General features: G+C 50.3%; 1 protein-coding gene and 3 long non-coding RNA genes across 5 annotated transcripts; 2 read left to right on the forward strand and 2 right to left on the reverse strand.

Moving 5' to 3' along the window:
• Positions 1-10,062: 10,062 nt before the first annotated feature.
• Positions 10,063-65,921, reverse strand: GGTA1 (glycoprotein alpha-galactosyltransferase 1 (inactive)). Of its 2 annotated transcripts, none has more exons than XM_026513891.4 (9): positions 65,612-65,921; positions 37,380-37,495; positions 30,937-31,025; positions 26,600-26,635; positions 25,249-25,302; positions 24,705-24,770; positions 24,048-24,146; positions 16,754-16,891; positions 10,063-12,647 (listed from the first exon to the last, which is right to left on the reverse strand). In XM_026513891.4, exons 3-9 carry the CDS (start codon positions 31,014-31,016, stop codon positions 11,954-11,956), a joined length of 1,167 nt encoding a protein of 388 aa, XP_026369676.1. In that variant the 5' UTR covers positions 31,017-31,025; positions 37,380-37,495; positions 65,612-65,921; the 3' UTR covers positions 10,063-11,953. The 2 variants fall into 2 exon arrangements, with proteins under 2 accessions (XP_026369676.1, XP_026369677.1); XM_026513892.4 differs by lacking the exon at positions 65,612-65,921 and adding an exon at positions 64,637-65,331.
• On the forward strand, positions 18,485-61,668 carry LOC123001885 (uncharacterized). The gene is made up of 7 exons (XR_008959972.1): positions 18,485-22,206; positions 40,053-40,212; positions 47,398-47,513; positions 48,211-52,407; positions 54,421-54,622; positions 60,569-60,633; positions 61,490-61,668. It is a non-coding gene; the product is annotated as an uncharacterized LOC123001885 (long non-coding RNA).
• Positions 65,922-87,227: 21,306 nt separating the features above from the next.
• LOC130544050 (uncharacterized) lies at positions 87,228-94,273 on the reverse strand. Its single transcript, XR_008959978.1, has 4 exons — positions 93,791-94,273; positions 93,228-93,336; positions 90,202-90,328; positions 87,228-89,961 (listed from the first exon to the last, which is right to left on the reverse strand). It is a non-coding gene; the product is annotated as an uncharacterized LOC130544050 (long non-coding RNA).
• A 6,039-nt stretch (positions 94,274-100,312) lies between these two features.
• On the forward strand, positions 100,313-116,941 carry LOC125283272 (uncharacterized). Its single transcript, XR_007190983.2, has 5 exons — positions 100,313-100,704; positions 109,357-109,627; positions 112,631-112,882; positions 113,501-113,588; positions 115,977-116,941. It is a non-coding gene; the product is annotated as an uncharacterized LOC125283272 (long non-coding RNA).
• The last annotated feature ends 4,955 nt before the right edge of the window (positions 116,942-121,896 follow it).

A 121,896-nucleotide genomic window follows, 5' to 3' on the forward strand; every position in this document is an offset into this window, starting at 1 on the left:
TTAATTGAAGTACAGTTTACATGAAGTAAAACACATGCAATTTAAGTGTACAGCTCATTGGGGTTTTTTACACATGTACATGTCTATGTAAAAACCACTTTAATTAAGATACAGGACATCTCCATAACCCCAGTAACTTTCTTCTTGTGCCCCTTTGAGTTTCTACCCTCTCCCATCCAGGAAACCAGTGTTCTGATTTCTATTACCATAGCTGCGTTATTCCTGCTGTAGACCTTCATATAAGTACAATTGCATGGTGTGTATTCTTTGCATCCAGTTTTTTTTTCCACTCAAGGTTTTGCACCTCATCTATGTGGTTGTGTGTATCTGACACATACCAAAAGTTAATTCAAAATGAATTATAGATGTAAGCATAAAAGCTAAAACCACAAGCTTTTAGAGAAAAACGTAGGAGGATATCTTTCTAACCTGGGGATAGATAAAAGTCCCTTAGAAGGTGACAGAAAACAACAACTAAAAAAATGATAAATTATACTTTATTATAATTAGAAAACTTATGCTCATCAAAAGACACCATTAAGAAATGAATAAGTAAGCCATTACTACTCACCAGTGGTTTACAGTGACCTAAATACTACATACCATACAGGAAATAAAATCTATATTAATGTTAGAAGTTTTCTTCCTAGAAGAAAAAATGGGGTGGTGAAGGAGGATAATTAAATTAAATTAATACAGAATTAGAATATTTTGAGTCACAGGAAAGTAGATTAATGCTCCCATAGATGACAGTCATAAGTCCTGGAAGGGAAAATAAAATAAAAATGACATAAAACTATTTGAAGGCAAAAGAGATGGAACAAAACCAGGTTGATCCTTGAAAGGAGGGACGTGTATTGGGTAAAACTTACATTTATACAACTTTTCGTCTGAGGTTACCTCCCAATTCACACAGAGTCGGGTGGCTAGAACTCACAGAGAAAGACTTGGGCAGTCAGAAGATGAAATTGGTTGATATAAAGGAGGCTGAAAAGTAATATGGAAAACACAGAGTGGGGTACCCCAAAATCTGCATAGAAACTCTGACTTTAACTGTGGATGACAACTAAACTGCCCATGCATAGGAAAAACTTCAGTTTCCCTAGGAAATAGCAACTTCTGAAATTGAGCAGTTTCCACCAATGCCCCCTGCAGGATAAATGGAGTTTGGAATTTGAGTCCAGCCCAGTTAACTATCTGTCCAAACAAAAATCAACACTCTTTAGAGGAAAATAACAGAATCCAGAGTCTCTACATGTCATCTATAATGTCAGGTATACATGTTGGAAAAGTTCTTAGACATGTAAAGAAAGAGGAATATGTGACCCATAGTGAAGAGAACTAGACCCCAATATAAGTGATAAACAAGGACTTTAAAGCAACTATTAAAAAAATGTTTGAGGATTTAGTGGAAAACTTGGTGAAAACAAATGAACAGAGGAAAGCTATTTAAAAATGGACATTCTTTGAAAGTACTGTATTTGAAATGAGGATATTAGTGGATGGGCTTACAAACAGATTATATACCATAGAAGAAAAGGTCGGTGCAATGAAGGATAGATCAATGTTAATCATCTTAGTGAAAAAGAGGGGAAATAAAAATCTATTTACATTTAAACTGCAATCAGAAGCCACCTTAGCCACCCACAGGCAGAAGTTTCCACACTCTGTCATTATGACAGTCTCTCCAAGTTGCGGGCATTCCGGAGAAGGGGAAAGAGTGGGAAGCCTGGGGGTGCAGAGTCCTGTGGTTGGACAAATAAGATGGTGAGGCATGAACAGGCATAATAATATTGAAAGCCTGTTTTAAAGCCCATCTACTCTCAGGAAGTGTTTGAGATGACTTATTATTAAGAAAGTGTGGTTACAATAAACAGGGAAACAACACAAGAATTTTTTTTAAGAGGGGAACAGAAAGAGAAATATTTATTTAGTCACTTAGGTAGGTGTTTCCCATGACTTGGACATCCTAGCCACTTCATAAGAATAAAGGTTTGACCTTTATGTAATTACTGTGAGGAGGGACTTACTTCTGTCATTTTGCTATCTGTTTTCTATTTGCCTTGTAGCCTTTGTTGTTGTTGTTGTTGTTCTTCATTTTGTGTTTAGTTTATTTTTTGTAGTGAAATATTTAAATTCTTTTTGCATTTCCTTTTGTGTATATTCTATAGCTGTTTTCTTTGTGGTAATCATGGGGATTACAGTGAATGTACTGAAATTATAACACTCAAATTAGAATTGATACCATCTTAACTTCAATAACATACCAAAACTCTGTTCCTTTATACCTCAGTCCCCATCCTTGGTGGTTGTTGATGTCATGAACTTACATCTTTATACATGGTGTACCCAAAAAGCATGAACTAGTAATTCTTTTAAATGCATTAGCCTCTTAAATTATGTAGAAAACGAAATTTGAAGTTACCAACTGAAGTTATAATACTAGCTTTTAGACTAGGAATTTTAAAAAGTGTATTAGTCTCTTAAGTAACATAGGAAACAAAAACTAGAGTTACAAACCATTGTTACAATACTAGTTTTTATAGTTGCCCACGTATTTACTTTTATGGATATCTTTATTTTTCTCTACAGCTTTGATGCTGTCTAGTGTCCTTTCATTTCACCCTGCAAGACTCCCTTCTGATTTCCAAAGTTTCTGACAAGAAATCTGCCAGTCATCTTATGGAGGATCCCTTGTATGTGATGAGTCCTTTCTCTCTTGCTGTTCTCAAGATTCTCTTTGTCTTTACCTTTTTTCCAAAGTTTGATTATAATGTATCTCAATGTGCATCGTTTTCGGTTCATCTTACTTGAAGTTGATTGAACTTCTTGGATGTTTACATTCATCTCCCTCATCAAACTTGGGACGTTTCGGTATTATTTCTTCACATAGTCTCTCTCTCCTCTCCTTCTGGGATGCCTCCAATGAGTATGTTGCTCTGTTTGATAGTGTCTCGTGTCTCTTAGGCTCTGTTCACTTTTCTTCAGTCTTTTTACTTTCTGTTCCTCAAACTCCATGATATTTATTGTCCTATATCTTCCAGGTCATTGACTCTTGCTTTCACTTGCTCAAATCTGCCTTTGACTCCCTCTAATGAATTTTTCATTTCAGTTCTTCTGGTTTTCAGCTCCAGAATTTCTTTCTGGTTTCTCTTTTGGCTTTCTCTTTGATTGTTATTTCTATTGTTCCTATATCATTTTCTTGGCTTTTCCCATGTCTTCTTTTAGTTCTTTGAGCATCATTGACAGTTGCCTTTGTCTAGAAATCTGCCATCAGGCCTTTCTAGGAACAGTTTCTGTTTATTTATTTTTCCTTTGAATGAGCCATACTTTTCTGTTTCTTTACATGCCTTGTGATTTTTTGTTGAAACTGGACATTTATATCTAATACTGTGATAACTCTGGAAGTCAGATTATCCTTTTTCCCCAGGGTTGACTGTTTTTTGTTATTGTTTTCATTTATTGCTTTGGCTTTTTTGATTGTCATAGGCTTTCTCTGTGCCAAGGATCAGCGTAAGGTGTAAATTTAAGGTCTTCTAAGGTCTTTTCCGAGCCTTTCCCTGGGCATGCATGGTCACTTACTAATTTTCCTGTATATGTAGTCATTATTGAATCTCCCACTCTGGCTCCCAAAAGAGGAAAAGAGATAAATGAAGAGAGAAAAGGAATGCTGGCCCTTTAAGTCCCCTGGCAGGCACTTCAGCTGAAGGGGACAGGGCTTGCAACAATGGGGGGAGGTGCAACAACTATAGCGGCCTGCCTTTGTCTGCATCTTTGTGATCCTAAGCAGCAATTAGTGATCAGAGCACAGACCCCTGATATGTGGAGGACAGGGTCCCTTTGGCCCATTCTGGCTCTCACAGGCTGCCAGGAACTTGTACACAACTACCTGCCACATGGCTGGGGGTGGAGAAGAGGTGGCTGCTACTGTGCTAAGAGCTGAAATTGACCAAAATTAACCTTAATTTACCAGCCAAGCCCTCCCTTGGAACTTGCGAGCCTTCAATAGACTCCAGAGTTCCAAAATAGTTACAGATTCTGCCAGTGCAATTGTTGTCTAGGTGGGGAGACAGATTCCTGATGCTTCGTAGTCCACCGTATTCCCAGAATCCTCTCTACCTGGGAAGCTTTTGAAAGTCCTAATGTCCATCCTCTTGAATCAGAATCTGTGGGGTCAGAACCAGGCAACAATGTTAACTCTCCAGGTAATTCTAGGTTGCAGCCAAGTTTGCAGCCCCAAGGGGACTTTATACACCCTACATCTAAGAGAGAGGCATAACTCCTATGGGCCACTTTGGATTTTGGAGGCAGTGCCCCACACATGTTGCCTCCCATTTGCCTGATAATAAAAAAGCAGTGAGCTTCAGTGGGATCCTGCTTAAGAGAAAGCTCTCCATATCTCCTGCCCAACGAAGACATACAAATGGCTAACAGACACATGAAAAAATGTTCAAAATCATTAGCTATCAGGGAAATTCAAATCAAAACCACGTTGAGATACCACCTTACACCAGTTAGAATGACAAAAATTGACAAGGCAGGAAACAACAAATGTTGGAGAGGATGTGGAGAAAGGAGATCCCTCTTACACTGTTGGTGGGAATGCAAGTTGGTACAGCCACTTTGGAAAACACTGTGTAGGTCCCTTAAAAAGTTAAAAATAGAGCTACCCTATGATCCAGCAATTGCACTACTGGGTATTTACCCCAAAGATACAGATGTAGTGAAGAGAAGGGCCATATGCACCCCAATGTTCAAGCAGCATTGTCCACAATAGCTAAATTGTGGAAGGAGCTGAGATGCCCTTCAACAGATGACTGGATTAAGAAGATATGGTCCATATATACAATGGAATATTACTCAGCCATCAGAAAGAACGATTACCCAACATTTACAGCAACGTGGACGGGACTGGAGGAGATTATGCTAAGCGAAATAAGTCAAGCAGAGAAAGACAATTATCATACGGTTTCACTCATTTATGGAACATAAGAAATAGCAGGAAGATCGGTAGGAGAAGGAAGGGAAGAATGAAGAGGGGGTAAACAGAAGGGGGAATGAACCATGAAAGACTATGGACTCTGGGAAACAAACTGAGGGCTTCAGAGGGGAGGGGGTGGGGGATTGGGATAGGCCAGTGGTGGGTATTAAAGAGGGCACGTATTACATGGAGCACTGGGTGTTATACACAAATAATGAATCATGGAACACTACATCAAAAACTAAGGATATACTGTATGGTGACTAACATAACATAATAAAAAATTATTATTAAAAAAGAGAGAGAGAGAAAGCTCTCCAGCTCATCCAGCTTGAAGGCCAGTTGCCCTGACACTGGACTCTTATGACCAATCCTATCTTACATAGTTCAGAGAATCAGCAGTAGAATGGGATGATGGATAAAGACTGTGCCTAGCCCTGATAGGAAACCTACAGCAGAGGCCCACTGAGTTCCAGAATAAGGAAATGCCTCTTGAGCAGATAGCCATTATTTCCTATTTAAACAGGTGTTGCTATAATTTTTTCTCTCTTCCTTCCTTGTGTCTCACTGCTGACTCTAGTGTATTTCGGGTGTGAGCTAACCTTACCATTTATTTTACAGATTGCCATATAGTCAGATGGATTCTCTAAGGAACCAAAGGAGACGTAGTTAATATCTGGAGACAGTAGACTCTGAGAAGCCCAGCCTTCTGATGTTATCCGTGGATTCTGTGGTCTGCTGTTAGCGAGGGGGCTGTGCTAGGGTAGTGCATCACGTTTTTGGTTCATGGTAGCAGGGAATATTTTAGATATGTGGGAAGAAGTGATTGACGGCTAGACAGCTGTAAGTTGGGTGCAGTAGACACTGTGAGAGGCATCTATCCAGCTCACAGTATGTCCTTCTCTGAAGAACTGCCCGAGGTGTAACCACCCTCTGGTAAGCCTGCCCCATGGCACAGCGGCTGGGAGCAGGAGTGGATGCTGTGCTGTTTGTGTTTCCTTTTCCAGGAATTTGAAAGTTTTGAAGGAAGAAACCCTAAGTCTGGAAATAGTTCGGGCTGAGTCATATTGACAGACCCCTGGGGAAAGTTCACAATTTTTAGCTGTTGAAGCCCTTAGAACTTCCCTAGCTCTTGCTCATGGCCTGGTTATAGTGATGTGGCTGGAAAATTTTTATACAACCAACTCCTAAAAAAGAAAAATGGAAAAGAAAGGAAAGGGAGGAAAGCCCCGATTTCCAGCGTTGACTGATTCCCATGGTGTCAGTACACTCACTGTGGCCCATATCGAGCTACCCCAGTGAAGTCACTGCACAGGGGCTTGAGAAACAGGCATAATCCAGCTTCAGTATATTCCTTTCTGGTTATCAACTCTCCCTTGTATTCAGTGAAATGCTCCCTCCCAAGAAATAGCCTCCCGAAAATCTCCTTTTCAGAGTTAGACAGCTCAAAGGGGATGCCTGTTCCTTGCCATCAAAATATTTTTGAAAAGATTTTATTTATTTGAGAGAGAGAGTGTGTGTACATAAGCTAGGGGGAGGGGCAGAGGGAGAGGGACAGCAGACTCCCTGCTGAGCACAGAGCCTGATGCGGGGCTTGACCCCAGGACCCCAAGATCATGACCTGAGCCGAAGTCAGACACCCATCCAACTGAGCCACCCTGGCACCCCAGCAATCAAAATATTTGTAACTAAAATACCTAGCTAGCATAACCATGTTTTATCCTGACAGTGACAGTCAGTTCACTAAAAGTGTTTTCTAACTTTGGCTGATTTTTCACAGCCACATTCTTTAGATATTTATAGCTATTTTCATTTATTCATATCCATTTCTACAAATGTGTGGTCTTTACCAGATCCAGAGAGGAATCACTGCAGTTGCTTTGGGGAAGTGTAATCTTCGGAAATCCCTGCCCTCTACTGTCCAGTATAGGGAACTACTTCTGCCTTAGTTGTGAATGTTAACAGGAGTTAAGAGGTGAGTTTAAGGCTCTTGACACCCATCAGGGACTATTCCTAGGGGATAGGCCATTGGGTTATTATGCATGTTGATTCCCCAGTGTTTCTTCCTTAATGAAGTCCAAAGGAACTTTACACCACGGTTTCTCAACCTCATCACTATTGACATTTTGAGCCGAATCAGTGTTGCGGGGGCTGTCCTGTGTATTGTAAGATGTTTAGCTCCATTCCCGGCCTCTACCCACTAGACGTGAGTAGCATCCCCCGCCCCCCAGTTGTGACAATCAATAATATCTTCAGACATTGCCAAATGTCCCTGGGGTCAGAGCGGGGGAGTGGGAGGTCATACAAAATCATCCTGGTTGAGAACCACTGCTCCACACTGATGAAGCCGATTGGTCCCTGCATCACTGACCTTAAGCAGTGCCGAACCCAGTAGGTTAGCACCGGGTTAGAGCCCGAAGCCCAGGCTGCAATTCCTGAGTCCTCATGCTATGTACTACATACAGGAGGGAAAGTTCCAGGTGCCAGATATGAAAGCATCCGCTTTGTGGTAGGACATAGAGTCCACCATCAAAATTTTAAAATTTTAAATGAAAAACAATGACTTCTTATTAAGCATGATGGGAGTGGATGTGATCATTCATTCATTCATTCATTCAGTAGGTATGTGTTAAACAGCGCCTCCGAGATGTAGTGGGAGGGCTGGGACTGATGCAAAGGCAGACTGTGGACCTGCCTTTCAGGAGCTAACAATTCTAGAAGGCTTCAAAGGGGATATTTTTCAGTTATAAGAGAAAGCCCATTTCCAACTGACTTAATAATGGGACTCACACATTTGAAAAGCCCACAGGCAGTGCAGGTAAGGCTGGAGCCAGTGACTCAGGCTTGTCATCAAGGGCTGTGTTTCCTTCAGCAACCCTGCCCCTCCTGTCTTATTGTCAGTCCCATCCTAAGGCTGACCTTCCCGTGGTCAAGCTCCTAATACTACATGCTTCCTCATTTCTTGAAAGGACCTGAGATTCACTTCGAGTGGACTAGTTTAGGTCACCTGCCCCTCCCCAAATGAATCATTGCCACCAAGGGGATGGAGAATGTTGATTTGCTATTCTGGATCCCTTGCTCCAATCATGGCACCAGTTTCCATGGAAATCACGTATTCTGCTTCAAGGAGCCTAGGCATTGCTGGGAGGGGAGAAAGAGAGCCACGAATGCCAGGCAAATATGGAATCCTCAACCAGCCAAATTGCTCACATGGTCTTAACTGCTTTCCACACAGGCTCTGCCAGCTGATTTCAGCCAGTGCCAAGGCCCCAGCACCAGTTGTGTGGGTCTCTGGGAAGGTCTCCTGGCTGCCCTCTGTGCTTTGCATCTGCTGCTCCTCCCTCTGAAACCTCCTTCCAGCTCCACTCCTCAGCCACCCCCTTCTCTTCTTTTAAAGTGCAGAGTCAGCCCCTCCGAAGCAGTTTCCTCCTCCCTTCCTCCATGCTGCCCTGGACCCTGTATCGCTCACGTTTCATTTGTCTGCTTCTCCAGCGTGGCGCTTTGAACGCTTTAGACCTGCATTCTGAGAGTTTTGGGTCTACTAAGTTCTCTCTCTTTAATGCCTAACAAAGGAATTGAGAGCTTTTGGTAATGATTCCTCTGGTGTCCTCAAATTTAAAACAAGATGGTTAAAATGTGTGTGGCGCACTTGCACACAAGTAAAAGAAAGAGTGAGGGAAGCAGACAGGAGCTGTGAAAAGAACAAAGGATGTAGAGTCAGACAGTCCTGGGTTTGAATTCTAGTTGGCACCCTTATAGAGCTGAGGCTTTGCCCAATGGATCCTCACTTAACCCTGCTTTCTTGCCTTAAAAAGTATGCATTGTACGTTATGCATCCACGCTTTCTATGACCTTGCACCAACTAGTATGCTATTGTGCCTGTTATTCATTTATAAAAGGCACATTTAACAAATGGTGCATTTAATAAATACTTGTAAGTATTGCCATAACTATGATTCCCTTATTGGTAAATCACATGGTGACTTTGGCTGGGAGACATCAAAGACGTGTCACTCAAGAAGGACAAGAGAAGTAAGGTCCTTTCAGGGCTTAAAGAAACGTATCCCCTTCCAGCTGCATGTGAGCCCCAGATTAGAGGTGGAGTGGAAGGTGGAGGCGTGGCTGTCCCTTCCCTCGGCCCCCTGTGCCCCCCCTGCCCAAGCGTGCCCTCCATGGCACCTGCCTTGGCACAACAGCTAGTGTGTGCCCACAGGGCTTGTATCAGCCCTGCATGCACAAAGTAAAGATAAGAATGATCACAGTCTTTTATTTTTCTTACGGGATCCGTTTAACTAATGTAATGCATTTAGGGCAGGTTTAGTACACAAAAAGTGGGAAATAGTACAACAGGCTTGGGGATGCATCTAGTTTTTAAAATCTTAACTCTTTGGGCAGAAATGCCCCTTTGTAAAGTCCTTCTATAAAGCTGCATTTTCCTTGATTAGAAACATGGCCCTTCAGCTGTATGGTGTCAACACATCTATCCTTGTCGGCTCCTCTGGTTTGAGCTTCAGCTCGGTTGTTTCCTAGCCAGGTGGCTAACCTTTCTGAACACTGCTTTGCTCACCTATAAAATGAAAACCATTCTAATGAGGGAATGATGCCCTGTTGTGTAGCTAATGCACCGCACTCTATCAGTCTCATCACTTTTCATCTTTCTGTTTATTACAAAGCCACCCGCCCTGACTGTGCTGGAAATGCAGCCTTTTCCCAGGGCCCCTTTGGCCACATATATTCCCCAGAGGTCAGGACTAATAACCCCCAGATGTAGTTACGACATTGTTTTCTCCCGCTGCCCTGGTGCCCCACCCTAGGCTTCAGGGGCAAGCCTTTTCTTTCTGGTTCCTTCACGGGCAGTTAATGACTTCAATGCACCATTTTGGAAAAGCTCTCCATCGGCATTTGTTGTTTTGAAAGCCTGGGACTTCCAACCATGTTCTATCTTCATAATAGTGAACACATTTTTAGAAGGACCTCAGAACTTTTTGGAGTCTAAGAATATAAAATTTTATAACGGGCTTATTCTGAACATCTTTGGGAGGAAACACACAATCCATGATCAGACCAGAATCCAGAATCTACTAAGAAAATAATTTATTCAATTGTGAATCAGGAATTTTATTATTTTTTTAATGTTTAAGAATAACTATTCATGAGATCTTGAGTTTGTTCATTTGGGATTTAAACAAATAAAAAGAAATCAAGATTCCCTCAAAAGTAACCATCAGCCCTTTCCCCTAATCGTTTAAGATAGATCATTTCTTTGGTGTAAGACTTAAATGCTCAACTGTCTCTACTCCAGAATGGATCCCAGAAAACTTGAATCCTAAAGGCAGCATCCTAACTGACGTATGGTCCTTGTTTTCTTTCATGAAGTCCACTTCTTCAGGACTTTTGTTGGTTTGGTTTGGTTTTGCTGGGTTGTGGGATTTTTTGGCAAGGACTGAAGAGTAGGCGGCACAGTGAAATGGTAGGGAAAAACGTGGGTTTCATTTGGATCACGTAAGCCCATTGTGCCGAACGTGGAGCCAGGGCAGTGGCTCTTCAAATCAATCACTTAAAAATGGAAACGAAATGACCAAAACTGGAACACAAGCAAACTGTAAATATACCTGCCTATGTAGATGGTGCCTCCCAACTTCCTTGACACTGAATTGCTTAACTTTAAATAATATGTAGGATTTCAGAGCTTCTCTTAGAGAAGGGAACTGTATGTTAAGCTGTTCAGTCATGAGGACTGGGTCTCCCATTACCATCCCGTCTGCTTTTGATATAAAATCAATTAGCCATTTATCCACTGTGTCTGGTGGTTACACTGCTTTCGTGCAGACAGGACAGGGGAAAACGAGAGGTTGCTTGACGGGAGGGTTTTCCAATCCAGTCCACTCCTGGATGTCAGCCCTCCACTGGGGCATGATGGGCTGAGGGGCCCTGAGGCTTAGAGCAGGCTGCAGCAGGACACATTGACGACTTATCGTCATGAAGCTCAGGTTTGGGAAGTGGAACTCCTTGCCAGCCTCTTCAGTCCACTGCAGGCCTTTGCCTTCTCTGACACCATCCACTTCCTCCGGCCATGGAACCGAAGACCCAAGTGGCAGAGTCTGGCAGACTGAATGTGACTTGGGCAAAACGAGAGGCATCTTCCATGCAAGCCCCTGCTGCTCTAGTTGTTGTGGGTCTGAGGAGGCTGGAGATTGCCCACACAGCCTCCCATTCAGCGCCGGGATTTGTGCTGTGTTTAAGCACCAGCCCTGTGCCCTGTGCCCCTCAGAGGTGGCCCACCAGCCTCCTCTTTTCCCACTTCACGGCATGGGCCTCTTGCCCATTTCACGGCAAACTAACTTTGAGTCTTTGTTTTCACTCCATGCTGAGCCCCCACTGGCTTATTCACATTCCCTGGGACTCCAAACCTTCACCACCATGATATCCATTGGGAATCTCCACCAATCTTCTGTAGAGAAGCCAAATGACATTTTCCTGATGAGAAAAGAACATGGACAGCCAGTGGCCTGAAGCAGTTTGCTACTGAAACCATCCGAGGATTGCCAAGGGGGACCGTGTCCTTGCTCAGAGTTCTGCTGCCAAGCAACTCAGCAAGGACACTGAAGTCAAGGGGATGACCTCCCACAGTTGTATCTTGTCGCCAAATGCCTCCTTCGCACCCTTTTGTCAGTACGTTCTGGCACGTGCAGAGCGTTTCTGGCTTTTTCTTTGCCTGTGTCCAAAACAAATTTTTTTTTTTTTTTTGGTTTAGTTGATAGTATTTCCCCCAAACCCAGAATAGGAATTTACATCTGATTACCATAGGTTCATTCTCCCATACTGCAAAGTTCAAAGTTATAAGGAAGAAGAGCAAGTATTTGCTGTGTTGGTGTTTTGCTAGTATTGTTTAAAAGTCAAGTGTTACTCTTCTGAGAAAGTTGCCATAATCATACTCTCTCAAATTCGGAAACTTACTGGCACAGTTTAAAGTCAGATATTATTTCTAACCAAATTATACTCTTTTGTCTGCCAAGATATCTTGACAGTCTTAATATCTGAAGGCAGGCCTATGTGATAATCCCAGCAATATTCTGGGGATAAGATTTTAGTGGGTTTGTTGAGAAGGAAATACTTGTTTAGGTGGCTTTCATCATGCCACTCAGCTTCTATGTCATTTTTCTTGTCCTGGAGGATTCCCTTGAAGCACTCCTGGGTGATGTTTAAGACCTGAATGGGTGTTCCTCCAAAAATGGCTGCATGATAATAAAAATCCCCCTGGCCGAATGGAATGTAGGCTGCAGACTCCTTCCGCCTCTCGTAGGTAAACTCATCGGGATCTGCCTTGTACCACCAGGCCTGCAGCTGAGCCACTGACTGGCCCAGGGTCTCCACTCCAAAGCTATCTTGGAAGACCTGGTCCACGTCCATGCAGAAGAGGAAGTCCACTTCATGCTGGATGTGGGCCACAATGTGCTCCCCAATGGTCTTCATACGCATCATGCTGATGTCCTGCCACCTCTTCTCAGGCTCAATCTCAAACACTTTGAAGGAACGCAGAGGCCCCAGCTCTATCAAGGGCATCCTGGAGACGTCATCCACCATGATGTAAAATATGACTTTGTGGCCAACCATGAAGTACCTATTGGCAGATATTAAGAATTCCTCCAAGTAATGCTCAATGTATCTGAAACAAAGAAGAACGGGACAAATGTAACTCCTGGGATTTGTGCAGGAGACTACGTGCTCTTCTAATCATCTTGTCTGTGTTTGGCAGTGTGGGAGAGGAATGATTTTCCCCATCCCAGACATGTGTTTTCCACATCTGATAGGGGAACATTCCTGGCTGCTTTCCACCATTCATTCATTCCACTTTGGGGAGGAGGAGTGACTTACCTGCTGATGTTGGAAGAGTGACAGGGCGTTTGCAGCACTGCCCCCACCACTCTCACTCTTGGAAATGGCCACCAGCCAGTTGGAGAGAGCCTGTGCTCTCAACTCTTTGGGGCCTTGAAGTGAGCCTAGTGGAACGGGCCCTACTCTGCATCTGGAAGCCTGGATACCCAATCTTTCTAATCCTGTGGTTCACTGTCAGGAAGCCTAAGGTCTGCAGATAGAAGCCACATTCTCCAAGACCTGCTTTAACTGCGATGAACATGGTAGTCACATCATCTACCCTTTGTCTTATTTATCTGTTGGTTCAGACTCTGCGCAGGCAAAGTGGGTGCCAGATATTCCCCCCCCTAGTTTCACTAAGATAATTGACATATAACATCGTGTAAGTTTAAGGTGTACAAAGTGTCGATTTGATACACTTTTATATTACAAAATGATTACCACCGTAGCATTAGCTAATACGTCCAGCATGTCACATAATTACTGTTTCTTTTTTTGTGATGAGAACATTTGAGATCTATTCTCTTAACAACTTTCGAGTGTATAATAAGTATTATTAACTATAATCACCATGATATACATTAGATCTCCAGATCTTATTCACCTTATAATTGGAAGTTTGCACCCTCTGACCAACATCGGGGGCACTAGTTCTCCCTCAAACTGTACCCAGTGTTGCTACTGTCCTACCAGATGCAAGGGTGACATTAAGCCTAACCATCACTACTCTCATATCCTCTTTTGGGACCCAGAGAACGGGTCACAGGGCATAGATATCCTTCTATATTACATATTCACCCTGTGAGCCTCCCACTGATCACCCCAAACACCAATCCACTCTTCAGATACCACCATTGTAAGACTCATCCAAACACTGGAGCAAGCAACCTGCTTTAACCTTAGTTTAACTACTTTTTCCTTGTTTTTCAAAATAGATTTTATTTTTTAGAGCAAGTTTAGGTTCACAGCAAAACTGAACTGAAAGCACAGAGTTCCCATGTACCCACTGCTCCCCCTCCCTCCCACAGCTTTCCTCCACTACCAATTTCCAGCATCGGGTGATACATGCCTTGCGATCCATGAACCTGCACTGACATATCATTATCACTCCATAGTTTACATTAAGATTCACTCTTGGAGTTGTACATTCTATGGATTTGGACAAACGTATGCTGACATGTATCTATCACTATGTATGGTATTATACAGGGTATTTTCACTGCCCTAAAAATCTTGTGTTCTGTCTGTTCATCCACACCTCTTCCCCCAACCCCACCCCACCCGTGGCAACCACTGATCTTTTCACTGTCTCCATAGTTTTGCCTTTTCTAGAATGTCACATAGTTGGAATCATACAGCATGCAGTCTTTTCAGATTGGTTTCGTTCACTAAGTTAACATGCATTTAAGGTTCCTCCACGTCTGCATGGCTTGATAGCGCATTTCTTTGTAGCACTGATAATATTCTAGATGTTACAGTTTGTTTATCCATTCACCTACTGAAGGACATCTTGGTTGCTTCCAAGTTTTGGCAGTTATCAGTAAAGCTGGTATAAACATCTGTGCACAGTTTTTTGTGTAGACATAAGTTTTCAACTCCTTTGGCTAAATACCAAGGAGTGCAGTTGCTGAACTGCATGGGAAGATTATGTGTAGTTTTGTAAGAATCTGCCAAACGGTCTTCCAAAATGGCTGTACCATTTTGCACTCCTACCAGTAATGAATGAGAGTGCTCACTGCTCCACGTCCTCACCAGCATTTGGTATTTGGTACTGACAATGTGTTTTGGATTTACGCCATGCTAATGGGTGGGTGGTGCTATTTTAGCTACATAGGTCTTCATTCCAAACACACCATGTTGGTGTCTTCTGTAACCCAAGCTGTATGCTCTTGTGAAGCCATGGAGATCACAGAGAGGAGGAAGAAGTAGGAGTCAGATGTCTTAACACAACTCATGCAGACCCCAGACTCATGCTTCGCTCAGTGAATGTGGATTGAATTTAATTTGCTGATCATAGCTGCAGGCAATCAAGAGGTTTTGTGCGCCATAGTAACCGGTACTTCGTTTTGCTTTTTGGTGACTGCTCAGATTTCCTTTCTTTACTACCAAAATGAAGTGTGCTTTTAATGCTGGCCACTAGAAGCCCAAGAGTTTACAGTACTGATTATTTAAATGGAAAGAAGATATCTGAGCAATATAAACAGGGAGTTCAACATGGCTCTGTGGCTGGCTGCCAGGAAATTCTTGGGCACTCTGGAACTTTAAGAAAACTCTATTGTACTCTGAAGCTTGGGAGACAATCCTAAGGTGAGGGAGGGCGCCACTGGAGGTTTTTTTTTTTTAAAAGAAGATTTTATTTATTTATTTGACAGAGAGAGAGACAGCCAGTGAGAGTGGGAACACAAGCAGGGGGAGTGGGAGAGGAAGAAGCAGGCTCTTAGCAGAGGAGCCTGATGTGGGGCTCGATCCCAGAACTCTGGGATCACGCCCTGAGCCGAAGGCAGCCGCTTAATGACTGAGCCACCCAGGGACCCCGCCACTGGAGGTTTAACATTGTTTAGGGATTAAAACACTGCTGTTGGCTTCCTGCATTGTTATTTGAAAACAAACCAAACATCACACCTCCTAAAAGTCCAAATCCACTCTTACGAGGATTTATTGCTGCTGAGTGCACAAACAGTCCTCTCGGGCGTCAGAGCGGAGAGCATAGGGCTTTCCCCAGGATAGGTGATTTATAGTTGGGTTCTGCAGAGTTGCAGCTGGATGCTGAAGCCGTTGTGGAGCCATAAGCAGTATTCTGTTCTTTTTGGGAACACCAAGATCGAATCCGCCCATAACATTTGGGCTGTGGGATTAGGTGAGCTGAGAATTGGCTCCTGACTCAGAATAGTACAGATTTTCCTGGGGAAAATCTCAAAACTCCAGAGTCACCCTTGTCTATTAGAGATGCCACCCAGGTGACTAACCAGGTCACCATACCTGATTAGTATGGCCACAGTGATGGCTTCTGGCCTCTGGGTTGGAGGTTTTAGGAGAACCATCAGATCTTCACAGAGCTCTCCTTTAGGCCCTGCGGTGGGCAGAGCTGAAGCTCAAATCAACCTGGTCCTTCAACACTCTTCATACAGGCCAAGGGATCAACTTCCCATGTAGTTTTCAGGAAAGGAACAGGAGAGGCCCATGGTGGGGGTGCGGACTAGGATAATTGAACTTTTGCTTTTGTTTTGGGGGAAAAGCCCAAAAACTTTCCAAAAAAGCAAAATGGGTTACATTTTAAAACTAATATTACACCTACTAATTTCAAGCAAGAATGACTGCAGTTTTGGAAGAAGTGTTCTAAACAAGGAAATGAAAGCTGAAACAGGAATCTACCCAACCTCTAGAAGAGGAAGTTCTGGCTAGCTGAATCTCTGGGGGCCAAGGAAGACCTGAGGAGCCCATGGAAGACATGGAGAACGGCCATGCTTGCATCAGTCTGGACTGTAAATCCTTCTGTCCTTGGTCCTGGGTCTGAGAGTGTAGGAGGATGAATGATGCACATTTGGGCCAACAGCTACCATTTTTGGAATTTCCAGAGAAAGCCATGGAGGTCAGGAAGGAGGTCGTCGTGGGTGTGCTGTAGCCCCTAGGCTCCTTCGTGGGTGGAGTGGACACTTTTACCTGCAACCTGAGACCCTCACTTCGAGGTAGAAAGGAGTCAACTCACCTACTATTGTTTTGTTCTCAGCCCTTCAGGGGCCTCAGCAGAACGGAGATGGACACCATCCCATTATAACATTCTCCTATCTAAGAATTCAGACAAGGCAGGAACAGCTCCATGAGCCCAGGGGGCCCCTCACAAACATTCTGACAACGAAACAAGAAAAAACTGAGATCGATCTTATTAGGGACTCTTACCTTCCAACAGCAAAAACCGTCAAACCCACGGTAATTTTCTGTTTGCCATAATAATTTTCTAGGATGGTGCTGTTGTAAGTGCCTTCCCACACGACCGGCGCCTTCCATCCGGTCACTGTCACAACCTCTGGACGTTTCCTGGTGACAAAACATAGGGCCCCATGAGTCAGGACAGCTTTCCTAAGGTGGGGCGGAGATTGTCTAAGGGAACACTGGGGTCAGCTATGATTTGCTGAGACTGCCCTTGAATCCTGACTTAGCCCCGGGCAGTCAGCAGGCTGGTGTGACATCTGCAGAGACAGCGTCTTCTGAGTGAGGGGCAGGAGGCTCTGGCCAGGTGCCTTTGAGAGCTGCCTTTGGGGCCCTGATGGCGATCTTACCTGTACACCTCCACACCCTCTGTCCCCTTTTGCTGCTTTCCTAGTTCTCTTCTTCCTTCCTATCTCCCCATCCCCTTCCTAAATTACCAGTGGCATCTTTGGGTTTTAGCCCCATGGGTGCTATCCAAGCCTCAGGAGTCCCTAATCCTTGACTTGGGAGGATGAGAGTGACCTTGGAGCCAAAAGAGAGAAAGCTATTTTAATTTGCCTTTTGCCAGAAAGGGATTTCTAGGTAAAAACTTGGTTATAGGCCAAAAAGTCCCCAGATTTAAGGGGGTTCTGGCATTATCATTCATTTTACAAACAAAGAGACAGAGTCACCCAGAAAAGCAGGGACTCAATAGAGACCCCCCACGGCCAAGGCTGGAACATGGGGGTCTGGCACAGACCCTCTCCTCAGACCACGTTGCATCTTTGGTAGGAGTACAAAGGGCAAAGGGGGGGGTATGTTTTCTGCACTCAGAATGCTCTGAAGGGACTTGGCAAAGCCAACACAAACACAGGAAGCAACACAAGAGCGACAGCAAACTGACCAACTGCGGAGGGGAGACACGGAAAGGCTGCAGAGCAGCTGGGGCCCAGCAGGAGGGGGTGACACAGACTCAGCTCTGACCCCCATTTGCTCAGGAAGCGGCTGCATTTCCCCTGCTGGGGAGCAGAGACCGAAACACAGTCATCAGATTCAAACCCCAGCACGAACGGGCCTGTCCCCACTAGGCATCTGCTTGCCAGTGATGAGGGCAAAGTCCTAGTGGTCCCTCTTGGGTCCCTGAAGGCTGTGTGCATGTGGCCCTGCTGAGGCTGTTAGCGAGATGTCAGCAAATAGATGCAGCCACTGAGAACTTCCCCTAGTCCTATACATCAGTGGAGGGTGGGTTTTCACAAAACTGCCCATATCCCACCAGCTAAGCTGGGTTTCCCACAGTGAGGTTGGGCAAGGCTGGGTCAACCCCCACCTCACCCCAGCCCCAGCCCCAGCATCAGCCCAGCCCCAGCTCCAGTTGCAGTCGTAGCCCCAGTCTCACCCAGCCCCAGCATCAGCCCAGCCCCAGCTCCAGTTGCAGTCGTAGCCCCAGTCTCACCCAGCCCCAGCATCAGCCCAGCCCCAGCTCCAGTTGCAGTCGTAGCCCCAGTCTCACCCAGCCCCAGCATCAGCCCAGCCCCAGCTCCAGTTGCAGTCCTAGCCCTAGTCTCACCCAGTCCCAGCATCAGCCCAGCCCCAGCTCCAGTTGCAGTCCTAGCCCCAGTCTCACTCAGCCCCAGCATCAGCCCAGCCCCAGCTCCAGTTGCAGTCGTAGCCCCAGTCTCACCCAGCCCCAGCATCAGCCCAGCCCCAGCTCCAGTTGCAGTTGTAGCCCCAGTCTCACCCAGCCCCAGCATCAGCCCAGCCCCAGCTCCAGCTTCAGTCCTAGCCCCAGTCTCACCCAGCCCCAGCTTCAGCCCAGCCCCAGCTCCAGTTGCAGTCCTAGCCCCAGTCTCACCCAGCCCCAGCATCAGCCCAGCCCCAGCTCCAGCTTCAGTCCCAGCCTCCCCCCAGCCCCAGAGTAGAAAAGAGCCTCAGCAGACTCCCATCCTCCTGTCCATCAGTCACCAAGCTCTTCACTCTAATACTTGAGATGACAGTCCCTCCCGCCTGCCTGTGCCCTGCTTCTGGCCTCCCTCTTCCCCCTGCACAGCTGAATCGCCCCCAGAGATGGGTCGGGTGGGGCACTCTGAGGCTGCTCTCCTGGCCCCCCCATCTTGTCTGGAGTCTCGGCTCTGCCCTCACACCCCACCAGTGCTGGCTGCGCAGAGAACTGCTGCTCTTGGTTTCCTTCAGTCATGAAAGCACCAACCTGTGCCCAGCACCTTCACTACACTTTCTCATTTAGTCCTGGCAACAGTCCTGCCACAGATTATGTCCCTTGTACAGGGAAGAAAACCAAGGCTCAGAAAGACTGGCTAACTTGTCCAGAGCCGCACGGCTGGCCGCTGCTGATGGAGACTGACATACGCTGAGCACTTCCTGTGAGACCAGGCACTGAGCTAAGGGTGTCACCCTTCAGAGGTACTATTTTGATTCTGTTGTATCAATGAGCAACACAGAGAGGTTCAATAACTTGTCCAAGGTCACACAGAGCTAGTAAGAGGCAAAGCTGGTTTTCAGACCCAGACGGTCTGACTCCGGAGTCCACGCTCTGGGCTACCAGCCTGTATTGCTCCTTATAGGGACATTGGCTGGCTCTGCTGGTGAAGCTGGGGCTACGACCCACGTTTGTCATCATTTCCACTCACCTTAGCTACCCTGGTATTTTTAACAGCGCAGAATGAGAAATAGTGAGCTCTTGTTGTGGTATGTTTTTAGAAGTTTATGTGATGCTTTTAGTCACATAAAACCCCCCACTTTGTGGAATGACAAGATTTCAAACCACCAAACACCACACACACACACACACACACACACACACACACACACACACGGCTTACACATCTGTAACCAACGTTTCTGAACTTAGAGTCTGCTCTGTGTTACTGCCTCATTCTTTGCTGTCCTTAGTTTTAGCCCATCAAGGATCTTTTAGTAGTTCTGACCCAAGCCCGCTAGCTAAGTCTTGCAACCGTGTACGAGCTGGACATGTGGTAAGCAAGTAATATTATTTAAAAAAAAAAAAAAAAAAGAGGGGTGCCTGGGTGGCTCAGTCGGTGAAGCATCCAACTTTTGATTTCGGCATCGGGCTCACTCAGCAGGGAGTCTGCTTGAGATTCTCTCTCTCCCTCTCTCTGACCCTCCCGCCACTCACTCTCACACTCTCCCTAAATAAATAAATAAATAAATAAATAAATAAATAAATAAATAAATAAAATCTTTAAGGAAAAAAGAAAGGTGGGGGGAAGGCAGGTAGCAAGTGGACTTACTTCATACTTACGGTGCACAGGGACCAAGTACTTGACTTTTACTCTGTCATTTAATCCTCACATTGACCTTATAAAGTGGGTGCTACCCTCACCCCCATTTTACAAATAAAGGAAGGTGGGGTAAGAGAAAAGCAGAAGTGATCTGCACCTTCAGCTTTACAGGAAGGGCCAGGCCAGGGCACACAGTCCCTCCCTGCACACTGCCTCAGCCACACCAGACCCACAGCCGAGCACTGAGATCAGAGAAATGAGACTCCATCCTACCCCTTGAGAATCTCACACTCCCAGCAGGTGGTCAGCCTGCTACACAACGGCACCCCCACACAGTCCCCATCTTCTAGAAAGACTGAGTCAGAAAACCGGTGCCCAGTTTGGTGGCTTGCCTGGGAAGATTCCTCCATGCAGGAAAAAGAAAAAAGCGATATTAAAAATTAATGTTTACTTAAAAATTAAAATGTTCTATTTCCCAGCTGTTAATTATTAAATTTCACTGGCAATTCCAACATGTCATGGACCCTGACGAAAAAGCTGGGTGACAGCTTGAAAACGCAGGCAGTGGGGGCAGGGGAGGAGGGAGGATGAGAACCAGATCAGTTCCCAGATGAACCCATGCATCAGGGAGTCTTTGCAAAACCATCACCACCACTCTTGCCCAAAAGAAGTGACACAGGGCAGGCCACCCATGTGTCAGAGCTAGTCTCCGCTGCTGTCGATTGCCAGAGATGTCCAAGATCACAAGGATGGGGCTCTAAAAAGAGGGAAAAGTGCCAGGACAAACTCAGAGCTGCCCAAATGCCTTTCTTCCAAGCACAGCACCCACTGTGTCACTGGGTGTGGCTCTAGGGTAGGCCAGAGGCTTCCCGCGAAATAAACACATACCTACCTAGGCCATTGGTAGCTTTTTAATTTTACATACTTATTCATGGGTACCTTGAGGTCCCCAGGTGTTGGGTAGAGGAAGTGCTCAAAGTGAATATTTTAAATATGAATATGATAAAATGTGAATCGTGAAGCAGGTCAGAAAAGCTGGGAGGTGCACACGATGTGTTAGTTACTGAACTCCCTCTAAGCGTCAGCACGCCGGAGCGCGCGTGATCCAGCACAGAGCCGGTGGCAAAAGGAACAAAGAGTGGGGTCCGTGGGATACAGAGAAGGACATGATGTAGGAAGAATTCTGGAGGCAGGATTAACAGAACACATCCATCAATGCGACTGTGGGGTGGGTGGAGGGAAAGGATGAACCGGAGAGAGATCCCAGGCTCTGGCTTGAGGTGGGAAGTAAGAACAAGGGCAGGGTAGAAGGTGCAGATCCAGCTGGGTCATGGAGACGTGTGTGCAGAGCTGCCCAGCAGGAAGTCAGACCCAAGTCAGGACTCAGGGAACCTCAGAGCTGAAGATGGGAAGGTGGGAGTCACTCTCACACCATCGTGTCTAAGGCCATGGAAACGGATGAGAGCCTCCAGAAACTCTAACATATGGGGGTGCCTGGGTGGCACAGCGGTTAAGCGTCTGCCTTCGGCCCAGGGCGTGATCCCGGCGTTATGGGATCGAGCCCCACATCAGGTTCTTCTGCTGGGAGGCTGCTTCTTTCTCTCCCACTCCCCCAGCTTGTGTTCCCTCTCTCGCTGGCTGCTCTATCTCTGTCAAATAAATAAATAAAATCTTTAAAAAAAAAAAAAGAAAAGAAACTCTAACATATGATGGCTGGGCAGCAGGAGAGGTGCTTATGGAGGGGATCCAGAAGGGGGAACGGAGAAGTAGGAGGGAAATCCAGAGGATGTTTTCTCTCAGAAGCTAGGAGCTCTTGATGTGGAAATGTGTGCTCGATATGCTGTAATATGCTGTAGGTCGTTTCCAGGAAGGGATACATTTATATAAATATATTTATTTGTTCATGCAGTTGTTCAGCTAATCATTCGTTTATGCAGGAAATAGACTTTGGTGCCCTGGCTTCAATTTGGTGCCTCTTCAAACTGATACTCTACCTATCTGCTCGCCACTTGTTTGGAGGAGAAGCTGAATCATGCATGGCGGAGAGCTGAGAGTCACAGCTGGTGGCCACGATATGTCTCTCCCTTTGTCTCCAGTAACTCAGCCTTCAACCCTGCTTCCCAAGTCCCGCACAGCGAGCATAAATGCCACAGTGAACGTGCATCATCCTCCTTAGACGGGAACTTGGTGAGTATCTCTGGCTCATCTAGCCCACCTAGCCTAGCAGAGGCCCCCCCCACCCCCCAACACACACACCTAAGGGGCTTTAAAGCACCAATGCTTCCATATTCTTGCATTTCCAGGAAGGGTTTAGCATCTCACGGATGGCTACCCTGTTGCCCAGCTCACTGAATGACACACGTGGGGGCCACAATGCCCACCCTTTCACACTAGCGTGATTCCCCACCCCAAAACAAAAAGAGAGCTTGCCAGAACATATTCAGTCTCTCCAGAGGTCACACCCCTCCCACAGGAATATTCTCTCCCGATCCTCTTCCCCTAGAGTTCTTCCTAACCCCTCTCCGATTTCTTTTCCTTCACCGGCCCTTTAAATGTTGCTGTGATAGGATGTGGTTCTAGTCCTCTGCCTGGGTGGCCCTCTCCAGGCCTACAGGTCCCACTGCCACCCAGATCTCTACACGCGTCTTCCACTGAGCTCACGGGCACTGCCAGAGACTGAATGTCTGTGCCCCCAGAATTCATACGTTGGAACTTAATCGCCAGTGTGATGATATCTGGAGGTGGGGCCTTTGGGAAGGGCTTAGTTCATGAAGGTGGAAGCCTCATGACTGGAATTAGTGCCCTTATGAAAGAGCTCCCAGAGAGCCCCCTCGCCCCTTCTGTCTCTGTGTGAGGACAGAGAAGATGCTGTCTATGACCTGGGAAGTGGGCTCTCACCAATCACCAAAGCGGCTGGTGTTTTGATCTTGGACTTCCCAGCCTCCAGAACTGTGAGAAATAAATTTCTGTTGTTTGTAGCAGCCTGAACAGACTAAGACAGGCATTCTGTGAATCTCAGTCCCGATGCCCAACAGGGACCTGAATCCACAAACGTCCCTAGTAGAGCTCTTCACCTCCCCCCACTCCTAGACCTGGCTGTCCTCCTCCAGTCCCTATCCTGGTCAACACCACCACCACGCACCAGTCTCTTGGGCCTCACGGTCATCTTGGACAGATCCTGCCTCCTTACTCCCCCAGACACATTGTCTGAAGTCGGATTGACCACACCTCCTTCCCAATTTTGGCAAATACTCCCTATACATCTCCTGCCCCTAGAAGACTATGAACTTATTGAATATAACCATGTTGATTGATTTCTTCTATCTCCTGTGCCTAACACAACGTCTAGCACAGTATTTTTGACCACGACTCACAGTGAGAAATGCATTTTCCATCACAGCCAAATACATACACATATATACAGAAACAACTCAACCACACAATACGTAACCTTGGTTCTATTTCATGTGATGCCCTCTGGTATTCTATTTGATTTCAATTAAAAAAAAGCTCATTTTGACCCATTAAGCTAGTTTCTAAACATATTAATGGACCGTCACTGTAGTTTGAAACATACCAGCTGGCATATCATAGGTACTTGTTCAACATTTGTTGTATAATCACTTAATAAACGCATGCATGGCCTCATGAGATTTTTCATCATCACTGCCAATTTTCAGATGCGCTCGCTGAATCTCAGAGAGAATTTTCTTGCTCTGACTCTTGACACTGCTTTCCACAATACCCCATGGCCAGTGAGACCCCTTCCAGCCCCAGGATTTTGTGATGTGCCTGCTGCCTTTGGACAACCGCTGTCAGAATCACTGTATTGTTGCTCAAGCATCCGGGTCAAAATGTCCAGACTCTCCGTTTCTCATCTAATCTATGGTGAAAGTCTGATGGACGCTAAGGCTCCATCTCCCCCATCAGGAACGTTCTCAATGGCACTGTTGCCTCCACAGCCCCCGCCACCTCCGATGGGCGCTAATGCACTTACTGAACCCGGGGAGGGGGAGTACTTTTCTTACTGTGGGTTAAACCAGTCTGACAGCTGAAGCTCTTCGTTGTTTTCCTCTCTTTGTTCTTGCTCACCATCTATGTCTTCCTCTTCGTGGTAAATGTGGGTCCTACATACAAAGGGAAAGCAAGCTGAGTGAGACAGGGAGGACGATCTATGACACCGGGACAGCTGGGGAATGTGAACACGGGTTGGCAGGTGGAGAATGTGTGCAGTGAGGGGGTATGCGGAGAAAGCTTCGTGATCGGATATGTTAATTCATAAACACATACTTTTGGTGAAAAGGCTCAGTACTCACCTTTCATATTTTCCTTCCAGGGGTCAGCACAGTTAGCAATTTAGTGACCCAGGACCCTCGGGTTGGTTATTCCAGGGGCTCAGGGAACTTGCTGGACTAATGAACGGCTAACCGAATTAGCTGCGATCATCTTTCCCACAGCCTAAACTTCAGCCCAAGCCCCACTCACCCCCAAGTTAAATGGAAAATCTAAACCAAACAAAACCCCCAAACTTAAATATCTGAGTCCCAACCATGAAGTAGATTCCTTGTATGACTTCAATAGGCCAGAAAGACGAGTGCCCTAGGTCACGAACATGAAACTGTTTTATTCGGACTCTATAAGCGTTGGGTGGATGAAAAACACAGAGGGCCATCCCATCACCTTACCCATTGTTAAACCAGCTCGGAAACCACCAGCCCTTCCGAATTCTGCTGTCACCAACTTCTGGGTTTCTAAGAAATGAAAAAGACGACATTTTTAGAAAATGAGGCAGTCCCAAACTGGGGGGAGGGGGGCGGGGCGGGGAGGGTTTCCAAACTCTTTTAATGGCAGAAAATCACTTATAGTTCTTAAAAAAAAAAAAAAAAAAAGCCAGTTCATAAAACAGACAGAAGTGAAGCTACCCTATTACCCTATACCGGGTGATGTACGGGGATGCTGAATCACTCTATTATACACCTGAAACTCACATAACACTGTATGTTAACTAACTGGAATTAAAATAAAAATTAGGAAAAAAAAAAAAAAGAAGAAGTGACGCTGCTCCAGCAGAATGGGGGAAGATAGACCTACCCCTGGACCTCTCCACCCTCGGGCAGCCCCCGGACCTCCGCTCACCCAGGGGGCCCTGGCAGGGACAGAGCAGAGCAGAGGGGGTGACAGGGTGGGGAGCACGGATACGTAAACCTGAGTCATGGATATGCCACTTACTGGTAGTATGACCGTGACGGGACCTTTTCACTCTCTGAATCTTGGTTTTCTCCTCTGAAAAGTCAGATACATAATAACGATGGTGACAATCATAACGATAATGAACCTACCACGAAGGTGGCTTTGAAAAGTCAACGACATAGCGTCCATCCGAGAGCTTTATAAAAGTTGAAAATTACTAGAACAAGTTGTAAATCTTAATTAAAATGCAAAACAAAACAAAATAGAGTATTTTTCCAAGAATGATCTCTTTGAGTAAAGTAGAATTCAGGTTGCTACAAAGGTCAGCAGGGACAGCCTCAGGAAATCGGAGGGTCTCTAAACCAGAAGCTCAGGAAACCGTCATCAGTAGCCACCCTCGCCACCCACGTGTGGAAATTTCCATCCTCTCTCATTGTGAGAGTCTCTCCAAGGCAGGGGCTTTCTGGAGGAGGGAAAAGAGCGGGAAGCCAGGGGGTGCAGTGTCCTGCGGTTGGACAAATAAGGTGGTGAGGCACGAACAGGCGTAATAATAGAAAGAAACCTGTTTTAAAGCCCATCTACTTTCAGGAGGTATTTCAGATGGTTGATAATTTATGTGGTTACCATACACAGGGAGACCACATAAGACTTAAATAAACAAAAAGGGAACAGAAAGAGAACTATTTCTTTAGTCACCCAGGTAGGTGTTTTTCGTATGATCGTGGTCATCCCAGCTACTCATGAGAATAAAGGTTTTTACCTTTATGTTCATTTCATAGCTGAGAATTCGGCCACGTGGGTTTGGGCCAAGTGCCAAGATCCCACAGAATGTAAGCATAAAAGCCAGGATTTAACACCAGGGCAGGAATAATATCAGAAATGAAAGCTGAGGAAAGTACAAAGCAGTTAAGCAAGACTTTACCCTGAGCCTCCTGGCAATCAAGCCAAAGACAGAAAAATGAAGGCTTACCTAGTTCTCGCTGCCTTTGGTAATAATAATAAAGATGAGCTCATCAGGAGACCCTGACTTTTTTTTCCTGATTCTTTGTCTCAAAGGAATTTCTTGCAAGGGTCTTTATAGAACATATACTGGGCAGCATAAGGGGGAATACCTGTCCTGATTCTTTTCATCAGCAAGGCAGAATGTTCTCCCAATGATACCACGTAAAGAAACCCTTGATGAGAAGCAAGGGCCAAATAATAGTCACAGTTGGATAAAGGCCAGTCTAGGGAATGGGAGGCGGGGAGTCCAATCCTGGGAAACCGCTCTTCACCCTCTAGCCCTTGACCAGGGCTCCACCACCCGCTGCCATGCTAAAAATAGACTGTGGGGGGTGCCAGACGGGACACGGGAGACATCCCATAGACCTCCAGAATTCAAAGCACTTACTTTGAGTGATATATCCACAAGAAGGAGCCTTCTGGGCTGAAAGCAAATGAGAAATAAAAACATATCATGTTACATTTAATTCTGAGAAAAGCTGTTTTGCAACCATTATCAGCGAAGCCCTGGGCTGAAAGCCTGGGTTTTGACGACTCCTAGGTTTCTTCTACTTTCCTTTTGAGATAGAACCCATGGTATCAAGGGACTGGGAATTTTCACTTGTAGCCACGTCAGGGTTATTCAGAGCAAGAGGTGGGAAAGAGGTCACTGGAGAATCTCAAACCTTAACTAAAAAAAAACCAATCAAACAAAAAAACCCATGACAACAGCTCTCCACTGTCTAGGGGTGGTTGCACTGAGGGTGGGGCTCCACAGACGGGTTCCCTCCTGCCACCCACTCAGGAACATCCCCGCTATCCTGCCCCCAGGATTTATCTTCCTGTAGAAAACAAAGCCATGGCTGCAGAACCTTCTGTAGCACAGTCTCGGAGGGCACGTCTTGAGCCCAGGAAGGCGGTGAGCTGGTCTGTAGGCTCCTACAAGCCTAGGCCAGTGAATATACGACTCCTCCACTGAGCCATCTCTGCTCATTCAGTTGAGACTTGCTGAGCGTGATTACATGTCGAGTGCCAGGGACACACTGTTAGCTAAGACAGACACAGGTCCTGTGTCTATGTGTCCTTGTGGTCCACTCAATCTAGCAGGGAAGGCAGACCCTATTCCCATAATCACACAGCTACATGACCTCGAACCCCAGGAAGGGCTATTAAAAAAAAAAAAAGCATAAGTAACTATAAGCACTTAACAGGAAGACCCAGAAGGCTTCCTGGAGGAGGGGGGAATGGTTTAGCGGAGATCTGAAGGATAAATGAAGTCCAGGTGAAGGGGAAGTAGGAAGAGTGCTCCAGTAAGAGTGAAACATACGCAAAGGCCTGGAGGTAAAAAGGAGGCATTTAAATGTGCAAGGAAGTAGTAGCCAGAGGCCAGACCTTGCTGGGACCTACTGGGGATTTAGCCCTTGAATGGTTTTAAGCAGGGGAGGGACAGGGTGTCTCATGCATCCGAAGAAGGTCACTGGAGAACAGACAGCAGGGATGCAGGAGTGAATGTGGGTGACCAGTTTGGAGGTGATGCCCATCACCCAGGCACGAATCAGGGCGGCCAAGGAGGTAGAGGGGAGGAAGCGCACTGACTGGAGAGGCATGTTGGGGGGTAAAGTGACAGGACTTGTCATACTGCGTTACTCCACTGTTCTGTGCAGGGATGCTGTGCCCCAGTGCTAGGCCTTGCTTGACCCCTTTTCCTCTCTGTGAATAAAGGGAGTGCAGCCTGGTAGGAAGAGTTCTAGACTTGAGCTCAGGCACCTCCCTTGGCTCAACCCCTGCCTGGCCCCGGCTCCCTGGTCCCTGAAAAAAAACAAATGACTCACAGTTGTTTCAGACCCTGCCAACTCTTATCCCCTCCTTCCACCTTCTCCCCCTGTTGGGGGTCCACATCTCCTTGTAGAAATAAAATGTGTGCTCTCTCACCGCCTATGGTTTCTCCTCTGAGCTCGGGACTCATGGACCACACTCCAAAATTTCTTGTTCCTATACTGATTCTGACAATATTCGTAATAGTGAATACTTGGCCAGGCACTGTTCTAAGCAACTGACATATATTAGCTCACTGAACCCTCACAACAACCCATGAAATAGGTTCTACTCTTCTTCATCCTACAGAGGTGAAAACTGAGGCACAGAAGCATTAGGTGATTTGCCCAAGGTCATACTGCTACTGAGGAGTAGAACCAGTATTTGAACCTGGAGAATCTGACTCCAGATCCTACAAGAGGTGGAAGGGGGAGGGGAATGAGGAAGACAGGACCCATCCCTCAGATGGCCACCTGGCACTTAGGGCACCGATTTCTAAATTCAGCTTTGCTTCCCTGTTACCTTTCTTTACTAACCTCTCCTTCTTCCCCTCCTCACCCTCCTCTCTCAGCATCCTTCAGCATCTCAACTGTCACAGTGATACCCACTCTGCGGTATATGACATTTCACACATATTCATGCTTCAAGGCACAGCTCAAATGCCATCTCTTCTGTGCCTTTCTCGATGCGATCCTAGCACTGTGCCTGGCACATAGAAGGGGCTCTATAAACAATTGTAAATCCATGCAAAAAATAGATCCCCCTTCAAGCCAAACATAACCTTAGCCGCCTCAACTCTGACAGTTCCTTTTCTCTACCCTGATATTCTTTCTCTACTTCTAGCATTGGTTATCTGTACGCATATCTTCCTGCCCCATCTAGATCATAATCCCTGAGGGTAGGAGTTCTGCTTGGCTCACGGTATATCCCTAGTCAGTTGATGTGTTCTGTTTAGTTATTGTAAAATCCTTTTTAAGCTCAGTACTGTCCACCTGTCTCAGGTTGGTGCCCTCAGCTCACCTCAAGCCATCACGTGGCCAGTTCACGAGGTGCCAAAGGATCTGCTGCCTTTTATGCCTCTTGCAGGCACTCAGTAGATTCCTCCCATTGAAGAATGATGTGCCCGGAGTCTGCGTGCCAGACCATAGTCCCAAAGAGCAGCCAGAACCTGCTCCAGTTACTGTTCAGCGAGTGCCCGGCACTGCAAAGTAACCCTCTTTATGGGAGGTCGGTGCCAAAATCCACATTTGGACTTCTGGCTTCCATATTTTAATTCTGCGAACCGCCCAAAATATGGAAGTACAACTCTGGCTCAGATTCAAAACGCCAAACTTAAACAATCAAGCATTCAGGGCTTGCGGGCTATCTGCACAAGCGTCTCAACTCAGGGCAGGGACCCCAAGGACTGCTTGTTCTTCTGTTGGGCGTCTTCCAACTGCTAGAGCTCTTCCTTCTATTTGTCACAACCCCCCGTCCCAGTCTGCCCTCTAGAGCAGATGATGACCATGGTGATGACGATGATGATGGCAGTTAGCAGTTACTGAGTGCTTTTTAAGTCCCAGGCATTGCCCTAAATGCTTTATATGCAATAACTTATTTAATCCTCCCCACAATGTACCTATGAGGCAGGTACTAGTATCACCCATTTTTAAAGAGAGGGAAACTGAGGAACAGAGTCCTCTGTTGCCCAAAGTCACGGAGGAGGTAAGTGGTGACAGAGGACCAGTTCCAGACAGCCTAGCTCCAGACTTCAGGCTTTCCTCTGCCCTCAAGTACCCAAGGGATCCCAGGCTCCCTGCACCCAACTCGGAATCCTCTCGTCTTAGGACTAAGTACCCCCAGTTTCCTCATTTCAAAAGCCATGGGTGTAGACCCTTTGAACTTGATCACACTCTAGCTTGTCTTGATTTTGTGAAACTGAGCTATGAATAATGCTCCAGAAGCCACTAGATCTATGCTGCACTCCGGGGAATAAGAGCTCCCGTATTCTGGGGAGTCCTCCTCCCACTGATTGCACAGACCCCTTTTCAGTAGCCAGGATGGTCTTACTGGCCCATCAAATCTTAGAATTTAAGAACTGGAAGAATTCAAATGTTAATCCAGGCTGTCATCTTTAACTTGGGGGCTACTAAAGCACTCCACCGTGCAAACAGCCGTGGTGCCAAGGCAGCTCTCCCTACCCAGAGCTGTGTCGTGGACTTTCTGGATCAAGGCAGAGCTGTCCCAGTGCCTCTTAAGTCCAAGGAATCCTGCATTTTTATAGCTGTTTGCAGAGACTTCTTTCTGTCAGGAGTCTCTCCAGCTGGAACCTCTGAGACACTGTCTTTTCCCAAAGCACAGAAGCACATATATTTGGGGTGAATCCACAGGATGAATTTGAAAACCCAGAAATGTTTAATTCATTTTGCTTTCCAGAGTTTAAAAAAACAAAACAAAACAGAACACCCTCAAGCGTTGTAGCCAGGCATAAATGAATCATCAGCCACTCGGAGTGGATTTTACAGCAAAAGTCAACAACTTTGAGTTGCTCCTTTAAAACTCCGAAAATATTTTAGACTTGCAAAATTCAGGGTGGAATTCTAATGGAATTCCTGTCTGAAATTTCTTAAGGTAATTCCCATAGCTCATCATTCAAATCATCTAAAGTCACATTTTGGGTTTAATATGGCCTCTCTGTTTCTGGATATAGCCTGCCCATCATGGCAAGGTTATAAAAATCAGGACATTAGGAATGTAGCAGGAAGGAAGATAATTTAGCCAGAAGGTACTGGGAGATCTAATGATTTTAAATATAGTCCAGGGCTCAGGGATACGGGAAGGGTGGACTGTCCTCTTCATTGTTTCAGTTAACCTCAATTTCATCTTCAACCTGGTGACTTGGCAGATAAGCAGGAGATTCAGGTCAAAGGTGGACACCACACCCCCAATTACCTGTGGATATACTCCCAAAACACAACAATGACGGTGGAGACAACCAGCATTGACAGGACCACTTTTCCTTTGACATTCATTATTTTCTCCTGGGGAAACAAAAAAGGGGAAAGGAAAAAATAGATTAAATACGTGCAAGGTGAGATATGGTTTCTAAGCAAGGCTTCCACCCTTTAAGGAGAAACATTTATAACTATTTAACCAGAGCTAAGGAGTCTGTTCTACCTTAAATTGAACAGGCTTGCAATGGCAAATTAGGCTAACTTAATGAATTGACCTGGCTCCCCGGTGGGGAAGGATGCTGAGGCCATCTTGGCGCTCAGACAGGAAGTGTACTGACTGACCACAGGGTCTGTCATGGACTTGGGTTGGTGAAGGTGTAGCTATAAATGGTTCCCATGGGCTCCAGCTGCCTTCCAACTCAGATTATGGAGAACCATTCCTTCTCCAGCTCTGCTGCCTTTGATATATTGACCACATGTCCCATCCTCAGAGGGGAAGACAACCCTGGTCCCTTAAAGTCTAGGCTCACCCACATCCCAACCCCATCTAGCTTTTCCCCACCATGCCCACAGGTGATCGATCGATCAATCAATCAGTCAATCGGCACATAGTAGGTACATAAATGTCTTGATTGCTGCATGAAGTTGTGGTTGAAGAGGGCTAGGGTGCTGGGTGGGGAATAACAGGTTAGAAAGTACTTTAATTTGGGTGGTCAAGGAAGCCCTGTCACTGGGGAGGTGATGAGAGTTTCCCAAGGGATGAAGACAGGGTCCAAAGGATGAGAAGTACAAGAAAAGTCCCACATTTGGGAGTGAAAGATCTAGATTGGGAGTGTAGCCACCTCTTATAATGAGGCGATGTCTTCACTCCCAGAGACGCGTGGATCGGAGTGCCAGTGCGGATGCACACGGAGCCGGGGAGCCCTGACTTTGGGGCAGGTCCTCAGGTCCTCATGCACAGCTCCGAAAACCTCTGAGAACCAAAAGTCTTTTTATAATTCCATTGGCCTCAGGGCCCTAACTGACAGGAGGCTCTCTATAATCTTTATCCCACTCAGTGAGACTGTTTTAACACTTCTTTGCACCAACATTGATGTATCTTATTAAGTGATGTGGCTACACTGGGGCGTTGCCTAATATGTGATATATTATCCACACCCCAAAATTCTGAATTCCAACATATCTGGCCCTGGGGTTTCAGAAAAGGGATTGTGGATCTCTAATTGAACTGGTTTCCTCATCTTTAAAATGAGGATGAAAATGGGGATGACAAGAGACAATGTCCACAAAATGCTTCTCACTGTGCCTGGCACTGTATAAATGCTCCTCCCAAATGCTACTTCTTAAAATGGGCATCCATAAAATGGGCTCTTGGGATGCTCCCGTGAGATAGCACCGTGACTGTGACCGCGACCAAGAGGGGTCCTTAGGAAGAGCTCAAAACAAATGTGAAGAAAAGGAATAAGAATGTGTTGTTAATAAGGAAGTGCAAATAAGTGCAAATGAGGGACTCTGAAGGTCCCTCCATCTGTTCCGTGGCACGGCCTGATGAAGAGCTCCTGGGAAGTGGGGTTTCTCTGATCAAGCCCAAGCCCGGGCCCCTGCTACTGACACCCGGTGTGTGCGGAGGAGGAAGTGACAACACGGCCACAAGCATCCAGAGCTCCACCAGCCCCACCTGCTGAGGATCCCACGCCAACTGTTTCCCAGCGTAAGAAACACCCAAACTCTCGGGGTGGAGAAGGATCACTGCCAGTACACCCGGCGGCGCCCAAGTCAGTCACACCTCCCCAAATATGTATGTGCTTTCTTCATTTCAGAAACTTGCATCAGAAGCGACTCTGGAAGCCTGTTGCTTTCTGGACCTCACGGACAGCTTGCAGCTGATACTGGCCAGTCATCACTCTTGCTGGAGCCTTTGAGCACGAGCCGCGCCAGGGAGCCAATACTCCATCCTTGAGCAGGACGCTAGAAACGGGCGTATCCGGGCGTCCCGGAATCTGGGCTCCAAGTCCCCGGGGAAGGAAGGGCTGGCAGGGTGGCCAACTGATCTTTTAAGACATTTTAAATTTTCTCTCTGGACCAAAATGAGGCATTTGGCAGTCGGTGTAGTCTACAAGTCCTTCTCTTTGGTTTCTGTCTCAGAATTTTCAAAACTAGGTAATTCTGAAAGTTGGCAGTTGGCTCTCTTCCCCACCAAGAAGGAAATGTGGGATTGCTTCTGAATTCCTTCCTCTAAGGGGTAGAGCACAGAATTGGGCCCTGCTGAAAATTGCCACCCTGTCTCATGTGGGAGAGTGTGACTCTGGGTCACCTAGGCGCCATCCTTCAGAAGATTCAGCCAGGCCCAATTCTACCAAATCCCCCCACCATCTCCCAGGCCCTCTTGTCACACTTGTGACTTTTCCCCCCGAGTCTGTCCAACCCCATGCACGGGCTGCCCCTGGGCTCCTAGTAGAGTCCGGTCCTCCCAACGGTTCCCATGTGAAGTGTCAGATGGATTTCTCCATGCGGCCCATAAATTAATTCTTCCCTACCCACCACCATCCTGTCCCACACAGAACAACACACACACAGACATACACCCCCTTTGGAGAATCTCTGGAGTTCCACCCCACTGGGGCTAAGTCAAGTTATTCCTTCCAAACTGAATTCCTCTCTGAAAGGAATTCTGATAGACCGTGTTTTCTCCATCTTGTGTCAGGGGAAAAGGTGAACATCTCAGCTGAGGAACAGAGCACTCAGAAGCTCTGGAAAAGCCATTATCTCAGGAGCACAGGCATCGGGCAGAGGGAAACCAGACATTCCCACAGCCTAAAGAACCGCCTCTCTGCCTCTGATTCCTCCCCCAAACCCAGGAACCCAGCCACAGCCTCCGCACGAGGCTGGCCCTGCTAGCCTGAGTCGCTTCTGGACTACTGCATTCAATCAAGAGACTCAAAAATGCTACAGGTCAGGTAGTGACAAGTGTTGCAAACGAAAACATAGCAGGGGAGGGGCAGGGGAGGGCACAGGAACCTACTGGGTGTTCATGACCTTGGGCAAAACCCTCTTTAGTCCTCCACATCCTCCACTGTGATGTCTAGACCCAGAAATCCAGGTGGAAACTAGGCCAGCATGAAGACTCTGGAATCAGTGCTCCTGGACGGATGCCTTGAGCAAGTATTCAGAGCCTCTACTCCATGTACAAAATGGAACTTTAAACACCCTCCTCCAGGGTTCTTGAGAAAGGACCAAAGGAGATGGTGTCTATGAAGCACATTGCGCCTGGTGGTCAGCGAATGCTCCACAAACGGCAGCCATCATGATGACGGTATGTTTCACGGGAGTTTCTGAAATGCGTGGCTCTGAAGTAGAGCTGTGACTTTATCTGAGAGAAGAGTCTGGGTCCTCCAGGGCTGCATCACACGGGAGAGTCATGGTGACCCCAGTCGGTGACCGTTATGACACCTCCCCTTCTCACTGCCCCCAGCTCAGGATCCAGCTACCCAGCACATTTGTCCCCACTGCCCAGTGCTCAAGGTGGACACGTGAGGAAGACGAGGTTCCTATGTGTCGCAGACCTCCAGGTGGGCCCCAGCTCCCACACAAAGCCGGCTTTGTAAACCAGGATCACGAGTTTCTCTGGCCTGTCTCCCCATCCATGAAACAAGTTCTCTGGACCTAACTTTCCATGACTGTCTTTCCTGATGGATCCAGGATGTGGAAGAGCAATCGAGCAGAGGGCTAGCTGTCTCATTTTATGAGGGCAGCTCACATAGACACATGGGGAGCACCTGCTGCCATGGCCCACAGGGATTCTTTGACATGGCGACAGAATGGTGGGAGCACCAACCAGCACGCACTGAGTGGCGGGAGCACTAACTGAGCAATGAGAGCACTAACCAGCACACACTGAGTGGTGGCAGCACCAACTGAGCGGCGGGAGGACTAACCAGCACACACTGAGTGGCGGGAGCACTAACTGAGCAGTGAGAGCACTAACCAGCATGCAGTGAGCGGTGGGAGCACCAACTGAGCAGTGGGAGCACAACCCGCACACACTGAGTGGCGGGAGCACCAACTGAGCAGTGGGAGCACTAACCAGCACACACTGAGCAGTGGCAGCACCAACTGAGCAGTGGGAGCACTAACCAGCATGCAGTGAGCGGTGGGAGCATCAACTAGCATACACTGAGTGCAGAGGCTGACTTACCCAGAAGCTAATGAAGCTATTCCCCCTTGCAAGCCAGGGCCTGATCATTGGGGTGGGGAGTGGGTCAGGAAGGCCCATATGTTTCCTGAGGCAAGGAGTGCTACCCCTAGCCGGGGGGATCATTCCAGCCTTGAGGGCTGTCCTGGGGCTGCACGTGGGGCCGAGGGACTGACCCTACTCCTTGCATGTCCACCTGCATCCCAGTAACAGCCTGCCCCAGATGGACCTGATTGAGTGCCCAGGAGACTCCCACTTGGGTCCCAAGGGGAAGAACTTGACCCAGATGCTGCTCTGTACCCTACCCAGGTGTCACAGTGATCCAGGCTTCACAGCCACCTTGTACCCCACCGCTAACCCCTCCAGGGTCAAAGAGCTGGGTCCTCTGAGAGAGAAACGGCCAAGAGATTTACAGCTGTGGCATCACCAATACTAAGTTGTGACACTGGAAGAAACATTTCTAAACGCTCAGTAACAAAAAGCAATGTTAGTTAACCGTGCCAGAGGCCAAATGGCTTCATTCCTTGTCTCTATTGAAAATGATACTGCAAAATCGTCAGATAAAGAGGCAATCCAAGACCACGCAGAGTATGACAGATGCATTAGGCAGCTAAGTCAGACTAATCATCTTTATATGATTTTCACATCATTTTATTATGATGTTGTTTCCTGGATTTAGTCCTATTTGAAGTATTTGTCAGTGTTATTTGTTACGTTATCTCTTCTCACATTCTAATCTTCACTTCCATGCTAATATTGTATTTGCAACTCTGTGTTCTTTTCCTTGAAGAGGACTCTGAAAATGGAGTGAGCTCCCGGCCCTTTGACACTTGGATGCCCCCCAGCTGAACTAGGCCAGGCCCTGGGCCAAATGTTTGACCACTAGTGTCTCAGCTGCACCTCACAGTGACCCTGTGAAGTCACTTTCGCATCATCCCCGTTTTAAAGATAGGAAAATGGAGGCTCAGAAAGGTTAAGTAACTTGCCCATTGTCACAAAGCATCAAGTGGCAGAGATGGGATTCAGATCCAGCGGGTTGGGCTTCAGTGTCCACCCTTTTAGCCCCTCTTCTCTCAATAAGCATGAAGGCTTATCCATGGACTAAAATCACCTGGGTCTCTCTGACACACCCTCTCATTTTGTCTCTCTTGACTATCACATGAAAATCACTTGGGTCACAACTGACCCAGAGCCGGCCACTCACAGGCTGGACTCACCGAGGGGGCTGGCTTCTCCTTGGACTGGCTGGTGAGCATTGGCTCAACAACGCTGCCACTTCCAGGCGCCTCCCATGTGCCCGGTGGGGCCTTCCTCACCCACTAAGCCTCGGTCATCCCTCATCGTGGCCAGAGTAGTGGCTTCTAGCTGAGGAAACCGCTTTAACGCAGACTGAGGTCACCGCGCTCACCCAGAGGGGGAGTTTGAAAAGCAGAGTCTCTGCCCCCCAGGCCCCACTCTCAGAAGAGGACAGTGTCTGGGGGCGAGGATGGGAGGGCCACTTGACCCGAAAACCCCGCTGCAATGGGGCATGCTCCAGGGAAACACTCCCCACTGGAAGAAACATGGGACAATCGGTAGGGGGGGATAAAAGCGTACAGAAGGCTGTTTCCAGGGATGTTTTCCATTATAAGGGTCAGAGTAAACACAGGCGGAGGAAACGAAGAGTCAGGTCTCAGACTAAACACACGACTAATTGTCGCTCCAGCCGTCACACACAGAACAACCTGTTTTCTGCAGTGCCTCTCATGGTGCCTGTTCCTGAACCCCCTTCAGGACTCTAAAGCCCGGATCCGGCCAGCTTGTCCTTGCCGCCTGGCCCCAGAGTCACTGGGCCAGGGTTTCCCCCAGAGAGAAATACGGTAGGTGAAGTGTCTGCACTGCGGTGGGAGGGCCCTGGGTCCACCCACAACGCCAGCCCCAGTCCTCCGGCCTCTGCATTGTCACTGGGAATCCTAGAGAGAAAAGCCCAGGCCGCAGCCAGCCAGCCAGCTCAGCCCCGTGAGGTCCTGCCAGCGGGGGCGGGGGGGGGGGGGTTGAGGGGGGAGCCCCTGAGCCAGCATCCTACCAGCTCCTGCTTCTAGAGCAGGGAGAGAAGGACTTTGTCTTCTTCCAGGACTACTGAGGGCACAAGCAAGAGGTTAAGGGGAGAGCAAGTTTCCTCCTCCAGGTGGGTCTCTGCTGGGGCCTGCTCACCACTCCCCCAGTGACCCCCACAAGGCAGAAGTAAATCATTTCAACATTGCACATACCTCATCGTCTGCTTCTCTCCCCGCAGAGTAAAAGGCAAAACAACAAAGTTCTTATGGAGCTCCGCTCTGCAGAAGGAGGCAGGCTGGGAGGAAGGGAAGGTGCTGCCTTCCAACTCCTGTCAAAAGAATAAACAGCTGTTTCAGGAAGAGGGGGGTAGACAGATCCCGCAGCAGCCAGGGGCTTTGTTCCTTGCTGGCCCCGGGAAATGGGCTGTTTATCAGGCCTGTTGACTCAGAGCTACATGCCAAGGCAGAGACGTTTCTCTTTGGGCCCATGAGTGGCCGGGCCTCCCTCACCCAGCGAAACTACAGGCCCAAACTAGGCCTGGTGTTGGAGGAGGGAAGGCCGCCACCCTTGAGAGGGACCCAGAGGCCACCCACGTCACCCACTCCTTCGCAAAAATGGGAAGTGTTCTGAGCCCAGACATCCCCAAGTGACTACTATAAGGAACAGCCAATGGAGAGCTTAAAAAAAATGCAGGGGTGGGTGGGCGAAGGGGAGAGTCTTCAAGACTCTTGTCGAAATGCTACCTAGACGTTCCTCAAGGTTAAGCCCTTCTCCACATCTTTTGAACTTCGGAAGTTGTTTTGTTTGAACGCTATTTTTATAGAATGTTATGAGATCTCCCGCATCGAAAACCGAGCTATAAGAACTTTAAAAGGTCACGGAGGCCCGGCCCTGCTCTTTGGCTGAATAATGCTTAACCCTTCCCACACCCACCTCCTGCTCCTAAAATAGAATTTTCCAGCTGGAAAGGACCTTAGAGCAGTGGATTTTCAAACATCGAAACAGCTAAAACTTTTATTAAAAAAAAAAAAACAAACCCACAGGAAGTCATTCTCAGAACCCCACTATGCAAAACAGAGCACACAGAATGCTTTGGCTGAGGCAGGGAAATGAAGCTCAAATCCCCCCCCAACCCCCCCACCCTGGTTCCAGCCCTCCCAAGGGGCCCCACATGCCTCCTGGGAGGACAGTCTGGAAACCCCAGACTTGGGAGAGGGGACTAAAGTCCAGGAGCCCGGTCAAGGGGATGCCTAATCTAGCCTCTTACTGCTGTTCTGAGCAAAATTTCACACCCCCTCCTCTGGGGGCACGAGCTGGTGGGCCACAGTGTTTAGTGTCTGGAAGTCCCAACAACATGCCTAAATCTAGGAAAGCCGAACAAAGGCGCACCTTGCAACTAGCTCTGGATGCAAAAGAAAATGCCCGTGAGCTCACCAAGACACACAGACCGGGACATTCATCGCCCAGCAAACACTGGAAACAACCCCAAAGCCCATGCTCAGAGCAGCTCAGTCCCGTCCCAGAGTGTGATTGCACACAACAGTGAGGATGAGCCGGCTGCTGCTATGGCAACAGGAGAGTCGCACACACGTAATGCCGAAAGCTAGCGGCCCTGGGTCAGTCCGTTTATTTCAAGTTCAAAAACACAGGCAAAACCAATCTGAGGTGCTAGAACCTAGCATGGGGGTGGCTGAGACTTGGGAAGGGCCCGGAGGAGTTCCTGTGGGGCCGGTCATGTTGTTTCTTAGGCTGGGTCGTGGTTACCCAGGTGTGTCCACTTTGTGAAAATTCCGTCACGAATGTGCCTGTTCCATGCGAGTGTTAAGACCAAGAGTGAACAGAAAACTTTCTCCTGAAAGCCTGCCTTCTCTTGGGCATTCGGTCTTCCCCTGCCCCTGGCTTGAGGGCCAGAGAACCAGGGGCAGGCCCTACTTTTTCCTTCTTTTGGGTTCCCCACCCCAATACCAAGCATCACTGAGCATCTCACTAGGAGTCCAGGGATGATCTGTTGCATTCAATGATCCAGAAACCCAGGGCCATGGTCAATGCGAAAGGGGACAAAAACAGAGGCTGGATGCTGAGATAAACTCATCCCTTTTCACAAGCAAGCACCTCTCACAGGTCACACGGGGGTCCCACTTCACAGCTGACAAAGCAGCCTCTCTTGATGACCCTCGGGATCACCCACAAAGTGGTTGGAACAATGGGAGGTTCTGGAAGCCTCCGTGATTTGCTGAAGGTCGCTAGCTGGTGAGTCCAGTGCTGCCTTTTCTCTGATAGCTGCCTCCAGGGGACACTGTGCAGGCCGGTGGATTATAGGCTGCAGGCTGGTTAAGGGCAGCTCAACACAGCGTGCAAACCTGGAAGGCCGCAAATTCAACTCGTAAGGATCCGACACAATCTTCCTCCTCCCCTGACGTACTGTCCTGCTCAGACTGTCAAAGCAAGGAGCACACACTTGTGGTCACTCCCGAATTGAGAGGCAAAAAACCTAACAAATGAGCCAACGTGGCTGCAGCCCAGTTGTGGGAAGGCCTGGCCTTGCACCCAAGACCACTTCTGGCTGGGAAAAATGAAGGTCAAGATCCCACCCTGATGACCTCTGCGGAGGTGTGAGGATTATGTGTCTGTGACAAAGAACCCTACAGACCAAGTGTTTGCAGGCTGTCAGTGTTTGCTTCATCCGAATCTTGTTTAGGGCAGTCACAAAAGACATCCCTGCTTGTGAGGGACAGAGCAAACTGGGTGACATGAAGTACATTCTCCTTCAACTCTGCTTAAGTGTCACCTCGTTGGGGAGAAATTCCCAGATTTAGAATGGCTTTCTTTTTGTAGGTTCCTTATTTATCTTTTTTTTAAAAAGATTTTATTTATGTATTTAACAGAGAGAGAGCGAGCAAGTACAAGCAGGGGGAGCTGCAGAGGGAGAAGGAGAAGCCAAGCAGACTCCCCGCTGAGCAGGGAGCCCGATGCAGGGCTCAACCCCAGGACCCTGGGCTCATGACCTGAGCCGAAGGCAGACGCTTCACCGACTGAGCCACCCAGGTGCCCCCTTATTTATCTTTTAAGTATCTTTCTTCTTCTACCAGAATGTTGAGTCTACGGGCAGATACTTTCATGTGTTTTGGACCCAAGTGAAACAGCAGCTGACGTCCCGTGCATCTTCCTAGGCTACGATGCCTGCCTAGCACGGGGCTTGGCACCTCCACGTTCAATACATGTTAACTATTCTAAAAAATGGATGGCAACGATAAGAGCAATAGTAGCAGCAAGCAGTGGGATGGAGGGAGCGAGGCAGAGATGAGGGTGTCCAGTGGGCCCAGCGTGAGTGTCGGCACGAGGAGTCTGGTGATGCGGACACTCGCTGGCGTTTGCAAGCCCTGCTCTGGGCTGGTGCCGGGTTTCTGGGTGAAGCAGCAGAGCGGAATAGCATTGCTGCCACTGAAGAACGCAGTGCAAGGGCTGGGAGTAGGGGGAGCTGGTGAGTTCCGTCCCTAGATGCGTGGAGTTCTAAGAACTTGCTGGAGCCAGCTCTGCAGGGGCGTCCTAGAGAGAGCGAGGCCGGGAGGAGTCCAATTTGGGAGCTGCCAGCACGCAGGCATGAGCAGGCAGGTCCACGGGGTGCTGAGGCAGAGAAGCATAGAGGGCAAAGCGGGGCGTCCCTAATAGGCACTGCCCTGAAACCAGGGGGGCACCTGGAGGAGGCAGAGGGAGGTGGGGAACCAGGACCCCATGCAGCCAAGACAGCCAGGTGAGGGCGGTGAGCAGAGGCCGGCCGTCTGGATTCCCAGCTCAGGGCCACACTCTCTCGTCTGACCACCTCTGGGGCCCCTGGCCACCCGCAGAGAGGAGAAGGCCACACACATGTGCCTGGGCAGGGCTGCTGCTGTCTTGAGAAGCACCAAGGAGTGCCAGGCGTGGAGGTGTGGCAGCAGACGGAGGTTCTGGTCCTGGCTCTGCCTCCCTGCATGTGCGGGGTTGGCTCCCACGCTCCCCCTCCCCCCAACCCTCCACCCTCTGGCAGATGAAAAGCTTGGACCAGTGTCTCCTACTCTGCACTGCATCCCAGCTCTGGGGGGGCACGCGGCACCCCTCAAGCCCAGCCACAGACTCTGGCCGCAGACCCCTGCAGAGGGGCGCTGGGTGCTTTCAGAGCCATAGGCCGTGAGAGGGCTCCCAAGACCAGAGACAGAAGGGGAGGCCCCAGCCTTTGGCTGGAGGAAGGGCACTGGAGGGGGGGGGAGCGCAGAGCCAACAGGTGTGCCTAATCCAGGGCTTTATCTGCTGAGATCAGAACTGCTGAGAGGCAAGTTCTAAGCAGCCTTCTCCTCCCTCAGCCAAGATGGGAGGCCCTGGAACCACCAAGGGAGCATTACATGGCAAAAGAAGGGAACATTTTCAGGCTGGCCTCTGCCTGGGTCCTGTTCTCCACTCCAAGGCAGAGCCTGTCTCTCAAGGGGCCAGCTCCCAGTCCCAGCCTCGCTGCCCCTGTGTGTGTTCCCCTGGCTGGCTGACGACTGCCAGGTGACATGAGAGAAATAAACAAGTCACTCTCATCCGCAGGAGTTCAAGTCCCTCTGGCTTTGATGCCAGTGGTAATCTATCCACGCACCCAGTGTCTCGCTAGCCGGCCTACCTCCCAAAGGCGTTCGCCCATTTACAGCATCCGTGCCACACGGCCTCTGGCCTCTACTTGAAGGCTTCTAGTGACGGGGAACTCTGCTTCATCTGTAGACTTTTCTCTTTTTTAAAGATTTCATTTATTTATTTGAGAGAGAGAGAGTGCAGATGCAGGGGGGAGGGGCAGAAGGAGGGGGAGAAAGAGACTCCCCACTGAGCAGAGAGCCTGATGTGGGACTGATCCCAGGACCCGAGACCATGACCTGAGCCTAAGGAAGAAGCTTAACTGACCGAGCCACCCAGGTGCCCAATCTCTAGGGTTTTCTGATGGTTTAAGGCACATCTTTTCAGTGTGGAACTGATCTCTGATCTCTGCTTCCTAGAACGTTATTAATAACGATAAAGCCCACCATTCATTTACATATACCATTTCATTTGATCCTTACTCTGATCAGTGACAGTGCTCTCCATTTCCCAGGCAGGGAACTGAGGCTCAGAGGTTAACTAACATGGACAAGATCACACAGCCAATAAGCAAGCTCTCCATGTGCACGGAGCCATGCCTCCCCCATCGAACCTGACAGGTCCTCCGAGACAGGGCCCCCCACTCTTTCCTCTGCAAGCAAAATACCATCTTCCCTGGCACACTTCAGCAAAGCGTGCCCACCAGCGTTTATTCCAGTGATACACATTTGGAGGGCATTTCCTCCGTACCGGGGACTGCTGGGACGGGGCCACGCACAGCATGAATCAGACCCACTGTCTGCACTTTTCAAGTCCAAGTCCGGTGAGACAGACGAATGCACCTACAAATGTCAAATGCTATTTATAGATGTCAGCTCCTGCTCCTGCCATCAGGCTACCCAGGCTGGCCTTGGCACAGAGCTGGGCCGTGCCCGCGTCCACTGGCAGAAAGAAGTCAGCACTCCTCTCTCCCTCAGGGTCTGTGTCCTGTTCCTTCTTTTCGTTTTTACCATCCTCCTGTTTCTGTTACTTGTGCTTTGCCTGTCTACAGTCTTTGCCTTTGCCTGGTGTCGTTGGTAAGAAAGGCCCTATAAAATCAAGTGACCGTACGAACTGCTTTCCCTAGGACAGTTCTGGCTTACATGTGTTGTGGGGCAGTTAACAGGTTCACGTTCTAGAGCCCCCTTTCACTTTCAAAGGTGTGCCAGTCTGCAGGATAAATTATAGGGTCACTCTATGTAGAAATGGCTCCATAAAATAGAGTTCATGAAGTCCTCTTCAAGATCCCTTCCAGCTAGAATCCAGGGCTTGTGTTTACCACCTGCGGGTCCCCTAGGATCCCCCCCTCTAGCATCCGAGTCTTTCCTACGGCTGCTCAGAGGTGGTGCAAGTCCAGCCCCTCCAGATGCTTTTCTGCTCCGCTGCTGCCCTCCGGCTGTCCCCCTTACTGCCTTGGCGGGGGGGGGGGGGTATCTCTGCTCTGCCTGCTTCCTCTGTGCAGCTAGGAGGATTCAGAAGCTAAGAGTTTACTGGAAAATGGGGCGCCTGAATGGCTCAGTCAGTTAAGATCTGCCTTCAGCTCAGGTCACGATCTCAGGGTCCTGATACCGAGTCCCGTGTCTGGCTCCCTGCTCAGCGGGGAACCTGCTTCTCCCTCTCCCTCTGCCTCTCCTCCCACTGGTTCTCTCTCCCTCTCTCTTTCTCTCTCCCTTCCATGCTCACTCTCCCTCTCTCTCTCAAATAAATAAGTAGAATCTTTAAAAAAATTTTTACTGGAAAATCCTGAGGTTGTCTTGTTTTTTTTTTTTTTCCCTCTACTAGGTTTTCCTGGGTCTCTTGTAATAAATTGACTCTTGTAAGAACTTGACAATCAATTGACTTCCAAGAACTGATCTCTAAAGATGAGGTTCCAGGAATCCTAGCTGTAAGCTAAAAAAACAAAACAAAATGCCTCTTAATTGAGATCACAATGGAGATGGCTTTTTCTTGAAATAGGCAGGCCTGGATTCAAATCCCAGTCCCACCTACTTTCTTGTTGTTCTGACCCTGGATAAGTCACTCCGCGCTCTGTGAGCCTCAGTTTACTCATCCGTAAAGTAGGGATAATAATTCCTTACTCCTTGAGCTGTTGAAAGGATGAACAATAACATCTGTAAAGCTCCCAGCCCCTTGCAGGTACTCAGGAAAAGGGAACTGGCATGGTCATCACTGGCGTCTGAGAGACAAGCACCGTGTCCTCTGTGAGTCACTGTCACAGTGGCAGGAGACAGCATGGCACAGAGTGTACAGCCCGCCTTCAAGTCAGACAGGCCTGGTGTTGACTAAATGCGCGACCTTGAGCAAATCACGCGAGCTTCCTGAGACTTGGTTTCTCTCCTCTGTAAAATGAGAGTAACAATGCCTTTCTCTTCAACCATGGTGAATGAGAGGGTGCACATAAAGTGCTTGGCACAGGGCCTGATGTTGCAACAAGGGCCCGATGGCAGCTACTTAATTCCTAATAATGATTATTCCAGAACCCTCCACCTCACAGGCTCCGGCATCACAGGCTCTGTGTTCCCAAAGAGTCCGCCATGTTCCTGTGTCCTAAAACAACCAGCCCGTCCTTTGAATGGGGCATTTTCAAATCTTCCCACCTGCTGATGCCTCCCTCGCCCGTGAGACAGGGTGACTGCTGCTCTTTCCACTGGCAGAGGAATCTGGGGACTTGCCCAAGGTGACTCAACTTGGACTGGAAGCTGGGTTTGGGTGGAGCCAAGTGTTTCTCCAACCTGCTCCTGGCCCATAGGAAGTCTGAAAGTCACTGATTCAGAGTTGAAGAGAATGATGTATTCCCTTGCTTGTTCACTCATTAAATAAGTATCGATTTAGTGTCAATATTGGCACCTGTCACACGCCAGGCACCGCTCAGCCCTGCTAGGTCTACAAGGATTAGCCTACATGGCCTCGCTCTCGTGGCGCTCTGGTGAGAAGCTGAGCCCAGAATCCAACTATCATGCCACCAAATGCATTCTGTGGTTGAGGTGAATGTCCTGAGACAGAAAAGACAAAGGAGCTCCCCAACATTCAGTCCCTCCCTTACTCTGAGCTCCATGGATTTCTGGAGGACTCGGACAACAATCTCACATGCCACTTGCCCACGTGGCTGCAGGAACTGCCTTACTACCCAAGGTCACTCTACCCTCTAGCATGCCCCCCCACCTCTGAGCTGCTGCATTTTGTAGATGAGAACACTGGGGCCCTGAGGAAGGGAAGTGACTGATCCAGGGCCACCGGGCAATGACAGGAGGAGACCAGGGCTGCTACCCAGGTGTCTGGCGTCCCTCCAGGACGAGATGCCTCTAAACCACAGCACAGGAAATCGAAGGGCTCAGGGAGGGGCTGGAGGCTGCAGTCAGGGGTCTTCTTCCCAAGTTTCCTTATTTGTGGCCAAGAAAACTCCAGAAGCCTGTGCCAGAGATGGCCACATCAGCGTTCTTCCCTTCCCCTGGTCCCACTGCTCTTGAACGATTTGGGGATGCCACGGTGGGCTTCCTGACGTGGGCCCAGAAATGTCACTGGGAAAAGGTGAGCACAGATGGGCTGAAGCTAAGGGAGGCCTCCAATTCAGAAAAAAAACATCCTCACTCAAGCAGAAACATAAAACAGCTCAGATGGAGCAAAAACACCTCCACACGTGCTCCACGGAGGCCACATCACATGGATCTGTTATGAAGAATGTGGCATGAAAACCACAATTTAACCCCGTTGCCTTGGCCTTGGTCATGAGCTGAGGGCCTTGAGCTCTGAGAAGGTATCGCCCACCCTCCTCACGGCTCCGTTCGTCACTGAGCTTCTGCTTTTGTTCCCCCCAGAGATGCCAGCAGCTGTGTGTGCCTCTCTGTGCTTCTGCTTCGTGCGGGGGCTGAGAGGTGGCTTTGGGGTTTTGCTCAGTGTGGTTTCCTAGTGGAAAGTCCATAGGCTGTTCTGTCTGTCTGCACGACCCAGGCACAGAGGGGAATAGCCCACTGAGATCTCACTAACGCTGTTCCACCAAATATTTCCAGCTCTCCACCTTCACGTAGGATTTCAATTCTTGGTCCCCTTGTGGCTGGGAACTAGTGACTAGTTTGACCAAGATGATAAAAGTAGGCTCTTCAACTGCCAGGACAAGACCGCCTAGGGGCTCTCTTTTCTCTGTGCCATGGAGTACGTTCAAGAAGGCATTCCAGGGGCGCCTGGGTGGCACAGCGGTTAAGCGTCTGCCTTCGGCTCAGGGCGTGATCCTGGCGTTATGGGATCGAGCCCCACATCAGGCTCCTCTGCTATGAGCCTGCTTCTTCCTCTCCCACTCCCCCTGCTTGTGTTCCCTCTCTCGCTGGCTGTCTCTGTCTCTGTCAAATAAATAAATAAAAATCTTTAAAAAAAAAAGAAAAAGAAAAAAAAAAGGCATTCCAGCAGCCTGCTTCCTTGAGTGAGGGACACAGCCCCCAACTGGCCCAGGATGCCTACATGAACTAGAGAAGGAAATAAACCTTCATGGGTTCGGTCCCTAGCCTCGAGGGGCTGCTTCTTGCTGCACGCAGTATAACCTACTCCATCCTGATGGATAGGCTGCCCATCTCACACAGAGTGGGAGATTCTCGAGGTAGTAGTCTACCCTCTTCCCTGTCAAAACCTCACCCTCCTTATCACTAAGAGCCCTGAATGAACACACGCGAATAAGACGGAGGCAAGAAGGTTTCTCTAATTAGTCCTGGAGAAATTTTCTCAAGTCCCAAAGACAGCTGAACATTCACCTACATTTGAAAGCAATGACAAGGAAGCTGAGTGGGTTGTTGTCTACAGACGCCCTTTCCTATGAAGCAGCAAGCTCTCTTGATAAGAGCAAGTGAGAGGGCAGCCTGAGAGCCCCCCAGGTTAGCAGCAGATGCCAGGGACACTGGGGAGGGGGGGAGACACTGACCAGGGATAGGGACACAGGGTGCCAAGCAGCACTGGGAGCCTCCTGGGGTTGGAACTGAGCCGGCCACATGGTCCCACTCACCAATCATCACAGGCAGCGAGGAGGCGGAGCTCACAGCATCCTGCACAGCATACCCGACTTTAGAGTGAAGGATATTGAGGCCCAGAGAGATGATATCGCTTGCCCAGCTCCGACAGCTAAGGGTCAGAGCCAGAGCCAGAACTATCCGAGCCTGGCCGGCCCAAAAGCTCAGCCACTACCTGGTGGTACTCTTTCAGCCAGAAGCCATGTCCCTCCCTTGGAGCTCCCCTTGGCCCTTTATCACGCTTTTCTTCTGCACTTAACTTCTCCTTTTAATTACTATTTCACATGTACATAGTCTCCTAGTCCAGATCATGAGCTCCTGAAGAGCGGGAATAAGTACATTATATAATAACTAATAGTAGTAGTAGCAGCAGTAGCAAATGCTACTCTTTATTGAACACACGACATGCCAGGCTGTGTTCTAAGGACTTTACACTCATTATTCAGTTCTCACTCAACTCTGTGAATCAGGTGTTGGAATCACCCCATTTTGCAGATGCAGAAGCCTCTCAGTTTGGCTGAGCTGAAATTCAACCCCTGGTATTAATATTTTAATAACTATAGTTCAGCTTGAATCCTTTCCTCCATAATCTCATTTTTTTTTTTTTTTTTTTTAGATTTTAAGACATTCTCAGAAGGGGTCTATAGGCTTCCCCAGATTCCAAAGGAGTCCATAGTGGAGGCAGATGCCTGGATTCCAGAGGCAGGACCCAGAGGTTCTGGCTGGTACAGGGTAAGCAGAGTAAGGGACCCTATACCATCTTTGTGCAAGGGTGGGGAGTGGTTCATAGCTACTTTAGCCCATCTGAACATCATAAATACACAAGTATCATAAATACTTTGATTTCAACAGTATGACCCCATGTATAACAATTTCTCATAAAAAATAAGTCACTTGTTTCCCCAATTAAAAAAAAAAATTTAGTGTCCAGTGTGCTCATTAGGAAAGCATCAGTTGTGGACCACAAATTGGAATGCCAGGAGGGTTTGTGGCAGCTGCCTCTGGATATAATGCTGGCTGACCCCAACCCCAGCTCTGCATCCTTGAGGGTAGACTAGCTGGCCATCCCCCACTAGACTTGCTTTCTTAGCATCTGTGCCCTGGCTCAGTCTTAATAGCACTAACATGATATCCCATCCTCTATAGGTTGAAGTTTTATAAAGGAAATTTCAGGCATCCAAACCTGTATGCTGAGTCACCAACCAGGCAGAGCTCTCTAGATTTCAGAAAACCTGGGCTATTATTGGACTCGGGGATAAGGCAGCTGGGGCCAGTGCTCCCCGTCCAGACCAGACAGCTGTCCTCCTTGGCAGGTGGCCAGTGCTGCGGGCCGAGCCTCAGGACACCCAGTGCCAGTCCTGGCACTGCTCCGATGGGCTATATGACCTTCCATAAGTTGCTGGCTATCTGATTTTTTTTTATCTTCCAGATATGGGGTGTGTACCAGATTCGATGCCAGTCAATCAAGAATCACGAAGCACCCAGTGTGTGCTTGGAGCTTCAAGGAATGCAGAAATTATACAGGCTCCCTAGGGAGCTTACATTCTAGTGGGGGAGGCAGGCCTGGAAGCAATGAACTATTACCTACAGTGGAAAGAAGGCAGTGCAAGTGGAGATGTTCTATTCTGGGGCTATAGAGGAAGGAGGAAGGAGGAAGGCTTCCTGCACAGGGTTGTGCGCCAGACTTCACAGAGGAAGGGGCTCCATTTGAACTGGGCTTTGGTGCATGGGGAAGACCATCCATGGGTTGAAGGACAAGCATGTGCAAATGCAGGGGGCTAGAATGGGAGCACCCCACCGAGCCCAGTGTGAGCTATGGAGCAAGGGGTCCAGTGCTGTCTCTCCCCACATCTCCTGCCTTGGAATCCAGAAGAGTCCCTGGAAACTGTATTTTTAACAAGCTCCCTAAGTGATTCCAACATGCAGGGATTAAGTGCTATGTGTTGAGAAAAAAAAATGGATGGGTACAAAAATGAACTTGACCTCAGAAAGTCCTTTCCTCGCTCAAGATGTCTTCTCTTCTTTAAAATAAAGGCACTGGGTCACCCTGGTGGTTTTCAAACAGTGTTCTAGAGAACCCCAGAATCTCCCAAAGCCCCTCAGGAACCACAGAGGGAAGATGGGGAGGCCGAGAGAGCAGGACCCTCAGCCCCCATCCCTGCTTCCTTAGATCGTCTCCCCTTTACCCGTCTGCTATCCTATGCTGTGCTTCTGTGTGCTATTTTGTTTGTAGTAAAGTTTCCTTGGCTACAAAGAACTTTTAAAACCACTGAATTGGATGATCATCCACGAATCCCCAAGGAGAAATTTTTAAATTCCTTAAAGGCAGCAGCCTACTTTTGTGGAGTATTCCTCAAACAAGTATGGACACCGCATGGGGCTGCTTACCAGCGTTATTCATTTTACCACTGTAATTTAAAATCGTTTGCTGCAGAGCAGAAATCAGTTGAGTGGAGGGGGAAGCGTGTGGATAGCAATGCAAAGGAATATTACATGACCTTTAAAAAAAAAACATTGTTTTTGAAGAACAGTTAATAAGATTGGAAATTAAATGAGAAAGCCAGATACCAAATTGCACATAGACTACAATCTCAACTCTGGATCAAATATATCAAAATTACCAGACAAGTATGGCGGGTCGTCAAAGAATTAAACATCCAATTCTATGATCCAGCAATCCTACTTCTGGGTATGTACCAAAAATAATTGTAAACAGGGACTTGAAGAGGTATTTGGGTTTGTTTTGTTTTGTTTTGTTTTTTATTTATTTATTTTTAAAGATTTTATTTATTTATTTATTTGAAAGAGTAAGCCCAAGCTGGGGGAGGACCAGAGGGAAGAGAAGCAGAGCCCCCCTGAGCAGGGAGCAGACATGGGGCTCGATCCCAGGGCTCTGATCATTAACTGAGCTGAAGGCAGATGCTTAACAGACTGAGCCACCCAGGCACCCCTTGAAGAGGAATTTGTGCACCAATGTCTCAGCAGCATTATTCACAAGAGCCAGAAAGGTAGAAACAGCTCAGATGTCCATTAATGAATGGATGGACTGGCAGAGTGTGGTATAGACATACAATGGAATATTATTCAGCCTTGGAAAGGAAGGAGGTTGTGACGTCTGCTTCAATAGGGATAAACCTTGAAAACATTATGCCCCTCGAGATAAGCCAGATGCCAAAGGACAAATACTGGATGATGCTACTCAGATGAGGTGCCTAGAGTAGTCCAATTATGGAGACAGAATGTAGAGTGGTGGTTGCCGGGGCTGGGGCGCGGAGGGAGTGGGTAGTTATTGCTTAACGAGTAGAGTTTCCATTTGGGAGGATGGAAATGTTCTAGAGATGGACGGTAGTGATGGTTGCACAATGATGTAAATGGATTTAATGCTACTGAATGGTTCACCCAAAAAGTGTTATAATGGTAAATTTTACATTATGTATATTTCACCAAGATTAAAAAAAAAAAAAAAAAGATACCGGCCAGAACTAGATTCACATGGTAATGACGGTGAATCGTGTGATGAGAGTGTGGGAGAGCCATCACTTTATTCTTTCCACGTCTCCGCATTTGCAGATGTTCTACAATGAGAACAAATTACTTTCAAAACTGGACAAAAAGCTATTTAATTAAATAAATCTGGTGGTTCTCTGACACTTTCCAAAAATGCATCATTGCCTTTTATGTGAATGGAAGCAATACTTTATGTACTTAATTAATAAAAGGAACCAAGTTCAAGAATGCCAACTCAAGTATACAGCAAGCCACTCAGTCAAACTAAACGACAGGCGGAGTGCTTCCCCCTTTTAAGACTAGTTGTTCTCACCTGTATTTAAATAAATCCAAATGAAAACAGAACCAGAATATAATCCCCTAATGAGCTTCCCAAGAAGCTGTCTGGCTTGGGAAAGCTCGAATGCATACGGAAGAGGGAAAGAATGTTACAGAAAAGTGGAGGACAGCCCCTTCAGGACATTAACGCAGCAGTCGGGAAAGTGACTTTACTGGTGAATTTCTATCCCTTCTGCTTCTTCTGGAAAACGTTCTTGGGCAGAAAGAACTACAAATCCAGAAGAGTCCTGCCATTTGTGTTCCCTGCAAATCCATTTCCTCTAACACCCCCCACTCCAAATAATGGTTGACCAAATATTTAAAGGATATTGGTTGCGAGGGCAGCTGGTGTGTCTACCTGCCAGGGTGCCCTCTATCCTAAGCCAACTGTGCCACCTTTCCTGGCTCCTAGGCCATGTGCATAGGATGAGGAGGCCAGGGTGACCCACAGCGGCTCCTCACTGGCCATGTGACCTCAGGCAGTGTCCTTACCAACCAAGGGGAAGAAAGGCCCCACCTTGCAGGGCTGTTGGGGGGGCTAAACGTAAAGTGTAAAGTGTCCCTGAGATGTTGGGCGCGTAGCAGGTGCTCACAAGCTTCTTCCTTTGTATCTTAAAGTTCACCGTTCAAGATCCATGTGTGTCTTGGTGGTGGATTGGAGCGTAGTGGTACCAAAGGCAGTTAATGCTGAGTGGTGGGTTTCAGGATTACGGTACAGCAGTGGGGTGAAGAGAGGATCCTTCAGACCCAGGGTTCAGAGGTGGCCCTAAAAGGCAGGGGAGGGGAGCCCAGCAGCCCCATGACTCCCAGCTCTGAGGTCCTACACTGGCCAGCAAAAAGCTCTTTCATAGGAGTCCATATGAAATCCTCAGAGCCGGAAGGTGGGCTCCATTTCATAGATGAAGAAACAGAGGCTATCTATCTTATTCAAGGTCACACAGTTAGGGAATAACCAGATATAGGGTTTTCTAAAACTCCTTTGGCATGAAGGCTTGGGGGTGGGGGTTCCTGATAATTCCAGCTCTGCCACTAACTCCTTTGTTCAGTTAGTTGTTTACCTCTTGCCTCTTTCTTTAAAAAAAAGTTTTCAAGAAAAGGCAGGGAGGGGACAGGAAGATTCTTTGAGGCCCTAAATTAGGTAACTTGCCAATCTCTGGTCTCTGGCGTCCTCATCTGTAAAATAAGGCACTTCCTGCCTCAAGACCTTTGTACATGCTCTTCTCTCTGTCTGGGGCACCTTTCCCTGCCCCCTCACACCCATGCACCTCCCCTTTCCTTTAGGCTTCGATGAAAATGTTATTCCCCAAGGGAAGTCTCCCCGTTATAGTCTTAATGTCCCTTGTAGCACCCTATTGTCTCCTTTGGGACACTGACCACTATATTTGGACACATAGGCATACACGCCTCGCCACGAGATGGAAGACTCATCTTCAATCAGCTGGCAGAGAGGTGACATTCAGTGGTCTTTGTTGTACATTGATTCGAAAAACGAGTTCTTCTCAGGGCTCTGATCTTCAGAAAGTACCCTCCCCCCCACCCACCACCACACTGTCCTCAGGTTCTCATCTACACAACTAGGGGAGGTGGACAGGGCACGTATTAGATTTCTGCCAGCTCACACATTCTGTAATTTTATCCCTTCAACCAACCAACCAACCCAACAACCGTCGTGAGTCCGGCGCACTGGACAAGTTCGGAGAACAGGTTCTTACGTTCTTGGGCCTCAGTTTCCCTATCTCCAGAACGAAGCATTCGGGTACAACCTTCTGGGCTTTTCCCACCGTCAACAATGGTAATTCCGGTAAGAAGGCTCCCTCCTCCCCTGCCTTTCCCCGGAAGCTATACCTCCGACCAGGCATACACACACAGGAAATGGGACATCCGGCTTGTTGCTCTCAAGCATGGCGGGACTAATGGGGAAACGACGAGTTTCTGAACTTTCTATTAAAGCCAAGACTCCATGCCCAAGACCTTTCTTCAACAGTGTGTGCGGAGGACACTGTTGGTGTCCGACTGGGCCTCCCCCGCCACCCCCACCCTGGTGCATTCGCAGGGGCTGCAGAGCCCAGAATGAGCAGATCAACGGTCTAAGGGATGTTCCCGTGACCGTTCGTTCTTCTGATGCCTTACTGAATCCCAGGACAGAGCAGAAGGCGGAGGGCTAGGGCCCCTGGGCTCTGGCCCACACCCCACGTGACCTCAGGGAAGCCCCCACCCCTCTCTGGGCCTGCGTTTCCCCATCTGTTGAGTGAGAGGACTGGATTTGGGGCTGTGCTGTCTCCCTGCTCACTGTGTTCGATTCCAGAAGGCCGTGCGGTGCCGTGATGAAGGGCGCCGTCTCCTCGCCCGTGTCTGAGTCCCCAAATCTCTCCTTTACCATGTGGCTCCGGGAAATGTTTTAATCTTTCTGTGCCTCAGTTTCCTCATTTGCAAAACTGGGGTTTCTGGCTGATGAAAACCCAGGGCTCCTGCAGAGGTCCACGGCAGCATCCGAAGTGAGAAAATGCCCAGTGAGCATGAGCTGTTTTATTATCACTCTGGTTTCTGGATCGCTTCCCCTTCTCACCTTGCCCAGAAGCCCTACCGGCCCTGCCAGCCACGTCCAGCCCCGTCCCTCAGAGAAAGTGAATCCGAATTTCAGGTGCAGCCATGCACAGCAGGAAAAGAGAACTGTAGGGCAAGCAGCAGAAAATCCTAGGACGCTTCCCCAAAGCAGACGGATTCAGGGGCCCGGCCGCCGCCCCAGAGAAGGCCTGCGGGCACACCCAGCTTCAGCAGCGGGGGGAGGGTCCCTGGCCCCCCTCGGCTTGCCCTGGCGAGGACGACTGTTTGGGAAGAAGATGGATGAGAAGCAGCCAAAGATGCCAGGTGTGGGGTTAGCTCTGTTCCTGTCTCTGTCCTGAATCACACGTAGAGAGGAGGCTGGACTCAGTCACACAGCCCCCGAGGAGCAGAGAACAGGGGACTCTCTCTGACAGAAGTGCTGGTCTCTCACCCCCAGGGACAGGGAGGTGGGGGCAGCAGCGCGGCCTCCCTTGGCTCCTCACAGGGACGGTCTGGAACCGGGCCCGGCCTCAGTTTCCTCACCGGCACAGCCAGGATATTCAAACACCTGCTTCTGCCGGCTGCTGTGGGAGGGAAGGGAGCCTTGGCTGATGGCCCCCAGGGCAGCGGCTCTCAGAGCGTGGCCTGCGCAGGCTGCTGTTTTCTCCCGCAGAAGGAGGCTGAGAAATTGGGAGTATATTCATTTTACTGTATTTTAACAAAATAGCATCCAAGAAGGATTACAAAGAGGAACAAAGAGGGACTGACTGTGCTTCCGCACTGTCCTAAGCCCTAAAGCTGGTACAAGAGACATGGGTCATGTCCTGCCTCCTGCAGCCGCCCCCATTTGGTTCCAGTGGGCTCTGTGTTCGAGGCAGAGTTTGGGCTCCTATCTTGCTGGAATGACTCCCCCATGCAGACCCGCCCTCCAGAGCCAAGAGCATTTCACCCAGTGGCAAATGCCATGGGCCTTGAAGTCTCGGCTGCCACTGAACAGGCAGGGCCTGGCTCTCTCAGCACGGCTGAGAAGGAACTGGTCATGGCTGCTCAAGGAAAGTCATTGGCACTCAGGGTTTAAAAAGCTGTCCGCAGGGGAAAAGAATAAAGCCGACCATCCTCAAAACCCATGCACGAGCTCCTACCCTTGACGATGCTCACTGGACAATCTCTGGCTGCACTGTGTGGAAGGGGTGTCTTTCTCAGGGACAGAGACTTTTTAATAGCTGCAGGGAATCTTAGGGGCTTCTGCTCAAATCTTTTTCTTTTGCAGATGAAGGAAGAGGCTCAAGGAAAGATGCTCTTTATAGCAGAGGCAGGATTCGAACCCTCGAAGGCTCCTTGACTTACTTGCATTCATTCGGTGGATCCTCGGTTACTGAGGGCCTACGACACAGATGCGCTCTTCTAAGCACTGGGGACGTGACAGTAAACCAGTCAAGTACTCTGTTCTCACAGAGCTCACATTCCCGTTGGTAAGCAAATCAAAACAATAATTATAATTAACAAATAATTAAGGACATAAGTTCGGGTGGCAGAAAGGGTCATAAAGCAAATAAAAGATATGAACATGGGGCTCCTGGGTGGCTCAGACAGGTAAGCATCTGACTCTTGATTTCTGCTCAAGTCCTGATCTCGGGGTTGTGGGACTGATCCCCTGAGTGGGGATCGTGCTCAGCATGGAGTCTGCTTGAGATTCTCTCTCTCTCCTTCTCCCTCTGCTCCTCCCCCCACCCCAGCTCATGCTCTCTCAGTCTGTCTCTCTCTCTTTCAAATAAATAAATCTTTAGGGGAAAAAAAAGACGTTAAAACATGTTTGAAACTGATGGTGGGGGCGGAGAGGTCTGTTTGGGGATCCTGTTTGCACTGGCCTTTCTCTGGGGTCTCCAGGGACCTCCCGAGCCAAGAGCAAGCTAAAGTTGGCTCCCATTGGCTTGTAACGGCCAACTGTTAAATTTTCAGGAATTTGGCAAGTGAGTTGTTAAACACAGCCATCATTAAAAGTTACATTGTATAACCTTACAATTAAATGAATTGTATTAAGAACAAAGGTAATCATCAAAACTCATCACTTCCTAATTGTTTTATTACATGATACACCCTTGAGGTTATTTTGAACCAACTGTATCCAGAGGCAAGTGCTAACTAACAGTATGCTCCCAATTCCTCAACTGGTGCCTTGAAACTGGTCATGGTGGAAATATTTATACTGTGGAAATTGGCAAACACCACGTATCAGAGCTTTTTCAATTCTGGAGGAGCTAGTCATAAAACATTTAGCAGCATGCCTGGGTGTCTAGATCTAACCCGGGCACTCTATGTCTGTGGGAGCCTGTGCTCTTCCTGCCAGAGGGTGTGGTGATGCAGCCCCGACTCTCTCGGGAATGGGGTCGGGGCAGCGCCTCCGGTCACGTGCCCTGAACTTTCTCTTCCTTTTTTAAAGCTTCCCCAGTGAGGAAGCCGGACTAGGATCTCTAAACGGATCTGTCTGTTCCCGCACAACAACTGGTCTCTTCCACGGTACTTATCAAGGGTCTGTCAGATGGTGATTCATTCATTAGTTTGTTTATTTAGTGTTGGTCAGTTAAGTCCTAAGGTAAGTATCTTGAGGAGGCACAAATTTAAAGGAACCCCTGCAGAGAATCTGTTTGTAGAAACCTGTGTGGTCGGCTTCTGAATTCTAGCTTTTCATATGTTGGGTTTCCTTCCTTTGAGGACACAACTGTTCTGGTAACAGCTGAGTGGAGTTACTGTTACTTCTACTGCCAGTAATGACAAGGGGAGTTTTCCAGCTCACAGCACCACGCCACTGGGCACACTTATCTCTACACTCCGCCCCAGTCCACTGTCCACCTGAGAATGTTGAGGCCCAGGGGTTCAAAAAGGTGACCAAGGCCAGGCTGCCCTTCTGAGAGTCCCCCCAGAAGCCTTCTCCCTCCTGCAGCCACAGCCCCGTGACTCTCTTTAGACCTGCAGGAACTCTGGTCGCTTTGGTGGGCTTTGTGGCTTCTCAGCCTCGTGTCAGGAATCCCCTCCAGCCACCAGAGCAGAAGGGGCCAGACACTCTCCTGTCCGCCTGTGTACCCCTGGAATGCAGGAGCGTCACCTAGGCCTGGCCCGTTAGCAGTTTTACATCCTGAGCAAGAGCGCGAAGGTTCGGATGCCCATGAAATGTTACAGCAGCCCCAGGGGCAGCAAGAGCTAGAATGAGCTCCTGGGCAAGACCCGGACTGTGTTGTCCATGGCCCGACCTCTACTGCGTCTGGTCTGCTTGGTTTTCCAGCCTCCTCAGGGATACTGTGAGCAGTAAAAGAAATCCTTCCAATGCATGCCTTTTCTGCTCTGTGAGCTAGAATGTCCATCAGTTGCTTACAACCATGATCTCTAACCGCTACACGTTCTCAGGTCCTACTCAGTATATTAACCCTAAACATTTACTGTGCACTTGCACGCCCACGAATGAATTCCTAAGCACTCAATTAAATTCGCACATAGGAATATTAATTTTCGGGGCACCTGGGTGGCTCAGTCGTTAAGCATCTGCCTTCAGCTCAGGTCATGATCCCAGGGTCCTGGGATCGAGCTCCGCATCGGGCTCCCTACTCTGCTGGGAGTCTGCTTCTTCCTCTCTCGCTCCCCCTGCTTGGGTTCCCTCTCTCGCTGGCTGTTTTTCCTCTGTCAAATAAATAAATAAAATCTTAAAAAAAAAAGAATATTAATTTGCCCTTCCTCTGCACAGCTCTGGCTAACATATGAAAACAGAATTTTCTATACAAAATACCACTGTATAGACAACCACAGATTTAGTCAACTGAGCACACCAAGACCCTGCCCCTGATTTTGAGAAGTGTTTTTGCCTTCCACCCAGAAGCTGGGCAAGTTCCTCTCGGGGACAGCTGGAGGGCCACTTGAGGACTCGTGGTTCCCTGAGGGAGGAGACAGGAGGGCAGCTGCTGTTCTGCATGCTGAAGCTGCCCAACGTCATCCCTCTGGGCAGCTGGCCCGCTGTCCCAGGCCTGCCTCCCTCTCCGTGCTCCTCTGGCCACCAAGGCTGAGTTCTGGAACAGCCAGCAGGATATCAGGATGATTGGTTCTTACAGCCTCTTCCCTCTGCCTAAACAACTCCCTCTTCACCCTCTAATTCCTGCGCGGCTCAGTTTACAGATCACTTCCTCAAGGAAGCCCTCCCTGACCACCTCCCCTGACAGGTTCCCCTGTGACACCCACCCTGTTCTTCTCCTTCATGGCTCTCACTGTGCAGTCGGTTTTTTAACGACTGTCTCCCAAGCCAAATCCCAACCTCCATGTGGGCCAAGTGAATGAATATATGGTGGCTCAGCGGCTGTTGAACGAATAGCTAATTTCAAAGCACGAGTCTCTGGAACAGGTGCATTTCCTAGAACCACAGTCCCTGGTGTCCAAACTGGCAAGTAGGGGCCACAAACCTGAACTCCCTCTGGGCACAAGAGCTGCTTCTCCCTTTTGGCTTTTAGTCTGAATGTTCATTGTCCAGGGGGGACTTGCTGTTTAACAGCAGGAGTTGCTCAGAGAGAAGTTTGCTAGATCACGGCCTCGGGCCATTTTGCTGACAGGGAAACTGAGGCCCCAACGGCTCCTCCCGCTGGTACAGGTGTGGCCAGATCAGCTCACTTTCAGCCCAGACTCTTTTCACTGTCCTGGCCCCAAGTGCTTCTGAAGACAAGAGCACCCATCCTGGGATGGAATTAAAAGCTTTCACCGAGAACTCACCACAAGACCTGGCCTCTCTCTCTCCCAGCCTCTTCCAGAGGCTGCCTTTCGCTCTCTCGGGTTGGTTTCTGTCTGAGCAGGACCACGTAGCAGCCGTGTCCTGCGCTGGACATGGATCTGTGCCCAGCACCCCTGACCCATCAGAACCATCTTCGCTCCCCCTGCCTGTACCCCACCAGGGTCTCCAAGCCACACTATGTTTGGAGTCGGGACTGGGCTTTCATGCCTCCCCTCTGCAGTTAGTTCTTGAGAGGCTTTGGCCAAAACTTTAAAACTCCATTCCCTTAGTCCCCCCCCTATAAAATGGGGGCCTAATTCCTAATTTGCTGCCCTCACAGGGCTTTTGTGATGCTCAAGCCAGATGGAAATATGATCTCACTCTGAACTGTCAACTAGAGTAGAGAACTCTAATAATAATAATAATAATTCTATAATTATTTTTCTGTTTTCCCCTGGGTTTTGCTGTCAACCCATAGCCAGCTGATCTCTTCCAGGTTCATTCCACCCAACCTCTCGGCACCATTCAACCCTCCTGACAACATCCTCCCGGAACCTTGCTCTGCCCCCGACTTGGCAAACCGTGCTCTCCCTGGGCTCTCTCCCACCCGCTCAGATCACTCACTCTCTGAGCTGGGACCTGGCCCAGGTGGCGGCACCACGCCCTCTCCTGCCAGTCACATCTGCCAAGCCCACGTGGCTTAAGAGAGAAGCCACAGGAAGCACCACCACCCAGCTCCCTTGTGAACGTTGGAGCAGGCTTTCCCCGGCGCACAAAAAAACGTGAGCACACAGCTCCACCTTCCACCAGCCATCACCACCTCTCCCTTATGAAACTCTACTTGGCAACAGAAATCAGCAGAGTGGCCGCCGGAGCGCGTGTCCTGGCAACTCCCCCAGCCGGCTCTGACGGCCTGCGGCCGAGGTCTGTGGCCTCCGTGCTGGGTTTGGACAAGCTGAGCTGAGCAGAACAGCTCTCTGGCTGGAGACTGAAATGACATATTTTTACTTCCTCTTTTTCGAACAGAAAGGCCTTTTAGAATTCTTGGTTAAATATGTAAAATGACGCCCCCTTTGCCTTCAGTACACGGACCCCATCTACATCACTCTGGCTTCCCCAACCGACCCAGCTGGCCTCCCTCTCCCAGGAGCCAAGATAAAGCTCCTGGGAGCAGACCCTTCAGCCCCGGCCGAGAAGTGAGGTGCTTTGCTCCAGGCCTGACAGCCAGTAAGGACGCAAACTCAGGCAGCGGGCCTCCAGGGACCCCACAGCACCACCGGCGTGGGTCAGTAAAGTGTGCTCTGGGCGAGTGCAGTTATCCTCTGGCTCCTACAGCTCAGAGTCCAGGAAGACAGAAATGACGACAGGTGCCAGAACGTAACTGCAGGATGCCCGGGGTGGCTGGAAGGCAGGACGAAGAAACTGACTTCACAGAGAGGATGATGCTGAAGCTGGGTCATGAAGCATGAGTGGGGAGTCTGCAGGTGGATTTGGGAAGGAAGGGAAGAGGGCGTTCCAAGCAGAGGGGACAGCATGGGAGAAAGCCCAGAGCCATCAAACCAGGAGAGGGTTTCAGGAATTGCAGTAGTTTTGAGGCTGGAGCAGAAATTCTGGGGGTGGGTTGATGAGAATAAAGAGTGGCTCAGAGGGCAGCTCATGCAGGACCTTGGAGGTCCCGTAAAGAACACGGGCCTTACCCTGAGGGCAGAGTGGAGCCTGGGAAAGATCAAAACCCCAGTCGGTGTAGTGTCTGGCAAGGCATGGGCTGCAGTGACAAGATGTACTAGAGGACATGAGCTTGGGCCAGAGAACAGGGAGCCTGCATGGCAGGGGTCTGGGCGGGAGAGAGCTCCACGGAAGGACAGGACGACAAAGGCAGGACTGCCTGCCTGCACGGGTCATACACTTAGTTCCGGGCGAGACTCCCAGACAGAGGGACCGTGTGTTGCAAAGCTACAGTGACTTGAAAGCTCACTGCCCTGCCTGAGGACAGGGCAACTGTACCAAAGAGTAGACTGTGTGATGGGGATTCGTTCAGAGAGATAAACAAATCAATGGAGACTTGTATCAGGGAGTTATTAACAAATACACGTGGCCAACTGGATTCCTGTTCCCAAGCATCATTCCCTGCCAAAAAGCAGAGTTACAGACATACCCTCAAGATACCGCGGGTTCAATTCCCAACTACGCAATAAAGCAAATACAGCAACCAAGCAAATGGAATGAATTTTTTGGCTTTTTCGTGCCTATAAAAGTTATGTTTATGCCACACTGTAGTCTATTAAGTGCATTACGTCTAAAAATACGGTGTACATGTCTTAATTAAAAAATTCTTTGTTGCTAAAAAAAAAAAAATGCTAGCCAGTATCTGAGCTTTTAGCAAGTTGGAATTTTTTTTGCTGGTGGAGGGTCTTGCCTTGATGTTGACGGCTACTGATCAGGGTAACTGGTTGGTGCAGGTCAGGTGGCTCTAGCAATTTCTTAAAACAAGACCACAGTGAAGTTTGCTGCTGACTCTTCCTTTCATGAATGATTTCTCTATGTCACGAAATGCTGTTTGATAGCATTTTACCACATTAGAACTTCTTTTAAAATTGGAGTCAGGCCTCTTAGATTCTGCCACTGCTTTATCAGCTCCGTTGATGTAATTCTAAATCCTTTGTTGTCATTTCAGCTGTCTGCACAGCATCTCCACCAGGAGTAGATTCCATCTCAAGAAACCACTTTCTTTGCAGATCCGTAAGTACCTCCTTGTGCACTAAAGTTCTTTTTTTTTTTTTAAGATTTTATTTATTTATGTGACAGAGAGACAGCCAGTGAGAGAGGGAACACAAGCAGGGGGAGTGGGAGAGGAAGAAGCAGGCTCCCAGCGGAGGAGCCCGATGTGGGGCTCGATCCCAAGACCCTAGGATCACGCCCTGAGCCGAAGGCAGACGCTTAACGACTGAGCCACCCAGGCGCCCCTCATCCACTAAAGTTCTATTGTGAGATTGCAGCAATTCAAATCCAGTAGTCATGAAAGAGTCTGTTGAAAAAATGAAGATTTTCCAAGAATTGCCAAAATGTGCCACAGAGACAAACTGAGCAAATGCTGTTGCAAAAAATGGTACGGATGGGGCACCTGGGTAATTCGGTTGGTTAAGCATCTGACTCTTGATATCGGCTCAGGTCATGATCTCAGAGTCCTGAGATCGAGCCCTGCCTTGCACTCTAAGCTGGGTGTAAAGCCTGGTTGGGATTCTCTCTTTCCCTCTCCCTCTGCCCCTCCCCCATTACACACACGCACACTCTCTCTCTCTCAAATAAATAAATCTTAAAGGAAAAAAAGGGTCAGTTAAGTATCTACCTTCAACTCAGGTCATGATCTCAGGGTCCTGGAATGGAGCGGTGTGTCGGGCTCCGTGCTCAGGGGGGAGTTTGCTTGTCCCACTGCCCCTCCCCCTTCCCATGCCTGTATATCCATCCATCTGTCCTACTGACTTTGGGCCTGGTGGCATCACTGGCTTTGACCAACAGAATGTGGGTAGAAGGGACAGTGTTGCCCGTTCAGTGTTCAGGCTTTATGAGGCATCACATCATTCCTTTCTTCCTCTAGCTCTAACCATGAAAATAACACCTACCAGATAGAGGCAGCTCTTTCAGCCTTCGTCCTGCAGCGAGAAGATGCGTGGAGCAGGTCTGGTTGGCTGGCACCTGGTGCTCAGCTGCAAGACCATATAGCCACCTGCTCTGCAGCCAGCATGTAAGGCGACCCATAAACTTCTGTGGTCATAAGCTATGACTGGGGGCTGTTTGTTATGCAGCAGAGCTGCAGCAGAAGCTAACTGATACACACTACCTATTTGAGACGAGACGGGAGCAGGTGGTGAAGAACCTTCCATGTCACGAAGGTGGTGCACATGGAGGGTCAACAGAGAATTCTGTAGTTGATAAGCTTTCTCCCCTTCATTCACTCACATCCAGTCTCAGGGGTGGAGACATCCATCCTTCTTTCAAAGCCAGCCTCTCCTGTTCCCTCCCACTCCTCTAGCACCTTGCTCTATGGGCCATCCTTCCCTCTCCTGGACTGAGTCCTTCCCCTGAGCCTCCGTCTCCCTTGTCCTTTCTCTCCTAAAATCCTTTCCTTCACCCTGTCTTTGTACAGCTGTAGCTCAATCTCCCTCTGGCCTTTTCAAACAAATCTCTTGCAAGAGCTGCCCATACTCACCACCTCTGCTTCTTTCTCTCTCATGTCTCGGCAATCTAACTTGCCTGCCCTCCATTCCGCCAAAGCTACTCCCAGCAGATTTCAGTCATCTCCTAACCGCCCAGTGTACTTTCCCGTCCTTATCTTCCCAGACTGCTCCACACCATTTAGCGTGGAACCAAATACATTATCCCTGCCCTTGACCCAAATGTTCCTCTTCATGTATTCTCTCAGTGGTGCCATCATTCATCCAGTGACCCATGACAGAAAGCCCATATGAGACTATGAGTTGTGTTCCAGTCTTGTCAAGTCTGTAGTGTCATTGAGACATCCAAGAAGAAATGCCCAATGGGCAGTTAAACATGTGAATCGGGGACCCAAAACAGAGATGTGAACTGGAGATAAAAATGACTGTCCGGGAGGCAGGATTTAAAGCCATAAGCATGGACGAGCTTGCCTAGTTTATAGAGTACAAGTACCAGGTCTTAAATCTCAGGTGATACACGGAGAGCTCACCTGAGCCCAGAAATTCCTCCTCCCAAGGTCACAATTCCAACTACTGGCCTCCAAACTACCATCTTATTCCATATTCTGCCACCTGTTCATGCTATCTCCTCCAACAACCCTTAAAATTCCATTGTAAAAATAGAAGGTAGAGATACCATCACCCAGCCACTAAAATAGCTAAAATCAAAACAAATGACGACACCAAACATGGTCAAGGGTGGGGAGTAATCACAAGCTTCCTACATTTCTGTAGGAGGGTAAAATGGTATATACCCCGTGACCCAGTGGTTTCATTCCCACTTAAAAACAAACATCCACAAAAGAATTCTTCAAGAAATAAGAGCTCGAACTGGAAATAACCCCAAACGTGCATCAAAAAGAGAATAAATAAGCAAACCGTGGTCTATCCATCCAATGGAACAAATACGACTCAGCAATAAAAAGGAACAAGGACCCATATATGCAGCGATACAGGTGAACTTGCGAACCACTATGTCAAGTGAAATAAACCTGAGATATACGGTAGGAGTCCCTTTATGTGAAGCCCAAGAGCAGGCAAAATTAATCAATGGTAATAAAATCAGAAAAATGGTTGCCTGCAAGGACAGAAGGAAAATTGGTTGGACGTGGGAACTTTCTAGGACGATGCAAATATTTACATCTTGTTTTGGGTGGTAGTTACACAGCTGTAAACAGCTGTCGAGACACGTTTGAACTGAACACTTTAGATCTGTGGATGCTATTGTATGTAGATTACACTTTAATTAAAAATTAGAAAAATAAATATTTTTAAGTATCTACAAAAAAACCTCTAAACTAAAAAAGAAAGTACATTGCAGAAAACACACTGTTCAAACACGATTACATTTATAGTAGGAATGCCCCCCCATGAATGCCCAGTCTCCCACTTCATGCTGCCCCCCTTTCAGCCATTCTCCCCTCACCCTTGCTCCCATCGTAATGACATCTGTCCATTAGCCATTTTTTAGCCATCATGAGAAATCACGTAATGTAAAGAGCACATGCCTTAGAGTCAGAGCTGCATTCCAATCCCAGCCTCGAGTTAAAAGCTGAGTGCCCCGGGGGTGAGCTGCTTGGCCTCTCTGAACTCCCTACTCTGTCCCGCCAGCTAAGATGGGGGCGGCAGGCTGACTAGCTCTTGTTGAACCTCTTTCTTTTTTATCTCAGCCTGTGAAACCAACTCTCATGTGAAGGTCCCATAAAAGTCCTAAAAAAATCTCGGACAATGTGATTCTTGGCTTCTTCCCCTGGAAGGAGAAGGTGGACCTGAGGCGTTGGAGTTAGGGTCGAGGTGAGCTGGGCCTAACAGCTGGAGGAACAGCCGCTCAGAGCCATGAGGCCCAGGGCAAAGGGCTCCGGGCCCATGACTCAGAGGAGACAGGTTTTCTGGCAAGGTCTGGCAGCCAGAGGATCTTAGACTAATCACTTTGCATACCTCTTGACTCAGTTTCTCCACTGAAAATGACCAAATCAGACTGGATCTGAGGAATGTGGTATTAAAAACAGCCCCTGGGGGTTCCCAAAATATAGGAGAGATAAAGGGTTCTAGAAGGGAACTTGTTCTGTCTGAAAGAAGGAAGGGAGGGGTCAGAGCCCTGCCCTGGAGGCTCTCCTCCCCCACTATGGTGGCTCCGCAGCCAGGATCCCAAGACTCCCAGGCACACAGTTTGAAATCTCATGGACCAGGTAAACCCTAGCTCTGCTTTCTTCATTGAGTATCTGCCACTTGTAACAGTAACTGAGATCTGCATGTTCCCCCCCATATGGTAGGCGAGGTTCGGTAAACCCAGAAGTAACTTGGGACAAGATAGAAAGTACTTGCTTCGTGTAGCCGAAGAGGCACAGAAGTGCAACAGAATAACCATGTCCCCACCCCCCAGGCGCTAGCCCCTCCACACTGGCACTGTCTTAGAGCAGCGCCCCATTTCATAGTTGCAGAAACTGAGGCTTCCCCTGGGCAAGTGTCTCCCAGCGAAGAAGCAGAGAGGCCTGGGCTCCCCAGGGCATCCGCTGCCTCCTGAGACATACCTATTTCCAGGTAAATGGAGGAGACAACGAGGCTTGTGCAGGAGGCAGAAGGCGTGCAAACGACAAGCAAAGCCGCAAAAGCAGCCGCCCGGGTCTCCGTTCCTTCCTGGGCGGCGCGGTGGAGGGGGGGGGGGGGGGCGTTGACACTCTCCTCGCCTTCCTACTCCTTCCCGCCTGCCAGCGGGAAGATTGGGAAATCTCAATTCGTCCTGATTTCTCTCCTCGAGTGCTGACAATTTTTTCCACTTTACTGTTTTTTGGATGCCTTTCAAGAGTTTGTGCAATCATTCTGTTTAGCTGTTTTTCTGCCATTTTCAAAGGCGGGGTGGTGTCCCTTTAGAGCAGGAACGGGGTGGTTTGTAAAGTCGAAAGGACCCTGTCTCCTCCCTTCAGCCCAGTGCAGCAGGCCCTTTGCTGCCAAAGTTACAAATGTTTGAAACTTTCCCCACGCCTGGTGTTTGGCTCGGTCCTCCCTCTCCGACCACTCCCCCTCTGTGCTCCTGCTTTCAGGGGCTCATGCGCCCCTCTCTTTACCTTCCCAGGCTCCCCCTTCCCAGGGGCATCCTCTTCCCGTCCTGTCCGGGGCGAGAGCCATCCTGTGTCCTGCCCCACAGGAGGGGACAGACCCCTCACTCCTTTCGAGATTCCTCGGGGACGGGGGTCCTACCCCGTGCCCCCCGGGCCTCTTCTCTCCCGCCCCCATCCCACGGACCTGGTGGGGAGAACCCCGCCGCAGCCCCTCCGGCGAGCCTGGAGGCTGGGCAGAGGCAGCGGCAGGGACAGGATAGGGACAGGGACTGGGGCAGAGAGATAGTGACAAGAACAAAAGCGAGGACACAGGCAGGGCAGAAACAGGGCAGGGCCGGAGCAGTAGCCCGCTCCTCATCCCCGCCGCCCCCACGCCACGCCCGCAGCCCCCCGGGCCGGGCCCAGCTCCGGCCTCCGGGGGCTCGGGCGGCGCCCCGCGAGACCCACCTGATCCGCAGAGTCCGGGCGCACCGGGCACTGGACCGCGCCTCGGTCCCCGGCCCGGCGGCGCCCTCGGCCGCCCGCACTTGTCGCCGCGCCGCCTCTGCCCGAGCCCCGCGGGGCGTGCCGGGGCGGGGTGTGCAGCCTGCGCTCCGGCCGACGGGCCGCGGGGCGCTGCTCCCGGAGGGTGGGCGGCGGGCTGCGGGCAGCTGCGCGCGGGAGCGGGCGAGCGCTAGACAGCGGCGGCGCTCCCCGCTCTGCGCCGCCCGCGGCTGTGTGCGCAGAGCCGGGCCCGCCCCGGACACAGGCGGCCGGGAGGCCGGCCGCGCGAGCGCGTGTGTGCGGGTGCGTGTGTCTGCCGGCGGGGAGGCGGAGGGGGTGTCTGTTTCATTTTCACTCAGGCAGAAAAAAGCCTGCAACCAGCAAAAAAAGAAAAGAAAATCCCTGGTGACGGTGGCTGGGCCTCTTTGCTGTCTCGGGCTGCATGTGGTGGGGGGGGGGGGGGCGGGAGCTTCGGGTGGGGTGGGGTCTGTCACCCTGTACTGCGGGGAGGGGCCTCGGTGCCCTGGCGCGCCGCCAAACACTGGGGAAGCCGAGAGCCTGGGAGGTCTGATCCACCATTTGTTTCCTGGGGAAGGAAGAGTGCAGATGGAGACAGCGACAGGCGGGCGGGCTGGAGCCTTCGCGGCTCTTGCCGGAGCCCCCCAAGTCTTGAGCTCCGGAAGGGGGGGGCTGGTCACTGGGCACCTGGCGCGGGTCCTGCCTGTGCACGTTCACAGACTCCAGCCCAAGTTTCTCAAAACGCCCCCCACACCCCCTGGGGTTCTCCACTGGAATTATTTGAAAGGGAACCCCCCAAAAATCTATTTGAGAGTTTGTGCTTCTGCGCCCTGTACGACAGCGGTTCACTTCTGTTGAGTTGATGTAGGCACATCCGGCTGCTCCGGCTTAGCTTGCCCTGCACTGATGAAGACGAGAGGCATTCTACTCCCACTCACGACCACGTATTTTGTGGGTGGAAAGTCAAAACTCCCTTTTGCTAGGGTCATTTGCCATTGAACATCAATTTGAGAGACTGAGAAATCAGCTTCTTAAATATTTGAATGCATTGAAAGTATACTTTGATGCCAGGAAAGTGGCACAAGCCTGAGTGTAAGGTATAATTGTAATTGTTTCTTGCTAATGAGAAAGGAACAGAGAGGCCTGGCTGAATACTTGAAGGATGCACAGAGGCTGTCAGTGGGCCAGGTGGGGTCTTGGAGCTTGGGAGAATGAAGTTTCCGGATGGGTCTGATGTGGGAAACAAAGGCAGAAGGAAATGCAGATAAGATTAAATGTCCTTATAACCTGCAGCCCGTTGACAAGTACTTGAGACAGGCGGAATATAACCTTCCTCCAGGAAGCTCCCAACTGTCTTAACGTTAATGACTTGCTAGAGGGAAAAACAACCTTAGCTCGACGAAAGCAAGGCCTCCGTGTCCTGTGAGTCTTCTTTGACATAGGAAAATCCTTTTGGAACTTCCCTTATCTTTACTGCCTCCAACCGCGAAGTATATAATCAGTTGCTCCTCACTATCCCAGGGCAGCAGCTCTTTCTGCCCATGGGTTCTGTCTCTGCACTTTAATAAAACCATCTTTTTGCACCAAAGACATCTCAAGAATTCTTTCTTGGCCGTCGGCTCTGGACCTCACCAGCACCAGCCCTCCAAAAGCTACAACAGGTCCAGTGGAGTAAAATGGTGGGAGAATTGAATCATCAGCCCCACACAGCAGCTCAGGAATGAAGAGCTCCATGGCAATCAGCACAATGGGTCCTTTGCTAGAGCATAAATTGGGCCATTATTGTCTTTGGTGAACACACTTGCAGTCAGTAGTAAGTATCACCATAAATATACAATGAGCGATGTAATACTAAGTGCATTATTTCCCATTTTTCATTATTGCATTGGAGAATGCGTTGTTTAAGTAGCTCGGCCCATCAAACTGGATTATAAATGAGTTGGGGTTTTTTTGTTTTCTTTTTTTTAAGAAAACAATGAAGGTAACAATGACAGTGGTTCAAGTATGGCTCATCGCGATCAAAGTCAAAAGACAATGACACCGGAAACATAAAACGTGTAAAAACATGACTCTGCTACCGTTAAACCCCCCTTATATGCAAACTGTCAGACATTTGATTTCAGCAACACATCATCAGTCCCATTCATTAAATGTTGTTAACTTGGATTTTCTTGGTTTCATGGTTGTGTCTCTGTCTCCTTAGAAGATTTGCTTAGGGGGCGCCTGGGTGGCACAGCGGTTAAGCGTCTGCCTTAGGCTCAGGGCGTGATCCCGGAGTTCTGGGATCGAACCCCACATCAGGCTCCTCCGCTATAAGCTTGCTTCTTCCTCTCCCACTCCCTCTGCTTGTGTTCCCTCTCTCACTGGCTGTCTCTGTCTCTGTCAAATAAATAAATAAAATCTTAAAAAAAAAAAAGAAGAAGATTTGCTTAGGCTTTATGGTTGGTCTCTAGCGCTGTGAGCTTAAGGAGCTCATGCTTCATTTAGGCTTATCCCTATTTCAGTAAAGATAAGATAAATATAACTTAAGTCAACACTGTGGGTCTGGAAGTTTTGTTTTGCTTTGAGTGGATCCATGTAGTTCTCACAATTTAACTTCAGTTCTACTGACAGTATCTGAGCCGGAAAACACCTTAAAGACTCTACTCACTGGGCTTGGGGTCAAGAGTTCTAGGTTTAAGGACTTAGATTAGTCATTCTTCCCTTCTGAGATTCATCTGCCTTATATGCGAAATGGGATAAGGTGACTAGATCGTGGGGGAGGTAAAACCAAGAGGAGATAATTGTTGGCGACCAGGCTTTGGAACCTGCCGCCACATCGCAGGCATAGGGGACTGGATTCATGGAGCAGAGGGATAGGTCAGGTAAGCACTTAGCTAGATCTGACCACTTGTCGGGCTTTGCTCCAAGACTCCGCCCATACCTGAGCCCACTTAATCAGGACACTTCATCACATCCCCATTTTCCAGGGAAGAAAGCCAAGGCACAGACAAGTAACTTGGACACCATCGTTCTAGGTATTGATGTGCGAAACAGAGGCAGAAGAAAAATTATTAAATTTCCTTACTACTTACAGCCCACTGACATGTCCTTAAAACAGGCAGAGTGACATCCTCTAGGAACTCACCTGCCTCGATGTTACTACTTTGCTAAAGGCAAAAGGCAATCTTAGCCCAACCGCCAGGATCCCGTGAGTCTACTTGAACATATAAAAATTCCTTTGGAAACTTCCTTTATCTCTAACCAACCCCCCACCCAAAGATACATGTTGGCAATCATCCCCCAAGCATATGACCTACCGATGTACATCTGAAGGGTCTCAGGACCAAGGTTTTATTAGACAGTAATAAATGACCTTTCCCCAACAATAGCCAGCCCCCTCAAGGTCCTGGAAACCTTGTTTTCAAAATTCCTTAGAGACTTACCCTACCCCTAAACCCCTCCCAACTTGAAAGTATATGTATAATGGGCCATTCCTCATGACCCCAGCACGGGCCTTTCTGCCCATGGATCCTGTCCTGTGCTTTAGTAATACCACCTTTTTGCACCAAAGACCTCTCAAGAATTCTTTCTTGGCCATTGGCTTTGAACCCTAAGGTCTTTCCTATGTCAGTATGGCCAAGGTACTCCGGGACCCGAAGACCTTCTTCCTTTTACCTCCTTCCTTCTTGTAACAAATATTTATTGGAACCCTACTATGTGTCAGCCCCTCTTCTTCAAGGGAAGGACACCAAAGCAACCAAGCAAGACAGTTTCATAGCCTTGGATGAGTCTGTAGCCCAGATGTTAAACCAAGACCCACCCAATTAATGATTTCAGGACAAATGATCAGGGCTCTGAGGGAGAAGTACAGATAGAGAGGACTCTGAGCCTGGAAGAAGGAAGAGTTTGTTGGGTGAAGGGCTGGGGAGAGGGACGCAAGCAGTCACGTGCCAAAGTTCTGAGGTGGGAAGAGAAGAACCCGTTTGTGTACTGGGAAGCTTCACCATTGTAAAGATGGCAATATGTTCCCTTCAAACCAACCTCTCCATCCAAAACAAAGCTCGACAGAGTTTTTGTGGAACTTGACAAGCTGCCCCCAAAGTTCATGTGGGAGAGCCAAGGGCCAGAGTTAAGTAGGACGGTTTTGGCAAAGCAGGGAAGCGGGGAGAGGTGAGCCCTTGCTCAACCAGATATGGAGATGTACCATGAAGCTCTGACAGTGAGCGCTGGTATGGGGATGGATTATTAGAACAATGGAAGAAAATAAGTAGCCTAGAAAGAGACCCACATTTATGAAAAATCAGTGACTGACAGAGGCGGAACTGCAAATCAATGGGGAGGGGGAGAGAACAGAAAGTGTTGTTGGACCCAAAAGAATTGAAAACAATCACACAGACAAAAATCTGGACAGGAATGTTCATCACATCACTGTAATAGTGAAGATGTGGCAACAACCCAAAGATTCTTCAACTGGATAGACAGAATGTGGTAACTCCACACCATGGACTATTATTTGGCATAGAAGGGAGTGAAATACTGATTCAGGGTATAACATGGACGAACGTTGTGAGGGGCTCAGTGAAAGAAGTCAGATGCAAAAGGCCACCATTTTGTATGATGCAATTTATAGGACATTTACATGCAATTTATAGAAATATCCCAAAGAGGCACATGCCTGGAGCCAGAAAGCAGGTAAGTGGTGGTCATGGGCTGGTATGGGGGAGTGACTGCGCAATGGCACGTGGTTTCCTTCTGCGCTGACCAGTGCGTTCTGGAACTAGACCGGGGTGGTGGTGGTACAACATTGTGAATGCGCTCAATGGCCCTGAGCTGTGCATTTAAACACAACAGAACCATTTTAAATGTGAATCTTATGTTCTATGAAGTTTACCACAATTATAAGAAGTGTTTCTGGGCAGTTGGCTCTCCATACAAACAATAAAATTAGATTCCTAACACACACACACACACACACACACACACACACACAACAGATGGGTAAACCTTAAGGGAAACTTTTAAACTTTTACAGGAAAATATCATTATTTTATTTCAATCATTAATACCTCAAAAAAGGTAAGGATTTTTGAAACACACATGCACAGCACGGACCGTCAAGAAAGATATGGATAAATTTGACTACATTAAAATGCAAATCACGCAGGAAAGATGTACCAGCACATTAATGGACAAATCACAGGTTGGGAGATGTTTAAAATCTAGATCAGTGACGAGGACTGGTACCCAGAAAAGACAAGAAACCCCTGCAAATAAATAGGGAAAGACGAATAGTCTTCCATCTTCACGCCCGACTCCAGTCCTGCGTGAGGCGTCACTGGGTCAGGGTCCCTATATGTCCCCCTCGCAGCCCTTATAAGGACCTGGAATTCCTGTGGTTGAGCGGCATGCGACCTGCCATGTGGCATCCCCAGCACCTACCTGGCACACAACAGACTTGGGCGGAAATGTGTTGACTGAATGGAAAAAGGTGTGCCGAGATGGAGGAAGAACACAGATTCTAGACACTGAGCCAGGCCTCACCCTCTCACTGTCCTCCTCTCTTAACTAGGTCCCTCCTTCCTCAGATTCTCCCCGCCAGAAACACGGAAGTGAGGTGACCTCTGGCAGGCAGAATTTGGAATATGAATCCAAAGGTTCTGGGCAAGGAAAATTGCCCTGAGGCCTTGGGGGGTGGGGCTGGGGAGAGAAATATCAGCGAGGGTGGGTTTGGTGGGGAGGACCAAGGTCCCCAGAGTTTGATGAGCCTTTCCCACGGAAATAGCAGACCAAGGAAATGGGAAACTTCCAGAGAACCGGAAAAACAAGCAGCCCTGGAGCCCCTGGAGATGGTCCGTATGACCCCTCATATTATAGACGAGGAAATGAGATGCAGGTGGGGGGGTGATGGCCTCAAAATCAAACTGGGAATTTTCAGAGCTGGGTGTTATTGTCAGCTCTCTCCGGCACTCCTCAGCTCCAGACAAGCCGAGAAAGTCTCAGGTCCAGAGGGAGAGGTGTTTTAAAGCAGCGACTCGAGTGAGTCAGAGAAGCAGAAGGCGAGTGTATCTGCTGAGTGTTGGAGGAAGGAGAGCCGAGCAGGGTGCTCGGGAGTTGCTGGCAGGGAGAGCGACGTGTGTACCGTGTGCAACGGCTCAGAGGACTGGACCAGCAAGGTTCCCACACAGCAGGGCGCTCACTGGGCGATCAGCCCCCCCAAGCCCCCCTCCCCCTCCGGGAGCTTGGAGCTCAAGCTGGTGTCATAGCAGAGAGGCTCTGAAGGGGAAGACCGGGGATTCACACTTTGTCCTTTCCATAGAAGGAGGCCTTGGGAGGATCCCCGGGAAGGGAGGGTGGCGTGATGGAGGTTGTGTTTGAGGGATTACTCTCACCCCCCTTTATCACAGTCACCTCTGAAAAATGAAGCACAAGGGAAGGAAATAGAGAAGGAAGGAAGGAAGGAAGGAAGGAAGGAAGGAAGGAAGGAAGGAAGGAAGGAAGGAAGGAAGGAAGGGGGGAAGGAGAAAGTGAGAGCCGCAAAAGAAGGAAGGGAGGGAGGGAGGGGAGGGGAGGGGAGGAAGGGCCGGCTTTCTGACTTGGGACTGGCATCAGATAATTGCTTTCTTCCAGCTTGACGATAAATAAGCTGGAAGTGATGAGGGAGCAGAAGACAACCTGAGGACAGAGCACAAGCCACCCCCCCAACGTGGGGATCTGTGTGACATTCCTCAGCACGAAGGGAAGGGAAACACACGTGGTTGGCTGATAGAGATCACAGTCCTACATGAGTCTCCATCCGTTTACCAATGTCCTCGTGACACACAAGGAAAAAGCACTCTCATCAGTAGCCTAACTTTCAGAGACCCGTACCTCAATCTCTCCTGGAGCCGTAACATCACGCTGCCCTCCACGAGCGATGAGGGAAACAGAGGCAGAAGGAAATGTCAACAAAGTTAAGTTTCTTTACCACCTGCAGCCTGGTGACAAGGACTTATAATAGAAAGAGTCTAACATTCCTCCAGGAAGCTCCCCACTACCTTAATGTTAAGGCCTCACTAGAAGGAAAAGCAACCTTTACTTGACAACAGCCAGGCCTCCAGGATCCTAAGGGTCTTCTTATGAAAGTCCTTTTGGACACCTCCCTTTCTCCTTACGTCCCCCAACTCCCCAGTACATAATCAGCCATTCCTCACAAGCCCAGGACAGCAGCTCTTTCTGCCTATGAGTCCTGTCCCTGTGCTTTAATAAAATCACCTTTTTGCACCAAAGACGCCTCAAGAATTCTTTCTTGGCTGTCGGCTCCGGACCTCACCAGCATTCCAAAAACTACATCAGAAGGAATTGACAAGCCCAGGAGACAGAAGCCTGACTTGGCTCCTTAGAGGCCCAGCAACATCTCTGTCCTCTATTGAGCCAAGGACATGCTGCTAAAAATCTTCATTCCCATGGAGGGATATAGCCTATCTTCTTACTTGGTTTTGTATTTGGAAGTCATTTGTTTTCTTATGATATTAAATTCTGCCGCTGACACATATATCTAATTTTAAAAGGCGGAAACAGGGGAGAAAGCCAAGTATTTTAATGCTCTTGGGTTCACTTTTTTGAAAATACCGTCAGGGCTCCCAGGGCCAAAGAATTCTACCAGCTGAAATAAAATTTTACCTACGCAACCAAAACTTCCAAAGCTGCATTCCACCAGTTTTAAAAGTGTCTTCTGCCGAACCTTTAAAACAGGTCCTAGAGATAATTCATTCGAGTGGAGAAGAGGAGTGAGAGGGAAGCTTTCACTGTAAACCCTTTTATACTTTCGCGTTGTTGTTCCATGAGAATATCTTACCTATTTTTTAAACCAAGTAAATAAATAAAATAAAAACACAACTAAAAAAGCTAATATCCTGGGTCTTCTCAAGAGTTCGAATGCAGTCTTCGGGGCTTTAGAAATCAAATCGTAGTAGAACCGGCCTGGGATCATTCCGGGTTCAAGTTCTCTTCCTGCAATTCCACAAGCTGTGTGTGTGACCTTGAGGGAAAATAAGTCACTCAACCTCTCTGAGCTTCAGTTATCTAAAATGCGATACTTATCTCTATCTCCCAGGGATTTGTAATGGTAAAAAATGAGATAAAGTGTGTTCTTACAAAAGGCACTCTGAATACAATGAGGCATCAAATAAATGGGGGCTCTTATCAATTATGATAAGAGATTCTTTGAATTCCTCGTCACTAAACTCTGCAGGAATGGGGTCTCCCTAGCCAACATGCTGGTCCCTCTGCTCCTAGCTACCCTGTCCTCACCCTGCGGTTCTCAGCCCGGGCACAATCTGGCTTCCAGGTCCCACACCTTCTGCCACTCTTCCCCGTCTCCTGGGCTCCAGGTTACTCTCTGTGCTGTCCCTCAAACAGGTCAGGCACAATCCAAACCTGGGCCTTTGCACCTCCCGTTCCAGAGGACAGGGCGGTTCTTGGGATGCCCCCCACCCCCTCCAAAGTCACTTCTCCACTTACTGTAAGCATGTACTTCTTAGGTGTTTGTTAACTTTAAAAAAACAAAAACCAAGCAAAAAACCTTCCTAAACTAGGGAAGTGTATTAAACTCTGTCTCTGCTGGTACTGGTTTATGGTCTATGGGGCTGTCAAGAAAACATGTTGAGAGCCTGTTTTCTTTTTCTGCTTTGTAACCCTGGCCGGAGGTCCCTGCTAAGAAGCCCTGTGCCTGGGTCTGTCCGTCCCCCGTTAGGCAAGGTCACTTCTCCGCCTTCTGTCTTACCGCCTGGGCTGTCCTAGGCTCACATACCTGGCTTGCTGGAGGGGTCCCACACGAGAGCCGTGGGCCACCCCATTCCTGCAGGCAGAAGTCACAGCATGGAAAAAGCTAGAGTTACCAGGGCTCGTCCCAGGGAAGACAGAAAGTCCTGAATTCTAACAACTCTGGTCCCCCATCTTGGTTGGACCATGACTAGCTGGGTTTTCGGGCAAGATGCTGCCCTTTTCAGAAACTCCGTCTCTTTATTTGTGTAACAAGGAATCCTGCCTCACAGGAGCCAGTGAGAGGGGGTGTGTGGCACACATGACAGCATATGACAGCTTTGAGGATTATCAGGACACTGAGGAATGAACCTCAAGTGGCAGAATGTCAGGAGTTGGAAGAAGCGATTGGGAAGGGATGGAGTGGGTGGGCATTCTTGGGCCATCTCACATGGTGACTCTAGGGAACAAGCGACTCGTGGTTGCCGGGAATCCAGTCCTGTGTGTCTCTTTGCACAGAGGGTGGGGAACAACTTTTATTCGGAACGCCAATGGTGGGAGCTGCTCTCTCCCCACGCTGAATACTGCAGGTGCTGGGGTCCTGGGCAAAACTGAACTGCTGCGCGGACCACAGATCGTTTCTAAAGGACATCCATATTTTTGTCCATTTGTCCATTGGTCCGTGTGACTGGTGTGGGGACAATGGCCCAGAACAGAATGGACAGACACCTGGATACAAGCCCTTGCTCAAGCAAGTTTCTGCCTCTTCCCCAGCCTCGATCTTTTCCTCCTAAGGTAAGAGGATTAAGCCTGATGGTTGGGGTCAGGGGTGCACCCTGTGGCCAAAGACTAGATTCTCTCCTTGTCCCTTGAGCTTTGTAACCAAATTCTCCCAACTTTGGGTTCCAGGTTATCAGTGTCTGGGACTGCCCTCAGTTAAAGGCAGTCAGGTTGATCGGAACAAAAGAAAAAGGGTGGGAACAATGCAAGGAAAGACAGAAACCCAGGCCCACAAGATTGCAGGTTCAATTTCTTACAAATGTAACAGCGTTGTGGCTACCCGTCCCCTTATAGGAGACCAACACGAGAAGCTGAGAAGCCAGCTGGGGGGGAAGGGGAGAGGAAGTGGAGGGGACAGCAGGAAATGGAGAAAGGATGTGGGAGGGGTTGCAGGGAGAAGTGGCCAAGACAAGATCTCTCTAGAAACAATGCCCCTCTGACATAGTCACTTACTGAGGAATCAGACTGGGTGTGTGGACAATCACATCTCAATAAAGCTGGAGCAAAAAGCTGGGTGTGTGCCTGGAGAGCATTTGTTTTTGGTGTGTGTGAGTGTGTATGTATGTGTCTGTGCCTCTGTGAACGTGCGTCTGCTTAAGCATGCCTCGGTGTGGGTGCAGCTGTTTCAAGGTGTCTGTGTGCGCGGATCCGCACGCCTAGACGTGCCTGGTACGTATTAGGGCTCGATCAGTATTTGGTGATTGAACGAGCACGTATGCATGTGTGCCCTCTTGAGCCACTTCGTAGTTTCGCACGTCCAGTCCTGTATGTTCATCCGAATGTGTCCTGCGTGCGTCGTGGGAGGAGTGAGGCATACGTGCCTATTGTGCGTGCAGGTGTGCAAGTGCATTCGAAGGGCGAGTGCTCCATTCAGGGTGTGCAGTGCATGGCTGAGTGTGAGGGGGCGGGTGCTCGTGTGCCTTTGTGAGCTTGTCCCCGAGGGTGGTCCGTGAGCACGCTTCTTGGTGTGTGCTGTGAGTGTGCGTGCGCGTGCACACGTGTGTGCTGTGCGGGCGGGCGCCTGGACACCAGCAGGTGAGCCTGGCAGTCCCGGGCTTCTTGTCCCTTCCCCACAGCAGGAAATGCCTGTGGTTTGTATGATTGGGCAGTTCCCCTTTCACACCTAGGGGGGCCCAAAGAGCCCCTGACAGCTTCTCACCCACTCAATTATTTGTTTCCTTTGTGGGAACCAGAAAGGACAAATTTGCAAGAGCTCAGCTGTAGTTGGTCCCCACGCTCTGACACCGAGAGTCTGGTGGCACAGGGCAGCTCTGGCCCCAGGGAGGGTCCCCCCCACGTTGTGCCCCTCTCCCGTGATGCTCTCATCTCCTCTCCTGGGCCGCAGGGCCAGGCCCTTCTCCCCGCCCCCCCCACCCCCCGCAGGTGAGACTCAGCACCCGCCCCAGGAATGAATGGCGCAGGAGATCTGGAAGCCCAGAAGCGGGGTTCAGGTCCTGCTCCCGCCTTTGGGTGAAGTGGGAGGCTTTGGACAAGCAGCTGAAACTCTCTGAGTCCCCACTTCCTCACCGGCAAAATGGGGTGCCTGATATGCCAAGGGTGACCCCTCTGATTCCAGGAGGTCTGAACTGAGATGCGGAGCGTGAGTAGTGGAGGCTGCCGGGGCTGCCACGTCTCCTTCCCCCCGCTGGTGCACCCAGCTCCAGCCTCTGCGAATATCGGCTCCTCAGGTCACAGCTGCCCCTTTCTTGACTTCAGCCAAATGGAAGCTGTTCGCCTGGGACGTCCTGTCCCTCCTCTAGAGCACCCAGCAGCCAAGCATTACTGACTCCAGTTCGCCCCCTTGTCTCAGGGTGGAACCCACTCCAGGATCTGGTCCACACTCTTAAGCTCCCATGGGATCTTGTTAAGCTGATCACCAGCCCAGACCACAGCCTTCCTTAGCTTTCTTTCCCAGCCACACCCTGCGTCCTTCAACCCCTTTTCCCCCAAACACACCCCTACTAAATCTGTTTTACAAGAAGTCCCTCCAAGGTCCTACTCCTAGGAAAGCTTGCAGGAAGACTCACCTTATTTTGTACACACGATAACGCCATGAGCTGGGATAGGACTTAGCTATTAGCATCCCATTTAAAGATGAGAAGATGGAAGTTATTGGAGGAAAAAAAATGTCTAGAGTTGAGCTGTCAACTTGGGCTGCTTCATCCCGTTTTCCCCATCTCTCCAGCTTCTTGGGATCAAAGGGGACGTGTAAACTCATCTGAGACACTCACCCCACGCTTAACTCCCCCCGACCCAGATATTCTTTCCAGGCAAATATCGAGTTGCATTTGAATGCTCCTCACTGGTGGGGGGCTCACTCCCTCCAAAGAAGCGTCTTCTACTTCTGGGCAGTGCAATCCTCCATCTTCTTTCATTCATTGGGCAAATATTTTCAAGACCCCACTGTGTACGAGGCACAATGCTAACTATGGAGGGAGCAGTGGGGAGCGGAAGCTGGCACAGCAGCCCCTGCCCCCAGGAGCTTGCAGACTGTTGGGAGAGATAACCGAGGACAAACGAGCACAGAAATAGAAATTGGAACCATGGAAAGTGTTGCGGGAGACAGTGCAGGGTGCCCTTGAGGGCTTTGCGTGGGGGAGTCTAGACTCCTGCAGGCAGGGCCTGGAAGGCATTCCTGAAGCTGGCTTCTGAAGGGTAAGTAAAAGGTAGCAAGGAGCTGAGAGAGGGAAAGGCATTCAAGAAGGAGGGACCAGCATGCGCAAAGGCCTGAGGCAGGGAGGAGAGAAGGGCACACGTGGCGCTAAGTGCAAGGGGATGAGGCAGGTCAGAAACAGGCAAGGGGAGACCCCGTAGAGCATGGCTGGGAGGTGCTATGGGGCACAAACTCTGTTCTCCTGAGAGCAGTGCGGCCGAGGGTTTTAGGCAGGGCCCTCCCCATCCAATCTTCAGAGCCACGCTTTCCAACTCTTCTTCTGACAAAATTACGCCTTTCCAAACAGTTGCGCCACACCTCTCCCACCGGGATTCCTCTGCGTGTTCCAGCAGGCCCCCTGCAAGCTCCCGACTGACTCCGGATGCAGGTATTTCAGGATTTCAAAGAGCCACACCTAGAAACTTCTGTTGTCACCACAAGCTCCATCCATGACCAGGGGCTCATCCCCAGCCTGCGGGGGACCAGCATGGCACGGGGCTCTGGGAAAGGAAAGGAACGTGTCCAGGAGTCGGGAGAACCCACCTGAGAAGCCTGGGGCCCTCTTTTGGGGTGCCCTGCCAGCCTCCCCACCCCCTTATACACACACAGCACACACACTTCAGACCCGGGTTTTAATTCACCCGCCGTGACTTTCTGCTAGTCCCCTCCTCCTGCCTCCCCTCCACCCAGGTGTAAAAGGCGGACTCCTGAGTCACCGAAAGTGATTCCACCCACCTCTCCAGGGGAGCCCAGCAGAATGTGGCCCCCCGACACATCCCTATCCTCACCCCCCCAAACCTGAGTGTGTTCCGTTACATGGCAAAGGGGACTGAGGCCGTCAATGGAATTGAAGTTGCTAGTCAGCTGACCTTAAAAATGAAATGTAAAATTCTGCATTATCTGGGTGAGCCCAAGACAAGAGTCTTTAACAGTGAAAGATGGAGGCAGAAGGATCCCAGAAGGAGCAGAGGCTGGAGTGGTGTGACGCCAGGACCCTGTCCCTCCCCTCCCCGGTAGCTTTGAGGACGCAGGCACCACGAGCAGCCTTGGAACCGGAAAAGGCCAGGAAACAGATGCGGCCCCACAGCTTCCAGAAAGGAACACAGCCCTGCTGACAGCTTGATTTTAGGCCAATGAGACCGTGTCAGACTCCTGAGCTCAGAACTATGAGATAATTAACACATGTGTTTAAGTCACCGAGCGTTTGGTAATTGTCACAGCCGCAGTAGGAAAGTAAGACACCCGGGGTCCTGGCAACGCCGGTGCGTGGGCTGGAAGGTGCCAGGCACCCCCCGGTCCAGCCCAGATCCAGCCTGGTCTTAGCTGTAGGAAGGCGACTCTCCGGCCCAGGCGGAGGCAGGCTGGGGGAAAGACGCCTCTGGTTGTGAGGGGGTCCCGCTCTGGGGGCTCTGATGGGCACAGGCACCTCCCGTGAATACTCGCTTTCCATCTGGCACAGAGCACACCAGTTCACGCTGGGAGGTATTGATCACGACATTGCCCTGGAGATTCGAGGGACACGGGGATGAAGTGAGGGACCCAGCTTCTGAGGAGCTGATGGGCAGGAGGAGAGACAGATGCGTAAACAAATTGGGAATCAAAGACCCCATTAGGACCCCGAATAATGAATTCTCCCAATGACAGAATACCCGTCCTTGGTGGCAGCGGCGCTGAAGGGACCTTCCTGGTTCCATCGTAAACCACATGGCCTGCCCTGAGACGGGACAATCTCGAGTCCCGGCCCTAAGTGACCTGGGCAAGCTGCTTCCCTTCCCGGGGCTTGGATTCCCCACACAGAATGTGGACTCCTTCCTTTCTAGCCTCTTCCTTCTGCCCTGAGACGCAGGAGACAGATGGGGCTGTCCTGAGAGTTGCTCGTCCACGAACATGTCTCAGCACCCACTCCAGGCTCACCTCCAGCTGAAGCTCTCACGCGCACATTCCCAATCGTGCCTCAAACGCCCTGAAGTGCTTCCGTGACCTGAGCTAGACACAGGGCGCAAACACGGTCTGATTCCACCTGCACGAGGAACTCGGACTAGTCACGTTCAAAGAGACGGGGAGGAGGAGACGGGTGATCAGAGATGATGGGAGGGGAAAATGGGGCGTTACCACTTAATGGGTACCGAGTCTGGGTTTGGGATGATGAAAGTGTCTTGGAGATAGATGGTCGTGGTGGTTGTGCAACAGCGTGAATGTACTAACGCCCCTGAGCTGGACGCAAAAACGGTTATAGTGGTAAATTTTCTGTTACAGGTATTTTACCACAGTAAACATTTTTTAAAACACTCTGAAGTGTTGATGACTTGCCCCATTTTACAGATGAGGAGACTGAGGCTCCAACAGATTAATTGACTTGCCTGCCATCACGGTGGCTAGAGAAAAGCAGATTTGAACCCCGGTCTGAGTCTCAAGCCAGCGTCTGGTTCTCCCACTATCTGTGCCCTATTCTTTCCAAGGGTCCTTTAGGATCATCTGCTCTGGGGGAGACCCCGCACTTTCTGCACAGGACGTGGAGGAAGGGATAGAAAGATAAGGCTGAGGCAGTCTCAGAGGGGCATTTACGAAGAAATGAGGAACAGGCACTTAGCTCCGAGGTTGTATGCGGGCCAAAAGTGGGAGGCTGGGGCCTGGCTGTCTCACTCCCACCCCCACAACTTGACCGCTTCTCTGAGCTTCCCTTGACAATCCTCATTTTCCATGGCAACGGTGGGTGGGAGCAGCTGGCCCAGGAGACCCGCAAACCAGAGGCTCCTTTCCAGGGAGGAGAAGCTGTAGACAGTCTTCCTGCTTCGCAGCAACAGTCCTGAGACAGCGCTCTGCGTCCCTGGCAGTCCCGGGAGGAGGCAGGAGGGGGCTCAAATGGCCTCCCAGAATCACACAGCAAACCTGCATAGATTTTCAGAACCAGCACCTTCCAGGACCCAACTCTGGGCTGAGCCCTCACACTCCGTCCGAGGGAGATTCGCCAGACTCAGCGGATGGAGCAGAGAGAAGCCCTGAGAGGCCCCATAGGACGGACACGTGCTGCCCTGCCCCAGAAGAGCCTAGAAAATCGAGGGACAGACAGTTGGATAGCAGGCCTACTGGCGGCAAGCAAAGCGGAAGACAGAGGAGCCAGGGACCATCAGGGCTGCTGAGGGAGGAGGGAAAGCCACTGGATTAGTTATCCATCGTTGCTTAACACACCGTACCAGCCTTCAGCGGCTTGACACAGCAAACATTAATTACCTCCCAGTTCCTGGGGTCAGAGAGCTGGGCGCAGCTTAGGTGGGCTGCCTCTGGCTCAGACATCTCCTGAGGCTGGCCGCAAGCTGTCCTTTCCGCTGAACCCTCCCGGGGTGGAGGGACCTATTTCCAAGCTCACTCAGGATGCAGTTTCTCATGAGCTGTGGACTGAGCGCCTTCGTTCCTCCCTGCTGCCGGCTGGACGTCTTCCTGAGCTCCTTTGCCTCATGGGCCTGTCCACAGAGCAGCTCACAACGGGGCAACTGGTTTCCCTCCCAGTAAGAAGTGAGCCTGAGAAAGCATCCCTCACATGGAAAGCACAGTTGTTCTGGAATCGAATGTGGACCCCGACAGGGGCCTTGACCCCTGCAGGTGGACCCTCAGCTCGGCTACCCTGGTCCGCGCTCTCCCCGTGCGCACATCCCAGGCTCACGGGGCAGTGCGCTCTGTCCTCACGAGGCAGGCTCAGCACCACCCAGCAGAGCATCCCGGGTTCCAGGGTGTGGATCCAAGAAGAGGACAAGGCAAGCTCTGAGAAGGGACGTCCCTTTGGACCCAGGACTCCTCACCGTGCAGAGAGGGCACACGGCTGGAGGACGACCAAAGTGTCCCTGGGAACCTGGCTCTGGTCTAAGAGCAGCACCACAGGGGACTCTCACCTTCCCGAAGACTGCTTACAGTGCTCCCTCCCCTTGCCACCCTCCACACCACCGGCTTCCCTCCTACCCCTCCCATTTGCACAAGTGACAGAATGACATTCAAACACCTATGACACCGGATTGGTGAAAAGGATGGGAGGGGCACCTGAGTGGTGCAGTCATTAAGCGTCTGTCTTCGGCTCAGGGCGTGATCCCGGCGTTCTGGGATCAAGCCCCGCATCAGGCTCCTCCGCTATGAGCCTGCTTCTTCCTCTCCCACTCCCCCTGCTTGTGTTCCCTCTCTCACTGGCTGTCTCTCTCGAAGGCAGACGCTTAATGACTGCACCACCCAGGCGCCCCAATAAATAAAATCTTTAAAAAAAAAAACGACGGGAAATTCTGGAACAAGTTGGCCATATGAGCTCCACTTCTGTGTTACCGTAGATTTAGGTGCCCAAATGGAAAGGATTCTGGTTAGAAAACAATGATATAACCGTGAAATTACAAAAACATTTTTAAAAAAATAGATGTATTGTTTTGGGTATAATTCTGCATATGTCCTTTTTTTGGAATTTGTATAGCATATTTTTTACAGACAAAAATACATGTCATGTTATGAAGTCATTAGACAAACACCTGCACTCGAACCACCTGGGCTGGACCCCAGAAGTGACCAGTGCTGTCAAAGCCACCTGGGGGTTCCCCCAGCCTGCCCCCGGCCTCCTCGCAGCTGTAACCACTACCTAAAGCTGTATTTCCGATCCCCTCACTTTTCAAAAATAGTTTTACCACAGATATATCTGTCCCTAAATATATATATTTAAAATATATTTTTGGGTTGTGCTTGATTTTGAACTTTTTAGACACACGGTGCGGTGGTATCCGCCTTCTGTGATTTGTCTCTTTCCCCTGATACGATGTTTCTCCGGTTCATCCACATGGTGCTTCCAGGTGCGACTCCGTCATATTCACTGCTTTCTCATAGCCCATTGTGGAAGCAGAAATGCCAGACCACACTGTGGTCTCTTCTTCTGGGTTTGTTTTCTTCTTCTTCTTCTTCTTCTTCTTCTTCTTCTTCTTCTTCTTCTTCTTGGAATGTGATCGATAAATCCTCTCTTGGGAAGGGCTGTATGTTCTCCCTTCCTTGTTTGGTGTTAAACTTACGTTGATACCCAGAATTGTTTTTAAATTTTAATTTTATTGGTTCATGAGACTCAGAGCCTGGAGCCCACCGGTCCTCAGGGTCCCCACCGTTAAGTCATTCCGCCTCTGCTGGAATCTTAGGAGGCTAGGTGCTCACTATCTCCTGAAGGGCTCTGGCTCTAGAAAGTGCTTTCTTGGGTTGAAGGAGAATCTCCGTCCCTATGACTTTCCCGCATTGGTCCTGCTTCCTCCCCACCGCCCCGATGCTATAGGATGCCTGCGGCTTCTACGCCAGGACAGCCATCCCAAAGAGAGTAATAGTTCTCTCCAACCCGCAGCACCACATACCGCACTCCCCCCACTCTCCCGCCAGGCTCCACCAAATCCCATGCCCTCCCCCTCCCACAAGACCGGCTTTCCGGTTCTACACACACCCAACTGCGTCTTGCACCAGCTCCCATCTTATTTTCGTGTGAACCAATGTTCTCTGGTCTTGCCAACTATAGAAATGGATCATGTCCGGCTAACAGTTAATCCTCAACGCTGTGAGCTGGAAGCCTTCCACCTGCTCCCACAGGAATCCCCGTCCCAAGGAGCGTGAGACAATCCCTCATGAGTCAGTCCTGGCGGCCACGGCCTGTCACCGCCATGGTCAATGATCTCGCAGTTAGAAAGTGAGAAATGCTGATGGCATCGTTGCTGCTCACTGAGCAGGAGACGTGGTGACATAGCTGTCCCGTTGCCTCTCTGAGGCTCTGCCATCGAGGTTCAGCTGTAACACTGCCACGGACACGGGCAGACCTCACAGTGCTGCCACCGCTTGTCGTCTGACTGTGGGGAGAAGCCTAACTCCGCGCTGGGCTGCACACCGTCTAGGAGCCCCACAGCGGCTGCGTTAGCGCCCAGGGAGGTAGCTCCTGTGGTTCCCACAAGGACCACCAGGATGAGGGCAGGTTCCAACAGCAGCTACTAATCCCTGTGTCCCTCTTCCCAGCCTTGTGGCAGAGTCAGCTAAGCCACGCCAACTCCCTTGCCGTCTGGAAGAAACGCTCGAGTGCCTTGCCAGCTGCTCCCTCCCTCCCTCCTCCACCCCACTCTGCCACACACACCTGCTTAGGTCAGAGCCTTGACTGTGGCCACAGGTCTCCTCCTGGCATCAATCAGTGGGTACAGGTAGCCCAAGGCTGGACGGAGGGAATCACCTAACGGAGCATGTGTGCAAAGGTGTCAGGGTCTCAAATCTGACCAGCTAGGACCCCTGGGACTCAGGGATGATGGTCCCCATGTCCTAGCCCCTGCTGATAATCAGATGTACCCATGCTTTTGGGTAAGTGAGGACAAGAGGAGAAAAGACAGTTCTTGAAACTTCTCTTTGCTTAGTATAAGCCCCTAAGAGTGTTCTCTCTCCTTCTGATAAGGAGGGAGTAGCATTGACTTGAAAGTACTCAATCCAAGAAGTAAGGGCTACAAACTCACTAGGCCCTGGTTGGGGGAAATACAGAAGAAATTCGGGTTGAGAAAGTCCTATTCCAGCTGAAGAAATGCTCTCCTTTTGTGGTTCTGACCACACACTGCTTCAGAATCCCTGCTCGATGCGAGAGACTTCACTCGTATGTGTCTATGAGCCCTGGAGGGTGGGATCCACGTTTGACCCTCTGCATCTCTCCCAGGACCCAGCCTGGGGCTTGGCTCATAATAAACACACAGTCACAGGACTCAAGAATGTTGGGGAGGGAAAAAAACATCTGGGATCTGGCCATTGTCACTTCCCTGCTCAAAAACCTTCCATGGCCCCTCATTAACAGCAGGATAAATTGTAAACTGTTGGCCAGACATTCATGACTTTTAGGTCCAGGGGGCCGAGCCCACCTCTCTATCCTCACTTCCCATCACACACCCCCAGTCACACAGGGCGTGAGCTGGGGTTCATTTGGAGAAGCAGAACCACTCGGAGTGACAGAGAACGGGATGTATCACAGGAAGTCGACTTTATGCAATCATGGGAGCGTAACAGCCACAGGCCCCATGCAGCCTCTGCATCCGGGGCCAGGTCCGAGACCAGCAGCGCAGGCAATAGAGAAGGGAAATGGTCAGAAGTTGGGGAGAGCCCGACGAGAACAAACTAGAACCCACACGGGTCTCTCCTTGTGTCCAAGCCTCTAGCTTCCAACAGGAGAAGCTGGAGACTTTGTTTACAAAATTGGTGCAAGAGAGGAAGACACAGAAGGAGAAGATCCAGCAGGAGCTGGAGCAGGTGTGAGCTGCTGCCACATCCCTCCCTCCCCCCACCACACACACACACACACACACACACACACACACACACACACACACAGACGCAGAGCCAGCACATCTCTGCCAATATGGACGAGCTACAAGTGCTTCTGCGGACGGCCTGTGTTCATTTCCCCTTTCCAAACCCCGTGCAGATTTCTCTCATGGCCGACCCCAACCCAGAGGAAATTCCAGAAAACGTGGTTCCAGCTCAGCTAAATTTGACCAGACACATACTTCCCCAGTCTGTTTCCTTGGCCTAGAATATTCTTCCCCATTCTCCTCATGAATAACTCCTACTCACCCATCGAGGCTCCAGAGAAATGGCTCTCCATCCCACGAGGGTCTCCTATCATCCCTGGGCAGCCTCCAGCAGCCCCTCCCTCTGCCCCTGGGGCCTGTCAGGACCAACCACCTGCAGAAGCTTAACACGGCCCATTTCAGAGAGAGGTCCTCACACGGGAGGCTGGATGTGTGGCATCCCTGTGACCCAAGGGACTAGATGATACTAAGCATATCGCCGTCTATCTTCACACCAGTCCTCTGAGGCCAAACGTATTTATTGTCTCCCCGTTACGGCCGAGGCCAGGAGGAGAGATTGCCTGCTCGGGGCTGCACAGACCATAAGGGGCAGAGGCAGGACTCAGCTGTCAGACTCCAGGGCCAAAATTCTTAATCCCCAAGCAACTATAAAGGTAGAAAATGTTAAAAGGATGGTGAGAGCACGGTGACCAAACGTCCCAGTTTGCCTGGAACCAAGGTGGGTTCCTGGAATGCTGGGTTTTCCCTTTAAAGCTGGGGTAGTCCCAGGCAAATGAGGATGAGTTGGTCACCCCAACAAGAAAGTGCTCGGGCTGCTCACCGGGAACCCGGGGAGGGGCCACCCTGAAGCCTTGAACTTGAGTCACCCCCCAAGATCAGAACAAGAAGGGCGTTTTGGGATTAGCTTTGTTATCCAATGTTTTCCTTTCTCTGAAACTCAGCCCTCTAGGTTCTTTGGAAAGCATTTTCAAATTGCTTTGTAGTTTCATTGTAATTGTGCTGGCTGCACATAGACTACGGGTGGGGGAGATGTGGGTAAGGGGTAGCAGGAAATACATCTCCCCTCCTGCAAAATCCACCAGGAGCCTGTGGACAGGGAGTCCAGATGATAGATTCATGAGGCCTGCAAGGGCTGGGGGGGGGCGGGGGGGGTTCCCTGGGTCCAGCCCCCTCCAGAGGTGGCCAAAGACACATCAGCAGACTCAGCGAAGATGGGATTCCAGCCTCCCAGTCAGCAGCATTGGGAAGAACTACTCAATCCAGCCCCGTTGTTCAGCCCTGGGAAGGGACTTAGCCAAGGTCACAGAGTCACCAGGAGCAGAGCTGGAGCTAAGACTCAGGTTTCCAGGCTTCTGCCCCCGAAGTGCGGAGACTACCTGGACAGGGGTCGATGGCTTGGTGTGCTGCTAATTTCAGCCAAGTTGCTTCTCTATCTCTGATGCTTATTTTCTTTTTCTGAAAAATGGGCAGAACTTCCAGGTCCGATAAGACACGCACAGCCCCAGAACCGTGCAGACCAGCTGAGAAACATCAGTGCCCTTCTCCAGTCCACGGCCTCGTGTTCTAGAGCCGAGACTCTATGAATGACCAGCTGTTCAGTTAGGCAAGCTTTTCCTTCTCTTTAGTGCTTGGTTTTCTCCTGTGTAAAGTGAGGTAGCAATGGCTAGTCCTGGAGTTACTACGAAAATAAACAAAGCGAGTTGTCCTAACAGCGGGCACCTCTTATCTTAACAGCTAGGAACTGTTAGAAATAAGAAATGGAGGCAGGAGCTATGGAAAAAAGTATGGAGGTTCCTCAAGAATTAAAAATAGAATTACCTTATGATCCAGTAATTCCACTTCTGGGTATTTACCCAAAGGAACCAAAAACACTAATTCGAAAAGATACATGCACCCCTATGTTTCTTGTAGCATTATTTATAATTAATAGCCAAGATATGGAAGCAACCCAAGGGTCCATCAATTGATGAATGAAGAAGATGGGGGATATATGTGTGTGTGTGTGTGTGTGTGTGTGTGTGTACACACACACACACACACATATAATATAATACATATAATGGAATATTACTCGGCCATCATAAAGAACGAAATCTTGCCATTTCCAACAACATGGATGGATCTAGAAGGTATTATGTTAAGTGAAATAAGTCAGTCAGAGAAAGACAAATACCATATGATTTCACTCGCACGTGGAATGTAAGAAACAAAACAAGTGACACAAAGGAGAAAAGAGACAAATAAAAAACCGACTCTTAACTACAGACAACAGGCAGGTGGCTGGCAGCGGGGAGGTGGGCGGGCGGATGGGGGACCCCGGTGCTGGGGATCAAGTAGTACACTTGCCATGATGAGCACGGGATCATGTACAGAAGCGTTAAATCCCTGTGTTGGACGCTGGGAAGTAATGTAACACCGTATGTTAATCGTACTAGACTTAAAAATACAAAATTTTAAAAAGAAACAATAAAGAGATGGGGTGGGATAGGGGAAAGGAAGGGGCGGGTGGGAGAGCCAGCACCGGGGAGGGGCGAGCCGCTAGACTCCCAGGCAGGACAGCGAGGCTGCTCTTCCCCAGAAGTCGTACCGCCGCGCATCCCTTCTGCATCCCCAATCATCGGAACGTCTGCCAGTCCCACAAGTGCCCGAAGCAAACAGGGTGTGTGTGTGTGCGTGCCTGTGTAAATCACGGAGCGCTCAGTTTCCTGTCTGAGTCAAGGCAATGAGAACCAGACCACACATCAGGAGGACAAAGCTAAGGCTCCGAGAAAGCTTGGTTTGGCAGAGACCACCGGGGATCCATGGGGAGCCATCCCCCACTTCCTGGGCTCACAGCTCGCTCCATCCCCAGCCTCCCTTGCAGTTAGGTGTGGCCAAACCGGGGAGCTGGAGCCAGAGGAACGCGTGTGGAAGTGATGAGTGCCACTTCCAGGCCTGGCCCAGAAAGCCTCCCACACCGGTCCCTCCCTGCTTCTCCTTCCTGCCTGTGGGAGGGCCTCGGGAGCCATGTGTCGACAATGGCGGATCCCCACCCCCCAGTCTGAACCCTCCTAGATCTTATCGCGGGAGGAAAATAAACTTCTGTTGTGTGAGGTCATTACATTCTGGGTCTAATTGTTAGAGAAACGTAGCCTACACAACACAATACACTTGCAGCAGGTTTTAGACCTCCAGGGACTGTGGAATCGGGGTGGAGAGTCAGGGTGGAAGGTGTTGGACACGCTCCAGCAGATCTCCAGGACGGATGTCAACTGATAGGGGGGTTCCGTACGTGACATGTTTTGCATGCACTCCGCAAGTGACCGCCATTCTGATTATGAGAGTGGTCATCGGCAGAGCTGGTCTATGCCTAGAATGGACCCCACTTCTCAGGGGTGTGTTGGAGGTTTGGGCCATGGGCTGTGGACAATGTCATTAGCATGAGGAGCCAGTCTGGAGAGCGCTTACCTTGACTCCTGTTTTCTCGATGCTAGGGGAAAACGTCTCCTTCACTGAGGGGCTGATGAGCTGGTGTGTGATGCGGGGGGCACAGATTGCCTGGGTCAGCAAGGAATGAAAGATGTTCTGACCCTCCGGGAGGCCTGAGCACCTTCCCCACCAAGGACAGTAGACAAGCCTTGTGCATTTCTAGGTTCCTGGTCTCACTGAGAAGTCCCGAGGCCCCAAGAAAGAGAAAGGGACAGAACCCGCCCTCAATGTTTCTAGAAGGTGAAATGGATAGCACCCTGCCTCTGGGAAGGCTCCTGAGGGTCCCCTCGCTACCCCTCAAGGCCTTGTGCGCTGTGGACACTGAGGCTTTGAGGTACCTTGGTGGCTGAGCTTGACACGGTGGGGATGAAGGGCACCCTCTTTTGGAAGGGCCACGATGGCTGGAGCCAGAAACTGGGCCACATGAGTCAGCCACAGCAGACACAAGTGGAGGACTAACACCCCAGCCGCAGTGACCAGCGCTGCATGGGCAGTGGGGGCAAGACATCGGCTGCCTATCCAAGAGAATGATCCAGACTTCCTGTCTGTGGGGGGCGAGAGGGTGTGCAGCTGGTTTTAACTGACCTCGAAGAACAGAGATGGGATACGATTTGCTACCAGAAGTGGAAGAGTCCCTATGTGTCATCAGAACTTCGCAGAAGAGAGGGCCACTGGTCCCTGGTGACACCTGGGTCCACCAGCCCGAGCCAAGCAGACTTTCCCCGGCCCAGTGCTGCTCCAAGCTGAGGCTCTCGGCATCTCCTGGCATCTCAGGAACCTCACGGACCTGACTGTGAGCAAAGCAACCCAGGCAAGCAGGAGCTCAGGACAGGCCTGGGCCCGTAAACAAGTGTTCTGGGCTCTGGGGCAAGGCCGCAGAGTAGGCGGCAGGACCTGGGGAGGCAGAACGACAGTGGAAGGAAATGAGCTTCCCTGTTCTGTGAAGGCTCAAATGACTTATAAAGGGAATATCTTGGGATGGGAGAGAGGGGGTTATGTGTGCAAATAACATCGCCGAGGCAACCTGAGGCTCAAATGTCCCCAAGTCCACCTGCTTGCAGATAAACCCATTTCTCCCCGAGCTGGAGATGAGGAACAGCATGAAAAGATGTGGGGGGGCAAAACCCCGATTCTGTACAGAGAAGCCTGGGATGGAAAATCGGCACCTCTTGGGTTCACGGTTCCTGGCCTTCCAGAAGGCGCAGCCGGCATTCCTGGGGCACCTGGCTCCCAGGCCCCATTTCTGTCGTTGGAAGAACACAGACCAGCCAAGGTTGGAGGCCGAGCTCCTTTACTTACTAGCATGGCTTGGGCAAATCACTTGGCATCTCGGAGTCTCAGTTCCGCATCTGTAAATTGGGGATTATGACACTTGCTCAGTAGGGCTCTTGTGCGGAATCAGCAGAAAGAGGACACGAATGCAACCTGTCACACTCATCCTCACTGTCACTGTGACTTACAGAGCGAGCCTTTGCTCTGTGTCAGGCCCTTTCCCTGAATTGTCTCATTCGGTCCTCTCTATGACCCCTCTTGACAGATGAGACAGCCAGAGCCCAGAGAGGCAGAGTGGTTTTCCCAGCGTTGCTCACCTTTAAAGTGACCAAGCCTGGCCTGAAGCCCAGGTAGTCTGATCCCAGTGTCCAGGCTCCGGGTGCTCTGTTCCCATACTTGGGATATGAAGCTGGTGGTCAGTGGTGCTCAGAGTGAGGCTGAAATCTGCAGCAGGAGTGGGAAGAAAGGAAGCACCGTCCTGAGAAAGGGTTTTGGAGGGGGTAGGATGTGAGCTGAAATTCTCCAAGGAAAAGCGGGGTATGAGCAGGAGGAAAGGGGTGGAGGGGAGGGCACCGCCGGGCCGCTGAGGGTGGAGCAAAGGCAGGGAAACAGAGACACGGGGCAGATGGAGAGCGACAGGTAGATCGTGTGGCTGCAGCGGAGGACTCCCGGCAGAGAACCTGGGGGGAGGGGGCGTCACAACTGGAGCCTTTTCCTTACAGAAAGGAGCAGCCGTTTTTCTCGGGGACCCCTTTACAAATCCAGCAGACTGCAAGCTTCATGAGGGCAAGACGAGGTCAATGGCCTGCCCTGCTGCAGCTTCAGGGCCCGGCCTGGTGCCTGGACCGAGCATGGTAGACACCAGACAAACACGTGCGGAATGACCTGGAAGGGCGAGTATATGTATTCTCGTCCATCCCTAATTTGGGCAGAAGTGCACCAGGTTTGCCATACAATCCGCTCTCCCCCTGCAAAGGGGGTGGACTGTCAGGGGTGGGAGGGGGGAGGGAAGTTAGGGGAGGGACACGGATGGAACTTGGCCTCTAGATACAGACTCCAGGGGACAGAGATCATGGCCCTCTCCTCTTCCCCACACCTGTTTGCTAGGATATTGGGGGACACAGCTCTCCACGGGCCTTTCAAGTGTTGCAAGCTGAGCCCCTGACTGCCCCTCGTTCTAGACGATTTTTCCAAGGCTGTTTGTACAAAAAACAGCCTTGGAAGATGGACCTTTCTCTGAATCACAGGGCCCATTACAAAAGTTTAGGTTTCTCTAAGCTCAGGGATCACCTCTTGTATCACAACCCACTCCACGCGAGGCATCCAGCTGGACCCATCTTGGCCATCCCTGAGCAGAATTGCCTATTAAAATATAGGACACCCAGTTAAGTTTGAATTTCAGATGATCAGTGAGTACTTTTTTAACATAAGTACGCCCCATGCAATATTTGAGCCTTACACAAAAAAAGTCTCATTCATTGTTTATCTGAAATTCAACTTTAACTGGGTGCCCTATGTGTTTGTTTTCGAAGCTGGGCAACTCAACCCCCAGGGGACTTAGCGGAAAGAGGAACTGGTCCAAATATGCTGATGCTTGTGCCACGAGTAATAAAGTCCTTTCTCTGACCCTAGAGTCCTCTGCTTTCTGCCAGCATCCAAATTAGTTAGCAAGTCGGGCAAAATGTCGTGCCCCTTCCCAGTTCTTGATAGGTATCTCCAGCCTAAGCTTAGAACCTACCATGGAGTTAGGAGCCCAAAATATCTGTGGGATGAATGGTTGTCAGTCCTGTAAGACTCCCTGCCAAGCACACAGAATTCCTCAGGGATTTAGGATGGGCTCCTGGTGGTTGGTACATCTGCTTTATATTTCACTAACTCATGGGCGTTACCATGGTTACTGTAGCTACATAGGGCTTCGCAGCTTCCAAAGAGCATTTTCATGCATTATCTTATTCAATTTCCTAACGACTTGCTGAAATATGCATGATTGTTCTTACTTTAGGAACTAGAAAACTGAAGTTCGGGGTCAAGAAGTATATTGTACAAGTTCACATGGCCAGGAAGTAGCACAGCTGGGATCCCTCAACGGGAGAGCACGAAGACCTACTGTGTGCCGGGCACTGAGCTAAGCTCGGTACATACTTTATCTAGCATAGGTCTTGTAGCTTAGGATGCGGGCATAGTTAACCCACAAAGGGTTCTTATCACTCATCCAGATTCACACAGTGGGGCAGTGGCAGATTGAAGAGGAGAACGTACTTCTGCTTAATGCTAAAGCCGGAGCAAAAGTATGTGGGAGGGCGCAGGGGACGGGGAGGGGGCAAGGGGAGGCCGAGAACAGCATTCCAGGGCTGAGCAACCACACATCCTAGGACTTCAACAAATACCACAGTTCATTCCAGGGCCCACAGGCTGGTGGGCTGGGCTGCGCCAGGGTCCCCGCAGTCTCAGGGATGGAACGTGATTGAAGCTGGGAGGGACAGGAGGGGAAAAAAAGATGTTTTCTACACGTGGTTAGGGAAAGTTTGGCTTTCTGGGGGGGAAAACACACACTTTGGTGCCAGAGTTTCCCAAAGTGTGTTTTCCTTAAATATCGGTTTCCAAAAAAAAAGGGAAAAAGGGAAAAAGGAAATACCATAGTGAAACAAGTTTGAGAAATAGTCACAGCTCAGTTCTGCCTTAGATTTACAGGGTCTTCAGTATATGAAAGGCTCTGACAAGTCCTATCGCAGAGGGAGTTGCCACATTTTACTTAACCTGGAATTTCCTGAAAATATCTGATGGGAACATTTCTTTCTCATTTTTAAAAATAATGTTTTGGGGGTCATAGCTCATATTAAGACATTTGGGGAAATGTTGGAATTTCAAGAATTTGGAGGCATAATATTGCCTGAAATCTGCCCTTTGCCTTATTTTCCTCAGAACGAAGTCTTAATTTTTGGCTCAGGAAATGGAAAGAGGCAGCATTAAGATCACTGCAGTGACCGATTTCAGGGGACTCTGAGGGCATGGACTCCAGAGAAGCAACATTTGTAGTATTTCAGGTATTCTCCGAGCAGTGCCTCTTGGAATTGTGGGAGGTAGCAGCCCTGGGCAGCACTTCTCACCAAAAAGAGATGTTCTCCTAGCCTCCTTATCTCTGGGGCCTTTGGAGTGGTTCCCATAATGCAGTGCGGGGGACATTTTCCGATTGCAGGCAAACCAGAGCAAACTCCCCTGCCCTGTGTTAAAGGGGAAGGAGCATCGTTTTGCCTCTTGAACCAGAACCAGCCAAGGAAACAAAGGAAGCAGCCCTGACTGCCTTTGACATGCAGGGGGGCCCGGCAGGTCCTGATGCCTTCACCTGGTCCAGTGACAGAATTCCAGGGTCTGATGTCCCCACTGCCAGAGTCACTCTTCTGGCCCATGGATGGTTTCCAGGCTGCAAGCCTTCTAGGAACACGTAATCATCCCTGAAAAGAAAGACCGTCTGGGTCACGTTGCCCCTGAAAACTCAAGGGCGATACTAAGGTGTGGTGCAAAGAACTAACACTGGGATGTTAGCAGACGGCGCAAGGAAAACAGTTTCGTGCTGGCGTAAGTTTGGGCAACTTGACATCATGCAGACGCTTTGTGGAAAGTGACCGAGCGCAGGGCGGTGCTCAAGTCCTGAGGGGGACCGGCTTTGGCTGGTTTGAGCACGAAACACGGTTTATATTCAGCAGAGATGGGAAAGGCTGGACATAGGAGATGTGGTCAACACTCCATTAACAACGAGGCTCACCGAAACGTGCCGGGGGAGCAGGGAGAAAGTTCTGCCGAGCGCATAACCATTGGACTCAGACGTCGGGCAGATCGGAGCTCTAATCTTACTCCACAACTGAGAGCCACGCAGCCTTGGGCAACCAACCCAACCCCCAGACTCACCTCTTCGTCTGTAAAGTAGGAATGATAGAAGTCTCCACAACAGGTGGTTTCTGTGAGGATGAGATGAGGTAACGCGCACGGCCAGCGATGGGTGAATAGTCCTGGCAAGGGGGCGCCTGGGGGGCTCAGTCGGTTAAGCGTCTGTCTTCCGCTCAGGTCATGATCCCAGGGTCCTGGGATCGAGTCCCGCATCGGGCTCCCCACTCAGTGGGGAGTCTGCTTCTCCTTCTGCCCCCCACCCCCCTGCCATGCTCTCTCTCTCAAATAAATATACAAAATCTTAAAAAAAAAAAAAAAGTCCTGGCCATTATTGTCCTTGCTGTATGTTTATTATTGTTTGTGGGAATGGAGAGGTGGGAGGAATCGTGAGAGGTGAGCAAAGAGGTCGAACACGTATCTAGCTTGCTGCCTTTGTCATGAGTCCTCCAACATCAGAGCTGGGAGAGCCGTCCCTCGCTCATGAAGTTTAGACAGCTGAAGTCCAGAGCCACGAAGAGATCTTTCCCCAGATTACATCACCAAGTAGTCTGGAATTCATTCATTCCTCAGAGATGTACTGAGCACCTACTCTTCTGGGTGGAAGAGATTTGCATAATTTAAGAAACGAATGCAGCGCACATCAGAAATCTCACGCTTGGAATTTCCCTGAAAGAAACTTTTGCCAAATGTTTTCAAGATAAATGTATTTTTTTCAAGGAGCATAAGAAAATACACATGCATCGACTCATCTGAGCAAAAGAGACCCAGGAAGGCTAAACCAGCGCTAATGGGATTGGGATTCTGCAGGGCGGTAGGTGAGGGCAGGGTGGAAAGAAGGGGGGAATGGAAACAGGATGGGAGAGATAAGGACGAGTGACGTTTCGGTGCATCGACTTTTTACAGCTCTGCCTCTTGGGGCCATGGTAACGTTCCACAGTCCCCCAAACAAACTGGCTAGACAGAAGCGACCAGGACGTAGGGGGAGCCCCCAAATGTTGTACAAGCCGTTCAGAAGCGACCGGGATGTGGGGGGAGCCCCAAATATCGTACAAACGGTAACAGAGGCACACGACAGTGGGACAAATGAGTAACATCGCCACCCTGAAAGCCACGGGGAAGGAAGGAACGAACTGGAGCAAAATCGGGAAACAGTTATTTTGACCGGCTAGGGACAAAACGTCTGTGAGGCGAAAGACAAGTAACTGGGAGCGAAGGTTGTGTTCCAGTGAGTCAATCTGTCTTCTCACAGCGGTGTGGGGCAGCCGCTCTGAGACTGCTTCGTGCAGACACTGGGATCGAGCAGGTGCGGCCATGCACGGTGGGGCCAGGCTTCGCGCTGTCGGAGGAAAGAGAAAAAAGCAGACGAGAACGCTGGGAATGAATTCTGTGTGTTGGAAGGGCGTCAGAGGCATCAGTGTGTGTGTGTGTGTGTGTGTGTGTGTGTGTGTGTGTGTAACCATACATATTTGCATCATATTAAAGTATCTCCCACAAGACACGTACTAATCGCAAACGATAAATAGTATCTTGCACTATGGTAGACACCTCCTGAGCCAAGTGAGCAAAATTACCACCACCAGACATCAGGAACTTTCTGATAGGAGGCCCTGAGAAGGGACACAATATCACTCCACGGTATTCTTGCCCCAAATACACCCCTTGATCAGGACAGCACGCCGGATAAACACACTTGGAGGTACGTTCTACGAAATCACTGGCTAAAACTCTGCCAAGGTGTCAGGGTCAAGAAAGACGAAGACTGAGGCATTGTCCTGGATCGGAGGAGGCCGAGGAGGCCCGAGGACTGAATGTCACGTGGGATCCTGGGTTGGATCCTACTAGAGATAGGGCACTGATGGGGCAACCGTGGGCTGCTATCACCTGTATGAGGTTAATTTCCTCATGTTGGTAACTGGACTACGATCGCGTAAGATGTCAACATGAGGGGAAGCTCCGTGAGGAGTGGACCATTTTTTGGCAGCTTCTCTCTAAGTCTACACTTATTTCAAAAGAAAAAGGCTCTGAAAAGATAAAGAAGAATGTTCTTTGCGGCAGCATTTGCAGCAATGAAAACCCATAAACAAGAAGAGAGGTCACCGGTAAGCAATGTTTATTTATGTGCATACATTTTTTTTTTTAAATCCCAGAAAGAATCACAAGAAACTAACAATGGAAGAAAGATTGTTGGGGAGAGAGCGTCGAATTCCATTCTGCTGCTGTCTGTAAAGTTCACACTTTCTGATCTGGTTTTTTTTAAGTATGATTACAACATCAATTATCTGAAGCTAGGATTATGGGCCATTTTAATTTTCTTTCTATTTCTTTGTGTGTAATACACACACACACATAACTATATATATTTAAAATCTTCCCCTCTTTATCTGACTTCTCTGGTTTTAAGTGAGCATTTCATATGCTTTCATTGTCAATCTTCTCTTGGCACATCAATTATGCTTTAAACATTTGTTTTCTTTGGTGGTTACCCTAAAGTTTGCAACATATATTCACAACTGATCTAAATCAGCTTTCAAATAACACAGGCGGTGAAGTCACCCTATAATACTGTGATTCAGAGCCCCTCGGTCCCCCGACCCCGTCTGATCCATACACCCCAGAAGAAAATATCCCTCTGCTTTAATCATCCTAGGGCCAGGTGGCAGGCAACTAGAGGCCATCCCTGCAGCCCAAAGCCACCCCCCACCCCGGCCAATTATTCAACCTAGCCAATTGTAAGCTGTTCATTCTCCCCCATGGAACCCCCAATGAAGGCCATGGCCTAAGCATGCCCTCACTACTCTTCTCCCTCCTGACCACCCGGGGCGGGGGGGCTTCCCAAGGGGCGCTGCCTGCCCTGTGCTCTGTGCCTCTGGTCTCTAGGACTGGGAGTGCCATAAACTTTGTTTCCCTGATCTCTCCTTTGTCTCCTCTTGTGGCCACACCCGACTGACCCCATAAAAGATGATAAAACACCTTCTCTGATGTTCTTTCTTCATGCAGATTTAAATTGGCCACTTGCATCACTTCCCTTCTTTCTGAAAATTTCTGTGACCATTTCTTGCGAGGCTTTCTCAGACTAACAAAAACAAAGGATTTGTGGCCAGTAGACCTGTCTTGCCTTTATTTATTTCAGAGAGAGGCAGAGAGCATGCATGAGCAAACAGGGGACGAGCAGAGGGAGAGGGAGGAGAATCTCAAGCAGACCCCACGCTGACCTCAGAGCCTCATTTGGGGCTCAATCCCATGACCCTGAGATCATGACCTGAGCTGAAATCAAGAGTCGGACGCTCCCCAAATGAACCACCCAGGCACCCTGAAAGCTTTATTTCTCTTTTGCTTCTAAAGCATAATTTCGCTATCTACAGAACTCTAGGGGGACCCTCTTTTCTTTCAACACTGTAACTATTCCATTCCATTCTCTTGTCGCTTGCATGGTTTCTGACAAGCAGTCCGATGTAATTCTCATCCTGGTTCCTCTATTGGTAAGGTGCTTTTCATTTCCGGCATCCTTCAAGATTTTTCTTTTTGTCTTTGGGTTTCTGGAGTTTGAATATAATATGCCTTGTTGTTGTTTGTTTTGTTTCTTTCTTTTTTGTTTTTGTTTTTGTTTTTTTGGCACTGATCTGCCTGATGTCCTCTGAGCTTCCTGGATCTGGGGTTTAGGGTCTGTCATTAATTTTGGAAAATTCTCAGCCATCATTACGTCCAACATTTCGTCTGCTCCTTCCTCTCTTCCTTCTCCTTCTGGTGTTCCCAGGACCCATATGTTATACCTTTTGTAACTGTCTCACGGCGTTGACCTTCTGTTCCTTCTCTTCTTTTTCTTTTTTTTTTTTTTTTTTGTCCCATTCTCTTTTTTTCTTTGCATTTCAGGTTGGGATGTTTTCTTTGAACTCACTGATTCTTTCCTTGGCTGTGTCTAGTCTACTAACGAGCCATCAAAGGCATTCTTCACCTTTGTTGCAGTGTTTCTGGTGTCTAGCACTTTCTTAGGATTCTTAGGTCTCTGTCTCCGTGCTATTACCCATCTGCTCCTGCAAGTTGTGCACTAGTTCCATTAGGGAAACATCCTACTCACAGTTATTTCACATTTTATGTCTGATAATTCCAAAATCTGGATTGTATCTGAGTCTTCTTCTGATCCATGCTCTCTTTGCACATTTTTTTTTTTTTTTTTGGTCTTTAACACATCCTGTAATTTTGTGTTGAAAGCTGGCCGTGATGTATCTGGTACTAAAAACTGAGGTTACCAGGCGTTGATTTATTTTCATTTCTTTTTTTTTTTCAAGATTTTTTAAAAAAACGTATTTATTTGAGAGAGAGTGCACAAGCAGGGGGAGCAGCAGGCAGAGGGAAGCCGAGGGAGAAGCAGCCTTCCCGCTGAGCAGGGAGACCCATGCAGGGAGCCCCATGCGGGACTTGATCCCAGGACGCTGAGATCATGACCTGAGCCGAAAGCAGGCGCTTAACCGACTGGGCCACCCAGGGGCGCTGTCAGGCTTCCAGAGTGAGGTTCCATGTGAACCCGGCCAGGAGCAGGGCTGTCTTTCCCGTGCGTTGTAACTGTAGGAGCCAGTTTTTTTTCTAGGTCCTGGCTATTTTCTCTCTAGTTGTCTTTGGTTTTCCCTAAGAAGTCTTTCTTTCTTTTTGTAAGGATTTGACTTTTAAGTTAATCTCTATACCCAGTGTGGGGCTCAATCCCACGACGCCAAGATCAAGAGTCACACGCTCTACCTACCGACTGAGCCCGCCAGGCGCCCCCCTAAGAAGGCTTTCTTAAATGATGCATTTGTCTTCCAGGTTTCGACATTGTAATCTACTGTTATTATACCTGTTGATGCGTTGGTACGGTTTTGGCGAGGGGAAGCGTTCTATAACCTTGTGATTAAATCTCAATTGTGTTTTGTTTTGCTTTGTTTTCTTTGAGCCGGCCTGAGTCCCTGCTGAGCGACGGTGACTTCCAGAAGCCTGTCTTAGCTCCCCCCACCCTCTCCCCCTGTGAGACCGGAAGGCTGGAAGAGGCTAAAGCTGTCTAATTGCCCTTTGCCCAGATCAGATAAGCCTGAGCTGGTAAAGCAGTTTTCCTCGCGGGCAGGCCCTTGGTAACAGACAACCATCTCGGGATGGATTTCTCACAATGGTTACTTGTTTGCTGCGCCCGCTGGAAGCATGCGGGATTTCCCTCCAGTCTTCGACGCGAGCCCCTGGTGGGGTCCTGGAGATGAAATCCTCAAACACGTAGGGATCTGAAGACTGGGTCCTTCGGAGTTTTTAACTCTCTGCTTAGTCTACACCAAGCGCCCAGGCGTCTACCAGTTACCGTCAGAAGTGTTCCTGCCGGTTAGGGCTCCAGGGGTTTCCGCTCCCCTGGAAGGCTAATCTGCATGTGATTCTGTTTTCCTGGTCTCACCAGTTTTCGGGGTTTGCCCTGTGACCTCAGCTGTCCGACGGATCTGAGATTTGCAGTTTGTTCCGCCTTTTTCTTATTGAGGATGGAAGGGATGACTTCTGAGCTCTTTATGTGTTCGAATTGGAACTGGAAAAGTCTGTGTGTGTGTATACAATTTTTTTTAACATTTAGTAAATGTCACCCTAAACATTTTTGGTTATTGTTGTGTGCAAGTGGACAGACTCTCGCCCTGGAGGGACTTTGTATTTGGAGGGGGAGGCAGGGAGAGGCTGTCATTAATTTTGGAAAATTCTCAGCCATTATTACTTCCAAAATGTCTTCTGCTCCTTTCTCTCTCTCCTTCTGGTGTTCCCAGGACACATATGTTGCACCTTTAAATTGTCGCTGAGCCCGGGTCTGGAGGGTGCTGGGCGGAGAGAGGCGGGAGGGGACAGTCTTGAGGAGGGAGCAGGCCGGCGTTTCCGACCCAGGCCCAGTGCCTTGTCCTCTGTCCTCAGTTGCCTCCCTCCTCACTCGCCACGCCTTCAGCTTGCTTCATCGTCTCTACGGCGTTCACCTGGGCTGTTGATTCGGAGGTGGTTTTCCCAGGGAGGTGCCGTCTAGGACCTGTGCTGGGGGTCTGATAACACCCCTCCCCTCAAGCTGTACGAGGAGGGCAGGTTCGTGGCGATTCTGGGAGAAGAAATCTACCAGGAGAGCTCTGGTCTCCGCTTCTGCTACCACCAGCTTTGAGAAACACAAGTGAAGGTCAGGACTCTTCTTTGACAGCATAGCCTGTGAGGTGAGCTTTATTATACCCATTTTGTAGACAAGAAAACTGAGGCTCAAGGGGGTGCTTGTTTGCCCCGTCTCCAGGCAGCTACAAAGGGGCAGGGCTGGGATTCAAACCCAGGTGTCCTGACTTCAGGGGTAAGCTCCCTCCACTCCACCCTTGCAAAGGCCCTGGCATACCCACGGTGAGAGAGCCATGGCTAAGGCTGCCAGCATCTGTCCCCAGATCTACGGGCAGATGCTAGGGGGGGTTTAACGGCAGGCCTGTTGGAAGTTTGGCTTGGAGCCTCCATTGTCTCAGCAAGTTGTAATCTGGCCCCGGGCAGGGGGCTAGGGGTGGAGGCCACTTTTCATGGGAACTCAGGCGAGCCGGCAGTGTGAACCATCAGGCTGGGACCCAGGCCAAGAGAGCGAGAAGAGAGCTGAGACTTGGCCAAGGCTCTGGGCCCTCGGGAGCATCCAGCTGGATGGGGCCATGCCGGCTGGGCCAGATGCGGGCCGGGGAAGGTTCCTGGCAACTCCCCGTCTGCAGGGGAGAGAGACAAAGAGCAAACTGGATGATGGTACAGAGGGTAAAGTGCTGGCAACCAGGGAAACACAGGGGCCTCTGGTCACCCAGGAGAGGAGCCTGATCCATGACGAAGGAGCTCAGAGGCTCCCGGGAGGAGGGGACCCCAGTGTGCTGAGACCCAAGAGACGGAGACAGGTTGGCCAGGACAAGAAGGGGACATGGCATTTCTGGTGGAAGAAACAGCAGGTAAGAGGAGCCTATTGATCAGAGCATGTCTGACCCATTTGGGGAGGTTCATTTTCAAGCAGTTCAGTCTCTCCTGAGGGTCAGATGGGAGCTACAGCATACAAGAACTGAAGGGGGGTGTGTGGAAAGGGTCCAGATGTGAAATATTGCACGGGACCGGGACACACACACACACACACAGAGTCATTGTTTATCTGAAATTCAAATTTAACTGGACATCCTGTATTTTTTTGTGTGCTAAATCCGGCAACTTTAGCCTTGGGGCAATTTGGACTTAATTCCTAGGTAGTGGGGAGTCATCAGAGGCTTTTCAGGAGGGGAGGACATGATGCTATTTGCATTTTAACAGGGGATGGGCAGCATGTGGAAGGAAGAGGGCTGGGCTAAAGGCGGGGAGGCCAGCCAAGAGAGAAGCTGGCAGGATGGAGAGGGGGTAGGCAGACGGGGATTTATCACAGAGGTCAAGCCAATGGGCCTTGGTGACCAACTGAGTGTGGAAATTGAGAAAATGGGGCAGTCAAGGTTGGCATCCACATGTCAGGGCAACTAGACGGATGGTGGTGACCTTTCCTGAGCGAGGAGCAAAGGGGGAGGTGCAGGTTAGGAAGGAGCCAGGGGCCAAGTCCAGCTTTGGACACAGGGAGCCCGGGTGGCCTGAGGGTCCTTCTAGAAGAGGCATCCAGGAGACCACCAGAGTTGGAGGTCTGGAATTCAGGGGAGGGGCCGGGGCAGGAGGCCGGAGTAGACTAGCGTTTGTAGTAACACCACTGAGACCATAGGAGAGGAGGAATGTGCTCAGAGAAGCCACACAAGGTGGGAAAAGAGGGAGACTGAGGCTGGCACCCTGGGAAATGTAACAGTTGAGAGGACACGGAAGGAAGGGAAGCTGGCAAATGAGACCCAGAGGCCAAGGCCAGGGGTTGGGGAAACACAGGATGGGTCTTCAGGACCCTGTGTGGCCCTGGACGCTAGGGCAGGGGAGAGTCAGAAGGAGAGCTATTTGGGAAGTGTGAAACCCTACCTGCGTATCCAGTCAGGTAAGCCCAAGTAGTCAGGTGGCTTTGGCTACCAGTGACCTGATGGGGAACATTTCTGCGGAGTGGTGGGGGCAGAAGCCAGGTGCCTCAGGAGAGTGGGAGGTAGAGGCAACCCTTTCTGGAACTTTGGCTGTGAGCCACTTGGACATGGTGGATTGGCCCCCGCCATGGATGCCCTGTCCCCACTCCGCCCCCACCAAACCAACAGTGAAGGAATAAAGCAGGTATAACTCACCCGTAATGACGAAGAAGCCGGGACAGGAGGCACGGGAAGAAAAAAGATTTCAACAGCACCTTGAAAGATGGGAGGCGAGGGAGAAGTGGCGAGTACATTCGGGACTAGAGCTTCCAGGGCCCGCAGAGGCGATGCTGAGAATGACCGGGCCAGCCTGTCCTGAAGAATACAAGAGGCCTGGGTCCTGGAGGGACCAGGTGAGACTGGAAGTCTGGACACAGAGCTGTTGTTCCCAGGGTTCGTAGGTGGCTATACGCACAGACAGAAGGGCATCGGTGTCTCCTTGGAGGATTGAACCACAAACACTTGCAGATCTCAAGCACGGCAGAGAACAGGACCGCATCCTGAGCCGTGGGACTTCTAGCCTCTTCCCCTGCTCTACACCCAGAAGTATGCCCACAGTGCTCTACCCCCAAACAAGAGGTTGGAGGAATTATCTCTTAAGTGACCAAGTCCCAAAGGGTGCCCCTTCATTGATGACGATGACTGGAGGCCAGGATGTCAGGGGGAAGAGGCTGCAGCGAGGTCCGTCCTAGACCCCGGCAGCCGCAGCGGCAGGAGTGGGGGGAGCCTGGAGCTCTTTAGCAGGCAAACTTTGTGAGGGGATGTGGTGGCAGGATGACTTCTAGAGAGAGAGGGAGAGCGTCTTGTGAGGACCGAGGGGCCATTTTCCAGCACAGAAAATGTTGTCATGGGCAGGATCCTTGGGGGACAGCCCAAGAAAGAATTCTTCAGTGACAAGGGGTTTGTTCCAAGTTTGGGGGCAGAGGTGAGAGCAGAGGACGGAGCTCAGCTGCCGTGAGAGACCCCAAGGAGAATGGAACTTGGTTGAGACGCGCTCCTCCTGGAGGCTGGCTGAGGAGAGTGTCCCTCATCTTGGGGAGCAGGGGGTCGGAGCCAGGAGCTGTCGGGGAGGCAAGAGGTGGTGACGTGGCCACAGAAGCTGAGGACCGTGATGCCCTCCCAGGGTCAGCACGGCGGAGGACGGTGCCAGAATCAGGCAGCCTCTTCTGTTGGAAATGACACAAACCCCAGACTGGCTTACACGCAAAATGGCACGCATCTTGTACACATCCAGCCACAGCGTAAGTGGCTTCAGGACTCGAGCAACACCCCCGCAGTGGCTGACCCTGACTCCCCTTATCAGGGTTGGCTCCGTTCTCCAGCTCCGTGACGTGACCCCCCAGCAGCTCCCATGACCTCAACACCAAGTCTGGGGGAAGGGACAGGGCTCTTCCTCCTTCTCTCAAACCAGAGTTCTGGGAAAAGAGCCCTGTTGGTCCTGATTGGCCTGACCTAGGTCACGGGCCCATCCCTGAGCTGATTGTCACAGCCAGAATCGTGGACAGCTCTGATGGGTTTAGCTCAGATCGTGTGTTCTGCCCCCAGGAAGGGATACGGAGTTTGCTACTATGAAACACGTGCACTGGGGCACGAGGTCCCCCAAAGGCAAATCAGGGAACTACTGTCCCAAGAAGAAAGAGATGTTGAGAGCAAACGTACCTGATGTCTCTGTCACCGGGTACTCCCTGAATTCTGGGGAACCCCCGATTCTAGGCACTCAGTACATGTTTGTGCAATGAATGGATGGACGAATGGACAGACAGACAGATGGCTGGATGAAGGCATCTTTCCAGCTCCCAGGGAGGATAAACGATTTCCCCTCTGTATCTCCCTCTTTACTTACCCTTACCCTAGCCAAGCACAAAATCACCTTTGTCTCGTGCAGTACCCCTAGCACCCAACGCAGTGCCTGGCATAGAGTAAGGGCTCAGAGAACAATTGAATTAACAAATAACCCATCTACAGACAGAGCCCCCAGTTTGGCCACTTACCCTCTGAGCCTCAGTTTCCCCATCTGCAGTGGGCGCTACCTTGGGCACCAGGCAGCCATGTCAATGTGTCCAATGGCTCCATGAACATGAACTCTGACTGTGGACGTCCTTGGTCCCAGCAGAAGCAGCCTCCCACACCAGTCACCAGCTCTGCAGGACAATCCCAGGCCTGGCATGGAGGTTGTTAATTGCCCTCCTAAACCACAGGACAACTTCTGCTGTACCCCACCCCCTCTCTGGCTGCCAGATCCAGAATCTAATTTTACACAGGCTGCAGGACTAATCCATTTAGCAGAAGTCATGGGGAAAGAAGTGAGGGGTTAGTGATGGCCCCCAGAGATCAAGGTTTGGAATACATTGAACTCCTGGGTGGAAAACTACTGGGAAATGAATCCCAGCCCTACAAAAAGAAGGGCGTTGTCATGGTCAGAGCTTAACAGAGATAGAAGAGGCAGAGCTTTCTCAGAGGTGGTGAGCCTTCCATCTCTGGAAGCATTCAAGCAGACACAGGGCACTTAGAGGGGACATTTACTAAGGATTAGAAAGAGTACTTCCTTCTATTCCTGGATTCTTAGGATTCCAATCCAGCCCATGGTGACAGGGCATCTTCTGGGTGCTGGCCACCGTCCAAGGGACCGACACGTGCTGGCTCCCTTCGTTCTCCCAACAACCCAGGGAGGGAGTTATCTGTAGCCCCCATTTTTCAAATAAGGAAACCGAGGCCCTGCAGGACCAAGGTCCTTGCCCCCAGGTCACTCCTGGAAAGGTAGCCACAGTGATAGGCAGTGTTGATTGGAACGGGAGCCCAGTGCCAGGCGGAACACCCTACTAACAGAATCAACATGATAATTCCTCTCTCCACTTTACAGATGAGGAAGCTGAGGCTTGGGGAGAGTAAGTAATTTGCCCCAGGTCAGAAAGTCCAAAAAGCAGCAAAATCTGGATGCCAACTCCTGTCTGAGCTCTGACTGACGCCAAAGTCCAGGCTTTTAACCAGAGCAGCGGTGGTAAACTCCAGTTTTCACGTTCTTTCTGCTATTCATTCCCCTGAGGCTCGTTGCTGGGGACGCAGGGGCTGCTGGCAAAGTGCCCCTCCCGCTGGCTTCCTCTTCTGGGAGAAGAACCAGAAGGACAAGGGGAAGTGGGACAAGCTGCCGCTGTTCTTACCATCTCTCTCCACCCCCTGATTTTCACCATGGAAGGAGGGGTCTGTCCCCAGGAGAGAGGGGCTCACAACACCAGGGGACAAATACAGGGCGACAGCATGGTCCTGGGTTGGGCCCCAGACACTGGCCCTATAAGGAGCAGAGCTACCCATTCCTCCAGGACATCATGGACATTTCCTGAGCACCTGCTGTGCGCCAGGCCCTGAGCACATTTGATCTATTCTCTCATTCACTCCTGACATTGACCTAGAATACTTACCTGACAGTCATTAGCCTGGGAGGCCCCAAGATCACCCCAGCCTGTGGGATACTGATGGATGCTGCTGTGTCTCAGCTGTCTTCTGGCCTGACCCTTTCCTCTGCAGTCCCCAAGGCCTCCACCAACCGGCCACCCAATACCTGAGGTCTCCTGGCCCTGACCCTGGTAGGAAATTTGGGAGCATCCTAGTGCCACCTACTGGCTAGTGGCGGAAGGACATGGAGCCGGGCCCAGGAGTCCAGCAACCCCGTAGCCCACCCGGTGGGTTGATTCGTTCCCTCTCTTGCTGCAGAAAAGATCTCGGGCAACTTCCAAGAATGCATAATGCACCACCAGAGCAGAGAATAAGGGTGTGGGAAAAGGAGAAAGAAACACAAGAATGGGAACACGGAGGAGGCGGGAATGAAGTTAAAATACAGACCATAAGGATTGACTGTTCTGGAAATAAGACCACAGGCTCAGAAAATTGGAAGGTGGCTTCTGTCATCTACAAAGGCACAGAGAAATGCAGGAAGCACCCAGCAGCCATGGCAAAGTGATAACTCATCTTTGTTCTATCCCATGAGTTTATAGGTTTCTCTACACCAGGGTACAGAGCACACACACACACACACACACACACACACGCACGCACCCTCACCACATCTTTTCAGAAATCCTGTCGGGATGCACAAGGGAGAGAGGTCCTTATAATGTAGATTTGAAAAACGATACATTTTAAAAACAAGGAGTTACAGAAAACAAAATAACGTATTTACACGAAAAAATACAGATATACATTTGAAAAGACAGTATTCTTGAAAAAATAACAAAGGGAGTATAGTTTTGAAGGACTAAGTGTTAAGGATATTTCTGTTAGGTGAGTGCTTAACTTTTGGGCTACACGGCGTGAAGTTTTTTGCTGCGAGGGGGCGTACTTTGGCTGTGGAGGGCCACACCTTGGCTCTAAGCCACTAGCAGGTGGCATAAAGGGGGGTCAGTCATAGCCGCTGCCACAATCCCAAAGTCTATGAATGAAGACGAACCAATGGCTCAGGAAAAGCACGACTTTGGTCCTAAATGGGAATGGGTTGCTCTGGGGCTGGGTGAGAGGTCTCAGGGGAAGAAGGCAGAGTGAAGAGGAGAGCTGCTCTCCGTGACGGCCTCCCCGTGAGCCAGTTCATGGACTGTTGTGCCCGACACAATCCGGGTTTTAATCATGACTCTGCACTTGTTAGCCGAGGGTCCTGGGACCCTTTACTTCGTCCGTCTGGATTTCAGTGGCAGGCCCAGCCCCCCCCCCCCAAGGGGTGCTGCCAGAGCTTCCTGAGATAAGGCACAAGGTGCCGTGGAAACCAGTCAGAATCACCATACGACCCAGCAGTTCCATTCACAGGGGTGGACCCCAAAGAATTGCAAGCAGGGACCGAGACCTGTACACCAATGGTCGTAGTAGCTTTATTCACAATAATCTGAAGGTGGAAAGAACGCTCGCGTCCCCCAGCAGATGAAGCAGAGACAAAATGTGGAGTACCTATGCAGTGGGATATTATTCAGCCTGCATTAAAACGGGATAAAATCCTGACCCGTGACAACACGGACGAACCTGGGAACCATTGTGCTAAGTGAAATGAACCAGACACTGAAGGACAAATACTGTAGGCGTCCACATAGGTGAGGTCCCTAGAGTAGGCAAGTTCATTGAGACGGAAAGGAGAGCTGAGGTTGCAGGGGCAGAGGGGAGAGAGCAATGGGGAGTTACCATTGAATGGGTACAGAGTTTTGGTTTGAGATGGTGAGAAGTTCTGGAGGTGGGTAGTGGTGATGGTTGCACAAGACTGAATATACTTCATGCCCCTGAATGGTACACTTAAAAATAGCTAAAATGGTAAATTAAAAAGAATTTTTAGATAAAAAATTATATGATCTTAAAAAAAAAGAAAGAAAGAAAGAAAGAAAGAAAGAAAGAAAGAAAGAAAGAAAGAAAGAAAGAAAGAAAGAAAGAAAGAAAGAAAGAAAGAAAGAAAGAAAGAAAGAAAGAAAGAAAGAAAGAAAGAAAACGTAGCGCAGAGCCTGGCACCTAGAATATACCTTGCAGCTCTGTCTCCATTCCTCTCTGTTAGACCGGGAGCCAGCCTCCTGGGCCACTGTGGCCGGCTCCCACTAGGGGGAGCCCGCGCTCCTCGCAAACACCCCCAGAGGTGAAAGAAAAGGGTCTGGACTCTGAGGTCCTGCCGGCCAGAAAGGAGGTGTTGCAAGCTGGGTGGGCTGACAGGACCCGGAGCTCGAGTCGCGGGTTCCACTAACTGAGCCAGCCAGGCGCCCCAACAGTTTGGTGTTCTGAGTTGAGCAGGGAAGACGTGCCCATGTTCTAGACTCTTCTGCAGAAACTGGCTGTTTGTGAGTTCATCCCCTCCCTCCCTCCCTCCCTTCCATCCATCCTTCCTTCCTTCCTTCCTTCCTTCCTTCCTTCCTTCCTTCCTTCCTTCCTTTCTTCCTTCCGCGAGCACTTTCCGGCCCCAGTTCTGCACTTGAGGAACTCGTGGACCCAAGATCCGGAGATGTAGGCCCACGTGAGCAGTGCGGGGGGGCGGGGAACACCAGAGGGGCCCCTGGCCAGACAGTGAGGGGATCAGTGAAGGTTCCCCAAAGGAGAAAATTCCTTCACCCGCTCTCAATGGGCGGGCAAGAGAGCGCCAGAGAAAGGTGAGGCTGGGGAAGGGAGAGCATGTTGTCGGCAGAGGAAATGCCCGTGCAAAGGCCCAGAGTAGAGAGAGCCGGGCTTCCCGAGGTAACGTGTGCGGTAGGCGCCGCAGGCAGATGCCAGGCAACAAGCCAGCACGCACCGTGAGCGGCAGTTGCGGCTAAGAAGCAGCCCCCTAAAGGAGAAGACAGTTCTCTTCTCGTCTCTTCTCTCTTTTTTTAAGATTTTATTTATTTATTCGACAGAGATAGAGACAGCCAGCGAGAGAGGGAACACAAGCAGGGGGAGTGGGAGAGGAAGAAGCAGGCTCCCAGCGGAGGAGCCTGATGTGGGGCTCGATCCCAAGACCCCGGGATCACTCCCTGAGCCGAAGGCAGACACTTAACGACTGCGTCACCCAGGTGCCCCTCTCTTTTCTTTTTTTCAAGCAAGTTCTACGCCCAAGGTGGGGCTCGGGCCTACGACCCCGAGATCAAGAGGTGCATGCGCTAGTGTCTGAGCCGGCCGGGCTCCCCAAGATGACAATTCTTATTCAGGGAACCTCCGTGAGCTCCAAGTGGAGTGGGTTGTTGTGGGATGGTTTCCATGGCAACTCTGCTTTCCTCCCCCAAGACTCCGCAAGGATGCTTCCAAGGGCTCTTCCGACTCCATGGCCAAGGCTCCCTCAGCTGGGGACGGAGTCCACTCCCACCCTCCACCCCGGCTCTGGGTCCCCAGGCCCTGGAGAACCTGAGCCCCGTGAGTGTGCTCTCACACACGGGGTCCACACTTACCCCAGGCTTTTCTGCTCCAGCCCCTGCTTGCTCCCCCCACCAGGACTTTGCCAGGCCGTTCTGGCTACACCCCCCTTAAAAGGTAACTGAAACTGAGAGAGAGGCAGACATTTACTGAGGTTTGAATTCTTGCCACCTGGCGTGGGAGTGGGGAGGGAAGGTGCCGTCTACCAAAGATCTCGGACACCCCTTGCCTGACCTCCATCCCAAGGTCAGAGCATTCAGTCGTCATCCCATCCACTTATACCTACTGAGCATGTGCCTGGCCCCTACCAGGCCCCCAGGACGCAGACCGAGGCCCAGGAGCTCATAATCTAGTGGGAAGAAAGCCTTGGAACAAGAAGTCAATGCATTCCAATACCCTTTGGGCATCCTGGGCAGGTGGGCTCTGCCCACTTTGGACTGCATTGGAGAAGACAGAGAAGGATGGGAGCCCTGAGATCAGGGATCTGAGAACCTAGACCTGGGAGGGACCTAAAACCCTCTTGCTCTGGAATAAATGCTTGTGTCCCCCTTGCTCTCTCTTGGATCGCTCATTCTGGGAAAGCCCACTGCCATGCTTATTCTCCCGACAGAGCAGTCTGCGTGATACTCAGCTGAGCCCTCCTGCCAACAGCCTGTACCAACTTGAAGTTTTTACTCACTTCTTCTCTGCTTGTTCTAGCAATTGCTGAAAGACAGACTGTGGGGTAAGTGGGCTATCTCGGAAACAAACCCTCCAGCCCCAGACCCCAGCCTGGCTGACACCGACTGCGAACTCAGGCAAGACCGCAAGCCGGAATCCCCAGCTAAGCCGCTCCCAAATTCCTGACCCACAGGAGCAGTGGAATAAGTGGGTTTTGTTGTTTCAAGTCACAGAGTTTTGGGAGAATTTGTTATACAGCAACAGAGAGCCAATCTCCAGGGACCGATCCAATATATAAAGAGAAGCAAAGGTATTACAAAACAATGGGAGCCAGATTTCTCACCTTTGGAGAAAGGGATTTCAAATATGGAAAGGGAGAAAATTAGAATGACCTCGTGGTGTCGGACAGAAATTAGAGCTCTGGTTGTCCATGTCTGCACATAGGTGTCGAATGGATGTAGATGTGAGTGGGAGGGGGGGTTGTGGATACACGGTCTAAACACGCATGCACTCCCAGCTCTGTCCACCGAGACCTCAGAACAGGGACACACCAAGAGTGGCGGGTGCACTTCGTGGGTTTCTAAATACCATTTTCTATTAGGGGCGCCTGGGGGGCTCATTTGGTTAAGCAGCTGACTCTTGACTTCAGCTCAGCTCATGATCTCAGGGTCCTGGGATCAAGCCGTGCGTTGGGCTCTGCCCTCAGTGGGCTTGAGGATTCTGTCTCTCTTCCTCTGCCCTGGCCCATGCTCTCTCTCTCTCAAATCAATCTTTAAAGTTAAAAAAAAGATTTTATTTATTTATTTGAGAGAGAGAGAGAGTGAGTGAGCATGGGTGGGGGGTAGGGGAAGGGCAGCCAGTGCCTGGTTGACTCAGTTAGTCTGCCTTAGGCTCAGATAAGAATCCCAGGATCCTGGGATTGAGCAGGGAGCCTGCTTCTCCCTCTCCCTCTGCCCCTCCCCCCTCATGCTCTCCCTCTCTTTCTCTCTCAAATAAATAAATAAAATCTAATAAATAAACCAATGAACTAAAAAACAAATTGCAAAAATATCATTCTCCATTAAAAAGAGTCAAGGCTCCTTAGGGAAATGACTGATTTCAGGGCACAGAAAATACAAAATGAGCCTGAAATGTCCTGTTGTGCCCCAAAGTAAGCAAGTGTATGAAGAATAGGGGGACAAATCAAAAGGAGTGCCCCCTGGCCACATCTGAAAATATTTGAGTGTCAAAATATTGACAGTAATAAACCGGTCTTGGTCATACTGATATAATCCACTGAATGAAACAGGAATCCATGAGTCTGTCCTGATAGCAATAAATAAGTGAATACGTTGAAAGTTTGATAGAGAATTGGATATTTATGTATTTCAAAGTAACTCCCCCACAAAACGCTCATGAATTACCAATGGGAAAAGAGTAATTTTACGGTGGAGAAGCCTAGCAGACACCATCTTAATGAAGCTATCAGAAATGAGTCAAGTGACAATCCTGAATCACCTGGTGAGATGCAGTGAAAAGAATGCAGGACCATTTCTGTGATGTTCCTGTAGATAGATGAAGTTTTTCCTAATTTTTTATCTCCTTGTGCTGTCAATTACTTGAAGAAAGATTGTGGATTTGTCTATTTCGCCTTTTTGTTCTCTTGATTTCTGCTTTATATATTTTGAAGCTACCTTATTAGTTGCATGCAAGTTTAGAATTTTTATATCGGCTTGATAAACTGAACATATTTTTGCCCCGCTGTGAATAACTCTCTTTATCTTTAGCATTGCTGTTTTTCACTGTAAACTCTACTTTTGCTGATATTAATGTATCTACACCAGTTTACTTTGGGTTGGTATTTTATGGCATAACTTTTTCCATCCTTTTCCTGTCTTCATTTCCGTATCCTTATATTGGACATGTCTATTTTGTAAGCAGCATATGATTGGGTTTTATTCATTTTTTAATCCAATGTGGTCATGCTTATCTTTCAGTTGGAGTATTTAACCTGCTTACATTTAATATAATTGCTGACGTATTTGGCTTTATGTCTCCCACCTTCTTGTTTGTTTTCTGTTTGTCCCACTTATTTTCTGTTACTTTTCTCTCCTTTCTTGCTCTCTCTTGCCAACCTGAAAGTACATACCCAGCAAAAAATACCCTTTGAAAACAGAAACGAAGCAGAGGTATGCCAGGCAAATAAAAACCGTAGCAATTCGTCACCAGCTCACCCCCATCAAAGGAATTAGGAAAAGACGGTTTTCAGGCAGGAGAAAATGGATCCCAGACAGAAACTTGGAGATGCAGGAAGAAATGAAGGCCAATGGAGAGAGAAAATACATGGTTAATCTAAACCAATATTGTCTGTATAAAGCAATAATAATATTCTCTTGTGGAATTTGAAATATATAAAGAATTAGAGTACCAGATGGCACCAGAAGACAATAGCGTATAAGTCAGGAGGGGGTAAATGGAGTTTTAAGTGGCCTAAGGTTCCTGCATTTTCCTGCAAGTGGTAAGAGTACTAATTTATACTAGACTTTAATAAGTCAAGGATACATATTGTCATCTCTAGGGGGAGCACTAAAAGACTAGAAAACTGGCAAGCTAATAAAGAAATAACATGTACTAATAAAAAAATACCAAATCAATCCAGAGTTAGGGGAGAAAGGAGAGAAAATAAATGTATTTTTTTAACTGAAAAATAAAGTAACACACAGAAGAAACTTCAGAGGTAATAAAAATCTTAAATTGGGAGGGGAGCATATAGTGTTCACTCCAACCTGATTCACAACATTTACATATATTAGATAACTATTGTTTTTGTCTCTATGCTGTAGTTGATAAAAATAAATTTATTTATTTATTTTTAAATATTTTACTTGTTGGTCGGAGAGAGAGAGAGAGAGAGAGAGAGAGCACAAGCAGGGAGAGGGAGAGGGAGAAGCAAGCTTCTTGCTGAGCAAGCAGCCCAATGTGGGACTCAATCCCAGGACCCTGGGATCGCGACCTGAGCAGAAGGCAGACGCTCAACGACTGAGCCACCCAGGCGCCCCCGAAAAATACATTTTAAAAATGTAAGGAGAATAGGACCTGGTGTGCCTTGCAGCCTGGAAGGCCAGTGACCAGTCTGGTTCCTTCCCTGACCCTGCGCTTAGTACTCAGAGTTAAGAGACAGACCTTCTGTCGTGACCCGCCTCGTCCACACGGTGGCGCTGCGGGGCAGGCTCAGCGGCTCCGGGCAGGGGCGGGAGCGGTGGTGGGAGGGAGTGGGGTGATGTCGCGGCGGGGAGGGGGCGGCGCATCTTCATGAACAGATTTATTTCTTCAGCATCCTGCCGACAGCCTTACCAGGTGGCATCCGGAGCGCTCGCACGCAACAAGTCAATCGCCCCCTTAGGTGGCCGCGGAGCATTCCAGCGCCAGCTGCCAGGGCATTTTCCACGCCGTGGTGCCGCCCAGCCCACCTCACGGTGCTCTGCGAAATGCCCCGGTGCATCCCAGTGACAAGACTGGATTCCCACAGCGTGCCTGTGGGCTCTCACAGGGCTTGTCACATCATCGTTGGGGCCCAGCTCCAGAGGTAGTGAGTTCTAGGTCTCTGGAGGTGTGCAAGCCATACTGAGCCACTCCACCTGTCAAGGGAGCTACCAGAGGGTCAAGGGGATCTTGCCTTGGATGAGATGATCCTGGGTCTCTCTGGGCTAAGACTGGGTGTTTCTGATTTCTGGCTCTGAATTCTCCCACATGTAAATCTGAGCGTATCAATTCTCCCACATGTAAATCTGAGCGTATCGCTGTCTGCTTAAGACACTCCATGGCTCCCCATTGCCCTCAGGAGAAAGTCCAAGCTCCTAAGCCTGACTCCTGAGGTTCTTTACCATCACCACACTGCCCCCCAAACCACTGCCACCTGGAGGCACCCCATGCTCCAGCACACTGAATCCTTCCATTCCCTCCCACCTGGCGTGCTGGCTCCCTCTGAGCCTTCAACAGGCTGTTCCCATTCACCCATTCACTCAAATACTTTTCCACCCCCCAGTTTTTCTTGTCTAGCTCTGACTCATCATCCTTCAGACCTATAGTTTAAATGTTGCCTCCTTCTAGAAGCCCCTGGGATCCCTGCTGCCCCCACCCCAAGCTTCTCTCTCCAAATACCACACTGGACTCTAATTATACACTTATTGTTTGCCTCCCCTAGAGGTCGGTGGGCCCCTTGAGGACAGAAGCCAGTCTCCCCGGGTCATCACTGCTCTCCCACGGCTAGGATGGGATCTACTAGGTGCTCCGTAAGTCACTGTGCCTTGAATGTCCAAGAGTGTGCATGGAATAGTGGGGGCCCCTTCCTTTTGTGGTGTCTGAGGGATATGGCAAAGGCACTCTGCGGGCTGCAGATGGGAGGGGCACGGGAGGGACCAGGCCTAGTTACAACAGCTCATTCAGAGGAACTGCTGGGCTCCCCTCGGGCTCCTGCTGCCAGGCAAGAAAAACCACAATGGCGAGAAGCTGCGGGGGTGGGGTGCTCCCCAGCATGCAGCATGTGGCTGGACACAGGCTGGCCTGCAGCTGCTCCAAAGAGAGAGATGGGTGAGTGGCTCAGCTCCACCCAGCTCTGCCCAGCGTCCTTCCTGCACAGGCGGTCCCTCCCAGACCCCGATGTCCAGCCCACATGCCACACTGACATTGGACATTTCCCCCTGAACATCCTCGGCACCCTAAACTCATCAAATTCATCGCCCTTCTCCAAATTGTTTCTCCTCCTGGTTCCTCGCTCCCCACGCTGCACCCCCACCACTCACCCACCCCCAGAGCCTGGTCTCTAATCAAGGACCCCACCATCTGCTTTGCTGATCTCTCCAGGGTCCAGTGAGGACAGCACTCTCTCGGCATCTGCCCCTCTCCCCTCCCGCACTCCACATTACAGCCAGACTTTCTTACTTTCAGTTCCCCAAACAAGCTGACTGCTCCCTCCTCTTGACCTTGTGCTGACCCCTCAGCCTGGACACCCCCTTTCTACGTGGCAAATGCATCTGTGTCCCTCCAGTTTCTGCTTAGATATCCCTTCGTCCAGGAAGCCCTCCCAGGTCTGGTGCTCTTCCTTAGGGCTCCTGCGGTTACCTGGGCTTTCCTATCTCTGCCTGGGGCTAGCTGTGTTGCCAAACCCGGTGGTCAGTGTTGTGTCCCCAGCTCGCTAGGCTGCTTGGCACCACCTGACCTAGTGGTCCTGTCCTCCTTGCCAAAATCTCTTTTCCCCTTGACTCCCAGGTCCCCGCTCTCTGGGCCCTCCTCCTGCTCACAGGCTGCTCCTTCTTAGCTCGCTTGACTAGTTCTTCCTCATCTCCCTGCCCCCTGGTGTCCGCAAGCCCCAGGACTCCTCTCTCCTCCACCTCCTCTCCTTTGATGCTGGCATCAGGCACAGGGCTTTAAATCCCATCTGCATGCCCACAGCTCCCAGGGGTCTGTCTCCACCCTCTGACCTACTCCTCACCCCTGCACTTGATGGCTAGCTCCCACCTCCAACTTAGCAGTTCGGTCAAGCTCTCAGTTCAAACTCCCTTCCTCCAAACCACTCCTCTTCTATAGCCCCCAGTCTCCTGGTTCACGAAGCCCTAAACCTTGCTGTCATCCTTCTGCCTTTTATCACCCCACATCCAATCCGTCGGGAAGGCTCGTGGCTACCTTCCAAACACACCCAAGTCCCACCCTCTCTCCCCCTCCACCCAACCACCTAGCTCAGTTGGGTCAAGTTTGGTGGCCTCCTGACCCATGTCCCCACTTCAGCCCTGGCCCCCTTAGGTCTATTTCCAGCCCAGCAGCCAGCTGTAAGGCAGGTCGCCCCCACCTCCCAGAACTTCCACAGGCCCTCACCTCACTCGGAGTAGGAGCCAAGCCTTCCCTGCCAGGGAGCCCTTCAGGAGAGGACCTGCTCTTCCACCACCTCAATGCTGTTCCCTGAACATCCCTGCCTCTTGGCCTTTGCACTGGCTGTTCCCTCTGCCTTTGACCCTCACACCCACCACATCTGCACTGCTCTTCCCTCACTGCTGGCAGATCTCTGCTCAGAGAGCAGAACCTGACTCCCAGTACTTTCTAGCCCCTTCGTTCTGCCTTATCACCTCCCCAGCATGCCATATGTGTGTATTCTGTCTCCACTAGAATGTAAATCTAGCAAATTCACCACCACCACCAGAGTACTCAAGCCACCATTAGTGTTTAACAAGCACTGAATGAACGGATGGGTGGGTGGATGGAGAGAGAGAGGGAGGGAGGGACGGATGAGTAGGGGGATGGGTGGGTGGGTGAATGGGTCAGGGGATGGGTGGGTGGAGGGAGGGAGGGATGGATGGATGAGTAGGGGGATGGGTGGGTGGGTGAATGGGTCAGTGGATGGGTGGGTGGAGGGAGGGAGGGATGAGTAGGGGATGGGTGGGAGGATGGATGGGGGATGGGGGATAGATGGATGGGTAGGTAGATAGAGGGATATGTGGACAGGTAGATGGAGGGATGGATCAAGGCGTTGACCGTCAGGTGTCATCCCGGCTCCGACTCTGCAAGAGGAGGCAAGTCCGTGCCTCTGGAACCCACGTCATTTAGGAGCACTTGAGATGCTGAGATCCTGACTGGCCCGTGTAGGACTCCCCAGGCCCCAGAAGATTTACACTGCTTTTTCCCGGCAGTGAGGACAAAGTGCTCCAGAATGCCACACTGATCCAAACGTTAAGGTCTCGTGCCTCTTGACGCGGCCCTTCTGCTCCTGGGCGTCTCTGCATCAGGAAGGCCAGCACGGGCACGCGGGAAGAGCTATGTGTGCCGAGAAGGTCATCCTGTGACCCACGGACCAGCCTGGTTGTCCCCCAGTGGAGCCCCGCTGGTGAAGATGCTCGGCAGCCAGTACAAGAGTCCAGGAGGTGCACCCGTGTGCTGAGGAGGGAAGATTCGGGGTTGAGTTGCCAAGTGACAAAAGATCCGTTATATAGAATGTGCTACGTGTGGTGCGAGGAAACGCGTACTCTGCGTGTGTGTGTGCGCACGCGTGTGCGTGCATCTGTGTACGTGTCCGTGTGCACAGGAAAGAGGTGGGGCTCACACTTTCCCACCTCCTAACCGTGGTCACCCCTGGTACACAGTGGGATTGGAAGGGAAATGTCCTTATTAGTCTCTGTACTTTACCAACTTTTCTTTTCACAATAAGCTGGTATTGTCACTGGACACGCATTTTTAAAGAAATTGTCCCACTGTACATTTCAGCATTTGATCTGGTGGCAGTTGGGTTGGGTGGGAAGGTGGGTAGATAGGGGAGTGGTAAGTTCCCCCAGGGCGGTGGGTGTGGGATCTGTAACCAAGCAGAGACCAAACCAACCTCAAAACCCTCACCTTGGCTTTCAAGGCTCACGTCTACCCAACGTTTGAACACAATTTCCCAATATTCCCGAACACACAGAGCAGGGAGGGCGGGGGTCAGCAAACTAGGGCCTGCGGACCAGATCCAGCCCATCAGCTGTTTTCGTACAGCCGATGGACGAAGGATGCTTTTTGCCTTTGTAAATGGCTGGGAAGTAACCAAAGGACGAATAGCATGACACAAGAAAATTATGTGACAATCACATTTCAGTGTCAACAAATAAAGTTTTGTTGGAATACAGCCATGCTCATTCATGCGTGTATCCTTTCTGGCTGCTTCCGAGCTCCAATGGCAGAGCTGAGAAATAGAATGGAGGCTGGATGGCCTGTAGAACCCCAAGTATTCACCGTCCAGCCCTTTACAGATAAAACGCGCTGATCCCCGATAACTTCGGTCCCAAGCAAATCAGTCGGCTAGGTGGCCCCACTACTTGGCCTTTGCTCTGGGGTCTGTGCAACCTCTATGCTCTCTCTCTCTCTCTCTCTCTGCCACCTCCCCTTGTCTACCTGCTGGAAAACTAGTCATCCTGAAAGATCCTGGCAAACTCCCCTGTGACCAGCGGGAGAGCGCCCTCTGCTGACCCCCCTCTTCTGGCTGATGCCCAGGTGCGCCTGCCCCTGCACCCTCCCACCCCTATCCCGGTGGGGATCCTCAGGGGCAGGACTGATTCATTTCTGGGTTTCCGGTGCTTGACACGGTCTCTGGCTCAAGGCGGCCGAATGGCATGAATTGCCGTCAGCCGTCATTGCTTTGTGGGTAAAAAGTGCTTCCAGGCTTCATGGTTTTTCCCGACTCACCACAAAACCTGAAAACTAGCCAGGAAGCATGGGGTGGGAGTGGGGGGTGAGGTTCAGGGGGAGTGCAGTGAGCTGAGCTCATGCGGGGGGGGGGGTTCTCATGATACAGGGGCTTTTCCCAGGGCAGAACCACTCTGTGTGACCGTGGAGAGCAAAGGAAGGCCAATGCAGAGCAGCAGGAGGACATAGCCGAGGGAATTGACTGCCTGGCAGAGAGTGAGTTCCCCATCCTGGGAGGTAAGCAAGCAGAGGTTGGATCAAGAATGTTATGGAGGCGACTCCCGCCCTCTCAGGGGGCTGCCCTGGGTGAGCCTCCGACCTGGGGCTCTTGGAAGCCTGGTGTTCTCTCAGGGCAATGACTAGGCACTTTGGTGCCAGGCACAGGGCCGAGATCTGGGGGCTTGGGGAGAAGACGGAGAGCACTATCCTAGCCGGCTGCTGAAGACACCCCCCCCACGTCCTGACAGCCTGTGTCTGCACCCTGCCGCCCACATGCGGAGCGTGCCAATGTCTGCAGGGCTACCCGGCCCGAACGCGGGGCAGGGCCCTGGGACCTGGCCTCCGGGGTGGCTCAATGGAGCCCCACGATTCATCACGAAATCGATGATTTCGCAGAACCCTGGGGACCGTGACCACCGTCCTCGTCCTCTCAGGCCTGGAAATCCCCAAACTCCCGGCATTTACTAAGAGCTTGCCTCCTTCCGGGAAGGAGCTGGTTCTTTAATGAGAATTCGGCGTCACATTTGCGCAGCAGGAGGAAGCCACGGCGCACACTGTGGTTGAGGAGTCCGGGCCTTGGAGCCTGCTGTGGCCACCAGGGGCAAGTTACCAACCTTCCCGACAGGGCCACAGAGGACTCAAATTTCTCATCCGGCCCCAGATTTCGGGCCCATGTGAGGTCGATGAGCATTTCTGGTCCCTGAGTCCTGCTGTCCACAGGACGGTGGTTAGGATTCTCGGAGAGCACATGGAAACTTCCCAAGGGCCCCGTGCACCGCACCGGGGCTGCCCTGTTGAGAAGGAGCCCAGCCGCTCCTCCCCCGGGGGAGCCGATGACAGGGCCAGCCCGTGACGTGCCCTCATGCCCCGTTGGCTGGCTCATGACTTGGCAAAAGTTGCCAACCCTCAGTTCTGAGGCCTTTCAGTGAGCCACAAAAGCAGAGCCACCCCTCTCCTTAAACCCAGGAGATGGTGAAGGACAGTTGTTCGGGGCCGGGGCAGGGGGCAGGAGGGAAAGTAGGGCCACCAAAGGTGGCTCTCACGGAGGCCAGAGCAAGCATCACTACACAAATATATTACTAAGTGCCAGGATGCTAAGTGCCAGGAAGAAAACCCAAAAGTTGGGGGGCAGGGATGGATAGAGAGTGATGGGGGGGCATGATATCTTAGAGAAGGTGGTCAGGGAGCTGGTATTTGACCAGAGACCTTACTGTAGACGGGGTGAGCCTCTGGGGGAATCTCGGCCCAAGCAGAGGAAATGACCAGGCCTCAGGGGGAGAGTGGAAGGAGCGGTAGAGGACAGAGAGGGAGGGAAGGGCCCAAGGGGAGGGAGGGGAGAGGGAGAGGGGGAAGGAGGGAAGAGAAGGCAGGGAGAGAGGAGGGGAGGAGGGAGGAGTGCTTCTGCTGGCCCTGTTCTAAGTTCTATCTGCATTAAGTCACTCTTGCCAGCCCTCCGGGGCTGTCCTTACCCTACAAAGACAGAAAAGGAAACTGAAGCTCTGAGAAGTGGCATCACTTGCCCAGGGTCGCCCAGCTGGTACATGGGGAGCTGGGATTTGGACCTGGCCGGCTTACCTGTCCTCGCCCGAAAAACCCAGCCAGGTAGTTCCCGGGGGGACTCTGGCCCACTTTGGTTTGTGTTCTGGAGAGGGCCCGTGCGGTCAGCTTAGAGACCCAGGAGGAGCCAGGCACCGTGGGCTCCCCACGGGCTCCATTTGGGTTTGAACAGCAGGATTTAGCTAGAAAACCGGAACTCAGGGCAGGGAAGGACTTGAAAGCTCTCATGGCCCAGAATGCCGGCTGCTACGTGGGATGGCATTGCCTGCCCTTACTCCTTGCATCTGCCTGGCGAACTCCTCTTCGTCCCTCCCAGCCCCGTTCGGCTGGCCCCTCCTCTGCAAGGGCTTTTCTGATTCTGCTAACCAGATGCTCCCTGTACATACACTCTTCTAGCCTTCACATCCCTGGGCTTCAATTCTTGCTTTAGGTCTCCGGCTCCCCGGCTCAGTCCAGCCTAGGCTGTGGCAGGGGCGGAGAGAGAGAGTGGTGCAGACAGAGCATCGTCCCCAGCAGGGAAGCCAACCGATCGGCTGACCACCAGGAGTCCACTGTCAAGCTCCCCTTCCTGCTCCTTCCTGCCGACTTCTCTCCATGGGGTCACAACTTGGGGCCAGTTGCCATCAGTGACTCTTAATTCCCTTTCTTTACACAGAGTGACAAGTCATATCTGGAACCAGGGGATTCCCGCCGCCGGAGCAGGGCCGTGCCATGGGCTGGCGCGCTGGGCTGCGTCCGGAGCTTTAGCGCCCCCATCTAGACCCACTGGCCCCCCTGCTCCACCCAGCGCCAGCCTGCAGCCACGGCCTCCTGGACATCTCCACATGTCTGTGGGAATTTCCCACAACACAGCTCGACATCTCCATCCTCAAACCCCCTCCTCCTGGGTCTCCCCCAGCTCCCTAAACCAATCTGAAAGCCTTGGAGTCCTCCTGGACCTGTCTCTTGTCCCTTCCTCCACGTCTGATCGTGCAGCAGCACCCATGGCCCTACAGGTATCCGTCCACTCCAATCCTCCTTGGGCCACCTTGCTCGAAGCAGCCTTTCATGTCCCTTTCCTGTTTCAGCCTGCAGTGGCTCCCACCCTCCCCCAGCCACAAGGCCTTCCACGAAGTGACCTCTGTGCCCTTTCTTTTCTCTGGGACGGTTCCCCTGACTGTCCACCCAGGCCCAGCCACACGAGTCATTGTTCTGTCCTTCCTGCTCCCCAAGCTCACTCCCATCTCAGGGCCTTTTCAGTAGCTTTGCCCACTGCTGGTTGCTTTCCCCGAACACGCTGGTCTGGTCACTGCTCAGATGTCACCCCCTCGAAGGTGTCTTCCCTGATCACCTGGCTGCAAGCAGGGCCAGCTGTCACGTGGCCCTGACGAGCACTCCTCCCTGTCTGACGCTGCATGTGTCTCCCCCCAGCTAGCACGTCACTGCCACAAGAGCACGGCCAAGGCCATCCCAGCCCCTAGCAGAGCCACGCACAAAGGCAGTACTCGGTAACTGTTGGTAGCATGAGTCCAAGAACCAGATGGGGCTGGAATACCCTTTGTTGCCACTCCAGGAAGGTACAAATGCTGGCACTTTTTGACCCTAAAAGTTCACATGTAGGGTTTTACCCTGGGGAGGTCATGAGACAGATGCTCGAGATACCCGTCACAGTGTTGTTTCTCAGCCAGAATGACTGGCAACAACCTCAGTGTCCATCAGTAGGGCAGAGGCTCCAAGCAGGTGCCGCCCAGCTCCCACGCAGCTGCTAAGCAGGAGACAGATCTGTTCTGCATTGTTGTGTCACCAGGGGAAGGACAGGGAGACCGGTGCTCAAGACACATTGATTGTAAATGAATCCCTGAGCTCCGAGCTCTGGTTGCACGGAAACATATCTAATTCATGAAAACAGAGAAATGAATTGGGAAGGTGTGGGAGCCGCCTGGCTAATCCAGCTCTGACCTTGACCTGTGAGAAAGTGCTGGCCAGGGAAGGAAGTGCCTGGCCCTGGGCCACACTGCTGCCTGGGGGCCCAGCCAGACCTGGAGCCCAGGTCCCCTTCCCACTGAGCCCCACCTCCCGCTCTCAGTCGGTCCTGGGGCACAGCCTCGTTGTGAGAGGGGCTTCCTGAGCCCGCCCCAGACCCTCAAGGTGAGTCCCTGCTTTCAAAGCCTCAGCTTCCTTGACTGTACAATGGGCTCGTATTCTCCCCCACCTGCCTTACCCCTCAGCTAGGCTGTGAGGATGATCAAAGTTTAGATAAGAATGAGCATTACCCTTTACTGAGGACTTGACACACACCGGCCTGGTCCTGCCCTAAGGCTCAGAAGGCTGCATGAGGAAGCACTGTGGAGAGCCCCATCCCACCAGTGAGACCCCCAAGGGTCCTAGCTCTTGTCTCCCAGTTAGTAAGCGGCAGAGTCTGCATGGGTCTATCTCAGCGACCTCCCACTCTACCTAGAATGTGACCCCAGAACCCTCAAAAGTTTCAGGGCCCCGGAGAGCTGACAAGAGAGCTGGACCTGAGTTCATTTGTTGGCTGGTGGTCCCAGGGCCCGACCTTTCAGTCCTAGATCCCTCCCCACACGGCAGCCTGTCCCCCCCCCCACCCCCACTGAGTCAGAGAGCTAGCAAGCTGGGTGCCTG

This window comes from Ursus arctos, unplaced genomic scaffold (genome assembly GCF_023065955.2).
Source record: "Ursus arctos isolate Adak ecotype North America unplaced genomic scaffold, UrsArc2.0 scaffold_18, whole genome shotgun sequence".
NCBI lineage: Eukaryota > Metazoa > Chordata > Mammalia > Carnivora > Ursidae > Ursus > Ursus arctos.

Excerpts from the sequence above, each read along its gene's own strand:
- GGTA1 (XM_026513891.4), bottom strand. The coding sequence starts at position 31,016 with ATGAATGTCAAAGGAAAAGTGGTCCTGTCAATGCTGGTTGTCTCCACC. Across the intron at positions 16,892-24,047 it reads TCAGACTGGTTTAACCCACA|GAAACGTCCAGAGGTTGTGA; the intron begins GTAAGAAAAGTA and ends TTTTGTCACCAG. Across the intron at positions 12,648-16,753 it reads ACGGTTTTTGCTGTTGGAAG|ATACATTGAGCATTACTTGG; the intron begins GTAAGAGTCCCT and ends TCTTTGTTTCAG.